At 37.5% G+C, this 144179-nt stretch overlaps 5 protein-coding genes across 5 annotated transcripts in view; 3 read left to right on the forward strand and 2 right to left on the reverse strand.

Annotated features, from left to right (window-relative positions):
• Positions 1–11388: 11388 nt before the first annotated feature.
• LOC106927082 (aspartate aminotransferase, cytoplasmic-like) lies at positions 11389–21551 on the forward strand. Its single transcript, XM_015002402.2, has 9 exons — positions 11389–11608; positions 15317–15498; positions 16508–16631; positions 17363–17475; positions 17893–17997; positions 18081–18231; positions 18308–18473; positions 19145–19287; positions 20525–21551. Exons 1-9 carry the CDS (start codon positions 11500–11502, stop codon positions 20662–20664), a joined length of 1233 nt encoding a protein of 410 aa, XP_014857888.2. The 5' UTR covers positions 11389–11499; the 3' UTR covers positions 20665–21551.
• A 2302-nt stretch (positions 21552–23853) lies between these two features.
• LOC106927084 (metal transporter CNNM1-like) lies at positions 23854–44554 on the reverse strand. The gene is made up of 10 exons (XM_015002405.2): positions 42699–44554; positions 38343–38486; positions 37966–38106; positions 37414–37583; positions 37241–37331; positions 32678–32823; positions 31482–31761; positions 30548–30652; positions 29366–29470; positions 23854–27429 (listed from the first exon to the last, which is right to left on the reverse strand). Exons 1-10 carry the CDS (start codon positions 44137–44139, stop codon positions 27350–27352), a joined length of 2703 nt encoding a protein of 900 aa, XP_014857891.2. The 5' UTR covers positions 44140–44554; the 3' UTR covers positions 23854–27349.
• Positions 44555–47347: 2793 nt separating this feature from the next.
• On the forward strand, positions 47348–65968 carry hoga1 (4-hydroxy-2-oxoglutarate aldolase 1). Its single transcript, XM_015002406.2, has 7 exons — positions 47348–47855; positions 49111–49239; positions 52496–52623; positions 53944–54078; positions 60183–60279; positions 63493–63626; positions 65730–65968. The coding sequence occupies exons 1-7, from the start codon at positions 47657–47659 to the stop codon at positions 65877–65879; spliced, it is 972 nt and encodes a 323-aa protein (XP_014857892.2). The 5' UTR covers positions 47348–47656; the 3' UTR covers positions 65880–65968.
• A 23739-nt stretch (positions 65969–89707) lies between these two features.
• Positions 89708–105672, reverse strand: LOC106927089 (MORN repeat-containing protein 4-like). The gene is made up of 5 exons (XM_088007602.1): positions 105307–105672; positions 99385–99394; positions 95873–95987; positions 93019–93128; positions 89708–90191 (listed from the first exon to the last, which is right to left on the reverse strand). The coding sequence occupies exons 1-5, from the start codon at positions 105412–105414 to the stop codon at positions 90046–90048; spliced, it is 489 nt and encodes a 162-aa protein (XP_087863728.1). The 5' UTR covers positions 105415–105672; the 3' UTR covers positions 89708–90045.
• A 5752-nt stretch (positions 105673–111424) lies between these two features.
• lcor (ligand dependent nuclear receptor corepressor) overlaps positions 111425–144179 on the forward strand; it is a 117865-nt gene continuing 85110 nt past the window's right edge. Inside the window, exon 1 of the mRNA XM_088005813.1 lies at positions 111425–111983. Within this exon, the coding sequence (XP_087861939.1) occupies positions 111887–111983 (97 nt within the window). The 5' untranslated portion in view covers positions 111425–111886. The remainder of the gene's footprint in view (positions 111984–144179) is intronic.

Here is a 144179-nt window from a genome sequence, read left to right on the forward strand (position 1 = left end):
GCTATGTAAGCTAGCTAGTTACATAGCTACTAGCTAGCTATGTAAGCTAGCTAGTTCTAGGATATGCTAGATATAGCATATCCTAATGCTTAGAACTAGCTTAGAACTAGCTAGCAACCTAAACTAGCTACCTAAGCTAGCTAGTTGTAGATAAGCTAGCTAGTTCTAACATATCCTAAAGCTTAAAACTAGCTTAGAACTAGCTAGCTATCTAAGATAGCTAGTTCTAGATAAACTAGATAGGCTACCTAGTTCTAGCTATCATAATGCTTAGAACTAACGTAGAACTAGCTTATCTTAATGATGTGAAACCTGTCTCCTGAACACCGATTAAACAGGACAGATGTTGTCTGTTTCAGTTTCAAAGATGTCTTCAGCCTGCCTAGTTTATGTGAATGAATCCAGAACAGTTGTTCGGCGCTCCTGTGACCAGGAACCAAAGGTCAGGGAGAGGTCACCGCTGTCACCAGCGCAGAGATGGGAAACTATTATTGGTGCTATTGTGGAAGGGCTGTTAATTATGTGAAAGGAAGTTGTCTTGTTGTGTATATGTGTCCATCTGCATGTTGTAGTGACAGTATGTTTAAACAAGTCTATCTATAGACTCCATGTTGGTTTTGATTTATTGTGCTGTAGGGACCATTTAAAATCCCAAATGTCCTCACAGCAGACTGAAATATTCAAAACTATTAGCTGAGACAAAAGAAAAAACAAAACAAAACAAAACAAAACAGAAAGATGGATCTCAACATTTATCATGTTTAGGCTGTTCTAATGGATTAATTAATAGCAATAAAATCTGTTTTTATTCTAAAGAGAAACAGTTTAACTCCAATATAATTCCAAGTCATTCCATGCAAAAAGCCAGAGAAAAAGGGATTATATGAGTGTTTACTTCTTTGCATGTGCTGTGTGTGTATTTGTGGCCCTGAGACCTTCCCGGATGTAAACAGCGTTTCAGTGAGATGAACTCAGGCTGCCGTGTCTCTCCGTGTGGCGTCAGCGTCAAACTGACAATCTGTTATTGGGACGGACCGCGCCGTTCCCCCATCACACGCTAGTGCTGTAAATAAAACGCTGCGAGAGCCAAGCTTTTGGCCCAGGGCGCCACGGCTTTTAGACAGCAGATGTCTTTCCTGGTGATGTTTAGGGGAAAGTAAATTATACATAAAAAAGGAGTTTCAGTCCACTGTGGTCTAGAATGTGCAGGCAGTTTGCTGTCTCTTTGACTCTGTATTAAAGTTTTACATCAAACCTCAGAGGTTTTACATCTATATGTTTTTAGTGTTACATTTTCATACACACAGCCACATTTAAGCTGATTTGTTCACAGTGACATCCACAAAGGGGGCTTAGGGGGGCCTCCGACAACTCTGGAAAAATGAGTCTATTTTATTTTTAAAGAAATAAATCAAGACTTTTTTTATTTGAATAATTTCCAACATGATTTAATTCAATGCAAAAAATATCTATACAATATGGCTCAATACCATATACAATATGATGTCACTGCCTTCCTAAAATCATGTTTTTGATAGAAAAAAAAAATCACCACCTCTTTCTTTCTAAAATATGTTTTAGGCAAAAAAAAAAAAAAACACTTTTCCTTATAGTAAAAATGTTATGTTGTGGAATTAGTATTTTTTCATCAATATTAAGGTATTATTGATTTAAAATAAACTCCTATATCCAGCTGAAAAATTGCTTGTAATTGTCTTTTTTTTAACAATTATGACGTATTTGGTGCTTTTACATATATTCAAACTGACAGCTTTGTAGCCCGATGACACATTTTTCAAACACACCCAGATTTGGGTCTGTTCCCATCCATTACAGTGAGAGGCGTTTGTTCCCCGAAGGAACCCTGAACATCCAGAAACAACAGCTGGCTGTTTCCAGACCTCAGTCATCTTGAACCGTAGGAACCTTGATGACAGCAGCCAGCTGGTGAGAGCAGAGTGAGGCCAGGAACCATAAAAACACGGGCTTGTGTTTCTTTGCTGAAAAATCTTAATGTAACAGATAGTATGTTATCGGTCTAAGAAGAGAGACTAAGGTGATAGATGGAAGCTGAATTGTTCTGCATTACAGAGCTGCCCTCCTCTCCCACTCAGCTCCTTCAGACTAGCCAGCAGCAATTAGCAAACATCTGGTTGAACTGCAGTTCATCATAGGAGCTACTTCTCAGTGAAATGCTGGTAAAAACATTAACAGATTAATAAAAGAGTGAAGTTGTGATGAATTCCTGAAGACAGACTTTCAGAAAGAGGAAATTTTAAAGAGACAGAGACCCAATTTCACATTTTTAAATTACTAAGTTATATTGGATATATGTAGCTTTTTGTAACAACTGAAGGTAGCATAGTTACTAAAATGGCACTATCTGGCTGGAAATACATTAAACTTCCCCTTTAAATGTAATATGTATATATATGTATATTTTTATTTTTTTATTTTTTGTACAGTTTTGGTTTATATGTTGCTCTATCTGTGTTGTTCTTTCAGCCATTGTTTTTCCTTTTAAGTCTGTGTACTCGAATTAACAATTAATCAATACTAATACTAAATTAGTTGATGATTATTTCAATAATCGATGATTAATCCGAGTAATTGTTTCAGACTTTATTCTTGTAATTTTGTTTTATTTTCTTAGTGTGGCCCTAATACTTGAAGGAGATTTTATTTATGGGTATCAGAGCAAAGGGGGTTGAATACCAAGATATACTTCATATAGTTTTTCATGACATCCACCACTTTTGTGTCACAAGAATTTGCAATAAAGTACATTAAAATGGGCTGTAAGGAGGAAAAATACTATAATATCCTCATTACTCACTGCAGATGTATCTTTTAGTGCTTCCACCCATTAATCCATCTCTTCTTTTCCCCTCTCCTCTCCCCTCTACGGTCTGATGACAGGACAGGCCTCTGGTCAAACAAACAGCAGACACACTGCTTGTATAGGCCGTCAGTCAGCAGCCCCCTCCCACATCAACCTCTGACCTCCCTCGCCTGCCTGAACCGTCGCCGTCTTCTGTTCCTCCGGCTCCCCACAGACCCGGGTCCTGCTTGTTGATGTGTACGCAGCGACACGGATCACTTCCTGTCAGAGATCAGCGAGACTCAACACAGACACAGAGTCAGAAAACGGGGTAGCGGAAATGCAAGCTAAAGTGATACAGTGCACAACGCAAACCTCAGCCTACACTTTCAGTAAGTAAAGGTCCTGATCCCTGCTCAGCGCCGTAAATTACCGCTACGACAGCAGAGGAAATAAGACCTGCAGATTGCAGATGAACCAAACTCCATCAGGTGTCAAAGGCAGAACACATTTATGGACATGCAGGAGGCCTGACGCACTTTCTGGGTCAGATTTTATTTTAACAACATGTTCAGACCAGCTGCTATAGAAGTATACCCACTAATTAAAAAGGGATAGTTTAATTTCCTTTTCACCTCCGGCTCATCTCAGGAACTGCCTTGGTTTTAATTGTTCCGGGTCCATGGGAAGCAACTTTACCAGCTGCTCTGGTCAACAAGCAGCTAAATTGAGACAAGTCGGGCTGAAGCATGAAAAATGTTCGACTTTCATTTGTTTTTAATCACATTTTATTGAAATTATTCTTTCAAAACACAAAATCTGGAGTGGAGTTTTGTTTTTGTTTCTAGTGGAAATATCTTAGTACACTTGAATAAGGCAAAATGAAAATACAAGTAACTTTTTAGTAAAATACAGTAGTTTGCTTGACGTAAATAATTCCTTATTATTGATAAATTGGCAGATTATTTCACTTATAGCAAGACGTGTTTCCCATAAGTGAAATGATCTGCCAATTGAAGTGTTTTTTCATAAATATTAAGGAATTATTTCCTTAAAATAAGCTTCTATATTTTGCTTAAAAAAGGTTTTTGCTAGTTTTGTCTTCTTTCAGATATACTAGATATTAGAAACTAGACCAAAAATACTTGGTAAGGTTTTGCAGTGTAATTAAAATACTTATCCAGTCTTTACCAACAACATTTAGTGACTCACAATAGACAATAAAAAGTTTTGTTTTTTGAATATGAAAATGATTACTGGTCTTGTATTTAGTATAGTTAATTGGCAAAGACATTAAAATTTTTCTCATTTCAAGTAATGAAATGAGAAATTTTATTACTTGAAATGATGTGTTGTTTGCATAGTTTTTCACATATGGGGCCCCAAATGAAAATCTTCTTCGGGCCCCACAGAGGCTTTGGCCGGCCCTGTCCTGATGAAAGTGTGGTTTCTGTTGATGTGATCAGTGGATGACCTGTTGATGATGTACCATGTTAATAACCATAAATATATTCAGGCTGCTCCTGTTGTTCTCAGGGTAAAGAGTCAATATGTGTGCAAATTTTAAAATACTCAATGAAATGTATTTATTTTATACCCCTTTAAGAGGCACACTGTAAAACATGTGAAGTTGGTTTAACTTGTAAATGAAAATTCACCTGCTGCCTTGAACATTTAATTTAAGTCGACAAGAAAATTGTTTTTGTTTTAACTCATAAATTAAAGTTCATGAAGTTGATTTTACAAGAGACAAGTTGTCTAAACATTGTTTTTTAAGTTAATTAAACTTGAATTGTGAGTTTTAACTTAATGCTGAAATTTAAACCAAATATTTATTTCACAATATTCAAGAAAAAGTCTGTCCTCACCTGGTTAAAGAGCCACATTTCTCTATTATTTCACTCCAAATATCAAGTTAAAATAACTTATTTTACTTTAGAATAATTTAAATTCTTGTTTCAAGTTGTATGAACAAAATTTCTGATCTGATGATAAATTTTGTTAAACTTCACAATGAATTCAGCTGAGAAACATTTAGTGTGAACAGGACTTTATCCTCAAGCTTTAAAATGAACATTTTCCTTAATAAAACACCAGAGTCGGATCAATGTGACGCACTTCCATCTCAGGATACAGAAACATGCCGCTAAGCATTTTGGGAAATAGTTCCCACTCCTGTCTTTTTCTTCTTTCAGTTTTTTAAGTGCTAACCTAAAAACTCTAGTTTATTAAACTCCTGGATGTTTGACAAAATTAATAAAAAGTTAACACAACTTACTGCTGTAAGTTTATCTTCCACAAACTCACATTTAGGTTCAAGTAAAGTTGAATTGTTCCTTTTGATCATCTTAATGTTATTATTTTATTATGTGCAAAACATGGCCGTAATCTGTGTGCCATTAAAGTCCAGGCCCCGCCCTGCGCTCTCCCAGGCCCCCCAGGTTGGGAATTGCTGCCCTGCAGGGTGATTCCCTCATATAAGTCATGCAGAAATACTAATTTTCAGGCTAATTTTGTTCAGCTTCTGACATTCAATGATGTTTTTCTATGTAACTCACCTGTCTGTTTGTTTGTTTGGGGTCCACTGAATCTCCCTGCTGGATGTTTTTAGTTTCTTAATCAGCGGATTAACGGTAAAACAAGCCAACCATCGTGGGATGAATCAGAATTTAATCTCCTTTATTGATGCCGGTTTCCTCCCCTGTTTCTGCTTCCTCATGACAGTCTGACGTGCCTCGTTAGAAGTGTCCAGAAATGCAGCGGTCCGTGGATTTAAGCGCTTTCTTAATGGGTGCATTTGTCTCTCCACATTTCTGCAGATTTTGTGGACCTGTTTAACTGCCCTGTGATGTGTTTACACATGCACACATCAGAACCTGTTCCAGCGTGCAATTCTGAGCATGAGCAGGAAGAATGAAGCTCTAATCAGCTGTCAGGAGCGGCTCTGGGTTTCGTCTTCCCCGGGGGGTCTGCCTGTCAGCTCTTTCCACCGGCCGCTCTCCTCTCTCGGACTCACACTGCCAGGACCAGGGGTGTTTTAGATGTGTGTGAGTGTGTGTATCCTGCTCCTGATGGGGGCTAGACAAATCTGATAATTACTGACCTGACAAGGAATCTCCCTGATCCCCCAAACAGTGTCTCCCCTGTCCCAGACCTCCCCTACAGGCAACCACTCATTGCCCAGTAAGACATATAGAGGATGAATCTCACATAAAACCTCACCTGAACACACACACTCGCACAAAACCAGAATATCTTCACCGCTCATTAGATCTTTTCCCACGTGAAACATATTGAGGATTAATCTACAGCCGTTAGTCTGGAGGAACCGCTGAGGATTCTTGGCCAGCCTTTTAGTTGTGCATCATGGGTGGAAGTGAAGTGCAGCTGAGAATATTTTAAGAACTGTTGTATATTGTTAACCTCAGTATGTTGGATTTAGTAGGAAGAACATCAAACCCAAATTAACCGAGTTCAAAAAGTGGTTCAAGTTCACCTATCCATAACAACATGGTCACAAAAGGAGGTAGTATAGGATTGTGTAAAAGATTAACTGTGATACACAAACTAGAGTGCAAATTAGCTGTGTCTCTGCGGCGATAACAAAATCTTATGTGAGGCGGCCATGTTGGAATTTGAGGTTAAAAATGTCCAGCATTCCTGTTCTGACGTCTTTGGACCGTTTGGTTCATTTTTTCACTTTTAAACCTGACAGTTTAAACTTTTTTTGGAATTAGATAAGAGAAGACATAAAGAGAAGACAAGAAAACATCAGAGGAGTCTACACCTGCACAAAAAGAGAAAAGAACAGACAACCAAGATACCAGAGCGACAAAAAACAAATTAAAATACAGCTCTGGTAAAAAAAACTAAGTCCACTGCTCCATGAAAACCTCCTGGTTATTCCACCAAACATTGATTTCTGAACTCTTCCTGATTAAAACATTAGTGTTGTTGTTTCTAAATTAATATTAACTTGTTTTCTTTGCATTACTTGAGGTCTGAAAGTGCTGCATCTTTTTTATGTTGACCATTTATCATATTCTGCAAATAAAAAGTACATTTTTGCTTGTAACTTCAGAGACATGTTGTCAGTAGGTCATAGAATAAAAGAACAATGCTCATTTTACTCAAACATAGACCTGTAAAAAGTAAAATCAGAGAAGCTGATAATTTCAGAAGCTGGTCTCTTAATTTTTTCCAGAGTTGTATAACAAAGTTTTCTATGAGGCAGCCATGTTGGGTTAAAAACCCTCCAGCACTCCCCTTCGGTTCATTTTTTCAGTTTTAAACCTGACAATTTTAACTGTTTTGGAATTAGATGAGAGTAAAAAAAGAGATAAAAGGATGAAAAAAAGACAAGAAAACACCCTAGATGTCTGCTTCAACGCCTGCAAAAAGAAAGAAAAAAAAAACAAGAACCAAGAAACTACAGAAACAAACAACATATGGCAACAGCAACAGCAACATTACTCACAAGTACACAGTTTGTGTTAATACGAGATGAATCTACAGTTTCAACCTTTGAGTGCAATTTTTTATGCAACAAAAAGCTTAATAAACAAAAGATAGATATTTATTTCAACCAACCTTCTTCTCCTCTAGCCTGGCAAATATTATTTTAAAAAATGATTGAAAAGACAAAATCTGTCAACTGATTATTGGCCGATTTTTTTATAATTATACAGAGGATATCATCACTATTTGATTGGCTGCCATGACATGTTATTTTGAGCCTTTTCATTGGTCCAGGCACCATTTTGTATGCCATTTAACTACTTTAAATAACATTTTCTGATGTTTCTGAATGAAAGAGAGTCTAATGTGAAGCAAGTAAAGGCTGATAGACGACAGAATAAACTGAACAGTTTAATCCGAGTCAGGCTGAATAAACTCCATATTGAACAGCTTAATCCCAGCCCTGCTGTGGATAAATAAATGCTAAAATGATGGATAATTTTCACACTGCAAAAATTCAGAAACCTTCTGAATATTTTTGGTCTAGTTTCTAGAGACAATTGGCTTTTGCTAATATGCATTTTTATATTTTTCTTGTTTATAGTCCGACTATAGTTTATAGAAATCTGGCATGTGCGCGCGCGCGTGTGTGTGTGTGTGTGTGTGTGTGTGTGTGCGCGTGCGTGCATGCGTGCGTGCGTGCGTGCGTGTGTGCGTGTGAAACATCCCAGGCCCTCTATTTGCCTCACACACCTCCCGCCGCTCCTATCCTTGGAGCAGGATAACAGCTGCTGACTGAGAATTCACAACTGCAGCATCTCCTGTTTCTCCAGCTGCTGGAAGTCAGATAATCTGACTGCTCGGCTTTAACTAATTATTATTATCACTTCCGTGTGTGGACAACTCTTAGTTTTCAATTACTTTCAGTGGGAAACGCAGTGGAGCTTAAAACAATGAGCAATTTATCACTCTTGATAATCATAGTAAAGACAGTGTGATGGCTCCACCTGTTTAGCTGCTTGTACACAGACTGCAGGATGAAGCATGTGCTCCTGCCTGTTATGACTAAACTCATGTAGGTTTTCGTCTTCTACTGTTACAGCTTCTGGGAAACATCTTTGTGCTTTCGCCAATTTCCTCATTGAAAAACTGTTGCTCTTTTGTTTTTAAGAGATTAAAAAAAAACATGATTTGCTGTCTAAATATAATGTTTCAGTACCTGTTCTCAGGATTATAAATCAATCTACGAAATTGCTTTTGATTCCTCCACACCCAGCAGTCTGCTGGAGAGCAGCAGCCGAGGCCACAAAACATCCATCATGTCGACAAATTGACTCAATCGGCTACATGCAGGAGCGTGAGCCCCTCGGCCCTTTGAAACCCAACACTGTTGATGGTTCAGCGGAGTGCGTCTGGAGAGGCAGACGGAAGAGGGAAGAAAATGGACGTCTTGTTTGTCATCCATGCCAGTGACAGAATGATGGGTGGCAAGTGGTGCAAGTGCATTTGTTATCCCGACCGAAATCAGTTTTAGTTTGACGGGTGAAGAACCCCTGTTCTCATTTTAGGAAAAATAACTTTCAAATCATGACGTTTATAATTATTATTTGCTTTATTTACTGACCTACCTTTAACAGATGTGAGGTCGCTCCATGAAAACCTGCAAAGTAGGTTTGAAGTGGATGTTGCACAGAAGTAAGACCAAGGCTATTCATCAAGGTCTTCCAACCGAATGCAGAAAAGAACAGGGACAGAGAGAAGGCAAGTAACAACAGCATCCCTGCAAGTGTCTACACCTATTAATAGCAAACAGAGAGAGGGCGTGTGTGCTTAACAGTTTATCTAATAGTACAAGGGCTTAATCGATATGAATGGATGGCTGCAAACCAACACAGAGCTGAGGGACACAAGTACTCTTCTAAAAAATCACAAAGTCTTACAAAGTATTTTTGATCTAGTTTCTAGTGCAAATATATTAATACACTTGGGGGGAAAAAAGACCAAGCTAACTTAGGAGCTTGTTTTAAGTAAATAATTTCTTAACATTAATTTAAAAAAAGTACTAGTCCTGCTGGCATATTATTTCACTTACAACCAGACATTTTTCCCATATTATAAGTGAAATAATCTGCCAATGGAATTGGTTATTTTTTAAATCAATATTAAGGAATTATTGCCTTAAATTAAGGTTGTGAAACTCATTTTCCTTTTGGGCCAAATCAAGATTATGAATGATGTTAAAGGGCCGGTTCTGCCAGGATGTGTTGATAAAACCCATTAAACTGTTAAAATGTATATAAATTCTTAAGCTCCAATAATATTGAATATTTTTTCTAAAATATGATTGTTTTTGTGATTTTTTTTTGCAATAAAAAAGTGTTTGTGTTAGTAATTTAGAAATGTTTGTGTTTATGTTTGATGGTAAATGTGACTTTTTATAACTCGCAGTATCATTATGGATTATAACAACATCAAGTAGGACAGAAGGAGCTATTTAGTAGAAGTAAGAAACTATCAGTTAGATCCAATGTTTTTTGTAATTTTTGCAAAAAATCTGCAATAAACTCACAATTATGATTAGCGCAAAAAAAAAAAAAGTGCAGGGATTTTTTGATTTTGAGTGAATTTCCACAATAATACCAGAGAAACTGGAGGGACTATTTGATGCAATTTGGCAGTAAATAGATAAAAACTCCTTTGAATTGATTGATAAAATTCAAATTCAAGCACACTGTTATCTTAACGGTTCTTTTTATGACTCTAGAGAGCCGCATAAAAACGTACAGTGGACCAGATTTGGCCCCAGGCCTTGAGTTTGACATGTGTCTTAAAACAAGTTTCTATATCTTACTGAACAGTTACTTAATTAATTTAGCTTTGTCTTATTCAATTTACTAAGATATTTGCACTACAAACTGGATTTAAAATAAATACTTGGTAAGAGTTTGTGTTTTACTAAGATGATGCAAATCCTGTCTCAACCTTTCAGGGTTTTAAATGCTTTCTGATCACCTGAGAAAGAGGACATTTGGATGTATCTACATTAAGTCCATACATCTTAGAGCCTCTTGTACATTAAGTAACTCTTGATGAATGGACTATAGAACGCATAAAACGTGTGACTGGTTTGTAACTGTGGCATCTTATAGCAACTTTGAAAACAACAAAGAAACACAAGTTTCTTCCTATGCTGACACTGACCCCTTGTGGCCAAATGGTGGTACAGTTCTGACATGTTATTTTTCTGTCACATTAAGACTTTGCTCCATCCATCCATCCATCCGTCCAATGAGGTAGGCTACTGTGGATTATATAGTAGATGTTTCCATCAGTAGAGCTTGCAGATTCCTACGAACATGCATCACGAGAAACCATTGAATAGTTAACATATTAGCAGGGTGAAGATTTCATTAGTTTCAGAAGGACTTTTCAGAAGTGTTCGCTTTTCAAATAAACATAAAAGAGAAGCTCAAGGAATTTGTGAGAAAAAAACAACAAAATGCTTCTTATTTGAAAAGTTTCTCAATGCATTTTACAGTTTTAGCTTTTAATATGTGAGAAATTTATTTGTTTGTCAAATTTTAATAAGGATTAATACATTTAAAAGCTGTAAGTCAGTCTATGGTTTCTTTAAGAGGTTTCTTCCTCTGCAAAGGGAGCACTTCCCTTTCCGCTGTCACCACATGCTGGCCCAAGATCACAGACTGCAACAAGGTCAAAGACTCAATGCAGTCTCCCTTTGATAATTGACTGTATAACTGTATACTGGTTAACATTTTAAAGTGCATTAATTGTGTTATAAATAGATTTGAAACAAAATGCTTGTAATTCAATTTGAACCTGTATATGTGACTGGACTGTGTAAGATTTATTTAATTATATATTAATTAGTATGAAGTAGAAATGTTTTCTTAATTACTTGTAAAATAGAATGATTAAATCAATAAACCGACAATATTAAACTGAATCAAAAGGATTTCTTCACAAAGCAAGTATCAACAAACCCAAAGCACTATTTACTTTAGCTGACTGTGTTGCTTCGCTCTCATTGGCTGCTTCAGATGACTTACGTAAGTACGCGCCTTCCTATTGGTGGTTGGATTGACGCCTACGTCCTGTACTAGACGGGTGAAGGTGAACCCGGTTTGTGTCTGTCATTGCCGTCGCAGGAAGCACCTTTTCCCCGTTTCTTATCGGGATCAATCTCTTTAACCTAAGCCATGTCCCTGTTCAGCGACGTCCCTCAGGCTCCGCCTGTAGCTGTCTTTAAACTTACTGCCGACTTCAGAGAGGACAGCCACCCCCAGAAGGTGAATCTGGGAGTTGGAGGTAAGAGCAGGCAGCTGTTGGCTAACGGTAAAGCTAGCATAACCTCTCCGCATTGCTGTCAGTGAGGGAGCCGAGCAGAAACTTCAAAATTGAGTTCGAGCGATGATGCTAGCATATATAAGCATCTTTTCTCCTCGCTTTGACCTTCTTTGGTACAGTGTGTACCGTCACTACAAGCTAACTAGCTAGCGAGCTGCTGCTGATCTGAAGTTCATATGCTCTTCTGTATGTTATGCTGTTAGGTCATTATAAATCTGAATATTGTTTCTGTCTAATGCTGGAAGAACGTTCTCTTAGCTTCTTCTCGTGACTCGTTCATTTTCCAACAAACCAGCAGTCAGAGTCTCCAGAGTTTAAGGAAGTACAGAAATGTTTCTTAAGAGTATTTGTTTAATTAGTCGAAACCTTTTCTAAATAATGGACGCATTCAGCTCTTTATCGTGTCAGTGCTGAACATTTGCTATTTAAATTAATTATTTACTGAATTAAACAAAGTTAACAACAGTTGTACTTCAATAGCAAAACCCGACATGTTCATTCATCCATTTATCCATAAACAGACCCATTTTATAAATTAGAATATTCCGGAAAAGCCCATTATTTCAGAAACTTTATTACTATGTGAGATACATTACATATTATGACCAGAGGTGGATGTTTGAAAGCCTTAATTTCTGATAATTATGATGATTTTCCACCTACAAATAATGAAAACATGATACTTAAAGTTAAAATATAAAAAACACATTTAATACTGAAATGTGGACTTAATGAAAAGCATGTTAAATTTTTCGCTTCAATGTTTGGTAACACTTTATTTGAAGGGGGTTGAATAAGACTGACATGACACTTTCATAAACATGACATAACACCTGTCATGAACATGAATAAGCCTTCATGAATATTTATGACTGTTGTCATAAAGCGTCATTTGGTAAATTATGACACTTTTAATACAAAGTTGACATTATTTAAAATGTCTTTGTTATGACAACTTGACATTAACCAATAAATCATTACTGTTTAAACTTTACCTTTAATAACATAAAGTTACCTAATTTTTAAAGTGCAATCATTAATTCTTTTATAACAAATTTATATCAATAATGATTTATTGGTTAATATCAAGTTGTCATAACAAAGACATTTTGAATAATGTCAACTTTGTATTAAAAGTGTCATAATTTACCGAATGACGCTTTATGACAACAGTCATAAATATTCATGAAGGCTTATTCATGTTTATGACAGGTGTTATGACATGTTTATGAAAGTGTCATAAACATGACACTTTCATAAACATGAAAGTGTTTATGAACTTTCATAAACACTTATGTTTATGAAATAAAGTGTTACCCAATGTTTTTCTAAGGTACTTGTTAATGTGACAGGCCTCATCTGAACATATATTGGCATCCCACTCTTAACTGTAGTCATAATCCTTTATTATGAAAGTCGTGGGTGCACATTGTTCAAACAGGCCAAATTTATATTTTTTCTAAGCAATTGAGAAGTGTAGCAGTCTACATTCAGCAGCTCTGTGCTGGAGAAAATAGTGACCTGACTTTAAAGCAAGAGACTAAAAAGATGGAAAGCATTTAGCAGTTATGTAACTGTTAACTTTGATACCAGTAGCTGGGACATTCCTACAATAAAATATGAAATCTGTTTTAATCTGTGTATGATTCCTAGGCCAGTCAGAAGAAGTGATAAATCATTTAATTACATGAATAATTAAAGTGAACTCAATAATTTCCATTTGTATGATTTATAATTTTTCTCTTTCCACCAAAAACTGGATGACAAAACTCTGCAGTCTGGTGTTTTGGTCTCAAATAAACCTTTTTTGAAGGACAATTTTGTTTACAGAGATTTCATGATTCTTTTTATTTGTTGTTTCTGTTGTTTTGATTGTTTATTTTAGATATTTAGAATGCCTTCCAGTTCCAGTGTTAAATGCTCATTAGAAATGATAGTTTATTGATCGTTGAAACTATGTTACTTGAAAATTATCTCAAAACATATCATCGTTTATCGCAATAACAATTTATCGTCCAGCACATTTTGTTAGTGTGCCAGGCCTAGCGATAGCATAGATATTATTTTGTGTATAGTCTATCACTAGGCTTTTTTGTTGTTGTTGCCTAATGATAGACCATTTTGTGATCTGACTGGATCACCTGATCCAATTAAATGAACTTTTTCACGTTGTCAAAACACGTCTGTGTTCACCAGACCGGTTTGGTGAACACAGACTCTCTGAAATCATTCCTAAAGGTGCTTTTAAAACACCTTTAGGTGTCACCTGATTCGCATTTATCATATTTTATGTTAAGATATCTTGTAATTTTTCCCATAAAGCCACAAAAGTCTAAATTAGATGCTAGTTGAGTTGACCGTTGATGTAGCCACGGCCTATCTTATCGTGCCTCTTCCTGAATCTATTCACCAACTGGCAGCTGACCTTTCTGGTCTATTTGCCCTCTGCTCCTGATACTTGATGCCACTCCACAGTCCGGCATGAAGCAGCAGGAGTTCCTTCAGAGTTAACGAGAGCCTTGGAGAAGTTACTTGCACTCATGTCTCACGTCAGTGTATTTAGTGCGTAGTTGGTAAGCGTTTGGGGAATTAAACGGGATTTTTTAAGTTTTTACAAGTCAAAATCTGAAAAGTGTGACATGCATTTACAGTTATTGTAGAACCTCTACATGCATGTGGAGGTCAAATAGCTCAAACTCTGGAGAGCACCTGTAAACATCACTTTTCAAGCTGTATTTCTCAGTTGGATTAAGGTCTGTGCTTTGACTGTTATTGTTTAACAATGTATGTTAAACATTGTTGGTCTTTATAAAGATAAACTCTCACTCAATTTTGAAGTCTTTTGCACCCTCTTACAAGGTTTCTGTCCAGGATAGTCCTGGGTTTAGCTGAGTAGCTTCCATTTTCTCCTGATGAAACTTTAAAACTGAAATAAATAATGAGATTAATTCATTACTGGAATAACTTTGAACTGATTTATCAATCAGTCATTAACTGGAGTATACAGACTCAAAACCATGCCATTTATTGAAAGAGTAGCACCCTCAAAGCCGCAGTATTAAACCGAAACTGTTCGAAAATTACATACATTTTGAATTTAAGATGGAAAAACCTTCTTTGTTTCAAAATCTTTTACCCAAAACTCTTTAAGTGGCATATTTTTAGCTTCACCTGGTTAAAATTAGGTTAAAAATGTCCCATTAAGCACCTTCTGCAACACAATTATTGATCAATTTATCAAAATCTTTATTGAGTCGAGCAGAAAGACCTGAGCTTTTCACATGTTCATGTTAAAAGTATTTATCTGCAGATGCACCTCTGCTACAAATAATCAGGATTTCACTAAAGAAGTTTTGTGATTTTTGCATATTGGGTGGTAAAATGTTTATTTTTTTATTTAAAAAAATAGTTGAATTTGTATTTTTCTATGTATTTCTAATATTGTATAAAATGAGCTTTAAGGGTTAAATGAAAAATCCTCAGAATGTGCCAATTTTCTCATCCAATTAATCGTCAGAGTAACAGATTATTAAAATAATTGTGACCTGGAAAGTGTCAGATTTCCTCCCAGGAGAGCATTTCTGCGTTTTCCGTGTCCTTTACATGAGTTGTGACAAATATGAAGCAGGTAAACTGATGCTTCCCTAAATGTCGCTGTGTCCCGCCCAGCGTACCGTACTGATGACTGCCAGCCCTGGGTGCTGCCGGTAGTGAAGAAGGTGGAGCGGCTGCTTGTGGAGGACAACAGCCTGAACCACGAGTACCTGCCCATCCTCGGCCTGCCCGAGTTTCGCTCTTCTGCCTCCAAGGTCGCCCTGGGAGACGACAACCCCGCCTTCAAGGAGAACAGGGTGAGTTTGATATGTTTGTGTTACAAAATGTCTGATCTGACCTTTTACCCTGGTCAACAGCTAAAAAACTGTCTGGGGTTGTTCAACTGTTTTAGGGTAATTTTGATGTGCTGAACCCAAAAATCACATTGGTTTTGCTCAATCAGGTCAACTTCCTGAACTATGGATGCAACATGAGCATCAAAATGCACGGCTTGTTCTCACATGTGGATCAGTTTCCAGAGAATCAATGAGTGAAGAGCAGGAGGAGCAAAGAGATGGAGGATTTTACACAATTAAGACGTAATGTTCAATTCACATGGACTGACAGAAATCCAAGTTTATAACATTTAACTAATAGACTCTGTTAGAAAACTTTTTTTTTCTCCTAAAACCATTTTTGGGTGAGAAATATTAACAGAAATATCATAAGATCGGATTTCTCTAAATCAAATTAGAATAAAAACCTGACCAGACTTATCTGAGTTATCTACCTCAGTAAAGGTCTAAAAATCAGCCTCTTTCTTCGTCTGTTCTCCCCTCAGAGAGGTTTGACTGACAGACGGCCCATCTGCTCATGTCTGCACATTCACAGTTAAACAATCCAGTGTTTCCCAACACTGGTCCTCCAGGCTCGCTGCCCTGCATGTTTCAGATGTTTCTCTGATTTATATGCCTGACTCAGCTGAGCGCAGCTCAGCAAAAACCCGTCAACTGAAATTACCTGAGCTGACGCAAGGAAGCACCTGAAACAGGCCTTGAGGACCAGGGTTGGGAAACACCCCACTGTTACCAACTCTGTGACTTTCTTGCTGTATTTAGCAACGTTTCTGACAAAACGTCAGAATTGTTAGGTTGGGCTTTTTAAAGATCAGCGATCAGCCAGAAAACTGCACTGCCAGTTTAGATAAAAGCGTTTTCTCCAGGGTGTTTAGGGTCACGTTTGCCGTTAAACGTGATCTGATTGTGCACACAGAGGATTTTCAGAGCAGAAACTGAGCTTTACTTACTAAGTTTTGTCCCCTTGCAGGTCGGGGCCGTCCAGGCTCTGGGCGGAACCGGAGCCTTGAGGATCGGGGCAGATTTCTTGCACCGGTGGTACAACGGCGTCAACAACGCAGCCACACCTGTTTATGTGTCAGCACCAACCTGGGGTGAGTTTCACTACACAGATCATCTGTTTAACTCACTCATTGTTAAATAACAATTGTTTTTCTGCACTGATGTTCTGCCTCAATATAAACAGTTTGTCTTTTTCAGTGTTTTCATTACACTTTCACATTATGCACATTTTTGGAAAAACGATTCAAAAGTCTGATATTTTTATTTGTAAAAACTGCTCAGTATTTACTGTTATGTTTTCTGTTATTATATAATATTAATAATTATTATTTATATATTATTTGTACGTGATGCTGCTGCTACGCCTCAATTTTCCCCTTGCAGGACAATTTCTATTCTAAGAATGGGCATTTGTTGTATTGTTTTATCATTTATCGTGATAAATTTCTTATCATGATAATAATTTTGATTAACTGTTGTCATAATAAATTCTAAATAAAGCTGTCCGCATTGCTGGGATTGTTAGTTTTACTATTTTCTCCACTGTTTGTTCAATGAAACCACAAACAAATGTGAAAATATGATTATTTGCAGCTACGATTTGCAGTTTAATGACATGAATCACAATTCTTTTAATGACCGGTGTCCTAATGAAATGCTTTACAAATGGGAATGTTTTTCAGGAGCAGCATTTATGTTTGTGAGGCTACAGTTGCTGTGACACAGAGTCAGAGTCATACAATAACCTGGAAAAGGAAAAATTAAAGTTTTTATCGTCACTTTTGTCGTTCTCGTTTTACTCTACGTTCCTGTTGGAATCCAGAGAATCACAACGGTGTGTTCACGGACGCCGGGTTCAAAGACATCCGTCCATACCACTACTGGGACGCTGCCAAACGGGGTTTGGATCTGACTGGACTCCTGGACGACTTGGAGGTGAGGAGGAGCCGACGTACATTTGTCTGTTGCATCGGCTGCCATCAGAACGGCGATATTTAAAAAAATTTTACGATATAAGCGTTTCATATCAGTCGATATCAGTAATTACTGGTTATTTTGTTTGAAAATAGGCACATTTCACAGCTGATATCACAACATTTAACATGATCACTATGGCAGGACGTTCTAATGTGGTGAAGCCTTTTGTTTTGATTTGGTACTTTAAGTTAGTTTTGTCTTGTTTCTGGATATTTCCACTGGAAACTAGACCAGAAATACTTTATAGGATTTTGTTTTTGCAATAATAAAACCTTTGTGCGGCTTAATCTTTTACCATATTGTTACATCAACTCAAGGAATTTGGTAAATAGCAACAGAAATGCACCGTAAACCTGATTGGCTTTGTTTGAACAGAAAGCTCCAGAACACTCCATCTTCATCCTCCATGCCTGTGCTCACAACCCGACCGGCACCGACCCGACCCAGGAGGAGTGGAAGACCATTGCAGAGGTCATGAAGGTAAAACATGGAGCTGCTGGTTTAGTTTGTATGTTAAAGTCGCCGTTTCGCTCTTATAATTCCTGTCTTTCTGTGTTTTCCAGAAGAGGAAGCTGTTCCCGTTCTTCGATTCAGCTTACCAAGGTTTTGCCTCCGGTAACCTGGAAAAAGACGCCTGGGCGATCCGCTTCTTCGTCTCGCAGGGCTTTGAGCTCTTCATCGCTCAGTCCTTCTCCAAAAACTTTGGCCTCTACAGTCAGTAGGCGTCATGAACAGCATTTATTCAGCTGTGTAAGTTTAGAAAACTAATATTTCTGCCTGGTTCTCCTAGATGAGAGGGTGGGGAACCTGACGGTGGTTTCCAAGGACAACGAGAACCTGACCCGCGTCCTGTCCCAGATGGAGAAGATTGTGAGGACGACCTGGTCCAACCCGCCGTCTCAGGGAGCGCGAATCGTCAGCAAGACCCTCAACAGTCCTGAGCTGTTTGCAGAATGGTTCGTTGGCGTCACTGTTGACGTGTTTTTGAGACATTCAGCTGTTCTCCACATGAATAGAAATCAGAATTAAAGGGAACCTTTTAACCAAAACTCACATTTCCCAGGTTATGTATGTTTTGGGTCTCCACCCAGCCATATTTTGGCGATAAGTTAATGTTTTTTGGTGTCTGGATAATAAAAAAACCTCCCAATAAATCATATTCAGCCTGGACTGTGCCGTTACCTAGCAACCCTAGCCAAGCCCACCCAGTTACCTAGCAACCCAAACTGAGTTCCCGCTTATTTGGTCAGCTGGTTTTACCGCTGTATGCGCTGTACAATGGCTGCTGGAAAAGACAACAATTTTGTTGACTTACCATCCAGAAACCACTTGCAGATTTCTTGTTGATTGTGCAGGAGATGTGCAGTTGTTTATTTGTTAGCAGCTGTGAGTGTAAACATTAAGTTGGGGGCGTGGCCAGCTGCAGCTTATTTAGATTTAAAGAGACAGGACGCCGTAAATCGGCTCAGAATAAGCAAAATCATTGTCATTACCTAAGGATGATTTTGTACAAAAAATGTAATGGCCTTGTTTTGTTTAGCCCACTGACCCGTCCTAACCTGTTCAAAGAAGCATAGCGGGTCGCCTTTAAGTTTTGTGTTGACTTATTTTCCTTCTGTCCCTGCAGGAAGGACAACGTGAAGACGATGGCAGACCGGGTCCTGCTGATGAGGGATCAGCTGAAGAGCAAGCTGCTAGCTCTGGGCACTCCAGGAACCTGGGACCACATCACTCAGCAGATCGGGATGTTCAGCTTTACTGGCCTCAACCGTGAGTAGAAGAAACACACGAGTACAACTCTGGTCCTCAGTGTGGATAAGCAACACCTGTGCACTGCACTGACATGCTAGCAAAAAGTCTGGAACAGCTTCTCTCCATGAATCAGCGTTAAGGTATTTACATAACTTTCTGTGTGCAAACGGGTCTCACCTCAGGAGTGTGGAACATTTTTAAAAAGGGTGTGGAACATTTTTAAAAAGGGTGTGGAACATCAGCCGCTAATGTACACATCACGTCAAAGCCAGGGTTCCTGCCGAGACACATTTCTACCCTCCTGTGCTTTTACACTTCCATTACAGCCGTTTTTACTTCCTGGTGCCTTCAGTCCAAACCACACACTAGATTATTTCCACCAAAAATACCTCTAAAGAGCATAAAGTAATATATTTTATCATCAAATGTCACCAACAGCTTAGTCAGCACTTTAATATAATATTGATCAAAACATGTGCTAATTCCACTTGCAAATTATTTGACTTATAACGACATTTTTCCCATGTGAAATAATCTGCCAGTCGGACAAGTTCTTTTTCACCAATATTAAGGAATTATTACCTTAAAACAGGCTTATTTGTAAGTTACTTAACTCACAAGTAACTTGTAAGTTAGTTTTGTCTAAGATATTTACACAAAAACTAGACCAAAAATACTTGGTAAGATTCTGTGTTTTTGCAGTGCAGACATCCTGCAAGCTGCCACTGCTTCCGTCTTTTCCACATCAATCAATCAATCAATCAATCAATCAATCAATCAATCAATCAATCAATCAATCAATCAATCAATCAATTTTATTTGTATAGCACATTTCAGCAGCAAGGCTGTTTAGTGCTTTACATAATTAAAATAAAAACAGCATGTGACATTGAATAAACAGTGAGAAAGACATTTTAAAAAAGATAAAAGCATTAAAACCCCTTTTAGGACTTCAGTTAAACGTCGTCTAACTGGGGCTCAAACCCTCTGGGACTTTAGTCAAAAACACCGTTTGACAAGGACTCCAACCTCTAGGTTTTTAGTTGAAACGCCGTCAGCTGGGACTCTAAACCCTGTAGGACTTTAGTTAAACGTCATTTAACAAGGATTCTCACACCCCTAGATATAGATTCGTTGAACTGGGACATTTTCCAGGGGGGCTTTACATAGACAGTGTGAAAGAGAAATAAAAAGAAGTTAATAACTAGATGAAATAGTTCTTTTAAAGCTGTTGTGTTTTTTTTGTGTGCTGCAGCCAAACAGGTGGAGTACTTGATCAAAGAGAAGCATGTGTACCTGATGGCGAGCGGCCGCATCAACATGTGCGGCCTGACCTCTAAGAACATCGACTACGTCTCTCAGGCCATCCACGAGGCCGTCACCAAAGTCCAGTAAACGTTCACACTCCTAATCACTACTGTGTCCACAGGAAGTACTGTCATGTCTGCGCCCCAAACCTGCTCACCTTCTCCTTTGATTGGTTGAACAGTGTGACGGCTAAACCAATCAGAGGCCAGGTGTTTTATTTTCCTTTGTCAAATCAAGTTTCTGGAAAGAGCACAGTAAATGTCTCACTGTCAGCAGAACTCTATACCTGGATGCTACAGTCAGATTGTAGTTAGTTGTCTCCATATGTTAGTGCAAACCAAAATAATTATAATCGGTTTTAAACTGAACTGTAGAATAAAACTATTGTGCTTCCTCTGTAGACGTAGTAATGAACAAAAGCCAGACGGTTAACTTTTAAGGTTTGACTATTTCCTGCTTATGCACTGAACTGCAGCTGTGACAAATGACAAGTAATGAAGAAAATCATATTGTCCCATTTTAAACCATTTCAATTTCCACATATTTTAGCCGGTATCGCTGCGTGAACTGCAGCAGCACATTGTTGGCATCTATTTCTGGAGTAATTTTGCTTAATATTGATGAGGAAATACGAGACGCACAAACATTTTTTCTCTTTTTTTTGTCATGGTTTTCATTTCAAGAAGTTAAGTTTGCATCAGCAGCTCTCTGTCATGACGGGATGAAGAAGAAAAACCGGTGCCTGGTCTAGGTTTCGCCATCTTAGCTTCGTTTTCGTTTATCCGTTAGCCTCTTTAAGCGCCTCTGTGCCATCAGTGAAGAAAATCACCTGCCTCCTCACTGTTACTTCAACGTTTCCCTGCAGTGCCCTTCACTGTCTTACACAAACACACTCTCATCTTGTGCCAGTGTTTGTAATGGCATGTTGCAATATGTTCATGCGTAAATAAATTATTAAACACACATACCATGTCGTTTCTGTCGAGTGTCTTATTTTTCATGAAGTTCTATGCAAAACGATAAAAGTCATATTTGAGGCACATTAATGATGAATCATAATCCCTTCTGCTAAAAGTTTTCCTTCTAAGGAAGTGCTTCTGATTACAGCGGCTCCTCTTTATGAGCAAGCATGAGGCCACAGTGGAGAGAAAAATTACAGTTTTGGAGGAAGAAACCTTTTCCAGCAAAGCCAGCTTTGGTTTTGGTTTGTTGAAATCATCTGGAGTTCAGAGGACAGAAAGACGTTTGTATGATATAATCTGACTGGTTCCACTTTACAAGAAGGCTCTAAGCACTTTATAAAGCAATAATAACTGTTTATTATGCATTAATTAAGGGTAAGAAGGAGACAAATCGGTTATCAGTTTCTAGCCAAACTTGTTCACATGTATTATTTTACCTGGAGTTATTCTGCCAAACATTTAAGACCATCTTGTTCTCATCCTTACTCAGTGCATAATAAACATTATTAAGGATTTATAAAGTGTTTATAGATACATTTATAACGTATCTATAAAGTATTCAGGAGACTTACTGTAAAGTTGCATCAATCTGACTGAATATCTCCAAGGTAGACCTTACAAATACCAGCTGGGATTTCTTTTGTCTTAAAATATTTTCTAGAAAAACTTGAAAACCTCAGGGGGGTTTTTTCTCAAAATATTCTGAGATTAATCACAGAATTCAGATTTGGGTTTTTTCCAACACTGCCTTGTAGAAAAAGCTTTCAGCCGAAAAGAAATAACCTGAAATAAACTGAATTGATAGGATAGAAAATGCAGGATCAGTTCAGCCATTATTACAACTGTTGAGTTATTTGGATAACATAATTCAATTCCCTTCTCACCCTCCGTGGGTGGTCTCTTTCATCCTCTGAGCTCGGGTCCTCTACCAGAGGCCTGGGAGCTTGAGGGTCCTCCAGTATCTTGGCTGTGCCTCGAACTGCACATTTCTTGACTGAGATGTCTGATGTTGTTCCTGGGATCTGTTTGAGCCACTGCTCCAGTTTGGGGGTGACTGCCCCGAGGGCCCCGATGACCACAGGCACCACTGTGGTCTTCACCTTCCAGGCCTTCTCCAGTTCCTCTCTGAGGCCCTGGTATTTCTCCAGTTTCTCATGTTCCTTTTTCCTGATGTTGTGGTCACTTGGTATTGCTACATCCACCACAACGGCTTTCCTCTGTTCTTTATCCACCACCACAATGTCCGGTTGGTTCGCCATTACCATCTTGTCTGTCTGGATCTGGAAGTCCCACAGGATCTTAGCTCGGTCATTCTCCACCACCTTTGGGGGTGTCCCCCATTTTGACCTCGGGGCTTCCAGTCCATATTCTGCACAGATGTTCCTGTACACTATGCCCGCCACTTGGTTATGTCGTTCCATGTACGCTTTCCCTGCCAGCATCTTGCACCCTGCTGTTATGTGCTGGACTGTCTCAGGGGCCTCCTTGCACAACCTACACCTTGGGTCTTGTCTGGTGTGGTAGATCTGAGCCTCTATTGCTCTGGTGTTTAGGGCCTGTTCCTGGGCGGCCAGGATGAGGGCCTCTGTGCTGTCCTTGAGTCCAGCTTTCTCCAGCCATTGGTAGGATTTCCTGATATCAACCACTTCAGTTATTTGTTGGTGTGTATATATATATATAGCTCCAGAAAAAATTAAGAGACCACCTAAAATGATCAGTTTCTCTGATTTGACTCTTTATAGGTTCATGTTTGAGTAAAATGAATATTGTTCTTTTATTCTATGAACTTCTGACATGTCTCTGAAATTCCAAGCAAACATTTAATTTTTATTTGCAGAAAAGGAGAAATGGTCAAAATAACAAAGAAGATGCAGTGCTTTCAGACCTGAAATAATGCATAGAAAACAAGTTCATATTCATTTAGAAATAACAACACTAATGTTTTAACTCAGGAAGAGTTCAGGAATCAGTGTTTGGTGGAATAACCAGGTTTTCAATGCGGTTCAGTGCAGTGGGCTCTTAATGTGTTCCAGAGCTGTCTAATGTGAAAATCACTTAGTTGAAACTTTACTGTTTCAACTTCCTGACTTAATATACAAAATTTTATACAACATGAAGCTTCCAGATTTAGATCCAACAAAAAGAAAAGAGCTTGATGACAGCCAGAAACTTATTCAGTTCACCTCCTGTAATGTATGCAGAGATAATGGGTTACAATCATAATTAAAAGGCTCAGCTCCAGTGGTGGGAGCTTAAAAAGGTTTAGTGCATAGAAAACATTAGCTGAATAAATCCACTCTAAAGAAAAAAAAACCCTCATACCTAATATCTTTAATTTGTCTGAGCTCATGTCTCATATCATTCTGATAAAAGCATTTCTGCTAAATAAAGAGTCGGACACAGAAGTGCTGATTAATGTACATAAAAAAAAACTGCTGCAGCAGCCATGTTAGCAAAGATGACCTCAAACACCACAACTACTCAAAGTAGTTGGAAGAGATTTTTTTAGCCACTAGGGGGCAGCAGAAACAAACAGTGGCATGCACCAAGTTGACAAACGTATTGAGACTCTTAGCTTTGCACACATGAACTTTAATGACCTGACATTTGGCTTTCACACAGAGTTGGCCCACGTTTTGTATCTAACAGCTTCTAGTCATATGAGAAGGATTTAGGAGTGTTTATTTTATTATTTGACCAAGCTTCAAAGAGAGCATTTGTGAGGTCAGACACTGATGTTGGATGAGCTGCACAGACTCAAACTGCAGTCTAAACTTGCTCATCCATGTTCTTACGGACATGTTTTGGAAACTTTCATAAGGGGCAATACTGAAACCTTTGCTGGATTAGCTTAGTATTAAAGGGGCAGCATTTTGTTCTCCAGTCACATAATGCCATTTTACTGCAAAATTAAGTAACAATATTACCTTTAGTTACAAAAATTTTGTATAAATCAAATTTGACTTTGTAATTTAAAACTTTGAAATTGGGCCTATGTCTCTAAAAACTCCTGCTCTTTCTAAAACTCCACCTTCAAGTTATCATCACAAAGACACACCTCTATTAATCACTTAAAGTTTTTACCAATGTTTCACTGAGAAGTAGCTCATATAATGAGCTCAGAAGATGCTCAAATTAGCATTTGCTAATAGCTGCTGACTAGTCTGAAGGAGCTGAATTGGGGGAGTCATGGTGAAGCTCAGAAGCTTGGAAATTGCAGTTTGTAGGAGGAGCAACACCTTGAAGGCGGGGCTAAGTCCGCCCAGGCGTTTTGCACAGCTGGATGGTTGCCATGGAGATTAAAGGATTTCTCAAACATGCGTGAAAGAATCAAGGTAACTTTCCAGGTTTGTGTTTGATGAGGAAATAATGGTGTAAAATGATGTAAAGCTTAAAAACATCAGAATTTCACTGACACTGGAAGAGTCAAACCAGTGAAACTACTTTCCAGCAGGACAAACCGGAGCTTTACGTCGCTGCAACCATGGAAACCCAGTCAATGAAGCTCCTTCTGAAACGTTTCTGAAACATTCAGCTCTTTGTTTAATGGATCTGCAGGCAACTGGTTGATCCTGAAATCAGAGAGAATGTCAAGCTGAAAGAACATAAAGGTGGATTGATAAAAACATTTCAACAAAGGGAAAAAACAATGAACATACCAAGATTTTCCACTGTGGAGCTAAATCAGGACCATAAAGCTTTTAAAAGAAAAAATGAAACTGAAACAAAAAAGATTTGAAACAAAAATATTTAAGCTGAAATAAAAGTTTTGAAATTGAAAAAAAAGATTTGAAATAGAAAAAAATCTGAAACAGAAAACTGAAAAAATGTTTTGAACAAAAAAAGTTTGAAACAGAAAAAAATATTTGAATAAAAAAATTTAAACTGAAAGAAAAAAACTGTAAAATGAAAAAATAGCGGAGCAAAATCAGGACCATAAAGTTTTTAAAAGAAAAATTGAAACTGAAACAAAAGTTTTTAAACTGAGAAAATATTTTGAAGCAGGAGAAAAAGATTTGAAACAAAAATATTTAAGCTGAAAAAAAAGTTTTGAATTTGAAAAAAAAAATTGAAATATTTGAAAAATTATTTTGAATCTGAAAAAGTTTTGAACAAAAAAGTTTGAAACAGAAAAAAAATGAAAAAAATGATGTGAAACAGAAAAATGTTCAGAGCTACTTTTCTGATTCAAGGATTCCTTTCAGTTTCCTTTTTTCCCTTTCATGTTTTATTATTTTGAACAAACTTTATGGTCCCAATTTAGCTCCATGTTAAGTTTCCATACCATTCAATATAAACAGAAATGTTCTTGACAGACAGAAGAAAACATATTTACAGATTACATTATGTGGTAGTGGTACTAATGTGTGAAGACAATTCATGAAGCGAAGCCTGAGCTCAGAAACATCAAATCAAAGTGAGCAGTTGCGTTTTGTTGAACGTCTAATGGAGCTGCAGGTACCAAACAGCAACATGTTTGGAGTCTTTGGTGTGTTTCCTCTGAACCAACATTCCTGTTATCTCCACCCAGGAAGTTCATGAAAACTCAGTTATACATATTTTTTTACATTCAGTTAGTCCTTCATAAATACTTAAAATAGGTATTCAACATTTTTTCTCTGCAAATATGTTCCAAATACTTCCATTGACATGAAATGTACACCAAAATGTTTACAACTAAAGCAACCCGTACATGAAATTTAACCAAAACAAATTACTCAAATAATGAAGCTATGGGCAGAGAATTAAATGATACAGTAATAAACTACTGAAGACATAGTTTCCTTTTAGCATGATGTGTTTGGAGTGATGTGCAGATATCATTATTTACTATAACTAGACTAAACTCTCCTAGTATCTCTATGGCTTTAATAAAAACATTTTATGAGTGAATTTTACTGCCATAAGTCGAGAGCAAACATTTCCAGTCTGAAAACAAACTTCATCTCTCAAAACTTCTGCTCTTTCAAATATTCACTGCATTCTCTCAAACCTTTCTCCTCTCACTCAAAACTTGTCTCTGCTCGGATCAAATCTCTGCCTGCTCGCAAATCATTTTCTGCTCTCTCAAGACAAAAAGCATCGTTGCCTGGCAACCGTCTCAGCCAACAGAATGAAAAGTAGAAAAGCGCAGTAGAGGGCGCAAAAACGTCACAGAGAGCGAGATCAGAGTTTTGCCAACCGCCATAAAGAAGAAGAAGAAGAAGTGCTCAGTGTTTGTTGAAGTAAACATGGATGCTAACGGAGGAGCAAATCTCAAGATTTTGAAGTTGTTGTCCGACTGGAGCCAGCACATTAACAGCTTAACCTTCATTATAGTCCGCCATGTTTGTTGTTTTTCGTTCAGGTTGGATGAATGCGACCTGGACGTTCAGATTTATTTGAAAAGATCGGATATGTATCAGATATCCAAATGGCCCGGGTTGAATCCGTCCTGTGTTGTTCAGGCTTATGAAAATAATCTCAAATAGGAATTGGGTCACTTCCAGGCTGCAGTGTGAACGCAGCCTCTGATCCCTTTGTATATGTGGATGACTTGTGTTGTTACCGTCATCTGTTGTGACTTTCATGTCAATAGAAATATTAGAAATATCCACTGTGTGTGAAAAATGTGGAGTGGTAAAGGTGAGAGGCTATAGTTTATTTCTAATTCACAACCTGAAGTCAAAAAATGATCTAATTGACCAGCAAACTCCTGTAGGTTTCGTTTAAGGTCACCGTCAGTGCACAGTTTTCAGATAAAACTCTGATAGTTGTAGTCTTTATGAAGCCATCAGATGATGGCGTCTTCTGCTCTGTTTCAGTCACTGCTAGGTTTTCACCAGCGGCTGCTCTGAAATGTCCTCTGGGGTTTTGTCTCCTTCACGGGACTTTTTCCGTTTCTTGTGACCTGAGAGGAGAAGAAAAATAAATTTTAAAAAATGCATATATTCTTTTTATGTATAACTGAGTTCAATTTGATTAAACCTATTGTAAAATTAAAGTTCAGGAAATGACTAGTATGTAATAACACTAAAATTTTCTAAAATTTTCTAATTTAATTCAGTAATTTAGATCTATTTGTTGATTTTTGGGCCTGCAAAGAGTTAAAAGAGATGTAGCATTTTTTTATTAATGTTAGAAAACATCAACCATTATTTCCTTTGGGTGTTTTTATCATAATATTTGTAGCTACTGATTCTGATCACATTGTTTCTGTTGTTTAATCTCATTAGGAGCAGCAAACTTTCTGCTTCAGCCTGGTCTTGCGCCGCTCCTCTGTAATGTGGGAGTCCCACAGGGCTCAAAGTTTGACCCACTTCTTTTCTGGCTCCACTTTCCCCCTTGGCTCCATGGTGACGGTATTTCTTTTCACGGCTTAGAAAGCAGTAGGATGTACACAGAGTTGGATAGTAAAAAATTACATTTACTCTATTATGTTTACTTGGTAAACTTTATTGGGGAAAAAATACTTTTAGGAGTATTTATACAGCACTGTACTTTTTACTTTTACTTCAGTAATTTTACGATGAAGTATTTCTACTCTTGAGTAAAATTTCTGGATTTTCTACCCACTGAGTGAAAAACAAACAAAAATTCACCAGACCTGCAGTTAGTTTCTGAAGTTTTATATTGAAAGAAATTGATTTGTAAAAATTTAGTTTTCTGAGATTTTGTTATTTTTTGCTTCTTATATGAATTATTGTCATTATCTCCCTTAAATACCAACATTTCTACTTACCCTTACATTTTGGTCCATCTGATGGTGTAATCTTTAGACATTAGATGATTGATAATTGAGTAGATTTTTCACCAAATACGTTTTTACTTTTACTTGAGTAACAATATGTTGAAGTAATACTGCTCTTACTTAAGTATAACTTTTGTGAACTTTGCCCTCTTCTGGACAGATGTACAGCATATACTCATTTAGACTCTGATGCTGTCTTCTGCTTTTATATTTATCTGCTGCACTGGACACAATGGGTCATGAAATGTTGCTATTTTAATAAGAGCAACAGATGCACATGTGGTTCACACAAATTCATGTGTGGATTTGGAATCTTTCATGGTAAAAACCCATGAGATTTGCATGTTTTCACATGGGTTTCACACTTTTTCGGAAGGGTATGTTAAATTATTAGTAAATATGTGATACCCATGTGATATCTCCAGTTTTCACTATCTACTTATTTGACCGTTTCCCCCAGTCAAAACTGTAAAAAGATGAAGAATTTCAGGGTTATTCAAATATAAGGCAATAAAAGACAACATTGTTTTTGTAGACAAGTTTCAGATGAAGTTTAAAATAAAAGTTGTTATATAAATAATACTTTCAGTTCTTGGTTAGTGAAGCCTTTACATCGTTCCATACCCTCACTCTGCAACCTTTATTTAATAATTGTCTTACTGTCTTGTTTCACTGTAAATGAGAGCAGTTATTTGGTTGGCTCTCCAACATAAAATATCTCAGAAATCCACATTCTGTTTAGGTTGTTTTTTAAAACACATCTCTTTGCTCTGCAGAGGAAACTAACCAGGCTTTAGACTGAAGCTGAATGGAAATTTGAAGAAACTACAGAGGAATACAAAGTAGGCAGGTTCAAAGCACTGATGAACGTTTAGACAGTAGGATGTGTGAGTGTTTGCCTCTGTGCATAAGGTTTTTATACGAATCAAAGCAGAGAACAAAACAGTGAATCAGGCCATCTGAACAAACTGCACATTCATGCATGGTTATATCTGCTCTTCTTTTTTAAGATTCAGCTTCATCTCTGATGGTTAGTGTCTGATTAAACCATTACAGGAAGTTACATCACAGCGATATATGAGAAAGAGAGACTAACTAAGTTTGAGTAGCAGTTTCTTGCCCAGCGTGTCCTCTGAGCCGCTCAGCGACATGCTGCTGATGAAAGGCGATGTGTCTGTTTCTATGGGAACCGAGGCCATGTCTGAAAAACAGAGACGGAGATCTGAATGATCCTGGTTGCCAGGACAGGACGCATTAAAGCGACATTTTGGATTAACTGAAAAGGCGACATATGGTAGAATTACATAACAACCAGAGTCGTCTAAGTGTTTTCTTTAATCACATCGTAAATTTTATTCTTAAACCTCTTCACTGTTGATCATGTGGGTTATTCTGGCTTCTTTTTGAAATGCAAAATGCCCATGAAGTGTTATTGTAACAGATGATGAACCAAAGTTTTCTTCAGCGTCAGAAACACATACTTGTAAGTAGGGCTGGACAATATGGCTGAGAAACCTGTCACAAAATAAGCGTTTCATATCAGTCGATATCAATACTTATCGATTAATTTTATGTTTTAAATATATGAAATATTACCAGACAGGTGTCACAGTTTCCACTTCATGCTGTCGTTTTTTTATTTTTAGGAAGTTATCAGGCACAGTGGCAAAACCTTAAACTGTTGCTGTGCAAGTTACTCAACAAGCTGTTGCTAAGCAACAAGAAAGTGAGTGAGTTGCTAAGCAACCAGAAAGTGAATGAGTTAGTTGCTAAGTAACCAAACAGTGAGTGAGTGAGTGAGTGAGTGAATGTCACCAACCTTACTTAGCTGGCTGAGAGAAGTTGAGGGCCTACATCTCCCAGAATGCTGTGCGGTTTTGGATCAGAGTTCAGTGAATATTTTGAATATTGAATATTCTATAAGATGGATTACCTTTGGATACTGATCAGATCGTGTGTCTGTCGCAATGTATATTGTTGTTGATTTATTGTCCAATCCTACTTGTAAGTAAATCAGCATCAAAGGTGCTGTTTCTTTAATCACATCATAAATTAAAGAAACAGTAAAACTGTAAAATGCATTTTTGGTATAAGGTGCCTTCTTCAGAGACCTGGAGAATGTTTGAAGTTTGGTGACCTTTCATTTCACGAGGCAATGGTATTGGTATAAATGTCAAATCACAAACCCACAGAAACACAAAACAAGATCATTCTATCTTATTTAACATCCACAATTTGTTTCTTCAAGCTGGTTGTTACAGTGAGGAGTCGGACAAACCTGAGTGTGTGTCGGTTTCTGATCGGTCCTCTCGGATGTACGGGATCTCATCCATCCTGAGGAACACAGAATCACTGGGACTCTTCTGACCGTCAGACTTACTGCCTGTAGCACAAACACAGAGTCATCATTTAAGAGCAATGTGTATCCATCACAGTTCAAACATTGTGATTTGCTCATCTGGACTGGACCTGAACCTAAACCAGAGGAGTCCAAACTTATTGCCCTGAGGGACGAAATCGTCAAACTGAACACACCAAAAAGGCGTCATATGGTAGAATTGGCCACCTTTTTTTTTTATTTACCAATAAATTTCTTGTGCCTTTTCATTTTATAAACAAAATGTGAAAAATCTTATAGAAACAAGCAAAACAGACTTTTGTAGAAGAGGGATAAGTAAATCATCGTAAATCAAGATATAAAGAATTACAAACTCTATTATTACCAGACAGGCATTTTGTTTGGTTGATTGTGAACTAGATTTTTATTTTTGTCTAAGTTAAAAAATGATCAGACTACTTGAGTAGTCTTTTTAGGGATTACTTTTTTACTTTTACTTGAGTAAAAGTATGCTGAAGTAGTGCTACTCCTACTTAAGTACAATTTTGCACGTATTCAACCCAGTTCTACGCTGCAATCCACATCTGCCACTTCAATAACACTCAATTTTCAGTTGACAAGCAGGAGTTTGTCCTGGATTTCTCTACGCCATAAATTATATTCTGACATTTACTTTTACACCCTCTGCTCATCTGGTCTCAGTTGTGACCTTTTACATGTGTGTTTGAGGTTACTGAACTGTAAATATGTCCTGTAGTGCATTAAAAATTATGTTTCAGGCAGCTTCTTTGTCTCCCTCTAATAATGATTCACATAATCTCCTATTGGGTCCAGTCTGAACTGCTCACTATCGGCACACCACAGATATACTTACGGACGATGCGGTTCTTCTCATTCAGCACCGAGGTGCTGTGTGGGACGCTGGACTGTTGTCCTCTGGTGCGGGCCGAGCTGGGCCGGCTGGGCTCCCTGGGCGGGGGCAGCAGGGTGGCTGTGGTCGGCTCGAAGGGCATGAGTGTAGCGGCGTTGCCTGTGGCTGAAGGGTCAGGGGTCGGGGTGTTGGCCTCTGCCAGGCGGAGGTCAGCATCAGGAGTTTGAGGGGAGCTGTCCATCCTGGTGGCTGTCAGCGCGTTCTGGTAGTGGCTACGCGTAATCTGATACACGGAAGCAGAGGATTCTGGGTATTAATAAAGCTGACAGACTACATGGTGGCTTTTGTAATGTTACGCAGTAAAACGTTAACAGCATTAATCTGGTATAGCCTGTCATAGAGAAAAAATGTGGATGTTTATTTTTCTAAATAATATTTTCACCATTTCTATATTTAGAAATGTCAGTTCCAAACTACATATTTAAATCACAAGATAAGTATTTTGTTTACAAACTAATTATTTAGTTAGGAAGCTAAATGTCTAGTTCCAAAATAAATTTTTATTTTTCTAGCTAAATATTTATTTCCAAACTAAATATTTACTTTCCAAACTCAATATTTAGCTCAGACCTAAATATTTAGGGCTAAAGGTTAAGTAAGCTAAATATTTAGCAAGCAACATAAATATTTAACATTTATCTTGTAGATATTTAGCTAAATAGCTTGTAGATAAGTATTTGGGTCCAAGCTAAATATTTAATTTTCAAACTAAATATTTATTTTTCCAAGCTCAATTTCATTTAAAAAAAATTATGATAAAATATTTTGCAAGTAACATACATATTTAACATGTACCTTGTAACTAGCTAATACGCAAATTAGCTTACCGATAAGCGGAAGTGGAATATCAAAATAAAAGCAGGGTTTTGCGGCCCTCCACATAAACTTCGCCGCTAGCGGGACTGAATCGTTGCCCAAGTGGTTTTTAAATAATGACTTATTCTCTTCTCGACATATCCACCGTTACAGATGAAAACATAGGACGTGCCGATTTAAAGGCTACACAGACCGATGGCTCTAACAACAGTTTATGCATCAACGTCCACTAAAACACTTCCGGTTCATGATTGATTCGCCCAAATATAAAACCATAATGAAAGTGAAGTTCTACAAATACCCAAAACATGACCTCCGTGTACCTTGATGACCTGCAGGGGGGTGAGCTGCCTCACGGAGTAGTCCGGCAGGTAGAAGTTCCCTCCTCCGTTCAGCTGACCCAAACTTCCGGCGTACAGCATGGACTCAGAGCGCTCCAGGCCGCTGCTGTGAGAGGGCGATCTGTGGGCTGTCAGGGAAATATGTGACCAGACAGGAACAACACAGGCAGAATATGCTGCTGTTGCACATATTTACATCCTCATTGGTTGAAGGTAGGCCGCTCCTGTTTGTGTTGGTTTAGTTCAACTGTTTGTATCAAAGTGTTTAAATCTTATGTTGTGTTGGAAGAAACTAAGCCTGTGACTCAAGTTTACTCGTCAACTGTTATGCATAATTTCAAAGTGCATCAAGTTTTAAAAACAATGGTTTATTGTGTTTTTGTCTCATTGGTGATTTTGTTTGGTTAGTACAGGGGTGTCAAACTCAATTTCACCGAGGGCCACTGCAGCATATTGGCCCCCCTCAACGGGCCACATTGACGGTACAAATCAGGAGTGCATCCCTGCTAAAACACACCCCAGACAAAAGGTTGACTTCCCTCTTTCAGTTCTGTAGAGGCTTATAATGAGTCAATGGTCCAGGTGTGTCAGAGAAGGAATGCATCTAAAGCTGCAGATGGTAGCTCTGGAAAACTAGACTTGGGCAGCCCTAGCATAAATGTATAAAAATACAATGTTAAAAATAAATTAAACACCTCATATTGTTAAAGAACTGATTTCATGTATTGAAGTTTTAAATATTACATTTGAGTTTCCATGGATGTAAAATTACTGCTCAGTTTAAAAATTACAATATTTAAATCAGTGTTTTAAGGTAAGCAAGCAAATAATAAAAACAAGTCACATGGGCAGACATTATAGACTTTACGCAAAGATTTAGTCTCAGAGGCAACTGAAATCAGTTAATTAAAAAAAATCCTTTCTGAATATCATCTCATGGTCTCTGAACTAAATGCGTCTTTCTGACCGGGAGCTGACAGCGTGTTGAAGATTATGGACCGGACGCTTTGGAGCGTCTGGTTAGGAAGCGCATTACAAACCTTTGGTTGAAATGTAGTTTGTAGTCAATTCGTGCTCAAAACCTATTTTAAGTCAATCATTGGCCTATAAAATGCTGGTGGGCCACTTGTGGCCCTCGGGCCTTGAGTTTGACACATGTGCATTACACCATAGAACTGCCAATTGGTAATTGAAGTAAAGTAACTTCGATTTCAAAGAAGCCGACATTGAAGTCGATTGGCAAATGAACCATCACCAAAGAGGAAGGCTCTTGTTGTCTCACTGCACCCCAAGAGATGCATAACCTACAAAAACTGTTTCTGCCTGGTTTCGAACCAGTGACCTTTTGCATGTAAAGCAAACATGATAACCACTACACTACAGAAACTGAACTTCTCTGCTTTGTTTCAGTTTAAGGTTCCAAAGTTCATGATGTGAGATGCAACGCATGAAAATTTCAACTGAGGCTTGCACTCAGATGCCTGGATTCAGAGTACAGACCATGATACCACAGAACCCTTGTTGACCTTTAGTAAACACCTGTGATCAATAGAACATGCAAAATCTGTTTTTGTCTGGTTTCGAACCAGTGACCTTTTGCATGTAAAGCAAATGTGATAACCACTACACTACAGGAACTCATGCTCTTTGCAGTGTTCCTGGTAGATGATCCACATTTTGTGAGAGACTGATGTCAACGATGGGCATAAAACAATGTCAAATACTTACAGATCCTCTCAGAGAGCACAGTAACTTGGTAAACTAACTGTCAGACTTATACTTCTGCCCAATTTCACATTACAGTCCATAAACTAAGCCTGGGATCAAAGAAATGTATTAAAGATGTCATTAGCAGAGACAAATAGTTCTACAGAGAATTGGTTAAATGGCTAAAAAGTAAAATCAACACTTACAAATAAAAGATGGTTTAAAAATAAAATTAAGACATTAAATAAAAAATTATCTCTGAAATACAATCAATTGAAAATTAAAAATGGTTCAAAAATAATATCAACACTTCAAAATACAAAATCTCTGGAAAATAAAATATTATTTATGTTGTTTTGAAAAACATTGCAATATAAGCACTTTTATCAAATCTACATTGTGGTAAGATCATGTAAGTTCTTCTTAAATCCATGGAAACTCAACAGTTTGTAAGGTAGGTGAGTTAGCTCAGCAGGCTAGAGCACAGTGCTGGTAATGCTGAGGTCATCGGTTCAAACCCCACATGGGGCAATTCATGTCTAAGGTCTTTCAGACAATCAACACTTCAAAATAAATAAGGGTTCAAAAATAAAATAAACAAGGTTTCAAAAATAACATAAACACTCTACAATTTAAAAAAAATGGTTCAAAAATAAAATCAACAGTTCAAAATAAATAATGGTTCAAAAATAAAATCAACAGTTCAAAATAAATAAGGTTTCAAAAATAAAATAAACACTTTAAAATAAAAAATGGTTCTAAAATAAACACTTTATAATTAAAACAAATGGTTCAAAAATAAAATCAACACTTTATAATTAAAACAAATGGTTCAAAAATAAAACATTTTACTATTAAAAAAAATGGTTCAAAAATAAAATCAACAGTTCAAAATGTATAATGGTAACTGTTTCTGTCTGTTCAGTCCATAAACTAAGCCTGGGATCAAAAAGTGTAAAAAATAAAATCAATACTTACAAATTAAAAAATGGTTAGGAAGCGCATTACAAACCTTTGGTTGAAATGGAGCGTTAAATTCAAGTCTCCATTACAGACCAGAGAAAACTAAAGAGAATGCAACGTTGTGTTAATCCCTTTGAGGATTAACACAACGTCCGGTAGTTTATCTGGAGGAAATAAATGACGATGCAAAAGTTATTTAGACGGTAACATGCGCAGTCCGCTGTCAACCACTGCGGACAAGGCTTCGCCGCTGCAAAGACTTAGAAACCGCTGGAAGTAACTCATCCAGCGGATTTAATAAATGGAGCCTTCTGGGTTCACGTTACCCAGGAGAGCGGCGGACGTAACATCTGTCCGTTTCGGAGAAGCGAAACCACGCAAAATAAATAAATAATCCTGGTAAAAGCTCACACCGGACCTCACCGGGTAAAACACTCACAGAGTTCAGTTGATCTGTTTGGATCAGACAGATCCAACTGACTGATGAATTAGCGCAGATTTTTCTGCAGATAGAAACCAGGAGGAAGTGCGTTCAGACCCCAGCGGGTGAAGTGATGCTAATTTAAGTGAAGTTGCTTAATTTAATTTATTAAGTTATTGGTTTTTGTCACTACGAGAAAAATGTAGATGCATTTATCTGCTTAATTTGTGATGGGATCTGGATTCACGGTGAATATTCACTAAACCGCATAAAATGCGACTAAATAGTCGATGTTAATATGATTGTAATTTCACATAAAAATAGTACAAGACCGATTTTTTTTATGTTGTCGGTCAAGATAACGTCTAGCGCGACCTGCCACCGTGACACCAACTCACACACATCTTCATCTTACTTGTAAATCGATTTTTCTTTTCTTGGACGTTTTGATGTTAGCTTGTCCATGTCTCAGTTTTATTCGCTGGGAAAATCAATAAGCAGCTTGAGGTGACTCTGCTGCTCTCTAGTGGCGAGAAGCCGTAATGTTAGCTGGTAACAATCGGAATGCATTGTGGGAGATGTAGTTTGTAGTCAATTCGTGCTCAAAACCTATTTTAAGTCAATGTCGGCCTATAAAATGCTGCGGGGGGGGGGGGGGGGGCACATAAAATGACATGGCGGGCCACATGTGGCCCACGGGCCTTGAGTTTGACACATGTGGGTTAGTAAGTGACGGCAGCCTTCAGACCTGAGCCAGGCCGCCATCTGAACTGGGCTTGAAACTCACATTCCCTATTTATTCTGCTTCCAAAAGACAGATGCCCCAACTAATGGTGGAACTTAATTCAAATTATTAATTGGGTTAATCCCAAAATATATTGACAAAATAAGCAACATTTTCAATTCAAGCACACTTTTTGTTTCTAAATTATTGAGTAAAGAGATATATAAGCTATATTTGTTGTTTGGTGCAAAGGTACTCAGCTTTGAAGTGTTTCCAGATCCACTGATCATTCATGTAACTTTTTTGAGAAAATGCTTTGGAAATGTGGACGCTGACATTAGCTTTGGGGACATCTGCGTTACTGCAGCATGTTCAGCATTGAGATACTATTTGCTACACAACTTCCACACAATAGTAGTTTTTTCCAGTGTCCTATCAGATAATGTATTTTAAGCAATAACTCTGGCTGGAACCTTTGTATATTTAAAAATATGATTAATTGTGTTAACATTTCTAACATGTCCAAATCTACATGATTAAATAATCGAAATAAAAATGTTCTAGTCCCTGCCACAGTCCCAAGATGTTCAAAGACTCACAATCTGGCCTATAACTAATAACTTTAATTATTAAAATTGCCTGATCTAGCTTTGATAAAGACTCTGTTGGAACATTAGGGAGCAATTTGCTGCCAGAAAGACCTGATGAGAACATGTGTGTGTATTTGTACCAGTTGACATGATGGCAGGTACCCCAAAGTAAGAAAAAGCTCCGTTCTCAAACTTCAGCGCTTCTTTACCAAACTCCACCTCAACTCGGCCCTGGAAAACAAAACACCCCAGTAACACGCATGTTGACATCACAAACACCTGTGCAGGTGAAGAGTAAGATTACAGCCGGTACCTGCAGAACCAAGATGAAGTAGTCGACCGGTTTGTTGCGGTGGAAGAGGAAGTGGTGCTGAGCTCGTTTGTTCTTCTCGTCGAATTTGAGTTCCTGGACCACACTGGGGTGCTTGATGAGCCTCAGCAGGATCTTCTCTGAGATGTGCGCAGGTTTAAAGGGCTCCACCTCTAACAAAGGAGGAGCTTCAGTAACATGGCACAGTCTACCAATGTCTCAACATTGTAGTTTCAAAAGTAAAGAGATTATCAATGTTCTATTTTTTAAAATAAACCAGTAAAGATGTGCAATATTCATTTTTAGTCTCTTTTCTATAAGACACGTGTCAAACTCAAGGCCCGAGGGCCAAAACTGGCCAGCCGTAGCTTTTTATGCGGCCCTCTAGACTCATAAATAGAACCGTCAAAATAACAGTGTGCTTATGTGCTAATGCATAATTGTGAGTTTATTGCAGATTTTTCTCAAAAATCCCATCCCAACAGTATCATACTGCCACCACCGTGTTTCTCCATTGGCATAGTGTGTTCTTTGAACAATCGTTTCCTACGATACCTGTGGAGAGGAAGCGATGTGTTGCCAGGAGCAGCTGGGGGGAAATCTTGACTTTCATTTCATTTTCCGACAGTTTGAAGATGGAAAAGTCCTGCTGCTTCCTCTCATGGTGGGAAACCCGCCGCTTTGTCCGGTTATCAGCTGAGGCATAAACCAACACACACAACATGAGTGTAAAATCATCTCCTCAGAATCCCATGCTAACTTCTCAAACAGTACAACCAAGCGTGTGTGTGTGTGTGTGTGTGTGTGTGTGTGTGTGTGTGTGTGTGTGTGCGTGTGTGTGTGTGTGTGTGTGGGGGTGTGTGTGTGTGTGTGTGTGTGTGTGTGTGTGTGTGGGGGTGTGTGTGTGTGTGTGTGTGTGTGCGCGTACATACTGTAGAGATCCGTCTCATCTAGAATCTCCGACTTGATGATTTCCTCAATCACGTCCTCCAAGGTGACGATGCCCATCACCTCGTAGAACGGGTCGCCCTCGCCCTCGTTGTTCACGCGCTGCACGATGGCCAGGTGAGACTTTCCTGTAATCACAACAAATAACTTTCACCCAAATAATCACAGCTGGGAAGGAACTACTAGTTACATTTACTTGAGTAGCTTTTTTTTCTTTTTATGTACTTTTAGGAATATTTCTACTATGCTGTAATTTTTACTTTTACTTCAGTAATTTTATTATGAAGTATTTCTTGAATAAAATTTCTGGATTTTTTACCTACTGAAAGAAAAACAAGCATGTTTTAACGTAAAATTCACCAGACACAGACCTGCAGATTTTGTTAAAGTTTTATAAGTTTTTATTGAAAGAAACTGATTTGGTAAAAAAAAAAAAAAAAAATGCCTAATCTTATATTTTTTTGTTACTTATATGACTTATTGTCATTTTTACATATTGAGACTTTTTACCAAAAGCAGATTTAATAAAAGTTCAATCTAAACTTGCACACTTGCATTATTCCTCCTAATTAAAGAAACACACAATATAATTCTTCCTAATTGTTGTTTATGTACTTTTGTTGTGCATTAAATACAGTAAAGTTTATCTATTAAAAACAAAATATATGAAAGATATGTTTTAATTTTTTTAGTTTCTGAACGAGTTAAAATGTTACATAATACCAAAAAGAAAATATGATTTATTATTAAATACAGACGTGTAACATCATGGCCATTTTCTAGACTAGATTAGAAGTGTTACCCACAAAACACACCTTATAAAGTAAGTCTTCACATTGTCCAGCATCCAAGCATTTTAACTGAAAGTTGGCTGGAAGAAAAAACTCTTGTTTCCAAAAAATAAGAATAACAGCAATCTTGAAGGAACCAACTTGTGCAGTGAAAAATAATCAGTGAGAAAAATATTGGAGTCTTATGCAAAACAAAAACGTAAGATGAGTAACTCATTATGAGGAACACAACAGATAATATAAAACATCATGGTGTATTTAATTTGAGTTTATTATTGAATATATTTATACAATAACTGAGCAGCAATGCTCTCCTCTGCCGAACGCCTTCAAACCAAAACTTCTGACGCGCAGAGTGAGAGTTGAATTATGCAAAAACTAACGGAGAATATTAAATGAGCAAAGAGACGAGACAGCATGAAGGGCATGAAGTGAAAATGAAGCAAACTGAATATTTTATGAGGTTCTCTGTTCCAGGACAAACAGCAGAGGGCGAATGGTTCAGAAAAGACATTTCAAAAAGTTCAGTCACAAATGACATAAAAATAACAGATCTTTAGGCTAAATTGACTATTACTTTTTAAAATCAGTTTAATTGATGGCTGCATTCTGACTTGGATTAAATATTCCTCATCCAGGATGTGTTTGTCTAATTCACGCTGAAGCTGCTCGTCTCCATACCGGCACTTTGCTGCAGTTGTTGTTCACAGCAAGGGGGGCTGGTACTTGGCAACCTGCAGTGTGTGATTCACACTGCTTAGCATTCAGGCCAAATATTCGCTCTCCTGGTTCTGCAGGCTTCTGGCTGCAGCTCTGCACTACTGTGAAACGCAGCCACAGCCGTGCTGAGGATCCTAATTTCATCCACATGAACGGCATTTCAGCTTCTGGTCACTGAATGGATGGCATTGTGTCCCAGTGCCTCCAGAATAATTAGATTTCTGCACTGTAAAACATTTGAAAGTGGCTTAACTTGAAAATGAAAGTCCACCTGCCGCCTGGAAAATGAAATTAAAGTCACAAGAAAATTGTTTTGGTTTTTACTCAGAAATTAAAGTTCATAAAGTTGATTTAACAACAAGAGACAAATTGTCTAAACTTTGTTTTTTAAGTTCATTAATCTTGAATTGTGAGTTTTAACTTAATGCTGCAATTTAATCCAAATCATTATTTCACAATATTCAAGAAAAAATCTTCCCTCACCTGGTTAAAGAGCCACATTTCTCTATTATTTTACTCATAATATCAAGTTAAAATAACTTATTTTACTTTAGAATAATTTAAATTCTTGTTTCAAGTTGCAATTTCTGATCTGATGATGAATTTTGTTAGACATCACAATGAATTCGGCTCAGAAACATTTAGTGTGAACAGGACTTTAACCTCAGGCTTTAAAATAAACATTTTCCTTAATAAAAACAAAAGTCGGATCAATGTGACGCTCTTCCATCTCAGGATACAGAAACATGCCGCTAAGCATTCTGGGAAATAGTTCCCACTCCTGTCTTTTGATGAAGTTTAGACTAAATAATTGTGAGAACAAGACCACTGAAGGAGCTTTCTGTCATTTTTTTTCTTCTTCTGCTTCTGCAGGATTCTCATGGTAAAGAGAAAAACTGGCTGCATTTTTCTGCTGCAGAGCCAGGAAGCGTTCCTGCAGAGAGGAGAGCAGAGGGCAAAAGAGATAATCCTCCATGTAGATTATCTCATCCAGGTCATCTACACGCAGAAAGCCTGATTACTTTTAAAAGGAACAATTGTGATTATGTGGCTGGTTCAATATTTATTCAACTTCTGGAGCTCCTAAAACAATCACTGCGTGTTTAGCAGATTGGCAAAGTCTCTGCTTTGCTAAACTAAATAAAAATACTAATAATCTGATGATGTTTCCTGTACACAGAATCTGCCTCCTCCGTTTACTGCTGTCCTCACCACAAACCCAACAGACAGAAAAGTGCTGAGTCTGCAGCATCCATGGAAGAGGCGGTGGAGAGCAGGGAGCTCTGTGATTGGCTGGAGCGGACCCCACCCTCAGAAACAGCCTGACTGAGACCGCAGAGCCTCTGCAAACTGGGCATGACTCTTCGTTTTGGTGCAGGGCGGGCTGTGCCTGCTCAGGCTGCAGGTTCTCACACTTTCTGAAGCAAGAGGCCGGCTCGGTTCACGCCAACATGCACGCAGCTTTCTGTTTTACTAAATTATCCACTTAATCTGAGGAAGATTCTGGATTTCAGGAATCACATCGACCTCCAAACGTCGCCTGGTCGCAGCATTATGCAATCAAGTGACTCATTTGTTTGGGACAGAATGCTGAGCTAAATGTTTCCTGGGGTATTTTTAGGATATTTCACAGTGTTGCCATGGCAACAAATGATGTGCATGCACTGCAAAAAAAATAAAAAATCTTAGCATGTTGGTCGAGTTTCTAGTGCAAAATATCTTGCAAATATAAGACAAACTAACTTAGAAAGCAACTTTTCAGCAACATGCAGAGGTGTGTTTTCAGTAAATAATTTCTTCATATTGATGAAAAAGTTTTAGTTCTGTTGGCAGATAATTTCACTTATAACAGGGAAAAAATACCCTTTACCTCACAAAATTATTCCCGCACTTTACAAGAAAAGAAGTTAATACAAATGATATTTTTTACCAAAGTTACACTAAAACTACAGGGTAGGCCATGAGTTTCCATACTTAGGAGAATGTAAAATGTACATTTCTTTTATATTTCAGACACCCAAGAAGGAGAAATTATACTGATGGCTGGATCAGGAAGCAGTCAAACGGTTGCACGAAACTTTAACAGAAAACAAGCATCACACACGACACAATGGCAAAACTTATTTGCAAGTTTCAGAAAACTGGAAATGTTGCAGATCAACCATGAAATGGTCCAAGATGTGCAGCGATTACACAGAGTCCCACAAAAATAAAAAAGGGCTGTCCAATATAAAATGTTCATTTTTTTCTATGTATGGAAACTTATAGCAAACCCTGCAATAAAACCTAAAAAGCAAATCCAAAGATTCACCAGAATCTTCCCTCGCAAAAATATCACCCTTTAAACTCAGAGATATTAGAAAATAACAACTTTAAAAAATGTTGTTTATGAATAAGTGCACTGCAAAAACACAAAATCTTACCACGTTTTTTTTCTGTCTACACTGTAAGAAAAAAACGTCTCTAATTTAAGTATTTTACTGTAAATTAGAGAAGGTTTTTTGTATGTAGTTTCTAGTACTTGAATTAAGACAAAACTAACTTATAAGTAACTTTTCAACAAGATGTAGGAGCTTGTTTTAAGTCAATTTCACTTATGACTTATATTTTACTTAAACTGAAATAAAAAAAATAATCTACCAATGGAAGTAGGACTTTTTCATTAGTATTAAAGGAATCATTGAACAAGTTCCTATATCTTGCTGAAAAGTTATTTGGAAGTTAGTTTTGTCTTATTTCAAGTAAAAAACTTGACTGCAGATTTAATGTTTGTGCCGTGTGCTGGTGGAGGTTTTAGTTTAATCCTAGTTGACTGAAGACGCTCCTCACCTTTTTTAAACTCCTCCAGCATCGCGTCCAGCTTGGTGTCGTTGAAGACGCAGTGCAGCGGGTGTTTGTAGAACTGCGTTATGGTTTTCAGCGGAGTGCAGTCGTCCGGGTCCACGAAGGCCAAGTCCTTGACAAACAGGATGTCCACTATGTTGGACCTCTCGTTCTCGAACACCGGTATCCTGGTGTAGCCGCTCTCCATGATCTCCGACATGGTGTTGAAATCCAGCACCACGTCCGACGCCAGCATGAAGCAGTCGCTCAGCGGCGTCAGGACGTCCTCCACCGTCTTGGTGCGCAGCTCCAGCGCGCCCTGGATGATGTTCAGCTCCTCTTTCACCAGGTCGTGGTACGGGTCTGTGACGCGCAGCATCTCCAGGAGCTTCTCTCTGGTGTAGAAGTTGGAGATCTCCTGGTTGAGAATGAGGTCCAGCAGTTTGCTGATGGGGTAGGAGATGGGGAAGGAGAGCACCATCAGCAGCCGCGTCACCCAGATGGTTTTGGACGCGATGGCCAGGCCGTGACGCGATGCCACGGAGTGAGGAAGAATCTCCCCGATGAAGAAGATGCCAAAGGCGCAAATGACGGTGGAGAGCCAGGTCATGCCCAGGATCTGGCACATCCACACCGCCAAGGACGCGTTGATAATCGCATTGCCCAGCAGCAGCGTGCACAGGACGTAGTTCCCATGCCGACGCACAGATTCAATCTTCCGCGCGTAGTTCTGCTCCTTTTCGGTGCCGCTGTTCTGCAGGACTTGTAGCTCCACCGGATCGAGCGCCAGCAGGCTGAGGTTCAGTCCGCTGAAAAGAGCCGATAAGCCGAGCAGCAGGACGGAGACCAGGACCTGCAGCCAGAGCTCCGGGACAGCAGAGCGCTCTGTCACCGCGACCCAGAAGTCTCTTGTCCGATAGTGTTCCCACTTGGATCCGTCGAAGGCGCACATGGAGTAATACTTAATCTTCTCCCCTCTTCGCAAGTCTTTGGCCAGCAGCTCGACCAGCACAGAGTTCTGACTGGAAGCAGACTTGAAGGAACCTAAAACCTCGATGTCGGACGTCCTGGCGTTCTTGTCCATGCACATGTTCCTCTTGGGGTGGACCTGTCCCTCTCTGCCGGGACTCGGCTCCTCGATGAAGGCGATCCAGGGCGCGGCATTGTTGGCGCGGGTCCCCGCGGTGCGGTTGAGCCTCTGCGGGGAGGTGGAGTAGTACACCCGCAGCATGAAGCGGGTTCCCTCCGTGGCTTTCAGCACCCCGTCGTCCACGGACAGCTCCGCTCCGGTCTCCTCCGGACGGAAGCCGAGCAGGCAGAGAGCCGGGGTGGGCATCAGCCAGCAGAGGCCGAGCAGGAGCCATAGGCAGCGGGGCGGAGAGAGCGGAGCCCCGCGGGACTGCGGGGACCTGAGGCAGCACCGCGCAGCCTCATCCTCCGCAGCCATGATGCGGTGTGATGAACTGGCTCAGTCCGGGGATCCGGAGTCACGTGGTGCCGCCTGGTTCCGGTCCATGTGGGAAAAGGAGGGACAATCAGCGGTCCGTTTTAACGGCGCTGATTCCGGCGATGCAACACAGCGGAGGAGATGCGCCATCAGCGCCATTACGTCACTTTCTAATAATAGGCGCGAGCTCAGGAGTTGAAATTTTGCTCTTTTCAAAATCTCTGCGCCGTTTTATGATGACAACCTGCAGGAAAACGGCGGATTAAACAGCAACACTCTACAGCTGTCAGGGAGGAACAGCTGTTGCTCCTTGGATAGTTTGCCGGAAACGAGACTTTTGTTGAGCAAAAGTTTTCACGGCTTTCCGTAGTGGGATCATTTACTGATAATTTCTGCTGCTGTTGGGGATTTAAATTCTTTTGAGACATCTTTAATTGTTTTATCAGACTAAAGCTGCTACAATTACCTTTCTTTGTTAGAAATGTTCATCTTAATAATTAATATTGTATAAATATCCTCTCAACATGAAAGTATTTTTTTGAGTTTTAGCTGTACTCACGATCTGATTCAACAACAAAAGCGTTGGAATAATCACAGAGATAGTAACTGCAGATGTTTGAAGTCAGCCATCTTGTTTTCAGATATTTTAAAGCTCAGAGTAACAGTATTTTAGAGGAGTTCCCATATTTACACGGCATGACGGATCTGTCTTCCTTTGCACTGCAAACTGAACCCTCAGACACGAGTTATTTTCTGGCCACACAGTGAAGAACTTTACAAAATTTGACTTAAAATTGAGTTGCCAGTCATGTGTTTCTTCTAGAATAATCGAAAAGGAAGAATAAAGACAGAAAGAGCAAAAGGAAGAAAGAAAATAGTAACTTGTATTGTTTTATGGGAATGCATGCAGGTAACTTTGTTTGGGTTAAAATGAAAATATATTTCTTTATGTAAACTGGACTTATTGGTTTTACAAGGTGTCTTGAAATTGAATGTGTTGTTAATGTTCTCTATTTAATTAGAATTTCTGTCCGCATGAGGGCGCTGTTTAGATGTTTCTCTGGGAAAGTTGATTAAAGTCATTTATTTTTCCAGGTTTATTTATGCAGAAACGCATCTAAAAGGTTCAGGACTCTGTCCTGCTTCATGGGTCCCAACAAAACTTTCACACTATTTAACCACATCAAACATCAAATCATTTCCTTTCATCCTTTAAAAGGACAGTGAGACGATGAGGACCCTGGTTAAAAATTGTTACTCTTTAACAAACTTAAATGTATCTGTGCAGATATCAGATAATTTAACCTTCAGAAGAAATGGAGCATTGTTTCAATAAAGCAGAATGATGCAATATTCTCCTTTCATTTTGTGTTTCTATGCACAGTTTTGTCTCCTTCGTTTCAGTGTTACCTGAATTTTTATTTTATTTTATTTTATTTTATTTTTATGAAGGACCAAAACTTAAGATCTTTCTTCTCTAAGCAACTGGGACCGCCATCCCTGAACATAAACTTACAAAATGTATCAATCTGGATAAAGATGGAGCGATGAACGCAGTGTGGTTGGAAATGAGTCTTTAAACAGATGAACAGAGGTCAGGTTTTATCCCTCAGTGAAATAATCAACTAATACGGTTTCATATAGATTGATTTTATTACAGACTCAAAGTCCATATTACATAAGAGAACAATCAATGATAACAATAATAAAAAGAATAAAAACACTCCTAAACATACCAATGTTTCCAGAACACAGATGTGTCTTTTACTGAACTATAATTACATTAGTCAACAATATGATTATTTCTATTATTAGACTCGTTTAATGGGCAAATAAATTCATACATGACATTTCTTAAAATGAAGAGCTGACACTATAGCAGATTACTTAATGAAAGTTATCTTTGTGTAGTAATTAGAAACATATTTGTTCAAACAAACAAACAAAAACTTAAGTGACAAAAGAAGAAAAAAAATCTTCTGTAGCACTGGAGACCAATAACTGAGCCCTAAGGGACACCTGAACTGATGTAGTAAAAAAATTATTTATTATTATTTATGATGATGATTGTTATTTATTGGTTAATCCTAATGTGGATCAGCTGGAAGAGCATCAGGTCAGCTGCTGCTAAGTTACAAACCCAACATGTTGGTGTTTTTACCCACAGCTGCTTCTTTCTCAGGCTTCAAACCTTTTTTCCTTTTCTTGTTAAGTGATCAAATAGAAAAAAAAGATGACTTGTGTTCATTGAAACCTTAGAGGTGCAGAAAATTAATGGAAAAGAATAATTTGTTTCTCTTTCCAGCTTCTTATTCAATAAAAACAAGAAGCCAGTCTAAATGTGGATATGATGAGAGGAAGCTAATAAACTGCGTGTATTGAGTTCATGAGCAGAAATGGATAAATTACATCCATGGGAAAAGGGGAGCTGGCATGAAGTGGGAGCCACGGTGAACAATCAAGTTCCAACTGGCAAAAACTTCAGAAAACTGAGAAATCAACAGATTTTTAATGAACTAAATGCGTTTCAAAGTTTGTCCACACGGTGGCAGTAGCGCAAAGGCTGCCGGCGCTTCCCCAAGCAGACGCCAGGTTGTTTTTGCTCATTAAATGGGTCACCTGCACTAACAGAGTAATTAGGGGAGGATTTAATTTATATGTCATTTCGTAAATTAGCAATGGCCCAATTCTTCTGGCTGCCAATCAAAGTTCAGTTGGATGTTAGTGTTCCTGTCACTATTTTTATTCTTTCCACGTTTCTTTGCACGACGGGAAATCCATGAGTGGGAGATTTTCAAACAAAGACTTTGAAAAATAGGTTGCTTTGTTTCTCAACTCAAAACGGGCACTTATTGTTTTCTGAAATATGAGTTTGCAGTGAAAAGATTAAAATGCAGAACATTTTCAGCATACAAATATAAAGTTTCTTGTATGAAGAAAACATTCGTTATCTTGTTTTTCTTTCTCAAAAATTTTATGTTTTTTTGTCATTAATTAAAAACCTAACCATAAAAATACAAGTATTCATTTTTACATTACAAGATTTTTTTTATAGACATCAAAAAATATTTCGAAAAGTCTTTACCATTTTAATTTAGCTGAACTGACGATAAAAATAAATAAAAATGCCTCTTTGAACCTAGAAATGTGTAACTGCAGGCTAAAACTGTCAGGTTTGGTTCGTCCTCAAACCCACCAGTAGGGGGCGCTTTGTCCACGTGGGCGAGGCCAGACCTTTGTATTAATGTGCAGAAATGTAATCTTTAAAGTATTTGGCGGTAGTTTTATGTAAGCGGGTTGCTTTTAGTGCAGAGGTCATCTCTGTCACATGACCTCAGCAGTGAAACGGCTCCAAAAGAAAAAAAATCGAGTGGCTTCTGGTCAATTTGAAAGCTGTTCAAACCTGAATCTGCTAATGTTTAAAGGACAGTTAGTGATTAACTGGGCTGGATAAGGCTTGTTGGTTGCAGCAGCTGCACAGACAGCGAGCGGATCGAGCCGCTCTGCCCGCTTCAGCATGCTCTGTGTCCGGGTCTGGACACGCTGTGGTGTCCGGTACCGACCGTGGAGACGAAACGTGAGCCACAAGGCCGCCGCCAGACTGGATCTCAGCGGCATTTACCCCCCAATTGCCACTCCGTTCACCGCCAAGGAGGACGTAGACTACCGGAAGCTGGAGGAGAACCTGCAGAAATATGACAAGATACCGTTTAAAGGTTGGAGCTCAGCTTCACACAGCTCAGACAGACCGAACCTTAATGCTTCAATGATGATCCTTCACATGTTAAACACTGGACCAGAAAGTCTGCATTAAATACATGTCGTTGTTTTTAGTATTGCAATAAGTTTGGCTTGTTTTCTACCCTAAGTTTTAAAAAAATAAGACTAAGTTCAATGTTGAAGAAACACACAAAAACTCTTGTCTGTCGCCCCCTACCGTTCTAGAGTTGGTACTACGTTTTTATTTATGTATTTATTTCATGTAAAAACACATGAAGATAAAACAATAACCCAGATACAGAAACATAACAAAACAAAACGATGCAAATCAGAATGCCTTTTATTGTCGTTGTACAGAAACATAACGAAATTAAAAATTTACACATCATCCAAATAACAAAGACAAACACTTCTTTTAAAATAATAATTAACTGTGTGCTATCCAGGTTCTCCATAAGTTACCAAAACTATCCCGTTATCCCAATGAGCAAGAATGGCTTCTGTTTTTTAATTCACAGCCACAAACTTAAATTTCAGGTGATACATCAACACAAATGCACATGCCTGTAAAGTGGAAAGATAATTATTGATGATTTTTGCTAAATTTTCACAAATGAACACCTAAAACTTGTGGTGTTTGATTGTATTCAGTTCCCTTTACTCAATACTTTTTAGTTTAAATATATGAGGACTTTTCACCATCAGCTTTGCAAACCTAGAGATTGAAATCTTTACTGACATTTTGCTTATTTTACTTTAGAATAACTTGAATTCTTGTTTCAACAAAATTTATGATCTGATAATGAATTTTATTAAATTACGCTCTAAGACATTTAGTGTGAGCAGGACTTTATCCTCAAGCTTTAAAATAAACGTTTTCCTTAATAAAACACCAGAGTCGGATCAATGTGACGCTCTTCCATCTCAGGAGACAGAAACATGGCGCTAAGCATTCTGGGAAATAGTTCCCACTCCTGTCTTTTTCTCCTTTCAGTTTTTAAGTGCTAACCTGAAAACTCTAGTTTATTAAACTCTTTCAGGTTTGACAAAATTAATAAAAAGTGAACACAACTTACTGCTGTAAGTTTGTATTCCACAAACTCACATTTAGGTTCAAAGTCAAAGTTCAAAGTAATTTATTTGACTTAAAGAATAGAAGATAGTAGACACAACTAAATGTGGCTGAAATGCTTAGTAAAAAGCCATCGTGTGAGTCCCAGGTTAACGCTGAGAGTGTTTTTGCTGCTGCAGGTCTGGTGGTTCAAGGCTCCAACGGTGAGTATCCGTACCTGACAGAGGAGGAGCGGGTGGAGGTGGTGGCGGCGGTCAGACGGTCCCTGCCGCTGGGGAAGCTGCTGCTGGCCGGATCAGGCTGTGAATGTAGGTGAGACTCTGTTCACACATTTAATAGAAAAACTAATTTTAAAAATGTGACTGTTGACGTTTAATCTCATTTTTAGTTCATGGTAATCGGCATAAAATCTACCAGGTAAAGTTCTGCTTTGTCATTTTCTGCAGTAGCAGAGTGAACGCAGACAGGCAGCTTTAAGTAACCAGAGACCCAGCAACGTTTTCATTTGTTACTGAAGCACAAAGCCGTCACACCCGTGTTAAAATAATAACAATACAAAAATGGATAAAACATTTCAGACCTTGCTGCCCCTTTAATGGAACTATTTAACATGAATAAAATAAATATTTTAGGAGGAAAATAAAACAGGGCAATGGTCAACCAGCATGGCAACATTTGCCAGGAATTGCTTTCCATTTATTCCTGATGATGTTGATGTCAATGTTGCCCCATATTTTCTTCTGTTGCTTTTTTTTTTTTTTTTTTTACCATATTTTATGATTTATTTATTGCCTGGTAAATGTGATTGTTTTATATGATTCCTCTGACTAGATAATTTCTTTTGCTATGCGAAGCTTAAAGATGAAGTTTATTAGAGCAAAAATCGAAACTCAATGGAGTTTTTTATTATTATTTTGATCCCAAAATTATCCTCTGCCTCTAAAAGTGAAAAGGTTATGACGTTATCATGTGTGCTGGTTATTTGATTTTTAGCACTGTAAAGTTTTATTTCAGTGCCTTTAAACTGAGTTTCAATGCGTATTTAAGCCTGAAATGATCTGAAATGGTAACGCGTTCCTCCCTGTGTGTGCGGCACCGTCTGGGTAACGAATCTTATGTTACCTGTAACTCCGTGGCAGCTAATGTGCTGAGAGTAAGACAGGTGTAAATATGAATCATAAAATCGTATCAGGAATGGCAGAAATCTCTTTATTTAGCTGTGAAAACAAGGTCAGCTGCTTGAAAGGTCATTAAATGCAGAAATACACAAGTATTTTCTTCATTTGGATTCATTAAATATTGTATTCTTTCTTTTTGCAGCTTTATTTTATATTTAGTCTGTTTTCATTTTGCTAATGTTGTTTATATGTTTGCATGACACAGAGTGGCTGAATGAGGAAATATCACATTTACAATTAATTTTTATCAAATCGTAGCTTTCTGAATCAAACCATGACAGAATGCTTTGATCGTCCAGAATAATAATTAAAAACAATTAGTTTTGTAAGGAGAAAACTGTTATAAGACATAAAAAGCAAACTCTCTCCATCCAGTGTTTTGAATAATTAGTACAGCTGCAAAGCTCAAAAATTAATGTTTGACTTTAATTAGAGAAAAATTTAACTGCGAAGTAAAATCAATGAATTTTTTTTACGTTTCTCTTCAGGTTTTCATTCCAAACTTTTCAACTTTTTAAAGATTTTTCCTCATTTTCAAACATATTACAGTTTAATTTAAGATTGAAACAAACAACAATTTTTAATGGTTAGGTCGATCTCATTAGGGAAAAAACGTCTCAAAATGTAAGTTTAAGTTTTAAAATACTTTTCAGTTTTCCCACAGACGCGAATGTTTAAATGAAACATGGAAATGTTTCATCCTTTGAAAAACAGCATAAACTCTTGATGAAAGTTTATTATTGGTTAAATCCAATCTTTGGAGTCACAGAGGGTCAGTAAGAACAATTACAATAAGACGTATTTTACTCATTTTTAATCAGACATGTTTTTATTTAAAGCTTTAGTGTTTTAATTAAAAGGAAATGAAATTGTGTGATTATAGAATCGCATGAGAGAAACACGGAGTTTAAATTAGATTGCAGTGACAAAGATTGAACAAGATTTTCATATTTTGACATTTTTTTGGTTCTAAACAGCTTTTCACAGTTTTTTTTAAAATCTTCATGATGTGTTTAAGATGCACATTAGATTTTGTTGTGCTTAAATAACTCAAAAAGGAATATATGAATATTTTTATTAATAATTCAGCAATACCTAAAAGCATCATCTGAAATCAAAGACTCACTAATGGGAAACGATGAATAGTTTTTAGAGTCTTAAAATGTTTTCTCACCTTTAGCTCAAACTGATGAAATACAAATTTATTTCTTTAATTTGAAGGTAAACGCTAATTAAGCATTTATCTTTTTTCTGTTTTTGCCACACTTAAATGTTTCAGGTCATCAAACACATTTTAATATCACACAAAGATAACTTGAGTAAAGATAAGATGCAGTTTTTACATGATTTTATTTAGGACAAAAAGCCAGCCTGGCTCTAACTTGCCCCTAATCACTGGTTGTGCCATGCTTTGCAGCAGCAGCTTGAACTCTTATCAAGGTGTTAAAATAATTTTCACTCAGTTTTTTTGCATTGTTGTGGAGAAACTTTTGCCCCCTGCAGAGCTTTGGGTTTCGTTTTGTTTTTAGGCTTTTAGAAAACCTGCAAAATGTGAATTTTGTTCTGCGAGGAACGTCGACCATGAAAGACAATGAAGGCGTTTTCATGGCTTAGCTTTGTTTGAAGCCAGGCCTGTTGCTAGGTAACGGCCGGACTTCACTGGGGTTGCTAGGTAACCCAGTTCCTGCTGATTTGTGACGGTATATTCTGAAGGTTTTTGAACCTTATAGACTGATAACCCTTAAGCAACAACCAGAGTTGGATAGTAACTAGTTACACTTACTCAACTGCATTTATTTGAGTAAGTATATTTAAAAAAACTTTTAGGGCATTTTTTTACTACACTGTGCTTTTTATTTTTACTTGAGTACATTTTTTATGAAGTATTTCTGCTCTTACTTGAGTAAATTTTCTGGATTTTCTACCCACTGAATGAAAAACAAACACGTTTTAACCCAAAACTCACCAGACAGAGACACACACCTGCAGTTTTTATTAAAGTTTAATAAGTTTATTAGTGAAAGAAACTGATTTAGAAATTTTTTTTCTTTTGTCTGATTTTGTTATTTTTTGTTACTTATATTAACTATTGTAATTTTTTACGTTAAAATACCAAAATATGCAAAACTTAACTTTCTGTTTTGTTCTGTCTGATTATTAAATTTTTAAATATTAATTAATAATTTGATCAGTGACTCAGTAATTGAGTAGACTTTTCACCAAATTCCTTTTTACTCTTACTGGAGTCATTCTTGGACGGCTACTTTCTACTCTTACTTCAGTAAAAGTATGTCGTAGTAGTGCTACTCTTCAGTAAAAGTTTTTTGCACTCTGCCCACCTCTGCCACTGACTCTGTTGTTTTGTTTCTGTGTTTTTTACGTCCAGCCACCAGAGCCACCGTCCAGCTCACAGCCAAGATGGCGGCAGCCGGCGCGGACGCCGTCCTCGTGGTGAACCCGTGCTTCTACAAGGGCAAGATGGACAGCCGCGCGCTCATTCATCACTTCACAAAGGTTAGCTGACAGGTTCACTGCAGAAACATAATCATGACTTCTGACATAAGATTGATTATTACCTCGTTGAGTAGAAGACAAGAAGTGCATATTATGCCTCTGTAAGTTTGCCGGAAGGAGGAAATTTGGGTGAGTGCAGGATATCAGTGAGTAAAAGTCAAATTTTGTTGGCCAGATGAGATAGAGAGATAATTAGAATTTAATTCAATTATTAAATATTAAGTGATTAGACTAAATTTTAAGCATTACATAAAAAATAGACATGTTAAAGGTGACTTATTACGCTTTCTTGAACAGGTTTGGATAGATCAAAATATGTTCATTACATTTTTTCCACAAATCTGCTCAGTTCTGCCTACTTTGAGCTGTTTTAGGGCCTCCTGTCACTTTAAAGTCAAATAAGCTCAACGTTTACACTCGTGTAAAAATGGCTGCAAGCAAATGTTCAATTCTACAACTGTATGTCTTTGAAAAGTAGAAGTAGAGCCTCCTGCACAATAAGAAGGATGCAGCATGCGGTTTCTGGATGGCAATTCAACAATGAAACACTTGTCTTTTTCCAGTAGCCATTGTACAACACATACAGAGGTAAAACCTGCCGACCAAATGTGCTAGAGCTCGATCATTTTTGAAAAGGGTCATCTTCTGAAAACCAATAAATGTGTTCATATTCCCAAAAAACAACTAGGCGTTTTCATTTTTTTTTTAGGTGCTTTTGCTGTTTTTGGGAACAGTTGAGGCCCAAATAGAAGTATAAATGTGTACAAATTGTGAATTTTACATATTAGGTCGCCTTTAAGGGGTTTAATCTCTGCAGTTAATCCTAGTTCAGATACAAAATTATGTCAGAGTACACACTGCATTGAGATTTGAAGCTTGTGAGGATGTGTATTCTCAGACCGGTTGTCATAATGTTATGTCTGATCAGTGATTTGTCAGTCTAAGTCCAGCTGGTGGCGCTATAAAACCTTAAAATCCCCATAGAGCTTTTTAAAAGTAAATGTGTGACCCTGAATATTACAGACATATTAAAAACTTTTGCAACAGAAACATTAAAAGCAAAACCGAGTTGATACATTTTAGCTTTTAAAACTTATTCAAGGCCTGTAATGCTTTCAGAAAATGGAAAAAATTAGGCTTGTTTTTCTATTTTTCTGAAATTCTGCTTTTATCATAATTAACATTATGCATTAGGGTCAAAAGAGTTTTATTGGAAAAGTTAGCCAAATGTTGACTAAGAGTGAAATAATGTTCAGAAATGGACTCAGAACAAAGTAAAGCTCTCAGGTTCAGACATGTCGTTCCTCCTCCGGCCTGCAGGTGGCAGACAGCAGCCCGGTGCCAGTGGTTCTGTACAGCGTCCCGGCCAACACGGGCCTGGACCTGCCGGTGGACGCCGTGGTGGAGCTGTCTCAGCACCCAAACATCCTGGGCCTCAAGGACAGCGGAGGAGACGTAAGCTCAGGACACTTTTTAGTTTAGTTTAGCTTTTCAGGGGGAAATTCTGGTCGTCTTTCGGTTTTTGTTGTTTTTAATTTTTTTTACATTTTATTTAATCTTTATTTTACCACGTAAGTTGATTGGAAACAAGTTCTCATTTTCAGGAAACATCAAAATGTCATTCAGCAGATGAAGATCATAAAACACTCAAAGAAAACATTTTCATTCTGACTAAACGGCTGCTGCAGTTTGAGACTCGACCCAGTGATCAACAATCAGTCCCTTCTGGACGTCACTACGTTGTGATCCATTTATGCAAATTTACTGTCATTCACACATTTTTTGCATTTTTCATCAGTCATTGTGAGTTTCCCTCAAATCTGACCAATCACCGTAACGATTTGCATTTTTTCTGACCAATCACTGCAACCCGTCTGAATTTTGACCTGAATAGACCAGATTTCAACTTTAGCTGTAGAACAGTTTTAGAAATAGGTTGCAACAGGTTTTTTAAAAACTGAGGCTTGAGAGACGTTTCCAAAGGAGCGTAAACCACATCGCAGCGTCAACAATAACTCCTTAATTCTTAATTTCACATCTGTTTCTGATCCACGGGGTTTTGATTAGTTTTTATTTATCATAGTACATGGTTGATTTATCCTAAAATGTCCCCCAAATTTTTAAAGAGTCTTCTTCCTTTACCACAAAATACTGAACATATTTGTTTTAATTTGAAATCTAAAACAAATATGAAGAAGAAGGGAGTCACCTGCTGAAGGTTTACTGTGTGTAAACACCCAGAACCGCGTGACGACTCGTTCAGTAAATCACAATTTATCCTTGAAGTTCTTTGGTTTTGTTTACTATAAATTATCTTTCAATCCCAGTCAGTCATTTATTACTGAATTTGTAATCAGTTCGCAGCTGATTCAGTTTGAATGTGTGTAAATAAATTTACAATTTTCCAAGTTGACTGTTAATATTTGTCGAAAATCCGTAGATGTTGTTGTCATGTCTGCGTCATGTTCTGTTTTTCTTTTTTCCGTTTGAGTGAACAGTATTTTAATTATCAGTTCAGCCTCCCAGAAACTGAAATATCCCAGACTTTGTATAGGTTATTATTTTTTAAACTCAATAGCTGGCCGATGTTTTTTAAGACTGAATAAAAAGAAGCAGTTATGTGCAGATGAATGGACGGAGGTGCAGGGCCAACGAGGCTTTCAGTGAAGCTGAACGGAAAAAGTCATCACACTTGATCTTTACAGTGAGAATAACATTTATTCAACACACAAGGTCAAAATTGATCATCACTAACCTTTAATTTTGACCTTTCACCTGCAGTGACACTTTTTCTCCTGTTCTTTCGCTTATCCACTTAATTTCCAGATTTAAACAAAATTAACGTCATATAGCATCTTTTCCCTCAGTTTTTGTTAAACTACAAACTGAGGCTGTTATGTTACACAAAACAGGGAACCATGAAAGTTAACCAGTTTATTTCCCTTTATTGAAATGAGAGCAAAATTAATGAACGAGAGATTTGATACGTAATATTCATTATATCAACACCGTCGACGTTAAACAGGTTTTATCCTGATATTGACTCTTTGCAACTACATCATTAAATCATTTAAGGCGCCAGGATGTGAAGTGAGGGACTGACATTGTTTCCCAATGTTGTTTTTACCAGTTTATTCATGGCTTCTTCTTGTTCAAGTCGAGTTAATTTGTCTGTGGATGTAACACACCTGGTTGGGGCTCACAGACGTCGGTCTTTAGAAACAGCTAGCTTAGAAACCGACCCGTACCGCCTCCCTCCTGACGTGTTGATCAAATTACCGACTTTGTCTGAATTCACACCACATGATTTATATCAGTCATAAACAATGTTTCCCTTTTATACCGGAGGAGCCTTAAAAACGTACAGAAGACGAGATGCTGACCAGTTTTTTCCATACATGCTAGGCTACATGACGGTGCTGCACTGTTTCCATGGTTACCAACGTTTAGACACGTACCTTCTCCATAATGCGATATTTAATATCTTTCTAATCATACTTTCTTGTAAAGTATATGAACGTTAATCTGTAAGGAATGAATATAATGTACAAATTTTACTTTTTGGGGGAATTACTGATTTAAATAAACTTTTTCATGATATTCTAACTTTTTGACCAGCAGCTGAACATCATCAGAATAATTATCAACTCATCGCCAATGTTCCCCCATAAATTACTGATATCAATAAATTTGAAAATATGATGAAATGCAGAAGGATTCTTCATAAAATCAAGAAAATTATGGACAATCCTGACCATGAGAAAACAGAGCATCTTCAGTCAGAGGCTCCTTCAGATTCGCTGTAACACAGACCTCTACGGGAGATCTTTCCTGCCAACAGTCATCACTATCTACAATAACTCTTTTGAAGAATCTGAATCAGTGAGTTGCAACATTTAATTCACCTTTAGGATCAATAAAATGTTTTTAATTTGAAGCTACTGTGTGCAGTTTAGTGGAACAAATCAAACTTCCTTTGTTTCCTTAAAGAAGTATATTCAAAATATTGTTTACATCGCATTATCCTTGCATTTTAACAAGTAAATTCAGAGTCTTTTTATTATCAAATATTTCCCCACTACCAAAAGAAATTCACTGCTTTGACATGGTTCAAATATAAAACAGCTTGTTTAAAATGGAAGCAGGAAGAAATGGCAACAAGTGGGCATGAACTCAGGAACTAACTGGTCAAGGACCAAACAGACGGGTTTGAATCGTCTTCCTGTTCAAAAATGAGCAATTTGCCGTTGTGTTTATGAAAAGACGGACTGATTGTCAGCAGCTTCTTCACGTCTGAAGGAGCCGTGGCAGCTGAAGAGCCTGAAACCAAAGTGCCTCCAGCTCTCTGGTGCTGCCTGATTGCAGGGTTGCGTGCCGGAAGGAGGAAGAACGCCTTGCTCTCGTCAGGCTCTTCATAGCTTTTTGTCAGTGTGGGAAGTGTTTGGAAGAAGTTGCAAATGGGTTCCTGGTTTGGGAAATGACATGTTTGTGAACTTGCTGTGAGACGGCAGAGTGGCGCTGCTCACATACAGAGCAGGACGGTTCAGCGTGACGAAGAACAACAGAGACGGGCAGCGAGCAGCTACATTTACTCTGTTGCATTCACCTGAGTAAGGTTTTTAAAAAAATAAGTACTTTTAGGAGTATTTTTACTACGCTGTACTTTCTACTTCAGTAATTTTATGATGAAGTATTTCTACTCTTGAGTAAAATTTCTGGATTTTCTGCCCTCTGAATGAAAAACAAACATGTTTAATGCTCCGTAGTAAAGCTTTAGGACATATTGAACTGTTGCTTTTTCTGTTTTTCTCTTCTGCTGCAGACGTGGGTGATGAACCCAAGGTCTGCAAACTCCACAGAACGTTATTCTAAGAAAACATAATACAGAATAAACCTCTATTCTCCTTCAAGACAATCAAAACTCTCTCACTGAAGTAATCACAACGATTTTATTTGTTGCTTCGTTTTTATCTTTTGAGCATGTATTCCTGGGGGAAAAAAAGGTAGAAATGGCAATGAGCAGAAAGTACTTGCAATGAATTTAAGGTTTTTTTTCTGTGAAATGACCAAAACCCTCATGTATTCTTTCCAACAGAAATTATTTTTGAATTTGTTTCACATTCAACTCTAAACAGTGTTCATGCCACTCAGCTAACCTTAAAATACCTGCATAAAATTCATGTTACACCTCAAAACTCCACATTTAATGACACAAATCATGTATTTTGGTAAAAGTATGTGTGAATTTCTTCCTAGGGATTCTTTGAATTAAACATTTAAATGTTTGCAGTGATAAATAACAACAATAAATGCACTCGTAAATGTATTTAAAGGGAAAATGAAACACTAATCTACCTACAAAATAAATCCTGAATCCCTGTTTGACAGTTCAGTAGCGGTCTAAATGTCAGCAAAACTTAAGAAGTATTTACTCTGGTTTTATTGATTAAGTCCTTTGAATGCCGGAGTGTTCATAGTGAAAACAACACAACACTTGTGTTTCTCCTCGTTTATCGCAGGTCCGTCCTTCTCAGAGCCAGTTTACCAAACCAAAGCATCAAACTGCCTGAGCGCTCCCGTTGGGTTTGCATTATTCTGCACCTGAATGGCTCTTCAAGACTCCCATTTGTTTTGTTTCCATTACAGGAGGAAAGATTCAACATTCGTGGCCAGTTTTTGGCTGTGCAAAAACACAAACCAAGTAGTTTTTGTCTGGTTTCCAGTGCAAATATCGTTGTAAATTTGAAATAAGACAAAACTAACTTACAAGTATGTTTTCGGTGAGATGTATTTCAGTCAATAATTGTCTAATCTTCATTAAAAAGTAAGAGTTTTACTGGCAGATTATTTCTCTTAAAGTAAAAAATTTTTCCATATTATTAGTGAAACAATAATCTGCCAGATTAATGAAGTTCGTCTGTCATTCTGAAAAGTTACTTGTAACTTAGTTTTCTCTTATTTCAAGTGTACTAGAAACTGGACATAAAATATTATGGACTGCAATGAATGTTTTTGTAAAACTTTGACCTGCTGATTTTGACTTTAGCCAATTCTTCTTTAAATCTATAAGAAACTATTGTTGTGTTTGTAAAACCTGATTCTGCCCTTAAAATGCTACTGTGTAACTTATTTCCATGAGGAAACATCATGGAAATTAACTTTGTATCTCAAAAAACCATTGGGAAAAAGTTCTCTAGAACTCTAGAAAACAGGAAGTTAACCCGTTAACTCTAGAAAACAGGAAGTTAACCCGTTATGTCTAGAAAACAGGAAGTTAACCTGTTAACTCTAGAAAACAGGAAGTTAACCCGTTATGTCTAGAAAACAGGAAGTTAACCCGTTATGTCTAGAAAACAGGAAGTTAACCCGTTAACTCTAGAAAACAGGAAGTTAACCCGTTATGTCTAGAAAACAGGAAGTTAACCCGTTATGTCTAGAAAACAGGAAGTTAACCCGTTATGTCTAGAAAACAGGAAGTTAACCCGTTAACTCTAGAAAACAGGAAGTTAACCCGTTATGTCTAGAAAACAGGAAGTTAACCCGTTATGTCTAGAAAACAGGAAGTTAACCCGTTATCTCTACAAAACAGGAAGTTAACCCGTTATGTCTAGAAAACCATCAGGATAAAGTGTACATGTAAAACATCTGCTCTCGGCTTCGGTGTAACATAAACTACATTTGTAATTGAACAGCATAATAAATGCTTAATTCATGAATCTAACAGGTATGTTTTCCCAGGCCCTTAAGCTGCACATTGCATGCTAGCAGCAGTAATTAGACTCCAAAGGAAATAAAAGCTAATAAGTCTTCCTGACACCTGGGGAGATCATCGTCTTCCTGCAGTATTATTTTCCCCATTAGAGCTTTATCTGCAGAACCAGAGTGCTCCAGCTTTCAGGCGACCAGCAGGAGCTCCTGTAACCTGATTGACTGACTGATCAATTACAGTCCTGCATGTTTTAAATGACTAATATGAGGAAAGTGACTGACAGGCTGTGGTTATAAATACACCGTCAGTGGGAACGCTAATGGAGGCTGAGGCAGGATTCAGCAGGTTTTCCCTGCGGAGCGCGTGGCCTCCCTTTGAACATTTCAGGTTTATTTGGATTGTGGGTTTCAGTTTGTAGATTGACAAAAGAAAGTTGAAAGAGGCAAAACAAAACATGGAGCCGATATTCATGAGAAGATATTCATGAGCGTCTCCAGTCCTACTCACCACCGTTTGAAGTTAAATCCTCTTTTTTTTGGTTCTCTTGGGAACTATCTGTTTTCCTCCATTTCTTCTCCTCCCTCTTTTGATTTGGATCTTGAACGATCCCCTCCTCCAAAAAAACAAAAAAAAAGAAAAAGACCTTGGCTCTGAGAGGAGATGATGCTTGTCTCTTGCTGAGCGATTTGTTTACCCTGTGAGATGTTAGGCATGTCTTAGTCCCCGGTGGGAACCTCTCCTGGGATTTAAATACACTGGCAGATATTTACTCTGGCAGCTGGGAGGAACTGACGTTGAAACGCTGCTTTTGACTTTTTTCTTCTCATTTTCTTTTTTCATGTTTCCTCAGATCACACGGATTGGCCTGATTGTTCACAAAACCAAGGCGCAGGATTTCCAGGTTTTAGCGGGCTCGGCGGGGTTTCTGATGGCTGCCTATTGTGTTGGTAAGAAACCCCAAAGGGGAGCTGTTGTTCCTCAACGGGGAACCATCAGCTGTACTTCCTTTCAACCAGAACCCGGGTGAATAACCATATCTAATTGTTTTAAGATTTCATGTAACAAGAGGCCTTTACACTACAGCCATACATGTGAAGACATTTCTTATTGAATCTAATTAATCTGGAGGGTTTTTTTTCTCTCCAATCAGCGTGGAAGATGTCATGATAAACACAGTTTTAGATTTCAAACAAACACACATCCATCCATGGCGTCTATTTTCAGATGAGCATGAAATATTTGTCAGTACCTTTGGCAAAAATATATAAAACTTTTATATTCCAGTAGCAACATTTCTCACAAGAAAATCTAGAAAACCAAGGATTTAATTTGAAAACATTGCCCTGATAGTCCGGTAGACCTGGTTCGATTTCGGACCAAAATTGCAACTTTTGTTACATGTTCAGTTGGGGTTCATTTTCTCACTGAGTCAAATGATCCAAATTGGAAAACCTGTTCCCCCTCCTCGCCTGTGATGGCGCTGCACCGGGAACCACCGAAGGAAACGACACAAAAACCTTTGAAGAAGAAACTTACTTCACAAAATGTAAACAAAATGTAAATCAAATTTTAGCAGTTGTGGGATTTTTCTTTTGTTTTCTTCTGCACAAATAGACAAGAGTGAAAACCAAACTTTATTTTATAAGTTTTAATGAGGAAAGATACAGCAGCGACGGCTGGCAGCTGTCAATAATAATGACCGTCAGCCCTCGGTGTAATCGCGGATTTGCAGCGAACACTTTTTAAAGGGTAAGAAGATTAACGTCTATATACTTTATAAGTAAGCATGATTAGAAAGGATATCAAATATCGTAGAATGGAGAAGGTACGTGTCTAACCGTTAGTAACCATGGAAACAGTGCCGCACCGTCATGTAGCCTAGCATGTACGGAAAAAAACTCGTTAAGAGTCTCGTCTTTTGTACGTTTTTAATGGTTCTCTGGTGTAAAGGGAAACGCTGTTTATGACATAGTGATATAAATCATGTGGTGTGAATTCAGACAAAGTCAGTAATTTGATCAATACGTCAGGAGGGAGGAGATATGGGTCGGTTTCTAAGCTAGCTGTTTCCAGGTTTTGTAAATGCCGCCATCTATGAACTCCAACCAGGTGTGTTACAAATTAGCTCGACTCTAACAAGTAGAAGCCATGAATAAACAGACAAAAAAAACTTTGGGAAACAATTTCAGTCGCTCTGTTCAATACTCCTGTCCCTCACTTCGCATCATGGCGCCTCAAATGATTTAGTGATGTAGTTGTAAAGGGTTAATAGTTCACTTCCTGTTTCTGGAGCGTCTCTAGTCCACTCGCATCCTTAAGAACAGCATGAATATGTGGACAAACAGCTCACTGTTAAGCATAGTGGAGGATCTGTGATGCTGTGGGCCTGTTTACCTTCCACAAACCCTGGGAATGTAAAATGCAAACATCCCTATACAATCAAATGAATGAAATGAGTAATTTTAAATAGCAAATTACTTTAATAATTATTACTGAATTTAGTTCTGATATGGTTGAAACTGTTTGTGTGGTAATATATGTTTATAAATCATTGAAGCAGTTCATTTGAATCGTGTTTAATTTGATCTTGCTTGTGTCTAATGGACACAAACAAAATGTCTTTAAATGATTTTTATTGTAATGTTTTGAAGAATGGCCTTCAGAGACTAATGCGGATCCTTAAATAAACAAATAAACCTCGTTGGAGAAATCCCAGGACACTTTAGGGAAAGAGGTAAGAAGACTAACGTTCAGCAAACTGAAAAAAGATAAGTATTGGGTTTTTAAGCAAGATGATCAAAACCATTCAGCCGATTCACAGAAATGTTTCAGCAATCACAAATAAGACCTTTTTCTAAATCCCACAGAAACCTAGAATCCAAAAAATAATGCAAATAACTCAGAGATTAGCACAGCTAGCAAGTCGGCACAGACAGGTTCATCTGGAAATGCATCCATTCGGTCAGTGTGTGTGTGTGTGTGTGTGTGTGTGTGTGTGTGTGTGTGTGTGTGTGTTGCTGCTCTGATTACCAAGTTCATCCTCATGATCATCATGTTGCAGGCGGTGTGTTGAGGTCTTATAGAAATCTTGCAGCTTTGATGGGAAATGAAAACTGCTGACACGCTGCGGCACTTAGCGGCTTCCCAGATCTGGTTTGCTGACTTGTCAGTTCAAAGCTTTTCCAAGTCTTTTTTAATTTGATCAAATCAACTTTCCTTTGGAACATCACATGTTTTTTTGTTACAAAATCATACTAGTTTGATGTCAGCATGGCTAGTAGTTCCAGAAATAAAAGTGTAGTTTTTGTTTTGGGGGATTTTCCAATCACTGTCATTATTTGATAGCATAAAGAAGAACAGCCTTAGTCCTATTGTTTTCATGTGCAAATTATTTTGTTTTGAATAGGTTTGAAAATTGTTAACTTTCTTTTGTGCTCAACTGGACTGTAGACAAAATATGTTTTTCTTACAGCCAGAGGTGAACAGAGTATCCAGAAATTGTACTCAAGTAATAATAGCACTACTTCAATATATTTTTACTCAAATAAAAGTAAAAGTAGCCATCCAAGACATTAAAAAGTATTTGGTTGAAAGTCTACTCAAGTACTGAGTAACTGATCAAATAATTTAATATTTAAAAATTACATCATCATATCGACCAAAATATAAAGTTAAGTGGAAATTTTGGTATTTTAAGGATGAAAATCCCAATAATTCATATAAGCAACTAAAAAAATAACAAAATCAGGCAAAATAATTTTTTTCCAACTCAGTTTCTTTCAATAAAAGACTTATAAAACTTTAACAAAAACTGCATGTTTGATTTTCATTCAGTGGGTAGAAAATCCAGAAATTTTACTAAAGTATTAGTAGAAATACTTCATAATAAAATTACTGAAGTAAAAGTAAAAAGTACAGCTTAGTAAAAATACTCCTGATTTTTCTAAAAACGTTGTAACTAGTTACTACCAAACTCTGCTTACAGCACATATTTGTAAGTTTCAATTTGAAATTTAGGAAAACCATTTGATTTAATTTAATTTTATTTAATATATACATTTAAATTTAGAATTGGAGCAAGCAAATGTGGCGCAAATATCACATTGTGTATTGAACTCTCAGTGGTTCCTTTGTGCGTGCGTGCGTGTATGTGTGTGTAGGTGCTGTCGGCGGCGTGTGCGCGCTGGCTAACGTTCTGGGCCAGGAGCTGTGTGAACTGGAGCGTCTGTGTCGGTCTGGGCGCTGGGAGGAAGCCAAAGTCCTGCAGCAGCGGCTCATCGAACCCAACGCAGCCGTGAGTACCATCTGCTGCGCTGCTTGAGCCGCCAGTTCAGGAAACCGGCACCCACACCGCCACAACCGGCGTCAGACTGAGCTTCATCACATTTTATCACTCTGAATCCAGAGGGTGAAATATTCACTCCTGTCAGAACATGTGACAAAATATTTACCCCAAGAAAAGAAGAGGTTATTACAGTAAAATAACGTCAACTGCAGGAATTTACAGCAACAAGACAATAATTTTCAAGTAATCTACGGATAATTACAGATTGCTGTATCACAACATTGCTAATGTGCATCTTCTATCATGAACAGTGGCTTGCACAAGTATTTTACTGTCCATTGGACTTCCCTACATTTTTCAAACTACAACTGCTGACTTCAGTCAGTTTTATTGGGATATTACGAACCAAAACAAACCGAAATGGTGCATAATTATACAGTATTTCAAAGTTGTTGTTTTTTTTTTACCAAAAAAGCTGAAAAGTGTCAAATCTTTGACATTTTTTAATAAATGAGGCCAAACTTGAAAACCTGTGTGAGAAAAACTAAGTACACACTACTAAAGGAAGACAAATTGAAGCTTTCTTTTGAAAAGTTTGTTTTAAAAGTTTAAACTTTTATCAGAAAACTGTGAAAAAGTAAATATGTTTGTCTCAAAACGTTGCCTCAAATTGTCAGTTTTATTCCATGAATAAAATCTACTTCAACCAAATCTCATAAATACTGAATAGAGTCCACTTGAGTGTAATTTGATCTCTTTATGAATCCAGCTGTTCTGTTGGCAGATTCTTAGAGGATATTACTGATCAAACAGCATCATGAAAACGAAGGAACACAGCAGACAGATTAGGGAGAAAGATGTGGAGAAGTTTGAAGTAGAATTAGGTCATAAAGCATCAGAGCTCTGTTCAGTCCGTCCTGTTGATACCAGACAGAGGAAAGCACAACTGGCAACCTGCTAAAACATGACTAGTCAGAAAAGTTCAGAATCTCAGGCAAGCAGAGCATTAAACAGAGAACCAGATAATAAAACCATTGTTACTCTGGAGGAGCTGCAGGAAAAATGTGCAAAATGTGGATTTTTTTATATTTTGTTAGTAAATATTTGGGTTTCTACTATTTTTGAAAACAGCTTTTAAAAAACTAACCAACTGTTTTCAATTTATGGTGAATGACTTAATGTTTATTGGTGTCTGTAAAATGAGACGTTTCAAAAACCTCCCGATTAAGTCACAATCAACGGTAGCTGCATCGTCACCTAGCAACCACATCTGATCCCAGCTCGTCACCTAGCAACCCAGCAAAGCTCCAGCACGTCTGGTCAACTGGTTTTACTGCTTTAAGCGCTATACAATGGCTGCTGGAAAAGACAAGTGTTTTGTTGTTGACTTACCACCCAGAAGCCACTCGCTGCATTTTTGTCGGTTGCGCAGGAGGCTCTACTTCTGCTTTTCAAAGAGGTACAGTTCCATAATTACGCATCTGTTTTCAGCCATTTTCGTGTGCGAGTGTAAACGTTGAGTTGGGGGCGTGGCCAGCAGCAGCTAACTTGGATTTAAAGTGACAAGACGCCCTAAAACAGCTCATTCCATAAGGAACTCGAAGCAGTCAGAAATGAGCAGTTTAAAATCTTATGTAAGAACAATTTTTCTGCAAAAAATGTAATGATCAGGTTTTGCATAGACCATAGAACTTTCCTAACTTGTCCAAAGAAGCACAAACAATCACCTTTAAGTTTAATAGCATCATTTTATCAAATCATGCTCCAAAATGATGAGCTTCACCAGTAGAAGTGAGTAAAAACAGAATGGGTTCAGTTAAAGCCTGTTCTATTTTGAGCTCTGGTGAATGTCGGAGGGGTGTGCTGAGCTCTGATCAGAGATGCTCTGGGACCGGCTGATTCGGCTGCTGAGTGTGCTCAAGGCTGCAAACAGGTTCATTAAGGAGTGATAAATGTCACGGCCCAGGCAGGCTCGCTCTCCCGCCGCTTCATGAGTCTGAAGTCACACCAAATATCAGGCCTTCACGTTTCTTTTTTACTGCCACCGTTTCTATATGCAGTCCATATAATGATGGGGATGTATAGAAATTGACTGAAGCTCCTTGTTGCTAGGTGACCAGAAAATTGGGAGTTCCTGCCCTGAAGCAGGCGATGGAGTGGTTTGGTTACCACGGCGGCGCCTGCCGGTCTCCTCTACAGCCGCTCACAGAGGCAGAGACTCAGCTGCTGAGGCGGGACTTCTCCACCAATGGATGGCTGTGACGGGGAGGTGGGCGGAGCCTGTGTGCACGGATGTTTCATCTATACGAGTCTGGGTGTCGAAACGGCAATAAATAAAATTTGATCACACAGATGCCATTTTTGTCCATTTTATTGGAAAACCCTGAAATTGAACTTCTTGCTTTTACAGTGCTCTGGAACGTACTGCACATTGTTGGGTTTTTAAACGATACTACAGGCTTTGAACGCCTCACAGAGCTCTGATCAATACATTATAGTATCTGAAAACGGAAACTTTCCATCTAAGCACCTAAGACGTCTCTAACTTTATAACTTTATAATGATTGTTGTGAGAGAAAAACGGTTGAAACTTCTGGTAAAATAAAAGTTAAGTCTGACTTCAGAAGGACGTTAGCCTCCAGGTTTCTGAGCTGAGTAGCTCCAGAACCTCGTCACCTCTGATGGAAACCCAGCTCAAAGATGCACACTGTAATTTTCCACATGATGGAAAGCTATGATGGATGCTAAGTAATATAACCCCTCCATTATGTTGTAACTCACAGTGCCTGCAGTTGATTGTTGGACTTTTCTCTCTTGTTGTAGTCCAGACCTGAACAAACACTAACCAGCGATTTAGCTGGTCCATTCAACCATCATAATGTTCTATTTTAAGTTAAATAGCAGGTTTTTACCAAGGTGAGCAATCTCACTGTAGCTTGGTAGACCTGATTGAACGTTCCCAGCAACTTGCTGTGTTTAACTTGAGTAAAGCTTTGCTTAATAAAGTCCTGCGTTTCCTCCCATTGCATGGAAAGAGACTCAATCAGCACGTTATGTTCACATAATGACAACATAAAGCAGCACAAAAAAGGAAGCAGGAAGTAGTTGAGATATGTTCATCTCAAAACTCGGTTACACCATGATCAACAGGAGCTTGGGGTATCCAAACAGACAGTAATCAGATTATATCAGAAATTCTTTCCCACAAGGTTTCTGAAAGTCTGAATAGTCATTAGAGCTTAATCAATTATCATTTTATCAATTTTAACTGCATGTTTCTGTCCTTCCATTTGGGTATTTCCTGTTTCTAGAAGCAGAAAAAGAGCACACAAAAAAAAACTAACAACAAAACAATAATAATACTAAAGATGTTTTTTGGGAATAAGTAAATGTGCTGGTGTTTACAAAATTACCTGTTTCCAAAACCTCTAAATTGTTGCACAATTTGTTACCTAGCAACCCCAAACCAAGCCCCGCCCAGCCCCTCACCTGTAACCCAACTGGAGCTCCCAAGAGACGCTCAGTTTCCGCTGTAATGGCGGCTGGAAATGAAATGGAAAATAACTTTATCAGCTGCGACACAGAGCATCCGCCCATTGATTTTCTCCCAGACACGAAGAATAGGACAGAGCTGCTTGGCTTCGTTTTATTTTTGCTCAAATTGTAGTTTGTGCTAATCAGTTTAGGATTCGCGGTAGTTTCTGAAAGCTACCAGCAGGACAAGGCGGGATTTACCAAAAATATCTGGACTGAAGGAAGGTCCTGCTCCCATTGTTCTTCACAAATTTGCAGATGATGGCGATGTAAGTACATAATGTGTGTTTTGTGTTGTTGTTCGGCTTGAACCTGATTTGTCAGTTAGTCTGAGGCGCTAATAATGAAAACACCGAGTTATGAGGATTTGGCAAGCAGCAGCTCATTTGCATAATCGTCACGAAACAACAGCGCATTCCTTAATGAGCTCAAAACGGGCCGAACTGATCGGGTGAATAATAACAATAATCGGGCCAATATCTGAGAATGACTTTATTAAATGTAATCACCATGTTTTGTATAGACCGCAGACCTATAGCTTGTTCAAGGACACGTAATAGTGGACCTTTAAAGTTTCTTTTTATTATTATACACCTTTTCCATGTAACTGACTTTCCTGCTAGATGCTGGCTATGATACAGTGACCTGTAAATGTATTCAGGTTTTTCACATTTTTGTCGCAGCAACAAACTTCAGTGTATTTAATAGGAATTTCATTACACAGTGGATTTCATTACACACCATTGGGTGTAATCATTACAGGGAGCAAAGGAATGCATACTTCTCAAATTTATACTTCAAATAAAAGTTTGTTGTGCATTTGCATTCAATATTTTGTAGAACGATCTTTTGCTGTGCTTGCAGCTGCTACAGCTCAACCAGTTTTGGATGTGTAGATCCTGAAACGTTTTGTAAAATGACAGATTGGATGAGGAGCGTGTGTGTACGTCTGCAGGATATTATCGGAGGGTATACACAAAACTGTCACTGCACCTGACCCATAAGAACACATCCACCACTCCAGCACACATCATGTGTGTGTCGCACAGGTTCAGGTGACGTGTCTGAGACCTCCCAGAGGAGGGGGTGAAGTAACGCTGTTTGCTTAATTTCTACTGTTTTTGGCAAAGTTTAAGCTAGATTTAACTATTTAACCCGCAGTCTTAGTGCGACGCTCAGGAAAAGCGCGGCAGATGTCACAGTCGGCCAACCAGAAGACCGGTCAGCTCTTCAGTTCACTAAACCACAAAAAAAAACTTGTAACCAGCAACCCACCAGAACCACAAACCATAAAAAGTTCAGGCGGGGTTTACTCGATTCCTCTTATTACTTCAGGAGGGCTAAAACTCCACGTATTCATTTTTAGCTAGCTTCACTGCTGTTATATTTAGAAGAAAGAGCGCCAAGCCGCCAAATAAACTGTAAACTGACCAATAACATTTAGATTTGGAACAGACTCATGGTTTAGACTCACACAGATGTGAGCTATGTACAAGATGATTTGACACAAAATACCTTTTTCTCCACAATTTTGTTAATAGTAAAGAGGGCTAGATGATTAAAAAAAAACATAACATTATTATTTTCTTTTTACTTGAAGGAAAATCTCAAGGTATGCAGAGTGCGTATAGCTGCAGATTTCAAACCGTCAATGAGCCGGGTCATCAATTTGGCAAAAGAGGGCATGTCTGTAATTATGTTAATGAATATTTTGAGATTGTTACAGCAATAAAATATAGATTTTATGTTATGTTTCCAGGACTGCTAGTAATTATTAAGGCCAATTCATTAACGGGCGCTGCTGAGACACAACTGTGAGCCTGAGCCAATATCCCTGAAAGCTTTTTCTCTGTAATTTGTTTATCTTTGACTGCACAGACATATTCTTGTGTGCGTCGCCTTTATGTGTGTGTGTGTGTGTGTCACTTATTAACTGGCTATCTGCTCAACAGTTAAGGTTGGACGTTTTTCAGACCTCAAACACAGACATGATGAAGGTTCTCAGAGAGACTTCAGATCAGCCACAGTTCAGTGGGAGGCAGGGCTGTAGGTCACCGCTGCAGTTTGCTGCAGAATGCCAGAGCACTCTTTGATGTGAAAAAGTTAAAAACCATAATTACAGTAATTAAAGCCAAGTGTAGCAGGTAGCCATGGCAATAGGAGCCTTTGGCTTTTTCCACACAACAGTTACTTTGCTTTTATCTTACCAAGAGTCCAATTAGCACCTTTCTTAGCTGGAGATATTTTCAGAACTGCCTACTGGATCATAAAGAAAGGATGTGATGTGTTTTGCTCTGTTCTTGTGCGACAAGGACGCATCAGTGGAGGAGCTCTCAGCGCTAACAGTTGGAGGAACCATTCAGTTCAAAGTCACTAACCGCCTGCATTACTGCCCATCAAGGACGGCTCGTGTTTACACCAACGATTCATGACAGAAATGTCCTCTGTCCTCAAACTTAAATGTTCCGTGATTTGAGATGTTTTAGATTTGTTTTTGAATTAACGCCTAATTCAATTCGGCAGACATGCGTTTATTGGGCGATCATTGGCTCGTCAGACGTTGCTGTCTGTGTTCAGAGCCAGAGCTGCCATTCAAGGCTCGGGTCACATCCTGTTTATGAGGAGACTTTTCAACACACTGGCTGTGTTTAAGCTGCAAGGTTTTAAATATTAGGGGGGGGAAAGTGACAAGTCTGTTCCATACATCCAAACCTGAGCTGCGATTTTTCTATTTCCAGTGGAGAAATAAAAGACCTAAAATTATTTATTTTAATGTGGTTCACCCTTAAATGTCATCTACACGCATGGACTGCTTAACTTTATGCTCTGTTAATTTTACAACAAATATTAGAGGTGACCTATTATGCTTCCCAAAACAGGCTAAGATAAACAAAACATGTTCATTATAGTCTAAATGATGAGATTTTAGTTTGATCAGTTGCTATGTTGAACTGTTTTAGGGCCTCGTGTCTCTTTAAATTGATTTCAGTTTCCAAAGTTAAAGGTTAGAGGTTCACCTTTCAGCAGGACAGCGGTAATAAACCTGGACCTAGAGCTGTAGATTAAAGTATACTCACAGTTAAAATGGTCCAGCCAAAGTCCAGACCAACTGAGAATTAAAAATTGATATTCTTTGTTCTATTTTAGAGCAAACTCTGGTCAGAAATGTTAGTTTCCAGACATCCAAAGCCGCCACAGACTTGCAGATGGAGTTGCAGTAAAAAGGGCGTTTCTAAAAACTATTTACTCAGCTGGGCTGAACACAAATGCACACCACACTTTTCAGATTTTGAATTGTAAAATATTTTGCGAAAGTCATGGATCATTTGCCTTTCATCTCATAATTAAGCCCTGCCTTCTGTGACATGCAGTCCCAACAAAACTAAGTGAGGTTTGTGGTTAAGTCATGACTAAATGTCAACATCCTTAAGTTGACATTTTGTTGAAGCAACTCTTGATTCAGTTTCAGCTCTCCTGCCTTTGTTTTTCTAGCTGGATTGAAAATCACAAGCAGCTGCTGTTTCCCCCCAGGTGTGCCCACTTCTTTGGTCACCCAGCTCTGAAGTTCAGAAATATTACTTCAGTTTTTATTGTAATTTAGAGCCAAGGGTAAGTCTGATAGAAACTAAATCTTCGAGCTGAAGTGTCAAGAACGAGACGAAACTTTAATCTAGAAGAGGCTTCAATGGACAGCAGAGTTGCAGATGACTGCATACTCTTCTATAAGCGACCTCTGACCCCACACATGTGTAATGGACTCGGTATGAATGCATAAAACACACCGAGGGCTTTGATGCTATTAATTCCACCTGTCCTTCTGCAAAATGGGACTCTTCCATGAAAAGATGATTCAACAGGCATGTCATTTATTTTATTCCTGAGATCACATCTGTGGTTTGAGGCTGTGACCTTGCTGAGTTTGAAAACATTCGAGCCGTGTTTTCATCTTAATTAACCTATTCAAGGATGTCTGATACTATGAGGAGGATGCTTTTCATTCCTTCTCTGGAAGATCTTAGTAAGTGGGGTCAAAGCGCCACTGATTTTATTTTCTTTTCTTTCCTTTTCTCTTCTAACTAAAAAGCATAAATAATTAAATCTCTAATAAGATTTTTTTTGAAGACCCATGTCGTTACTATGTGAGTCCTAGACAGATCTTTCACAGCTATCCTTGATAAATAAAAGCCTTTCATCTCCTGCCCTCGTTTAAATTTTGATTCACGTCTCTACAAACCACCAATAAAGTCTGAATTCTGTATTTTAAATTTGAAAAATTATTTTTTGATTAAAAGTAATAAAACCAGCTGGTTTCTCTCAGGTTTGTGGAAGGTGCAGTGGTGCAGAAACGACCGCTAGGAGGCGCCACCTCCCACTGCGCAGCATCAAGGGCATCCCTTTGATCTCTGTCGGAGGATGTTGGACCCGCAGGGCGAGCGATGCCTCCGCTTACGGTGGGGTGGGGGAGCGCTCTCCCTGCTGCTGATGGGAGCAGATAATGAGTCAGCAGAAGCTGCCCTGCGTCCTGCGCCATTAGAGAGGAGGGCAGTGGACACACACACGCATACAGAGGACACCAAGTCCAAATATTCCCACAGACACGCACTCCCCACCCCCAACCGTCCTGCTTCACTTCATCCTCCCGCATCAGCTGACGGCGTCGGCTGTTCCCCGCATCTATGCTCTCGCTACATGAATCTGTTTCTCCGGACATGATCAGGATTTCTCCCGTCCTGGTTTTCCTCGGCTCGGTTTTCCCTTCCACCTTCCCTGCTCTCTGACTAGGTCCATCCCGTTTTCTCCTGGCAACAGGAGCTGAACTACAGCTGGTAAAAAATAATTGCTGTGAGAAACCAGAATCCAGGCTGCAACAAGCGGTTTGGAGTGTCTGTAGTTCAGAGGTTCTCTGAAAACATTGATTAAATTCAGGTTATTTATGCAGCACCACTAAAAACAAATGTCATCTCACAGTGCTTTACAAAAAAGTTATTTTGATTCAATCACAGATGCATTTCATTTAATCCTAGTTATCGATCAGCGCTTTATGTTCATTATTCAAATGAGTTTAAACGGTTTTCTGTGCAAGGAAACACCGTAGATTTCATCGAGTCACTAGCTGCGTTTCCATGAACCGTTAAAAACTGCGCAAATTGAAATTACGAAAATAAATTGGCTTAATGGAAACATGAATTTAGAAAAATCATTTTGTTCTACAATTAAGCCTGTCGCAATAAACAATAAATCAATTAGTCACATGATAAATTAGAACGAGCTCAATAATTTCCATTTGCATTGTTTTTATCTTTCTACCAAAAACTGGATGATCAAAGTCTTCAATCTGGTGCTTTAGTCTCAACTAATCATTTCTGTGAAGGACAGAAACTTAACTAATTTTATATTTTTATTCCTTATTTTGTTTATTTATTTCAGATATTTAAAATGTCTTCCAGTTCCAGGGTTAAATATTCATTAAAATGTATTGGTCCTTTAGAAGTGTTCTTGCTTTATTACTATTATGTAATTTGAAAAGGGTCTGAAAACAACAATATTATCGTTTATCGCAATAACCTCTGGGACAACGTATCGTCTTGCAAAATGTATTGCGACGGGGCCTAGCTACAGCGAGGTGCAGGCGTGCCTGAATTTGTTTTATTCCTATAAGTCACTGAAAAATAAATGGATACAAAACAAATCAGTAATGGCCTAAAAGAGGATAAAGTACGTTGTTAAAAGTGAAATATGTTTATTTGTTCGCTGTACCAATAGCGTTCCCTTTGATTTATATTCCACAGAAACGAACCAAACGTCCTATGAGACAAACTGCTTGGGAAAAAAGTGCTTTAAGTTTTTTTTTTTTTTTTTGGAGAGGTTATCTTTCATGGTCGACTTTGAAAAATATCAAAGAAAAATGAAATTCCTTTATATGAAAAAGCATCAGAAGAACCGAGACGGCAGTAGAGTTGTAAACACGGAGGTTATGGGTTAATTTTCTCTACGTGTCCTTCAGAAAAAATTAATAATTTTGGTAATCCAACTGAAAAAAAGTTTCTTTATCCCTCAATTTACGCAGAAAAGGTTGTGAACCGTGAGAACAAAAACATGTTTAATTTCAAAATGTTTTACATGTTGGAATGAAATGTTCAACAAATTACCTTTTAATGAATGTTCCACCTTTTTGTTGGTCAGAGATAATTTCATTTAAGTGACTTGTAATAATTCTTTTCTCCAGTCAAGGTCTCGTCTTTTATTTTGGGATGTTTTCACTCTTGAACGCAGCAGAAAATGTTCTGCTTGAAACAAAAAGGCCAAAAGGCTGATATTCACTTTCCGCTTCTCATTAAAAGTTGGGTCCTGAAATCGAGATAAAAACAATTTTCTGTGTTGGTTTAAGCCAGAGGTTGATTGTGGTAAACAGACTTCAGGTGCATTAAACCTGCATGGCGGCTCTTTCATTAACAGAAATGAAAAGAAAAATAAACAGATGAGGAATAATATTCTGGATGTGTAGTTTATGAGATCAATGTGGAAATTCAGATAAAACTGAATAATGGCAAATAAAAAGCTGCTGTTGGTGAAGTTGGTCGTGTAATCCACAATCTGAACAACCGTCTGATGCAAACAGTGGTTTAAATACGGATTAAATTTGTGCTCATATGAATCAAAGTGATGTTGCTGCTGAAATTGGAGCCGTTTCAGATTATAAAAATCCTCGCCCTGCGTTGTCGGTATTTAGCTTTCAAACTAGTCTGTTTCATCTACAGCAGGATTTTTATTTCTGGCAAGATCATGAGGGGAAAATTTGATAAAACTACCTCATAATCTGTTCAAATATGAATAAATAAGTGTCTCCGCATTCATTGAGTTCTTACATTTAAATAACTTTTTTTTTCAGGTTAATGTAATTTGGCAGAATACAGATAAAAGCTGCTTTAATTTGATGAAATTTAGCTACACAACTGAAGACTTTTTTTGCCACATAAAATCCAAACCTCCAGCTGCAGCTGATCCAGAAAGCTGCAGCTGGAGTTCTGACTAAAACCAGGAAGTTGGAGCACAACACCCAGGTCTAAAGACCCGACACTGAGAGAATAAACATTAAAATCCTGGTGTTAGTTTATAAATCACTGAGCGGCTCAGCACCACAACACAGTAAAGGTCTGCTGTTGTCATAGCAACCTTCCAGACCGCTCAGGTGTTCTGGTTCTGCTCTGCATCCCCAGACTCAGAACCAAACATGGAGAAGCAGCATTCAGCTTCTATGCACCACAAATCTGGAACAAACTTCCAGAAAACTGCAAACCAGCCGAAACACTGAGTTGCTTTAAATCCAGACTAAAACCTGTTTAGTTGCTTTTGAAACATAATCAATGAAACATTAATCAATAATCTGATGTGTAACGACGACGAAATGTTATGTTCTATGACTTTTTGTGTTGTGATGTGAAGCACTTTGAATTGTAGCTGAAAGGTGCTATACAAATAAAGTTTGATTTGACAAAAAAAAAGTCCCATAAAGTACCATGACATCCTGGAGGAACTGAAAATCAGTAATAATATTTAATTTTAAGGATTCGGTTATATTTTGCCAGTTGTGAACAGGTTTTATCAAAACATTCTGGCACAACCGGTCCTTTAAGAGCGATCATGATCTCGATTTGGCCAAAATGAAAATGAGTTTGACACCGCTGGTGTAAAGTAATAATTACTCCACAACTTACAGGAGCTAAATGTCGGTTGGTTTATCTCTTCTCGCCCTGTGATGAGAAAAGAGGCGTCAGCCTCAGTGATCCTGAACAGAACAAAGCAGGTTTTTTTAGAAAAATGGTTCCTTCTGCTTATCCATGGCGGAATGAACACATCAATTAAATCAAACTTGGAGCATTTTGTCAAATGCATTTCTGAATTGAAAAGAAACCAATGAATCACATGAAATGTTTAATTTAATCTGTCAGACAGACTCGAGTGTAGAGGAAGAGCAGACGCTCCCCGGACAGATTGCAATCATTTTCAGCCGAGCGAAATAGTCAAGTGTTGCATCGAAGAACATAAAAGAGCGAAAGCATTTGGCCCTAAACCTAATACACAGTTTGTTCTTATTAAAGGCTAAGACACAAACATCAATAAAAATGTGCCAAGAAAACACTTTTCCACGCAGGATAAACAAGGTTTTTATATTTAGCAGGCTTGGTGTTTTCCTGCAGCTCTCCGTCCCTGAGCCTCGCTGCTGCAGGAAAAACACGAAATGGGAAGAAAAATGTTGTGGATGTGGGAAATGCAGTAAAAAACACACACACACTAAAGTAAGTGACAAAGGTAGTGCCAACCTGATTAACAACTAAATTGGGAGTTGTAGATCTAAAATTAAGCATAATTAGGCAGCTGCATGACCTACTTACTTCTCACCACTAATGGAAACAATCCTCACCAAAGGAAAAAGGAAGCGGCGCCACAGACTGTGGAGCTGTTAGTGAAATATGTTTTTTTCCACGACTGGAATCATAATTTACCTATTGAAACACGGCCACATGCATCATTTATTAACACGCAGCTGAATTTGTGTTTTCCTGCTTTGTGCGCTGCGGACGTCCCTCCTTCATTTGACAATTATCCCACACACACCTGCGACCCGTCTCTCCACGACCCACGACCCGGCTTCATTCCCACATCCAGGTCTCGGGCAGAACTGGGCAGGAATATTAGCAGAATCAAACTTTTAGGATTTCAACCCTTTTAAGAAAAAGGAACAAAAACATTTTAGTCTCATTGGTTCTTGTTGGCTACACTGGAGGCTCCACTTTTGCTTTTCCAAGACATACGATTCAAAAATTGCACAACTGTTTGCAAAATTGTTTTTCTACAAACGTACTAATTATGAACTAAAAATACAAACATTGGTTTTCACCGGCACAAACCTCAACTTTTCTTGCGTGTCATTTCAAATCGTTACAGAGCTGCAGTTTCATTTTTGCTTTATAGCTATGCGCTACCTTGGTTTGGTCTGGCAAATGGAACTCCAATATTCCAATTGAAGCTGATTTTAAACGGGACATGTTTATACTTCCGTTTGGGTCTCTACTGCTTCTAAAAACAGCCCAAGCATTTTAAAGTACCGTATTTTCCGTACTATAAGGCGCACCTAAAAAACTTCAATTTCCTGAAAAGCCGACGGTGCGCCTTATAATCCGGTGCGCCTTATACATGGACCAGTATTGAGCCACAACAGGTCTAGCCTACAAACCTATCCAATCTGGTTAAGGGATAATAACAATAATAAAATGTCACTTTTAAAGATATAAAAAAACCTTAAGGGGAATGAATACTCTTTTGCAAGGGGCTCTTGCTTCTGCTCATCCAGAATAATTCAGTCTGGAACTAGCAGTCTTGGGTTTTTCGGGATGAAATGATGCTAAGATTTAGGCATCAAAACCCAAAACATTTTTAAGAAGCCAAAGTCAGTAAATCATGCAACATGTCAGAAAATCTAAATTGATCCTTGTTTTTCTGATTCTTAGCTAATCCAAACATTTTAAACCTTTTTTCAGGTGGCGATGATGTTATAAACCCGAAGCACAAAAAGAATCGGTAAATATTGAGACATTTCTGTTTTGTGTTGACAAATGGAGCAAGATGCCTGTCAGATTCAGCTAAATTCATTTTATAAAACAAACTTTCAGGTCTTTTGTTCATAGTTTCTAACCAAAACTGCCAAATGACTGATGGTGGACTTTTTTCTGCGGCCGTGCCAATTAGCTGTTTCGCTCACAAAGATGGAGAAACTCTGAAAACAGAGAAGCTGCTACCAAGATTCATCATCTGGAATCCTGTTTGTAATTACATGTGGCAATAATTCAGCGAGGTTGACGCATTCAGCTGCTCAGTGACTTTTACTGTAGCAACACCATGTATGTTTGTCCAAAAAGCTTGTTGGAGAGCACTGAATTCTCAAATTTCAGGATGAGTTTAGAGGTTTTTAGCTGGAAACGTTCATCTGAATCCCAGAATATCTGCTGTATTGGTCCAACCATGTAAACACACCCAAGACATTTTGGTTGTTTCTGTTGCATCACACAGAGAGAGAAAGGCAAAGTTCAACAGCCAAGTCAAATCCATTTTGTTTATGAACATTTTATTTCCCATTTCACAAGTCAAATTTGCCTCTAAGTGGGTTGATAATCTATGAAGAAAATAACTTCCCCTCAGTCCTAAAGCCCTCATCGAAGATGAGAAATACTGATGTTATTTAGTCAAAATAGAAACATGTTTGTGAAATGGAGGTTGAGGAATAAATCAGAAGGGCTGTTACTGCATTTCTGTGCAAGAATATGTTTTTAGTCAGTCTAGAAACTGCTGTTATTTTTGCTAACATAGTTAAATGAACTATTCTTATTTTCTGTTTATTTCTACCATAAAAATTCAGCCAGAACGCACTGCAAAACGAAAACAGGTGTAATTTTTTATTTTTACGAACTTGTAACATATATTTACTTGAATAATTATGTATATCAAAGTAAATGTATTAAGTTTATGTTGGCATGTCAAACAAACAAAGTTTGACAAGCTTAATTTTAGTTTGCTCAGTTCTGCCTATTGTCAGCTCCGTTCACAATGAGGCGTTTTAGGGCATCTTGTCGCTTTAAATCCAAATAAGATGCTGCTGGCCACGCCCACAACTCGATGTTTACAAATTAACTCATGCAGCAGCTTGTGTAACAAATGACAGCAGTCATTTGTTACAACACGAGTTATAACTCGTGTTGTAACAAATTAACATGAGTTAAATGTTAAATCAGTTAATTTAACTCATTTGTTTTAAATTGGAGCTCCATTCTCTTTTTTTAGTGCATCTAAATGCAAGCTTTCCACTTTTTATTCTGTTGGTTCTGGTATCTGTATCTGTTACAGCTCATGTAACAACAAGGGTTACAAATTAACTCATGTAATGTCAGTTAATCTGTTAGCTCATATTATAAATTAACTCTTTTTTTAAAAGTTGGATCTCCATTCTGTTTTTTCAGTGCATCTAAATGGGAGCTTTCCATTTTTTATTCTTTTGATTCTGAATCAGTCATTTCTCACAAAGTGCTTTCTGTCTGAAAAATGTCCTCAGATTTGAAAATTAAATGCAAAATGGCCATATCAGCTGCTGGAATCATTTCTGATCATCAGATTGATCTAAAAGGAAGTCTGAGTGTTTTTTTATTTTGACTGGAACAAAGTCAGTCCCCAGTAACTCGGCCTCTGCTCTGGCTCCGTTTCTCTGCTCTACATGCGGCTCCATCCCCTCCAGTTTGTCTCTGCTCCCTTTTTAATGCCTGAAGGATCTGCAGGGAGGAGGTGGCAGAATGTTAAATTTAAGAATAAAGCCATAAAATTAATGTGTGCTGGTCTTAAAATCAAGATGTGCCGTGATGACTAGCCTGAGGGAAGACTGTAATAATGTCTGGACTTCATCATATGGGGACCAGAATGATTATATGGATCAGACTGTTGTGAAATTTTAAGGATTCCCTTCACAATACTTCTTGGTTAATGTTAATTCATTCAATCTCTGGACTCGTTTTGTCCGTGTAGGGTTCAGGTAGTGATGGGGGAAGGTTGCCTGAGCTGGTTTAATTATGTTATATCTTACAAAGAATGGCAAAAATATATATTTTTGTCTTTACAAGACGATGTGGAAAGAAACATGAAGTTTTAGCTGCTTGGTGGCCAAGAAAGTTAAATTTCACCTGAATGCAGACGTCAGAGCGGCCTGGAGTTTCTGTTTGGGAGAAAAGCCAACATTTATTTACTTATAAAATATATTTTTCCATGTATAAATAGGAAAAAAACTGCCAGTGGAACTAGAAGTCCTTTTAAATCTATTTTAAGGAATTATTAGCAAGTTTTTGTATTTTGTTGAAAAATTGTAAGTTAGTTTTGTTTTATTTCAAGTGCACTAAGATATTTGCACTAGGAATGTGTGATATGATTTGTATAAATCTTACATTAGAAACAATCTCATTAAGTACCTATCCAATTATTGATCAGTTATTCCAAAACACAATCAACAGATCAGCCCAAACTGATGTTGAGTCGAGCAGAAATGGCCGACATTTTCACGTTTATGCGAGAAGAATTTATTTGGCTGTAAATAATAAAGTAAATGTTTAGTTTCTCATTTAGGAAAGGAATTATTTGCTTTTTAAAATCTATTTCTAATGCTAGAAATAGATTTATTTCTTTCATTAAGTTAAGTGAAAAATCAGCAGAATGTACCAGTTTCTTTATCCAATTACTCGATTAATCGCTGGAATAATTGATGGAATACTCGATCGATCGTCGGAATAATTGATACTCGATCGATCGTCGGAATAATTGATGGAATACTCGATCGATCGTCGGAATAATTGATGGAATACTCGATCGATCGTCGGAATAATTGATGGAATACTCGATCGATCGTCGGAATAATTGATACTCGATCGATCGTCGGAATAATTGATGGAATACTCGATCGATCGTCGGAATAATTGATGGAATACTCGATCGATCGTCGGAATAATTGATACTCGATCGATCGTCGGAATAATTGATGGAATACTCGATCGATCGTCGGAATAATTGATACTCGATCGATCGTCGGAATAATTGATGGAATACTCGATCGATCGTCGGAATAATTGATACTCGATCGATCGTCGGAATAATTCATACTCGATCGATTGTCGGAATAATTGATACTCGATCGATCGTCGGAATAATTGATGGAATACTCGATTAACTCGATTGTTTGCTGCAGCCCTACAAAATGTCAGAACTGAAACGTTATCAGGTTTAGTGAGTGAAGTGTTGGAGATATTACTGTCCATGCACTCATGAGTATTAAAAAAAATATATTCGGAAAAGAAACATGAACAAACATTCTGTCTTGCTTTGCTTATTTTAAATCCAGCTAAGTTGGACAGAGTAAAAACCTAAAACTAAGTTCTATTTAATATTTTCAGAAAACACAATTTGTTTGTTTTTTATTTAAAAAATGTTGCACTTCATTACTAATTCCCAGTCTCACTGATATGGACCACATCAGATTTGAACGGACGGTATTTTGCTCTGTTTTCCCCTGAGGTGACAGAAGCACTTCCTATACATCTTCAAAGCTGACTATTTATGCCAAAAAGCGAAGTTATCTTCCCGGTGTGGTCGCATCGCGCGGCGCCCTCGGTTTCCAGCTGCTCTTAAAAGAAGAGCTTGATGTATAAGTTTTAATAAGAAGCAGCTGGCGTCAAGCAGTGTTTGCATCCAATCTCCTCATCTTTCGGCTGCAGTAAGAGAAAGTACGAGCTGCTGAAAATTTTATTTTACAGATGAATACACCTATTATATACCTCCCCCAACGCTGCTCATGCATGCATGTTTTTCACCCAAATACACACACGCAAACTCCCAAATGTGCCGTTGTGAGCGCCGAGAACCCAGAGCAATTAAAAGCAGACAAACTCTTCAAATGGGTGTGTGTTTTCTGTTTCTTTCCTTTTCTCCATCCCCCTCTTCGTGCAGCCAGATTGTATTTCTTTGTGCGGTGACAGCGTGCATCCCCGCTGCGCCAGGCCTCTCTTATCAGTATGCCGCGCTCACTTCCTCTCCAAACATGGCCAAAGCTTTTGGGAGCCACCAAGCTCCACTGATAAGATAAGAGACAAAGCCTTCTGTCTTTAAGGAATGCATAAAACGGAAATATTCCTGAAGGAATCACTGGGACGGAATAAAAGATGAGGAGGAACAGCAACTCGTATGTTTGGGAAACGAAATAAGGGGGGAGAAAATAAGTGACATATGAACCGTGAAGTTGGTGGAGGATGAAATTCACTTTTATTGAAGGAACGAAAATACACATAAGACACGACTGCACATCTGCCACTTGTGATGTGTTAGGTAAAGATGATCTGTGGAGCATATTTAAATACTTTTCCATGGCAACAGACTCTATGATTAGGGGCAAACAGGCAAAACTGCTTGCAGCACTTGGGATTGAGATAATACAAATTAAGGGAACTCTGGACGGTTGCCAAGGCGACGAACAGGCGGTGGGGTTAAAGTCCAACCTAAACACACCTTAAAGCTATTTTAGTGATGGCGGTGGGGGCAGGGGAGGTGGGAATCTGACAGCAGAGCTCTACAAATAATCGTTAGACCTGCGGAGAAGTGTGATCAGAGTTCAGAATCCCTCCATATGTCTGTGTGTGTGTGTGTGTGTGTGTGTGTGTGTGTACCTTTCATTGTTCCGATGTTTCAGTTTCATGTCTCCGAGGCGAGACTGCAAAACAATACAAACTGCTGCTTCAGTTTCACGCTCGTTATTTATTCTCGATCCTGTCGATTTCAATCTTGTTTTTAAAGCGACAAACGCGGCTTTGTTCTGTCCTGACGTCACATTTTGCGGCGTATTCATTGTGAGAAACAAGAAAAGATGTACTGTGTCGTTGCTGAAAGGTTTTTCACATTTGAAATATCAAAAGGTGCAAAGTATCAAGAAATCGTCCTACATTATCTGGATTCTCGTTACTGACATTTAGCTCATTAGTTTTAGTTCAAACAGCATTTTGACTTGTTTCCTCAAAATCACATTTAAAGTTTTTACTCATCAAACCATTACTATTTCCCCCCCCATATTTTTAAAGGGGCAGTATCTATTTTCCTAGTCCCATTTTATAGCACAATCAACTAACTTTTACCTTCAGTTGTTATAAAAATGTTGTATGTATTGAAAGACATTTTACTTCATAATTTTACACCTTGCAATTAGGTCTCTGTCTCTTTAAAAACTCCAGTTTGTTCTTAATCTCCGCCTTCAGGGAGTCATCTCAACATCTCTCCTCTGTTGACCTTTTAACAACGTTTTTATTCACATTTCTTTAAAAGTAGCTCATATAAAGACCTGGGTACCTCCACGTTCCACCAGGTGTTTGCTAATTCCTGCTGGCTAGTCTGAAGGAGCTGAGTGGGATGAATGGACAGCTGAGTGGTTGCCACGGGAGATTAAACAATTTCTCAAACGTGCATAAAAGACTCATGGCAACAATCCAGGTTTGTTTCTGAAGGGGGCATAACATCTTATGACATGATGTAAATCTTAAATGATTTTGCATAACACTGCCCTTTTAATAAATGGGGGAAAAAATAATCAGATTTTTAGACCTGATGAAGTTTGACTTACAGAAGCACCTTAAAGCAAATGATTGATATTGGTGTTAAATGTGATGTTAAAAATATGACATGAATAAAACTGAAAGGAATTTAATTAATAGTGAATGTAAATTAAAGCCTTTCTGTACGATAAGATGTGACTTTTAGAACATCAGTCTCTACATGTTTAGCCTTTCACTACCAAAATCCAACATCTAGAAAATGTTATTCATTGTTTAATCTGTACGTTATACCTGAATCTCATTGAGATGCACGTTGTACAGGAAGTGGAGCGCCTGGTGAGTCGGTTGTTACGACTTACAAAGCTGCGTCTTTACCAAAGTGACAGGAGGGATATCTGCTGCTGCTCCACACTTCATTTCTTTTCATTTCCTTTACAGAGCTCAAAAATACAGTTTTCTTTAACAAACAAGCAATGACACTTAAACTGCTAATGAAAGAGGCAGTAATAGAAATATTCAAAAGGTTGATGCGGAAATGTTGTTGTTCAGGCGCTCGTTTAACTTGCTTTGTCGTTTCTCCGTTCAGGATTGGTTAAGATGACAAACATCCGTTACAAAAAGCTTTTTGAGAACAGAAAATGGTTTTATTTGGTTTGTGTTGCTCACACTGAACATAATTTGTGTGTGTGTGTGTGCATTGGGGTCGGCTGGAAACCTGATGGGAGTGAAAACTGACATTATTAAAAAGTGAGAGCAAAAGTTGCATTAAATGGGACCTATTATGAAAATAATTATTTTCCTAATTTTTATACTTCCATTTGGGTTTCTACTGCTTCTAAAAACAACCCGAGTGTTTTTTTGTTTTTTTTTGACAAGTTAAAAAATATTTTCTGATGTGTGGAAAATGAGCCGTTTTGAAAACCTTGTCACAAATCAGCAAGCACTGCCCGTTACCTAGCAACCCCAGAAAAGCCCAGCCCGTTACCTAGCAACGCCCAGCCTGTTGCATATCCTGACCTGTACAGGGAAGGCCACCTTTAAATGGACAAGAATCTTAACCTCTTATACCCTCAGGGGGTATAAATAAATTTAAACTTAACATTTTGGGCAAAACCTTTATGCGGAATAGTTTTTGAAAGATCAAAGCCTCTTTTAGCGGATAATAAAAAATAAAAAAAAATTTAAAGGCACGTGGAGCCTTTGTTTACAGAGCGAGCCGAGGTCCCGTGGCAGCTGGACCCACCGGTGGGTCCGTCGGGTTCTAGGGGTTAAAACAGTTTAAAAGCCTAAATCAGATTAATTGAGGGCTTTTACAAAGAAAATCATCCCCTGAAGTTTGTTTTATTTTTGGTTTTCTGCTTATAAAGTAATAATATACATTTCCTCTCCATTTACTTAGTCTAAAAAAACATCTTGTCATTTTGGAGTTATCTTCTCCAGAGTCAAATGACCACAGCATCTACATTTAGGAGGATCTGGAACAAACAGTCTGTAGTATTAAATTGTAAACCATTGCTGGAGTAAATAATGTATCCACTAATCTGACCCGGGGTGAGACTATAATCTCCACGGGAAGATCAATAGCGTTCTCACCTCCAGGCATGGAGGCAGGAAGCAGACGGAAAGCTGGCCCGGCTGTGTCTGGATAACATTTCACATAAAGCTAAACTCAGATAATCATCTGATAAACTCGAGTTTTATTCCTAATCCATGTGTGTAGCAACTGTTAGGAAAAAATGGCACCAGAAAGCAAAACGCTGCACTTCAAAAATGTAGGTTCTCTAGGCTAAGTGTAAAGTTTAGTGGTTTGTAAACATTTTTCATCAAGTAATGGATAACCCATTACCCCCATAAATTCACCACACTGTGAATTTATAATCCCAATACACATGCACTATATGAAACAGGTTACCAAATCTACATATAATATATAGTTCAAAAATAGGACTTGTTCCGCTTTTCCAATTTATGCCTTTTGTAAAATGATTTTTTTTTCCAATATGTGAGCTTATAAGGAACGACAGGAAACGGAGTGACAGCAGCCTAAAGGAACGTGTTCACAAATAGATGTGCGTAGTACTACGTGTGTGACTGACTTAATGAGATACCAGCCATCAAAGTGTAAATGAACAGTTTATTAATGCAGCTTTCACCATGTTGTTGTACACATTGCTGTAAAAAAGTATTTTCGCCTTACAGGTTTCTCTTGTTTTCACTTTCTTTGTCACATTGAAATGTTTGAAACCATCAAATGCAGTTTAATAACAAAATAACCTGAGTAAACGCAAAGCACAGACTTGTGTGAAAGTATAATCGGCCCACTTGTTAAATTACAGATAAACTTATTATCCTTCAGAATAAAGAAATCACTAAAACAAAACATGCCTGACACAATAAAGAAGGATAAAGCAACACATGATCTTCAGATCTAAAGAAATTAAACAAGAATCAAATTCACTGACATCTAGAAAGGCTTACAGGACCATTTATAAGGCTTTGAAGCAAAGGTTAGCTGTTATACATAAATGGAGAAAATATGGCACAGTAGGTCAGGATTTCTGAAGACTTTTACCAGTCAAACATGGTGGTGGTGAGGAAATGGTCTTCAGGATCTGGACAACTTTCTGTCCATCCACATCATTTGAAATTGCCATTTTTCCATTTTGAGATTTATTTTCATTTCTCCAGTTTGCACAATTATATGGTCAATGGATCCAAAACAAACCACCAAGTCCACCAGTCAAAACTGGCTTTAAAAAATCTAAAATAACATTTATACAAGGCCTAGTCAAAGTCTGTACTTAAAGTCAATGGAAATGGCCTTCAACGGTCCATTTGGTTGAATAGAAACCGTTCTCCAAAACTGTAAAAGACTCATTGCCAGTTATGACAAATACTTAATAGTAACTGTCAAACATTTTCAAATGTTTTTATAAGTAAATGGTTGATGAATTTACATATAAAATTCTTAGAAGTTTGTATGTAATTTATGAAAGTTACATGTTGCAGTGGCTGCTGAAATCTGTAAGGGGAGAAATACTTTTTCACATCATTGTAGATGCAGCAGCCATATTGGATTTTGAGGTCAGGGTTGATGAAACATTTCCCGAAGTCAGATTTCCAACTTAAAGAGGAAATCTATTCCAATCTATTCACTTTTCTGACCTGGAATTAGGAAACCACCACAAACACAGCATTAAAAAAAGCTTTAAGCTTTTCTCTTTTAAATCATTATAGTTTTACATGGATGATTTTAGTGCGATGTCCCTGTGAGCTTAAATCAGTTATTTATTAGGAACCAAAATGAAATTATGTTTTTTTTGTTTGTTTGTTTTTGTTTTTTTACTTCTCAGTTTTACTTATCTCAGAATAATATAATAGCCTCTCAGAAAATAAGGAATCTTTAAATTCCTGACATTCCTATCAGAGTCAAACAACAAGTTCAGTGGTAATGGCAGCAAACAATTATGATAATACTGACAGTCATTCATCTTAATATCTAATGGCAACTTTTCAAGCTGAGGTTTGAAGGTGCTTTTTAAAGGGATTCGTGATCCTCATTATTTCCTATGAATAAAAGGAATCGGTTATTTTCAGGACAAAATAAACCGCAGACACAAGACAGCAGAAACCCACCGGCGTTCCAGACTGAATGATTAATTCAGATATTCTTTTGCTCAAACCACCTAAAGGCAGAAGTAAGATGAGTTGACATTTCCAGTTAAAATCCCAGAGCCAATTAAAAGGTGTGACTATTCTCCATCACTTCTGCTTTGCCTTTTTCCCCCCTCTCTCCTTTGGCCATATTGGTTTGCAAGGAGAACAAAATCCAAATCCTAAATTAACCATACTCTGAGAAATTCACATAACGGAAAACTAAATTCATTTACCAACTAACTGCCAAACCCCAGACTACCAGACAAAACGGACACAGATATGGCACGTCTACAGTCTCACTACGTGGACAGACGGTGGCTATCAGTCGGCACAACGCACAAGTGAAACATGTTAGTCCATTTCTACAAGCCTTAAAGCTACAGTACATAACTTTTATAAAAATATATTTTTACATATTTTTTTTAAACTCTCAATATGGTGTGACAGTATGGTATGAGACAATCTGGAAATAAAAAATCAAGCTTCTCTGTCTTCTCCCAGTGCCAACTAGAAACAACCAATCAGAGCCAGGAGGTGGGTCTTAGCGTTGTCAATCATCCTCTGTGTGGTGCAGCTAATCCCTCCTTTATGTATCTAGTTAGCATAGCCGCAGATGCCAGTGGATAAATGTTTTCCTGTAGCAGTAAGTTGTTTCTCAGCCATTAGCACCAAGTACACAAATCTGATTGACAGCGCTAAGCCCCTCCTCCTGGCTCTGATTGGCTGGTCTTGGTCAGAGGTGGTGCATCTCTTCAGAAAGCAGTATTAGCTCCGGGATGAGGTGGAGGAGATACATTTTTCACAGATTTTCTGTCTTGTAGCAAACCGTCACAACATGGTGGAAGTTGTTTATAAAACATTTTTCATAGAAGTTGTACACTGCAGCTTTAAATGTATAAAGTGAGGGTTATTTTTGTGATGGATTAGAACTACACTGTGCACATACATTAAACATTCCAACACCAAGACTTTTAAAAACCTCCCTACAGGTATATAAAACTGAGTAGAAAAACATAACAAAGCAGGTTAGATCCGCTTAAGAGCTGACTGGGTGAAACATTTCATTTTAAATCACACAGTTTCCTCTGGTTTAATTAACATTGACATCAAGGCAAAAGGATGCTCTGTACCAAACACAGTTTACATGAAACCACTCCTAATTTTGCAGAATAAACCCTTCCACTGACCCACAGATGAACCGCTCTCTTCAACGCTGAAACAGTCGGCTCATCATCCTCCGAATTTAAAGGCTGGTGGGAGGAAAAACTTGCTCTCAGACAGAAATTGCACACTATTATCAAATTGCACCTCCAACACAGAAATTGCACTCATTACTGAAAGCCTGCACAACGTGGCAGCTTCCATTGTCCAAGAGCCAACCCCATCCTCCACCCTCCCAAATTCACTTGGCACTGAGCAGGCCGCTCCTGCTGGGCTGAAATGGCACTGAGTGATAAGAAAATCTAACCTAAACTGGTTTTCCACTCAGAGACCAGAGAAGGCCAGGCATTAAAAGAAATCTGCTTTTTAAAGGGAAGGCAGAGACTCGAATGGTGATTTGATAATCGACATGTTTGCGTGAGTTAACACTGGGCTTCAGTTTGGTTCAAGTTGAGGGGAAAAGTGCCCCCAATTATGCTTTAATGAACAGCTGCGCTATATTCAGGTTACTTTATTTGTAGAGTTTTGTAGAATTCACTGTTATGAGGAACGTACTTGTTCAGCTATGTTGGTAAAAGTAGTTTAAATGAGAGTTTTTCCTCATGTAATGGGTGTTAGAGATACAAATGAAATTCCTGCTAAAATATGTTTCATAATTGTCCTGTAATTGGTGGTTTTGGCGCCCCCTACTGGTTGCCTATAAATTCTATGAGAAACCGAGAACTCCTCGCAGTCGGTTCAGCGCTCTGCTGTGGTAAGTCAACAACTCCGGTTCTCTTCTCAGTGGTGTTGGAGGTTTGTTCAAAGGGTGACCTGAATCTTTGTTACATTATGCAGATCGTTAATTTGACCAGTAGGGAGGCTAACTGCGCCATTTGTGTTTGTCAACCACCAATTGCAGTAAATCGCCTAAAATCCAACCAACTGGCCTCCGCTGTGTGCATGGCGGGACGGGTAAGAGGAGCCGTCACACTCTCTGAAACATTTTAGATTTTAATTTGTATCACTAAACATTCAATGGAAAATGTGGGTTTGATTTTAAACTGGACTGGGAATTAATCTGAATTAACTGGACTAATTAATTTACAATGAGCTGGATTCAGACTTAATCTGACTAAATGAAACGCTAGTCACTATTCTGATGTGTAACGACAGTCCCTGACAAAATGCAATGTCTCAGTCATTGACTGTCTTCTATGACTTTGTATTTTTATGATGTAAAGTACTTTTACCTGCCTTGTGGCTGAAATGTGCGGTGTAACAGGGTTTTATTCAACTATATTATGAATGTGAAGTTTGTCAAAATGTTTGTTTATTTTAATTTATTTTGTTTAGTCAAGTTGTTTCTTCAGACATTTATTGGTGTTTTAAGTTCTGCTACACTGCTCTTGGCAGTTGGTGGTTACCATAGCGACCAGTACCTGGGTAGCTCCTCCCCCTTTTTCTGTTGCCGTTGGTAACTGTGGTTTGTATTAGAATCAGTTCTGTTTTCTTTACAAGTATTATATTTTATTTAAACAATTTAATAACATACAGAATTTCATGAGTAATTTTGATATGTTTTATGTTTTTAACTGTTATTTATATTTAATTTCACAAATGTTAGCTGCTGCTAACTGGGAGCCATTGCTCTGTAGTTTAGGGTTATTACATTGTGTTTAATGTATATGGGCAGAAGCCGCTGAACTGATGCTAAATGCCAACTTGATTTTCTCTCAGAATAAATAGAGAACCTGAATGTGTGTGTCATGAAGTCAACAAACTGAACATGAGACAAACATAAAAGGGTCACATTATACCAATAAAACTGATTGATTGATTTCACTGAAGATGACTCTTCAGTGATTTCAGTTTTTAATTTGGCAAGCACACCAAAGTTAAAATTCCTGGGTCAAAAGTCAAAATCTGTTATAAAATCCTAGATGTTTAAGTTTTCATGACCTTAAAGCAGCTTTTGAATCAGTTTTCAGGATTCAATCTTTTAGAGTAAAAACATTCAGTCATCGCAGTCGAATTTTATCAACATTTCCTTATTAAAAACTGAATGTTATGTTCATGTAAATTAATTTGAATCCATGTGGATGAGAATATAAGTGATTATAGACTTAACCCTTAACCTGGATATAGAAAACTGGAATTAACATGAGTTTTAGATGTGCAAACTCATTGCAACTTAAATATTGAACATTAGTTTGCATTTATAAGAAACTATCTAAATTACACCAATCCTTCTGGGTTCCTAATGTTGTCAGTGACTACACTCACAGATGAGGAAAACGTTACATATGGAAATATTATTTAACCTCTGCTGTTCTCTCTAAACAGATTAAAGTAGCTGATAATTATAGTTAAAGATCTGATTGCTTAGGAAATGATGGGACATTATAATTTACAGATTAAGCCATGTGAGAGCCACAGCTTCTGCCTTGTTTATAATTCAACACAACGAACCTTAACTTGTGATATTTTGTATTGAAAGCACTTGAATAGAAAAAAAATAGCTAATTGTTTGAACATTTTATAAGCTAAACTATTTCTAATCATAAATTGTTGAACTTTTAAATAAAGCCCAGTGTGAACCTGCTTGTTGTCAGGATTACCTGAAAAATGCCCGTATTTAATGTCACATCCAGAGTTTTTTTTATTTAATCAAACACTGGATCCGACTTAGCACTTAGCAGTGTGTCGAACAGCGTGTGTTCGGCGGTAATGGTCCTGAGTCGGCGGCTGTGTGAGCAGATTTTACCATCCTGATTAGTCCAGAGAACTCTGCGGCTCACCGACCCGGAAGTTCAAATGAACCAGAAGATAAAGTTGGACATTATGTCCCAGACTCGTTTGCAGAAGCAGGACACGATGAAACAAAGGAGCATTAGAGACGTATTGAGGAGGTCAGACTGACGGGAGGAGGACGACCCCGGTACCAGGGGTCGGTGTGGGTGGTCCGGTCCACGTCACAAGGCCAGAGCTCTGGCTTTGGCCGACGCCGCCTGCGCTCTCTGAACGGCTGCATGGCTGCTCTCTCTTCTTTTCAGCTGGTTGGTCTCAAACAGGCCCTCATGGCTGCCGCCTCGTCCGCCGTCCGCAAAGGTCAGCAGGCCTGCAGGAGAGAAAACCAAACGGGTCACAAACCGAGTCTCAGTCGAGTCACACTTTCTCACTCTGACCAGTAGAGTTTTACTCGATCAAGAACATGGCTGACCGACGCAGGAACGTTGTTTTCTACACGGCCGCCTGCTGTGATTTACGGAAGACCATTAGGGCCAGTGGGGGAAAAAAATTATTTTTTCAGAATTATTCTTTTTTCTTCAGAAGTCAGAAATCTGAGAAAAAAGTCATAATTATAAGATAAAAATTAGAATTTTGAGGAAAACTCAAGATTCTGAGATTATAGTTTCAAATCTGAGAAAGAAGTCAGAATTCTGAGAAAAAAGAAAATTGAGGAAAAACGTCAGAATTCTGAGATTAAAGTTAGAATTACGGGGGAGAAAAGTCAGAACTCTGATGTTATAGTTACAAATCTGAAAATCAGTTTCCCGCTCACTCTCTTGTCATTCCTAATTCCCAAAAGGCCAAAGGGAAAATGAAATGAACAGTTTCAATATGTTACATCAATATTTTGCCGTTAATAAAACAATCCTACTCAGGAACTGTTCAGTCCAATATAAAATAAATACCAGTAAGAAAAATCAGTTACAGAAAACCCACAGCGGTCTGACGCTGAAAGGCGAGTTTAGATAAAATAAATCAAAACCACATTTTGGTATAAAAATCAGTCTCTTTAGACCAGGGGTCCCCAAACTACGGCCCGCCTCCACATTTGGTCCGGCCCCCTGAACAATACCAGAGAGCATTCAGATTTTTTTTTTTCATTTATTGTATTTTCTGGTTTATATGTGGATTTTTCTTCAACCAGCAGGGGGCTCTTTAGCAGGGAGTGTGTAAACTGTGGGTGTTTTGTTTTGCATGGCTGCCATCTGTTGGGCTTTTAGGGAACTGCTTGACTTTTATGTTATTTAATCAGTACGGTTTGCTAGCGGTAGAGCAGATGAACACACGTGTCTGTTATGAACGCCGCATTCCAGGTTGAATTCTTCGAAGAAATGCCTGTAAGTAGCAACTTATACTTCAAAACGAGCCTTTATGTTAACATATGAGAAATTAATATATTATAGTTACATTTCCTCAATGGAATATATACTAGTTAGTCCCAGTGACCGTTTCACTCATGGTTTTTGCCCATGTGCTTTCTGGGTAAAAATCAATCGAGAAACGCGGACCCCCACCAGAGAAGGGAAAAGTTATGTGGCCCTCACAGGAAAAAGTTTGGGGACCACTGTTTTAGACTATTAGCATTTCAAATCAAGTTTACTGAAACCTGGTAAGTTATGAAAGCATATTAATTACTTAAACACAGCAGTTCAGTGAAAGCAACCTCAAAAACCCAAGAAGGAACAGATCAGCCACAGAAGAAGAGTTGGATTCTCTTATTCAATTACTTGGACTAACAAAGTTGTATAATCTGACAGAAAAAGAAATATACTAATAAATATAGTGGAAATATACTTTGCTACTGTTCTTCTGTTTGCCGTTGTTTTAAATTTATTTCTTTTGTGTGTAACTTTATTCTTCGTTCAATAAACTCAAAAGCAGGATTTGTATTTTTGACCGACAGGCTCTGCATTCTTCCTTAACGTAACAGTTTTGCTCCGTTGTGATATTTCAGACTCTGACTAAAAATTGACAACAGGTAGAAGCTGCTGGTTTCAAACCGTTTGTCAGGCTCACTCTGTTGTCTGGTTCTCACCTGTCAGAAAACAGAGGGAATGTTGATGCTCCGTCTCTATTTTTACAAGCACAGATATAAGTCTGTTGTCACAGTGACACGTCGATCCGCCTTCGCCAGCAGCAGCATTCAAATAAAAACGTGTTGATTACCTCCAGTGACTTTGAGCCCAGGAGTTTCAGACCAGATAATTATCACATCTCAATGTTCAAAACACACAAAATGCCTGCTTATTTATGTAAATTCACAATCAAAATAACAACTGTTTGTGGATGGATTCAGGTTGTGCATTGGAAACAAATCAAGGTTTCTCAATTTCTTTTTTTAAAACTTTGCATCTATTTTTAAATTGTTTGTTTAATGTTACCTGCAAACAAAGATATCAGAGAAATGGTTCACATACTTGGGTAGTAACTAGTTACATGTAGTCAATTACATTTATTTGAGTAACTTAAAAAAATGTGTACTTTTAGGAGTACTTTTACTAGATAGTACGTTTTACTTTTACCTCAGTAATTTTATTAAGTATCTCTTACTTGAGTAAAACGTCTGGATTTTCTACTCACTGAATGGAAAAACTCAGACACACACCTGCAGTTTCCCAAAGTTTCTTAAGTTTTTTTTTTTATTTAAAGAAACTGATTTGGAAAATGTATAATGCCTGATTTTGTTTTTTTGTTTTATGAATTATTGTCATTTTTGTCCTCAATACCAAAACGTTCACTTAACCTTATATTTTGCTCCGTCTGATGTAATTTTTAAATATGAAATAATTGGTAATTTGATCAGTTATTCAGTACTTGACTAGACTTTTTACCAAATACTTTTTTACTCTTGAGTAATTTCTTGAACAGCTACTTTTTACTTCAGTAAAAACATGTTGAAGTAGTGCTACTCTTGAGTTCATGCATCAACACATCAGTAAATTTAAAACTAAGACACTTGTGGTCTCCTGAAGAACCTGATTTGGATGGGAATGTTTTTAAAAAGCAGGATTTGCTGTGGAGTCACAAAAATACAGTCAACTAAAAAAATGGTAATTTTTTTTTTTTACCATAATTTTTATTATCACAACAGTGCCACCAAATATTGTGATAAACTTGTGGCACCCAGAGGGTTCTGGGTAATTGGATGTGCTTACCGTGGCCGTCCACACATCCGCCTTTAAATTCGCCCTCAAACTTCATGCCATCGAAGCGAGTGAAAACGCCGGCTCCCTGGAACTTCCCCTGCACAAATTCACCTTCATACCTGGAGGAAAAGCACAGAGTCAAACACAGCAACGCTTCCCCTGCAGCTGTGCAAACTGAACACCAGGGGCGTCCAAACCTTTTCCAAACATGGGCCAAAATCATGTGACAAAAAAGGAAAATTAAACTAAAATCACACAAATAAAAGTCACCTAGTTTTATTGTTCTTTGTAAGAAAGGAATTTATTCATCGTAGAGCCAAACAAAAAAAGAAAAATAGTTTTGGCTGCGACTAAACAAATTTGTCCCCAATTAGAAATGTCTTATTAGTTGACGAGCTGCTCTGTGTAAGGTGTTAAATATTAAAAATATAAATATAGCCATTAGATATAAAGTTTATTAAATTTACATATCTAAGAGTGATGTAGTAATTCAATGTGACTGAATATAAATAAACAAGCATGCACATTCAAATATGTTAATTAAAAATAATCTACAAATTACTCAGTCATAAGAACATATAATTATAAGATTATATGAGCAGGCTCTTTCAAAACGTTTCAACACAGTCAATAAAAGCCGATTTGTATTCAGCAATAGTCTATGAATCAAAGCTGGACATCTTTTGTTGTGCTTAATGTTTATTGATAATTTTACACAAATTAAAAACAGCCACCTGTATCTTTCTTAATTCACAGCTGGGGACCAAAACATAAATAAAAATCAGTCCACGAGCCATAAATGGCCCCCGAGCCGCACTTTGAGCACCTCTGGTATATTATAACATATTTCATCTGCTGTTTTGCTGAAATTCAGCAAAAAGGTACCAACTTTACTGGAAACTTTCTAAACTTTGGGAGCAATTTAAAAGTCCAAACTTATCATGGAGTTTTAAAAAGTGTTGATACTGAAAAGTGAAGTTGAGACTGGAAAACATGTTTTGGTGATTTTCAAAGCCCTTGAAAAATAAATTAAATGTTTTGTCCAAGCTGGAGCATAACATACAGCCCTGAATAGGCTGTCCTCAGCGTATTTATGTTGAGCTGTGTCACACTTAAACAAGCAAGCATAAGGGAACCGTTAACAAAAGCAGCTGAATAGATTGAAGATTTTTATATATCTCTGTCAAATAAAGCCAATTAATTTTAGAAATCTTCTCAGAAGAATGAACGGAGATTATGTGTCTACCTTGGAATGCTGGGCGGCTAATGTTGTAACAGAAAAGGCCAATTTGAAAAAGATTCGAAAGGTCAGGCGATGAAAACGCTTTACTGAGGATAAAAGCAGGTCTTTTAAAACATCTGTTCTGCACAGTATTTTTCTCTTCTACACTTTTTTCTGTTAAATGTAGAAAGTGCCGATGAAACCTTTAAAAAGATGTAGAAGGTGCACCAGTTCACAGTTTACCTCAACAAGATGAATATTAGATGCATTTTATAAACAGTTACGATTGGAATGACGCATCTGGAGCATTAAGAACCAATAAAGTGAAGTTATTCTTCTGTAACAACTTGTTCACATGAGGAGGAATTTAGGCTTGGACTTCCTAACAATGCAGCTTTAATAATTAAAGACTTGCAGGAATTCCTTTGTGCATTATTGTTGTTTTTTGCAGAAATGATCTTTCATTTGACACTTAGAAACCAAACAGACATCTAGGCTTTTTCATGTTTGTTTTTACTTTAGTGTTGACTTATGAACTTCAAAACTTTGATCAAAAGTTGTTAAAGGTATCCATAGTTGGGTCTGACAATATTTTATTTGAGAAACATTTATTTTGATTTTGGAAAAACATATTGCCGTGTTTATGTTGCAATGCATCCTGGGAAGGTGACGCTATGGTCCAGACAGAACAGTAATTCCTGATTTTTGCCAACCCAGAAGGAGAAAACATTTTCTCAAAATTATTAGGATAGTGTTTTTCAAAAACTTTAAGATGCTTCATTATCACCTTAAGCATCATTATCTTCCACTTTGTTTGGATTTTTTATTGGCTCCTGCTAATGTTGTTGGCTAAAGCTAGCACAGTAAGCACCAGCTTACAAGCACAATGTTTAGTTTCCATCACCAGCTACATTGGCTACTAAACAACGATGTGACAAACGGACTCAGCAGCTCATGTAGCTACTTATAAAACGAGTAGATATTAAAAAGTTGTGGCCCCAAACTAAAACAGATGGAGTGGAAACAAGTCGGAACCCACAGGAAGCTACTCTGCTGTGGATGATAAAAAATATGATGCAAAATTATCAGAAAGACCAAAGAAACTGATGAAGATTTCTGCTAAGTTTATTTCTATTGATCTGCTCCATGTTGCACTGCAAAAAATAGATTTTGGAATAGAATAACCCTTTTTTGTCAGACCTCAACTAACTAAATATAAATAAATAACAAGCATGTTTTCACAAAACAAGGAGATATTTTCAAATATAAATTTTTCCTAAGTGCTGAATTAAGACAATGCAATTTATTGACATATTGATTATAGCCTTCTGCTCTTTCTTAGAAAGAACCCTTGAAAAAGGTTGTGTATTGAGTGTTTTTCTTAATATCAGAGGTTAACATTTTTGCATCGTGGCGATCCTTCATTCAGTGAAACCGTGAACCTCCACTACCAGATCAGCAGCTGCTGCTTCTCTTTCCTTGCGTCTTTCTAATCTGGCATTGTGTTAGCGAAAACCTAAATGGAAAAACTTGCAGATAACTTTCACAATAAGCAGAGGAAGCACTCTATTAATCTAGCACAATCCTAATGATTTTCTAATCAGAACAAATAAAGTGAAGGACACGCGTTGAGGCACGAACCTGGATCCATCAGGAAACACCAGAACGCCGCAGCCGTTGAACAGGCCGTTCTCAAACTGTCCAGTGAAGCACGTCCCGTCGCTGAAGATCAGCTGACCCAGGCCGTGACGCAGACCTGCGGCAAGTTACACAATAAGAAGCAACATTTATAAAGGCAAATGAGGAGCCAGTATGGTAAGAATGAGTAAATCTATTTATTAACCTAGCAGGACCAAAACTAACTAAATATATTGTTTTCAAAAAAACCACTGACGGAGACCTATTATGTAAAATTCACGTTGCATGTTTTTGTTCTTCCATTTGGGTTTCGTTGCTTCTATAAAAAAAAAAAGACAAAAAAAAAACCCCAGCCATTTTTTGGCAATAAGTTCATGTTTTTTTGTATCTGGTTGGAAGAATGTTCAGAATATAATGTCACAAATTAGCAAACGTTGCCCGTCACCCAGCAACCCCAGCAAAGCTCCAGCACATTTGGTCAGCTGGTTTTACCACTGTATGCACTGTACTATGGCTGCTGGAAAGACAAGATTTACCATCCAGAAACCACTTGCTGCATTCTTCTTGGTTGTGCAGGAGGCTCTACTTCTGCTTTTCAAAGAAGTGCATTTGTATACTTATTAATTTGTTTGAAATGAAAATGGCTCCATATTGGGGGGCGTGGCCAGCAGCAGCTTACTTGGATTTAAAGGAAAACAGGCAGAACTGAACAGGTTGAAATCTCAAAACCTAGGAATGATTGTGTGCAAAAAAATATAATGAACATGTTTTGTATAGGCCACAGATCTATTCTAACCTGTTCACGGACACATTACATGAATTTCCTTCTAATTCATGTAAAGCATTTAGAACTGCCTTGTTGTTGAAAATGTGCTATATATATAAAATTACCTTTAAATCTAGTCTTATTTCATAAAACTTTACCAAAAATCAAGTCTTTTGGGTAAAGAGCAGAAAATAGCAGATTATTTGTAAGATAAATTAACCACTAACAGGTTTTTATAAAGTTCTTCAAAAACACAATCTGCCTTTTCTAAAATCTTTGTTAAATTAAAAACACCAACAACCCATCTATCCATCTCCGCACTCATTAGTGAACAAAACCCAGAGAAACTTAAACTCCTCCACTTGGGAAGAGCCTCTTTATGTACTTTTTTATATATTATCTGGGTATGTACAGTTTTACCTTGGACACATTATAAAAAAGGACAGTTATGGTTCTGGAGTAATAAACCCAGATCTCCGGTAGATGTAATAACGGACTGCTGAGTTGGTGTCTTTCATGGAGTGTAAGGCCTTGCAAAGTTTGGGTTCTGCCTGGCATACAGAGGTTATGTGCTGTGATTTTATATTTCCTCTTATTCATTTAACAGACTGTCCATTTACCATAACCAGAGACGGAAGAATCTTCAGCTCTTCCTCTGCCAGCACAAGTCTGTGGAAAATAACTTATATTTTAAGCAACGGGGGTGACAACAGGACATATGAGAAACTTTGTTGTTGGAATAGTGAATGCTATTTTTGCAATGTAAAGGTCGTTGCAAACTGATTAAATGTTTCCATTTGATGGTGTGAAAAATCCAAGAAACTGTTTCCTACAGTGTCATCATGGGACCTGCAGGTTCTTACTATGAATGGTGTGAAAGTAGGTGCCTCTACATTCAGAATAAGACTGCACACGTTTAACTTCCACAATAACTGCTTTTTATGTGGACACATTAAAAGGATTTGAAGCAACAATGTTTGCTTCATGTCTGCTCTTTTTTTTTTTTTTGGCAGTTTTGACTAGATTGAACTGTTTAACCCTCCAGCACTTTTAGAGCGACGCTCAGGAAGAGCAGGGCAGATGTCACGGCCGGTCAACCAGGTGACCCATCACACACACACACACACACACACACGTACGCACACACACACACACAAACTCAAAACCAGTAACCGGCCAGAACCGCGCACAGTAAAAATCTGAGGTGGGGTCCAAACAACAACACTTGAAACTGCGCTTGTTCATTTTTAGTTTACAAAAAGATCACCAAGCCGGCAAATAAGCAAAAGATAACATTTAGGTTTAGGACATACGTGTGACAAGATGTTTTGACACAATCTTTTTTTCTCCAGAATTCTGTTTATATTATAGAGGGTTAGGAAATAAAAAGAAAAATCTCAAGGTGCGTACAGCCGTACAGCTGCAGGCGCTACTGTCTACAACACAATCACAGAGGAGCGGGTCCGTTACTGTGCTGAGGACGACCTGGTAACTTCCTAGAGGAATAGGATTTAGAGGGAGCTCACAAAGTCCCATGAAACTGAGAAGAAGAGCATGCAAGCTCTAGGAGGGTGGGGTTGGGGAGAGCTAAGAGCAGTTCAGGATTTACTGGAGGAGGGTCCTTGGCAAAGGGTAAAGACGGGTAGAGGCCAGTGAGCATTGTCCATTGCTCCCAGCTAATGGCAAAGTAAATTAGGCAGTCCATCTGTCAGGGCTGCTTAAAGAGCTGCTCTCTGCCTAATCTGAGCAGGGTTTTCACAAGAGATTTGGCAAAGCGATTTGGCAGCTTTGCCCTCCATTTTCAAAGTCCTTCCTTCCTGAAACTCCCTGTGTCCATAGAAGCTGGTGCAGAGATCAGGATGGCTAAGGAAGAGGGCCAACAGCATTTCAAGTCCAACTCTCCATCATGCATGAGCCCTGACAAGTGAGCAGCAGCCTCTGGCAGGCATTTCATGGACTGGCTGCTGAAATCCAACAATCTATGAAGTGTCAACGAGAGTGCAATCATCTGGCAACAAACACCATCGGTAGTGTCTTCCACAAAGCGTGACAACAGATGCGTCAAATACAAATGGGGTTATTGAATATAATAAAATCAAGTGGCAGCAGTTTACGGATCACAATGAATGCAACAGTTTATTTTTCGCTCAGAGCACACATTATTTACAGACTGTTGAAGCTAGGGACAGCCATTTCCTCGTCATCTCCTCGGTTCGGTCCCCTTGGAGCAAACTTAATCTGTCTCCCAGCTTCTTTATAACGCCTCTCTCTTAGCTCATGTTGGGTCATGGTCTCTGGCTAATTATGGTTTAGCTGAATTTGTCCGGCTTTTATGTCAATCAATAACGGTAATGCATAGATGTTAAATGACCGCACAGGCAAAGAACAGTAGTAAATGACTACTGGCTGTGCCTTGGCTGCTGTGGCTGTACCGGTCCTACTTCCTGTAACCTGATAGCCCCCGGGCTCGTCTTGAGCCAGCACTTGACTGAATTATTCATACGACATGGAAGACCTCTGTCTGACACACACCTACATGTTTGTGTGCAAACAGTGACTTTGCATGCAAAGACAGAGACGGTCTGTGTTCCTGACGAACACCGTGCAAAAGAACACACACACAAGCTCGCACACAATAACATATTACTGTTCGCAGTGTTAATTCAACATTTCACGCTCAAAAAGAAAAGGATGTGTCATCACACATATTTTGGATGTGGCAGAAAATAATAGCTTCTCAGGGAAAAGCAAATGAGGTGCTGCAAAATGGAGTCCCAGCAGAAAATAAAGGTGTGTAAATATTTGGAGATGCACAAAGAGGCATACTTATGATTTATATAATTATTCTACTATTGTGTAATGTTTTAGGAGATGAGAACACAGAACTGACATCACATTTTTCCTTCCCATATGAACTGAGAGTTTGAGTAGTTAAAAAAATACAGAAAGATCCCACACACAGGCTGTTCACCTTTTCTAAAGATATCTGGAGCTGTACATAATCAAATATCGCAGATCAACAAGAACTATTATACAGAACACAAATATTAAAGGTAAAATGCCCTATAAACATTTTTCGGGTGGTTTGGATTTCCAAGAACTAAGATTTTGGTGTTTTTGTGACATTTAGGAGGTGAAAGATACTGAAATTAAGTTTACAGTGTAATCATAAATCAGTTTGAAACCGTTGTTTTGGTCATAATATTTAATAACTAATGGAAACTGAATCTAAACAGTTGTCTAGATGTTTTGGCAGACCAGGACAACCTTGTATTATTTGGTAATTATAAAGCTGAGCAAACAACAAACACACGTCAGGTTCCACAAGGCTTTATGTTTGGGTCTCTGATATTCAAATCAGCTTGAGCAACAACGGTGAGGAGAAAACGTACAAAGGAGATCAGAGAATCTGGCAACGCAGCGAGGAAACCGACAGACTTATAACTGCTGGGAAGGTGGATGCATGATTAATCAGGAAAAATCAATGCAGCCTGGGAAGAACCTGAGCAGGAAAACGGATGGAAGTCGACCAATAAACAAAGAGGAAGCTGAAAAATACACAAACGAATTAAACTGAACCAGAAACTAAGGATGGTGACACTTTATTTGAAGGGTTGTGCGTAAGACGTGACGGTGTCATAAACATGACATAACGCCTGTCATGAACATGAAGGAGTCTTCATGAATGTCTGACTGTTGTCATGACCTGTCATTTGGTAAATGATGACACTTTTAATGGAAATGTGACGTTTTTGATGGACTTTTAATGCAACTGTGCTTTAAAAGTGTCATTATTTACCGACTGACAACAGTCATAAACATTCATAAAGACTCCTTCGTGTTCATGGCAGGTGTTATGTCATGTTTATTATATTCATGTCAGTCTAATGCACACCCCTTCAAATAATCTGTTACCCTAAGGACTTATGCCAGAATAAGATGGTAGTAAATTACAGGTATCTTGTGACTATTTGGAATAAGTTAAAATTTACCCACCATTCAGAGTACCTGCAAAAAACAGAAAGGCCATAGACTAAGAAAACTCGCAAAGTTTCAGGTTGATAAGAAAACAATTACTCTATTTTATAGATCATATATTGAATCTGTGCTGACATTTTCTCTCTGTTGGTTGGGAAATCTTAGTATTAGGTCACCAAATGCACTCAGTAATGTATATTACTCTGCTACATATTACTCTGTAAGTGTATTGAACACTTACAGAACTGTTCAATAGCATCGAAAAGTTATTTTAGTTTTTATGTCTTTTTATAATCACACTTGGGACATTACATTTGGGACTTAAATCTGAAATTTGAAAACACAGAGCAGAACTAAAAAAAATACAAAAACAATGTACAGAACATCCTTAACAATATGTAATAATCAACAACCCCAATCAATCTGCTTAAGCGGCACCATTTTCCATCCACTCCACAACCTTACACCTCTTTCTGTTGGTGCGTCTCTTAGAATCCCGAAGACGTTTGAGGTCGCAGTGTGAAAAAAGTGAACGAAAGGTCACATCGACTCACGTCCGTACAGAAACTCTTACCTCCAGTCTATCGGCCTACGCAACGCTTCCACATCACTAAACACATTCACCGAATCCTACAAAACTATGGCAAATCAAAGAGTTGGCTGTTAAATGTTGAACTGACAACAAAATAGTTACCCAATTATTACTAACATTCATTAATATGCAAAGATCTTACATGAATAAATTAAAAAGACATATTGCACATTTTTAATAAAATATGTGCATAGGAGATGGACAAATAAATCTCAAGAAAAAGGTCTGACTTCTGCACACTTTCAAACAAAGACCATTTATCACTGCAGAGTTTCAGTAACGAGACCTTCCTGTGTGCTTGATGTTTAAATTAAGTGTTAAATATGTACATATTTATTGTAATTTAAAGTTAAAGGAATGAACAACAAGATGCATGACGGCAAAAGAAAGCCACGCTGCTTCAAACCGGTAGCGATTTGTGAACCCAACATGCCTCCGTGCCACAAAACAAAACAAATCTCAATTGTGCTGATATGAAAACAAAAGCAATGAAGCATTTCGATGAATCGCCGCCAAACCAGTTTAGCAGTTTTAGTTAATTGTGCGCAGAGCATATGTTTCTCCCTCCAGTGTTCGAGCTGCTGAGGTGCCAAACTTTTGTTCTTTGTTTAACCTTACCTCAAAGGTTTTCTCTGTGTTTTAGTCAAAGTGCAAATATGAGTTCAGGTAGTGCGATGCGGCGTCTCTGAAGGCTTGGTGGCACCAGATGGTCTCTCCGTGCAGATTAGTTACTGACTTCAGTTTGTCACCTTTTCTTTTTTTACTCTGGCTGTTGCTGCTGGTTGCTGTAAAACACAATCTGTCTGTGTGCGAGTGCAGATTTATTTAAAAGTAGCTTTTTTCTGCAGGGACTCGGCTAATGTACACACATCTTCATCCTAACTCTCCAGTCTAACATGAAACTCGACTTTAATTAAAAGCTGCCTCAGTTAACTTTGTTTTATCGTGTTTACTGGTATCCTCTGTTAACCACTTATTCTAACTGATATCCTCTAGACAGAAATTCAGGTCATCAGCTCAGTACTACTGTAATTAAAAAAGCTATCCAGTGGTGCAGCAGGTGGGACTTAAGACATATGTATCTAAATTAGCCATGAGCCAGAAACGGCTATTAAGGTAAACAACCGTCTACTTCAAAACCTTATGGCAGCAAAGTGACAAATAACATAACTGAATAGATCTTAAGAACTTCAACTTAAACCAAGGAGTTCTCATTGGGTATAATTTATGTATTATTCAATACAGAATATGGACAATGTTTCAGCTAGTGATCCTTTGCAACTACGTCACTTTATCATTCATCATCAATAACAGATGGCGCCTGGAATCGCCATCCGTCAAAGAGCAAATATGATTCAGGTGGTGCGATGCGGCGTCTCCGAAGACACCAGCAATTCAACAGGCCGACTGAAATTGTTTTTCAAAGTTAATTTTGCCAGTTTATTCATGGTTTCTACTTGTTTGAGTCAAGCTAATTTGTCTGAATGTAATGCACCTTGTTGGGGCTCATGGTCGGCGGTATTTACAGAAGTTGGAAACAGCTAGCTTAGAAACCGACCCATATCTCCTCCCTCCTGACGTGTTGATCAAATCAACCACTCTGTCTGAATTCACACCGCATGATTTATATCACTATGTCATAAATAGTGTTTCCCATTAAACTAGAGCAGCATAAAAAACGTACAAAAGACGAGATGCTAACCAGTTTTTTCCATACATGCTAGGCTACATGACGTAACACCAACACTGTCTCCATGGTTACTAATGGTTAGACAGTGCCTTCTCCATAATGTAGTATTTGATATCTTTCTAATCATACTTACTTAGAAATTATGTGAACGTTAATTTTCTTACCTTGTACAAAGTGTTCGCTGCAGATTACACCGAGGGCTGACGGTCGTTATGATTAACGGCTGCTATCCTCCGCCACCATCTTTCCTCATTAAAAGTCATAAAATAAAATTACATCCTTGTGTGTTTGTCCAGCCGACCATTTTTAAAGTGAAATCAACTACATAAAAGCGATATTAGGTTACATATGTCTATTTTTAGACTAACTTTAAAGAAGTGCATTGGCTGTTTAGACGTCAGTCATGGCGGAGTGGGCGGAGTTATGGAGAGCGTGACGTCACGTGCAAAGGGTCAATTGAAAGATTCTTGATAACTGAAGACTCGCTTATCTAGATGTTATTTTTCTAGAGTTATACTAGCTGTATGGGTAAGTGAATCTAATATTGAATTTCAGAGCCAGATAGCTGTGAAACTGAATGGACTAATTAAATCTAATATAATTTGAATGAATATATATTTGAGGAATACATTCATGGTAACCACGATGGCATTATTGGTGCTGGAAAAGGGTGTAGTAACAGGGAATGCTAAGGCTAGTTTTTGATTGTGTTTCATTGAAATAGTGCAATATAACATATTTTTTATTACATTGTAAGTTTGCTCTCACTCTATAGTCTTTTTCGTATTTGTTGCTATTTTATTTTACCTTTGTGTGAATCTGTATGCTTCCATTTATGTGTCACTTTGCTGCTGAATTTCCACACTCAGGGACAATGGAAGATATTTCTATTCTATTGCTTTTCATTAATCAACAAAAATAAACTGCAAACCTGGACTGAATTGTCCAATAATTTTAGACTTTTAGAACACAGTTTGAGATTTGCAAAACCTTCATTCTGTTTATGAAATCAAAATAATAGTGTTTGCTTTCCTCAAATGACATCTGATCTTATAAACCCAAGATCTAAGATATCTAAGATGCACTTAAAGAAACTCCTTTTTCAATATAATCACTAAAGAAATCAGCTTTTATGATGAAATATCCTAAAATGTCAATGTCAAATTTATTTATTTAGCATTTTTAAAAATGGGTTACACAATACAATAAATTGATGAAAATAAAAAAAGTTTAAAAAAAATAAATATAAAAAAAACATCACAACAGAAAAGTCCCTGTGACCCACATTCAAACCCAAAAAAGGTAAATCCTGATGAACTGTTCATCTATATATGATTCTTTGAGTCCTTTCCTCATTTTGTTTCAACATAAACTTCAGTTGAGGGTATTTGGAGATTATGGAGGATCATCATAAGTTGTATTCACCACAAATCTGGAACAAACTTCCAGAAAACTGCAAAACATCCGAAACCCTGAGTTCCTTTAAATCAAAGCTAAAACCCCACCTGTTCAGAGTTGTTTGATTAGTGAGTTAAATATTGACCAGCATATTTTATGTTTGCTTGATTATTTTGAGGAGGATATTTGACAAACTGTAATGTTTACTCCTTGTTTCATAATTGATGAGTGTGTGATGTTTTTATGGTGTAAAGCACTTTGAACTGCCTTGGTGCTGAATGTGCTTCATAAATAAACTTGACAAGTTGAGCACATCAGACCCACTGATGTTTAGATGTCTGAAATAAATATATTTTAATGTAGTTGTCTATGAATTCCTGGCATGTTGTTGTTTATAACTGGAAATTTTGCGCTTGAGCTCCGCGCTGGAGGGCAAAAAGACGATTCTTTCACATGCCACGAAAGCCGCGCTGCAGCGGTAGAACGACACCGTTAACTAAATGAAACCTGGAGATGTAGGTATGATTAATTCAGCGCAGTGTGCCACAGCAAACAGGAAATTAACGCAGAAAAACCATTGAAGAATAACTCTAAATCACTCGCAAATGACAACACCACCACTATATCAGGATTCAACACCAAAAACACTAAAATATTTCCCACACAAAGAACAGAACAACCAGTTCATTAGTTTTATGTTTTTAGGTTTGATATTTATTTTTGTGATTATTAATAAGTGATAGCTACTGCTGCTATTCGCTAAGCTAACACTGCTGTGATAGATTAGTCAATTTAAACCCCTGCTCCACCGATGATCTGTCAGAGTTGGTGTTTATTTTGTAACTGAACTGAAATGTCAAATTCCACATCACATCTACGTGTTAAGGTTGTCAAAGTCAAGCTAGCATAGCTCCACAAATGCTGCAGCAGATTACAACTATTAAAGTTCATTATATGGTATTCACGTAAGCTTGGAGCCAAATGAGGCATTAATGTCTTAGTCAAATGTAAGCGGTGATGGAGGATGGGTGGGGATGGAGCAGGTGGACCTTGCCTTCTTTCCACTCTCCATGGTACTCCTCTCCGTTGGAATAGGTGAAGGATCCTCGTGTCAGGGTCATGGGTCCCTCTGGCACACAGACGGTTAACACACAATAAAAATCATTAGGAGCCACTGACGTCAATCTTTGACTTCCTCACAGTTGCACACACAAAGCAGGGTTCTCTGTCAACACATTAAGGGTTGTTGCTAGTTACTTTGATATGGCTAAGTGCCTTCAGAGCAACAAAACTCAGATTATTACTATAACTATATAATTCAGCATTAAAATTGTCCAAAACTGGATGGGAGCACCAATGTAATTATTTATTTTACTCTATTCTAAACAAATGATCACCTAATAATATTAAACAGCACCAAGCTGTCATCTTAATTTACAGAAAGAATAGAAGCTATGCAAACATAATCACTAACATATTCTTAAATGTGGCATGTAACTTTAATATATATATATATATATATATATATATATATATATATATATATATATATATATATATATATATATATATATATATATATATATATATATATAGGTTTTTAACATATTTGTTAAAACTGTTACCAGGTTGTCACAGTACAGTATGAGACAGAGAATCTGTGGGGGAAAAAAACCCTGTCTTCACCCAGTACTAGCTACAAAAATACACTGCTTGGTCAGAAAGAATCAATCAGAGCAAGGAGGAGGGTCTTAGTGCTGCTAATCATGCTTGTGTACGTGCTACTCACAACCTCCACTTTGCTCTATGTTTTCCACTTCTTCCAGATAGTGTAGCTTGTCGTAAATGCTAAGGCTAGTTAGCATGGCTACCAATTGGGGCAGATAAACAGTTTTCCAGTAAAGTTATTTCTTCGCCATCATGCTAATGAGTGCTAATGTCTCATTAGCACATTGGCGTACGTGAGCATGATTGACAGCGCTAAGACACTCTTCCTGGATCTGATTGGTTGTTTTTGATCTTGAATGGTGCATTTCTTCAGACGCCAGTAGGAGGAGATGGAGGGGATTGAGCTTTTCACAGATTATCTGTCTCATAACAAACTATTAGGACATGGTGACAGTTTTACCAAATAAGAGGCACACTGACAGACACTGACAGACAACCATGCATGGTAGGTCATTTAAATTGCACTCAGGTAATTTGAATTCCCTAAGTGCAATTTGAATGAATCTAACAATATTTTTGGACTGTGTGAGGAACCCAGAGTAACTGGAGAGAATCTGAGCATGTACAGGGAGAACATGCTAACTCCTTGCAGAAAGAATCAGGCTGGGATTTGTACTCAGGCTACAAACTTCACCACCAAACAGACAAATATTTATTTAAATGGAGCTATTTACAAATAAATGGCCACCTCTGGTTTACAGGGAAACAGGTTTACATGCACATATAACCATTTTTCTGACATAAAATCAGCCTAAACTTTAATTCTTTCAGTTAAGTTAGTTCTCCCAAATGATTTCTATTTGCAAAATGCCAACATAACAAGACAGAATTATTTTCATTTTGATCAAATTCAGAATTTCTGCAAATCAAGCGGTGTGACATACAGCTTCACACATTAGTTGAAGCTCGAAGGGAGTTTGGGCCCAACCAGAGTAACTGTCCAATTTTTAATTGCCAAATACGGACAGGAGCTTCTTAAAGAGACAGTAGCCTATTTCAAAGGGTCAGACACAATGCAAAGTCAAATCTATTCAAGTTACTTTGATATAAACTGCATTTTCATAACAGTCTAAGGCAACATACAGCTTTGGAAAAAAAATTAAGAGAAAATTAAATGATTTTACTTTTCATAGGTTTATGTTTGAGTCAAATGAACATTGTTGTTTATTCTATTAACTACTGACATGTCTGTGAAATTCCAAGCAAACCTTTAGTATTCATTTGGTCAAAAATAATGAAAAAATGCAGTGCTTTCAGATCTCAAACAATGCAAAGAAAACAAATTCATATTAGAAACAACAATATTAATGTTTTAGCTCAGGAAGAGTTCGGAAATCAGTATTTTGTGGAAAAACCAGCAGGTTTTCAATGGGGTTCAGTGCAGTGGGCTCTTCAGTTTTACCAGAGCTGCAAAATGGTTATGGAAAATACATAAAATAAACAACATCCCCCTTTTTGATGTCAGATTGATTTAATTATTTGTTTTCACATATTGTTGACTACAATTTGTTGCAGAACATTGTGTATTAATTAGGTATGGTTGCTTTGAGAAATTCAGCTTTTCTTCATTCCTGTATTGACATTTTTACTCATTTATTTCCATCTGCTTCGTCGCAACGCAAAGAGAGATTTCTATCTGATTAAAATGTGCGTTTATTGTCGTTTTTGTTGTTTCATCATCTCCAATTAGGCGGCATACACACCTTAAATGAGTTCAGTGGTGAAGTAAACGGCCAGGCCCGGTTTTTGGATCAGGCCCGGTGTCAGAACAGAGGGGAGGAGTGCTGTGTATCCCTCCATCTAATGTTGCCACAGTAACGGCGGCCTAATCCCTCTCATCTTGCCGGCATGACGCCGGCAGCCACACACACACGCAGCGCGAGCACACCTGGAGAAATAAAGGAAACGCTTTACCTGGTTAATTAAAGAGACATTCAGTTCCTTCTCTCTACATCTCTGAAAACAACGCGGCACTTCATCTGCTCCACTCCGCGACTATTAAGCCGTTTCCCCCCCCCTCTTTCATGTTTTCTTCCTAAGAATTGCCTCAGTGGTCTTCCAAAGATCCCCGTTCTGATTGGCTGCTTCTACCCCACCTCAACTCAAGCTTCGCGCTCATTGGCTCCGCCCGCAGGTTACCAAGCCGTCCGCAGCGGACATCTTTGCTGAGGGCAGCGGGTTCAATGACTTAATTAACCAAAGTGCTTCTTCGTGAAAACGTTTGCCCTTGCCTTTTTGTCTTTCTTTATGTGCCTCCCACCATCTCTGTTGGGTTATAAAACGGAAGCAAGATTCCCTTTAATGATTCGGTGTAATTTCTGGTTTCAATTTGGTGATTAGGCCGCGTTTTCGCTAGTTTTATGGAACTTGATTTATGGGTTACCAAATGCGCTAAAACAGCTGCGCTGAGGTGGCTATAGAAAGCAGTATGGATTGGGCACCAGGAAGGCTTTAATTTAGTGAAACTATCAAGGTGACCCAAATGAAACAAAACACAGATGGCCTAATTTCTTTACTCTGGGGGAAACCCCATAAATCCCCTCACACTGGGTCACAGCCTAATTCCAGTTTCACAGACTCATGCTTTTTAGGTCCATTGTTCTCCTGATATTTTACATCCTCCTGCTTTTAGCATGCATGTCAGCTTTTGTGTGGGAACACAGAAAAGCAAATAAGTGATTAATTTAGTGAAATAAAATCAGAAATGTCTTCATTGTGCGAGTTATAAACGATGTTGGTGGAAACATTCGCTGAAATAAACTTTATGTTCTGGCATCTGAAAAGGGTGAATGTAGTTATAGAATACCAACATGATAATGGAGTACTGTAGTTTTATAATTTACTACACAGTTGATGAAAGTCCATAAATATGTATTACACTTTAAAAATACTCAGTTAAAGAAGCTAATTTAGCTTACATTGATATTTGGGTTTAATAAATCAGCCTTGTGTCAAATGTGTGCTGATGTTTTGTTTTAACCTAGTGGCTTTCGGTTATGTAGGTTTAAATCATTTTATTAAATTTTCAACTTGAACACATAGGCGGTTCTAGATGGGGGGCCTGTGGGGTCCTGTGTCCCTGGACTTGGCCTCTTTTATGACCCTTTGACTGAAAAAATAATACAAAATGTATTTGTTATGATGATATGTACTGGCACAGAAACTGTTTAATCCTCTACCTTCAGAGTTTTAGTTTAACAAAAATTAAGCTGTTTAACTTTTAGCTGTAAAAGTAAAAAGATAAGATTTAATCTGCTATTCCAGGCGTCTGAAACAATCAGCTCTGGAGCCACAATTAGGTCTTTGTCTGTGGCATGCTTAATTAATTATCCATCCATCCATCCATCCATCCATCCATCCATCCATCCATCCATCCATCCATTTTCTAACGCCCTTGTTCCTCGTGGGGTCTGGAGGGTTGTTGGTGCCTATCTCCAGCTAACATTCTGGGCGAGGTTCACCCTGAACAGGTCGCCAGTTTGTTGCAGCTTAATTAACTAAACAATGAAATATTATGTTTCTTTTGTTTGTTTTTATGTTTTTTTGTTTGTTTTTTGCTCCAATGTAAAAAACAAATAAAAGAAAAACTAGCCCGTTCCTGCTAGTGTTTGAACCAGATTGAAATAATTATTCAGTACAGTTGAGGTTTTAATAACCCGAAACTTTAATCGCTATTATTGACTATTGAATATGTATTTATTGATATTTCCCAAATCCAAGATGGAAATTTAAACTTCAGTACCACCTGAAGTTCTTGTTCTGATCTGAAAGGTCAGACCCCAAATTAATAATAAGTTCAATATTCATTGACCTTTATTTTTTAATTTTCAGTTTTTATTGAAAGGAAGATGCAGAAACAAACCATTAACTAGCAGTTCTGATGGTTTTGCACAGGAATCCCATCCTGGTGGATTAAAACGTCCATAAAGACCAAATCCTACATATGTTGTTTAACCCAATCTAAGGTATTTTCATGATAAAAACCTAAATTTAATTGGGTTTTCACTTAAAATGTTGTTTAAATGCTTAGTTTCTACAAAAAGTGGGTCAAAGAACAAACAAGCTGTGCTAAAAGATGCAATAGTTAATAATTAATAATTATCCCATTTGAATTATTTAGACTTTGCAAATTCAGATATGAACACATTAAACATTTTTAACTTTAATTTTTAAAACTGGAAATTAAAGTTTATACATGCAACTATATGAGCTGAATGTCCAGTTTGGCTGCAGATCGTTTAAAACATAAATAGTGGAGCGATAAATTGTTTGTTTGTTTCAGATGGTTTGTAATCACTTACACAGATTATTTTTGTTTATCATTTGTAAACAGTCCCATCAACAGCAGAGGAGCTCATTATTATCCTGTAACATTAATCGTATTTAGGATGCTAAGAAAATATTTTCTCGGATTCTGTGTGTAATTCCTCTTCAGGCAAATTGATAAAACTCTAGCAGGTCATAATAATTGAGTTAAAATAATATATTTGATTTTACTTCTGCTTTAATGCTGATGTGGAATAAAAATAAATGCTACAAAGAAGTAAAACTAAAAGATATATGTTCCATAAAGACATATACTGCAGATACATTAACACTGAAATGAAAAATAACATTTAATTGAGATGTAAGTATTAAATTGTATTTTATTGATTGTTTTAATTCGGTTAAATTCGATTCAAAGACACTTTATTGATCCCAAAGGGAAATTAAATAATTAATCTACTTGTGCCTCTGCTTTTAAAGTTACACTGCTTTTTATTTTCTATTAAATACTTTGAAGCTCTTTGTATGTTATTTCTGAAATGTCCAAAATAAATATGATTTACTGTTATTTTTAATAATAATTACTATTTTATTATTAGACTCATTTGCAAACATTTTTATGTCAGGATATGCAAAATGCAGATTATGTTTTAATAGGTGTAACTGGTGAGTTCAGAGTATGAAATTAATATAACAGATTGTATATACAATAATTATGTTTTTCTTATTTCTTCACATAACTTTGTTGTACTTTTTCATGGTTTTTCTACTTAAACACATCTGTTGAAATTTTGTCTTGTGAAGCAATTGTCATATTTTTTTTTTAAAAAAGTATATACACAAATAATAACATTACTGTAGATAGTTATAACTTTTTCAGGCAACAAAGCACAAAATTGTTCAAAGTTTTAAAATTACACTCAAGTAAGCAGACATAGTTAAAATTGTATAAAATTATATAAATGTATATGTTTAAGGGTTATATAGTTGTAAAAATGCTTTACACTAAATCCATTTAAGACTATTATAAATCAACTAATTACAGGTGGAGCTATAATATATCCTCCCAGTAAAGTATTTACATTTTTGTCTTTAATTCCTTTTTGTTTCTCTTTTACTGCCCAGTTTTTGTTCGGAAAGGTGCGACATATTTTCTCACGCGCCCATTTTTCCCTCCCATATGCGCAGGTAGAGTGTAACCCATCTGTTGATTTAAAAACGCGCACACTTTATTTTAAACCTCCGGCACGGCACACCCTCGCCCTTTGACACACATTCAGCACGTTTAAGCCTTGCCAAAAAAAGAGAGAAAATTTGCGCACGGGCGCCCATGTGGCACACTCACTCCGTGGCTGTACATTAAAACAAACATCCCACGGAAGCAGCCAATGGCAGCCGATCCTCGTGCAGAGATGCTGAGACGCGGAGGGGAGGGGGCAGTTTAGGTGGGTGGGACAAACAGCGGCATAGAAAGGGGGATGCTGCAGCCCCGTCCTCCTCATATCTCTCCACCCAGCCCTAGAATAAAATCCACCGGTGACGTGCGCGCAGAGAAGCACCCAGCAGTATGTGCGCGCCCACGGGAGGGGCCGATAGAAAATGGCGAGTCTGTGCAAAAGGCAGCAATGCACGATAGAGAGGCGCGGCTTTCGGCAGGAACTTGACTCTTGGAGGCACAAACTCATTCACTGTGTAGGTAAGCCCGCTTGGAATAGTGTGGACGCGTGTGTGTGGCTGTGGTGTGTAGCGGTGGCGGTGTTTTCCTCCGGCTGCCTCAGCTGGAGCCTGGACAGCGCAAAACCGGCATCGTAATGTGGAGTGGGGAAACCTAATGGCTGTCTCTAAAGCGCTTTTTCTCCTTTTTGCGTGGCGCTTTCCGCCTCCCACCGGACCTGTCCAAAGGAGAAAAAAAAAATGTATTCAGCTGTAAGTTTTCGGTGTCACCCAGAACCCGGTCCGGGTTGTTTCACCTGCCGCCGCCTCATTTGCGACCTTTTTAATTCCGTCCCGTCGCTTCAGTGAAAGTTGCATCAATTAGAGGCAATTTGAACTCGTTTTCCTCCTCGTAGCAGTTTATTTATTGTAGCTAAGCAGTGCAGGTCACGTGTGCAGATGGAGCTGCGCTGCAGCCAATGGGGTTGTCCGCTGCCGGCCGACCCGTGCCCGCTCGCGCGCGCCCCCGCACAGAGTTTTGTTGAGAGGGCGGCGCGCTCGCGCTCCGTGTCCAAACCGGAGGACGCCCCCCTCTCTCTTCCCCTTCCCCCTCCTCCTCTGCCCTGGAAATCGGCTTTTGGGAGCGCGCATTGCTGCATTGGGGGAAATGTCAGTGAAAATCATTTTTAGGGGTGAAGTGATCTTCAGGCACGCGTGGATTACCAAAAAAAAAAAAAAAAAAAAAATCCCTTCTGGGTTCGCTTTTCTTTTTTGACCAGTACTTGTTGATGGATGCAGTATGAAACTCTGTGGGTTAGATTAAATTAAACATAAGTGGTTGAATAAAGGGAGAGGTGTGTGTCAGTCTTTGTCCATCTGAGAGAGGAAACCAGAAAAGAGCGCAGGGGTTCCCGACCTTTTCCTGCTCTGCCCTTTGCTTCTTTGGGATTTTATTTTGGGAGGTTTTGCCACCGTAATCCTCAGCCATCTTCCATCTCTCAGTTCCTCCCCATAAGATCTCACATGCATCATGTATTTCAATTAGCTCTGTTTAATCCGGTTACGCTGACATTCCCTGATGTTTTGGTAAGATTATAATCCAAACAGTGATCTCGCTCTCCTGTCTCTCTACTCCTAATCTGTGGTTTGGGAAGCAGAACCCCCCGTGGCTGATGATGATGATGCGCCGTACATTCGCTGCTTATTTGTGGACATATTTTTTTAAAAAGATATTTCTGAGATGACGTGCGAATGGTTGAGATGTTGGTGTTTGAAAGCGAAAGTGTTTTTGGGAATCTATGACCTTCATTTTACGTGCTGCAAAATGTCACAAGTGCAAGAAAAATCAAAACCATTATTTTGCACTAATCAGTCAGCTGGAGTTTAAAATTGTTCAAGTTTCAACTGATGGACTCTCCTAATGTGTTTAAATGTCACCATGTTTGGTGTTGAAGCATAATGGGTAGTAATTTAGTACGTTTTCGTGTTGGATTTAAAGCTTCTAGATCTATCAGAGCTGTTTTTATTTCCCTCTGTTAGAAAACATGGAAAAATCTCATCGTGTGCTTTTATTTTTATTATTTGTTTTATGGTAGGGGCCACTAAAGTGTAATTTCCTATTGGACATTTTTTTCTTTTTTTTTCCCATGCAAAATGATTTTAAATTTTTCCACACACACATATATACAAACATGTACAGCTTTGAAAAACCGAAGAGCCCACTGCCCTGAACTGCGTTGAAAACCTCCTGGTTATTCCACCAAATACTGATTCCTGAACTCTTCCTGAGTTAAAACATTAGTATTGTTGTTTATAAATGAATATGAACTTGTTTTCTTTGCATTATTTCCATCTTTTTCGTTATTTTGACCAAATAAATACTGAATTTTTTTGCTTGGATTTTCAGAGACCTGTTGTCAGAAGTTCGTAGAATAAATATGTTATATGTTCATTTCACTCAAACATATAAAGAGAAACTGATCATTTCAAGTGGTCTCTTAATTTCTTCCAGAGCTGTATATACTATATATGTATGTTCTCCCTCACTGCCTTCCTCCTTTCGTTTGCTGTGATTAGTGCTGTTTAAATGATTTAGTGGGTCACTGGGTTTGTGCTAACAGGAGCTAAGGATGACTTTGGCCCTCTTAAAAAATGTACTGCTCAGTTTGAAGGATTGCCACACGCACTTGCTGGCAAAACAGGGTGGATCATGCAACCAGTGCAAGAAAAAAGGGGAATAATGTTATTCAGCCCATCCAGTGTGATGTGAAGTCCCTGCAGGAGCGAGGTTAAGGTATGGCACATGACATCCTCTCCGTTTAAGTGGAGCTCCAATATGACGAATACGCTGCAAGATAGCTATTGTGCAGCTTTAATCCGTGCAGTCGCATCAGAGCGGTACCACAGGGTGTTCCAGTACCACAAAGCCCAGTAATGAACTCGCAGCTGGACGCTCCGGCCTGTAATCGCTCCGCGTGTGAAGCTCAGGACTCTGCTTGTTGACACTCCCGGTTTGTCAGCCGTTAAGGCCGAGAGCTTCAGCGGCTGCAGCAGGTATCGGAGGTGGGATTGAAGCCTGACATGATGTTTGTTTGTTTGTTTGGGAGCTAATCTGAGGTAGTGAGATTAATGGCTAATCCAGGTCTGTTGAGCTGAAAGTTATTGTTTTCTAGATTACCACGTAGAGCAGTTTCTGGTCAACGTTTTGATTTAAGATCCACCTTTTCTTTGTTTACTTTCCTACAAAAATTGATGGTAAATAGAAGATCAAATGGCTAACAGTGACTCTGTAGGCTGGAATTGGACCAAATACTGATTTATTTATTTTATTTTGCCACTATAAAACTCAGGGAATCCATTTTAATCTGCAGCATTTTTCTAACAGAGCTCACTGATTCACAAGAAAAGAAAAGAAAAGAAAATATTCTACTTTATCAGAACTGCATTATTTTTAATTGAGTCACATGATTTTTCTGCATGAGGTTTATTATTTATACACATCGACTTAAATATTACCAAAATCCTGAAATTCCTGAAATACTAAGAAGGCTACAGAATAAATAAATAAATAAATAAATAAATAAATAAATAAATGAATATAAATAGATGCAGTTAGGCTATAGTAGGAAAAAAAGAAAAATACACAGTTCATTGATAAAACAAATGGATAAAACAGCATTATTTTTAATTGGATAGATTATGATTTATATTTGTAGGTGGAAGTTATACAACTTTATGAACAAATAAACCAATTAAAAAAAAATAAGATAAGTTTGATCTGGTTTGTCCACCAAAGTCTAAAAGAAACCAAAAATGTTCCTTTTTATTATTAAAGTAAGACTGCTGTTGAGTTCAGTGTTTGCTTTGTAATTAAATAAAAACTGGATTCAAACTTTAATTTTTGCTTCAACACAGAAACATTTTTCACCACAAATCTTAATGATAGTTAAGAACTTTTGTTGTCTACATTTATTCACATCACAACAATTATAAACATCTCAGCTTTACTGTTATCTGCTGGTCAACACCCAAGTAAATGATGTTTTGCTTTAAAACGTAAATAATGTTTGACATATAAAAGCCTCTAAAATGTCTTTATAGAGCCTGTGACTGTAAAAGTTTATTTTTCCATCTCTTTTTTGCTGTTGATATTCTTGTGAATGCCACGAAGCGTACATCTCTTACTTCTCCTTATATTTACAATTTATGCACGTTTCCATGCCTACGAACGCTGGGTTTAATTACCGAACATGCATGTTAGAGAAATGCAGCGACATAAATGGACACCCGTGGCATGAGAGCACATTTGTGCAGGTGTACGTTTACTGGGAGCCTTGTTATTAAGAGTGGTGGTGTGTGAGATTGCAGCTTGTCGACACATCGAGTCTTGTCGCGCTCGCCGCGCGCTGCACCGATAATAAAGTAGGGCCCATATACCACAGAAAGGTTAACATTATTAGTTGGTAGCAATTATAGTCAGACTGCTCATTCCTGTGCCACATATTCTGGGTAAGAGAGTGTAGCTAATTTGATTGCTGCAAGGTTGTGGCAGTGCTGGAGAGAGACGGGCTGTGAAGGAGAGGTGTGAGTGGCAGATTGCTTTTTTACTCGCTGCACTTCACCAAACATACTACGACCGCCTTGGGTCGAGATCCTGAGAGCAGCAACAGTTTGATCTTGCTCTGATTAAAGCCTTAAAAGAAAGAGACTTATTATGTCTGGATGTCTGGACGTTACTAGTCATGAGTTGAAATTTTGACTGCAGGTTTTTAAGGAAAAAATGTTGGTCGTTTTAGGCTTCTGGTTTCAAGGTTTTTAAAGGTGATGGATTTAGAGGTGGGTGACGTGGATTTAAAAGCTTTATCAACATATTTTAACAATAAAAGATAAATCAAATAATCGCATGATAAATTAGAAGAAACTCAATCATTTTCATTTGCTTGATTTATTGTTTTTCTCTTTTGTCTCTATTTTTTTACCAAAAACTGGCTGACAAAAGTCTTCATTTTGGTGCTTTGGTCTCAACTAAACCTGTTTTTGAAGCATAATTTTGTTTACAGAGATTTGTTGTTTCTGTTTATTTATTTTGGATATTTAAAATGTCTTCCAGTTCCAGTGTTTAAATGTTCATTAGAATTAAAATGTATTGATATTTAAGAACATGATCTTGGATTATTACTATCCCATTATTGCTAATATAATACTTGAAAATGGTCTCAAAATAACAATATTATCGTTTATCACAATAAGTTGTGGAACAATTTATTGTCAAGCAATTTGTTATTGTGACAGGCCTGAAGATAACAATTTATTACTTCTTTTTTAGGTAACTTACTGTGATTGCATTGGGCAGCAATTATTATTATTATTATTAGCCTCACAAACACAAATAATACTGCTCTTGAAAAACAAACACATTTGTAACTTGCTTCTTTAAAGGTGTAATTTGAATCACTAAGCTGCATTTCATCATCTTTTAAAATGTCTGCATGTTTATTGATTGAAAAACAATCTATCACAACAATACACAGGGTTTTATTAATGATGAGGAATTTATCACGATAAATGATAAACGGTACCTAACTCCAGCTAGAGTAGCTTCTGCTGCACACTGCTGACCAGCTGGATGAAATAAAGCTACTGTAGGTCTGTTGTAATAATCAATAAATCAATTAAATGCATGACAAATTAAAACAAGCTCAATAATTTCAATATTTATTGTCAAACCAACTTTGTTTGTTTGTGATGCGAAATTCAGGTTAAGAAATTTAATACACAAATAAAATAAAAAATGAAGCAATTTATGTGATATTTAGATATGTATATTTAAAACATGTTTAAATAATTTGAGATAATTTATCATTTTTCTGTTTCTACCAAAAAGTGGATGGTAAAAGTTTTCAATCTTTGATCTTAACCAGCTCTATTTTTTTCCGCAACAAATTAACTTTATTTGTTGTTTTTGTTTATTTTCTATATTTAAAATGTCTTCCAGTTAAAGTCTTAAATGTTCATATTTAAGTTTATTGATCTTTGAGAGAACGTGTTCTTGCATTATTATTTTAAAATGGTTTTTAAACAATAAGATCATTTATTGCAATAATGTTTTGTTACCCTGAGAGGCCAATAAGCTACTACAATTTTCTCTTGCTCTGTTTGTGAAAACCCCAAACAGTCATTAAGCGCCACCCATCACTATTATGGTGTAACATTAATTTAAATCTGTGGTTGCCAGGCTACAAACGAAGCGCAGAACGGCTGCAGCGTAACTAGTTAACCAGCTGATATCGGCTCGTTATGCTGCAGAAAGAGACGCAACGATCCGGCTTTTTCTGGCTCGTAATGATTTCTGGTTTCCTTTGAAGCCTGGCCTGTCAATGCAGAGTTTTGACTTGAACTTCTGCTTTCAAAGGAAAGAAAGAAAAGTTGTGCTAGCAGGTTATTCAGCTTTTATGTATCAAAGCCTGCCCCTAATCTTTATGGGATTTTTTTTAAACTCAAAAAACTTAAAGTACATGCTGCAGAAAATATGTTTGTTCTTAGCAGAGAAAATGTAGGCAGTAAAAGTAGCATTACTTCAACATATTTTCACTCAAATAAAAGTAAAAAATAGCCAAGAAATTACTGAAGTAAGAGTAAAAAGTATTTGGTAAAAAGTCAACTCAAGTACTGAGTAACTAATCAAATTATTAATCGCTTAAATTTTAAAATTACATCATCAGTCAGACCAAAATATAAAGTTACAATTTTGGAATTTTAAGGACAATAATTTATATGAGTAACAAAAAAAACAAAACAAAAAAAAACAGAATCAGGCAAAAGACAAATGTTTCCAAATCAGTTTATTTCACTAATAAACTCATGAAACGTTAACAAAAACTGCAGGTGGGAGTCTGTCTGGTGGATTTTTGGTTAAAACATGTTTGTTTTTCCTTCAGCGGGTAGAAAATCCAGACATTTTACTGAGGAAACAGTCGAAATACTTCATAATAAAATTACTCAAATAAAATTAAAAAGTACAGCGTAGTAAAAATACTTCTAGAAGTACAATTTAAAAAAAAAAAAGTTGCTCATGTAAATGTAACTGAGTAAATGTAACTAGGAAAATGGGCTAATAGCAATAAATTAATCTGTATTAAATTGTTTTAGCGCCATTAGATGTTGCTTTTCCTTCTGCTTATCCATCAACGATGCGGAGAAGCAGAGACTTTAATCTTCCCAGAGTTGATGCTGCTCCTCATCCATCCACCTTGTGGAGGAAACTTATTTCAGATCTCGTTTTTAGGTCACGATCCGTTTCTCCTGACTGGAGGTGAAGCTCAGAACGCAGATGGATTGATAAATGGATTGATAAATGGAAAGCTTTGCCAACCACTTTACTGCAGATGTGTGTGTGTTCATATTATGTCCCATCCTTCACTCACTCACTAACAAGAAACTTCGATACTTTGGGTGCATTCACACCAGCTTTGTTTAGTCCGCTTTAATAAAACTCCAGTTGTTTGCCTAAAGAGTCCGGTTCGTTTCAGGATGTGTGAATACGCAATTGATCTCTGATTGCATATCGAATTCTGGTTGCAGTTTTCTGGTCAATAGTCTCTTTTAAAAGGCTGACCTGCTGATTCTGATTTTGGCCGATCTCCCAAAATTAAGGAAATCGGCACCGATAAATCGGAACACCTCTAGTTTTCAACAAACCTTTGTCTCGGCTCGGTTAATGTGAACTCTGGAGCGGTTTGAATGTACATGTGAACGCAAAGGGGACTGGAGACTGCTCCAAAACCAGGAAATGGACCACAGTGCAAGGCATTCTGGGTAAATGCAACCAAAACCCAACTGTTAGTGGGAGAAACTCCTCGTGTTTTATTTATTTTTAAAAATATTTTTACCAAAAGCAAAAGAGAAATTGTACAACCGCGAAACTCTGACCCCACTGGTTTTTCAAGGAGTTTGGTCCGTTTAATACAGTGCAGTGTGAAAGCAAACTGCACCAACTGAAAATGTAACAAATGTTGCAATTTTGGTTCCAAATCAAACTGAGTCTACTGGACTAACAAACTAATTTAAATTCCTCCAGTCCTCAGAGGAGCTGAATCTCATCTGCTTCACAGTCACCAGCAAACACTTCACTGCAAAAACACAAAATCTTACCAAGTATTTTTACTTTAGTTTCTACTGCAAATGTCTTAGTACACTTGAAATAAGAGGAAACTAACTTACAAGCAAGTTCTCAGCAAGTTACATGAGGTTAAGCCATTAATTTCTTAATATTGATGAGAAAGTGCTAGTTCCACTGTTAGATTATTTCACTAAAGCTTCTTGTTCAAATAATCTGCCAATGAAATTACGACTTTTTCATTAATATTAATGAATTATTTATTTAAAACAAGCTCATACATTTTACTGAAAAGTCATTTGTAAGTTAATTTTGCCTTATTTCAAGTGTACTAAGACATTAGAACTGGAAACTAAACCAAAATACTTGGCAAGATGTTGTGTTTTTGCAGTGCAGTGTGCACAGTTCGCTGGTGACTGTGAAGCAGATGAGAATCAGTTCCTCTAAAGATTCGGTTCTCGCTCAGAAAATGTGGACTGGCCCCCCAAGTGGAGGAATTTCAATTTGTTTTCACACCTGATAAACCAAAAATACTTTGAGACTTTGTGTTTTTGCAGCCATGCTAAACTTTCTCGTTTAAATTTCTTTTATTTTCTTCATCCTGCCATATTCCATATAAGAACTGCAAGTTGTTAGCTGCTTAAACCACTGCAGCTCCAGTTATTACTGTAAAATATTGAAAACTAATCATGTTTCTGCAGCGGTTCCAGGTTTGTAGGTCACAGGTCTCAGCCAGCTGTAAGTGCTCATCACTGTCATGCCGTTACTGCGCCGGTGCTCTGAGCTTCCAGTTAATTTCCTTCTGTTTACTGATTAGTGAATTAGTTGGAGGGAATTCAGGCTAATTTTGCAGGTTGAAAGGACAGCGTGGGCTGTAATGAAAGCAAATGCCTCCTCTAATTGTGGCTGAGGTCTAATGTGCAAGATTATCCATCCTGGTCCTAAAGGTCAGCAAATGAACGGATCCTTCTGATTTGTTTCCGATTATCTGCCGTGTATCTGTCGACGGTCCCTCGATTACCCGCTGCGCTCGGCGTCCAATCCTCGTCTTATCAAGTCGACAAAATCCCTCCATCACGCCGCCCTCTCTGAGCAGACAGCTTTTATTTCAGTAATGGACAGATGGACGCCCCGAGAGAGCTGCCAGCTACTTTCTCATCTTGCTAATTCTTTTCAGGGGCTTTCTGAGAAGAAAAACAAAACATGGCACATTTATCTGGAGCGGGTGTGAGCGGTGCGCCCGTTTGACCACACCGGATGCCAACACTATCAATCTCTACATGCACCTCTTCATTACATATGTACACACACACACACACACACACACACACGATCAGGGGGCCGATCCATGCCAGCCCAAAACCAGACAGACTGCTCTCTTCGGGGGTGGGTGCTGGGTGTTGATTGCAATCTGGGTAAGAGCACCACTGGCAGCCGGTGAACGTCGACAGAAGGTGTGTGTGTTGGGGTGTGTGTGTGTGCCGTGCACCGAGCGTGCGGCCTGCGTCGGCTGCAGCGTCCTGCGTCGCGTTCAAACATGCTAACAGATCCATCTGAACCGCCAGCAGGACACAAACATTCATCGCTCCGGCTCCGTTTCATCCGCCCGCCTGAATGTGCTGAAACTCTTTCATCTTGTTTTTCTGGCTGCTATGAAAGCATGACAACTTTAAAGTATTTTTGAGATAACTGGAAGGCAGCTGACTTCCTAAAAACAGCCTTCTGGCAGGGAGCTTTTGTTTCTTTTTTCCCTTTTAATCCCCAAAATAAAGCCGGCGCTTTATTTTCCTCCCCCGAGACCATTTGCATGGATCTGTAAACATAAGCTTAGAGGCTAATTATTGTGTGTGACCATCTTTAGCAGAAATCTTTATGCTATAAGAAGATGTGATGTTGTTCTGGCCTGCACACAGGGCTGGGCTCTCTTGGAGCAATTAGATAAAACTGCTCACACGTTCAGATTAACCTCATCTACAGCAGATCTGATTTAAAAAGTGAGATTTGGAAAATAGGAGATCCAGTGTCTGAAAGGAAACTTTTTCTGTTAAGACTTTTGCTTGGCACAGCTTGAAACTTGTGGTGAAGCAGATTTATGACGGAAACATTTGTTCCATTGTTGTTCTGCTTTTAGGGATTTATTTTCTTCGCTGGTTCTGGCGATCGGCCGGTTTTCGGCATCAAGGTGGGCAAAGTTTTAATAAGCTAAAGTTTCAAAGTCGATACAGTTTTCGGTCATGTCTTTCTTTCTATTTGAAGCCGTTTTAATGAGATGTCAGAGGAGATGCTGGAGCGATTGAAGCTTTTTGAGCCAAAGAACAGCTCAGAGTCGCACTGTAAAACATTTTTATCTTGACAATTAAAGTCCACCTGCTGCCTGGAAAATGTAATTTAAGTCACAAGAAAACTGTTTTGGTTTTTACTCATTAAAGTTCATGAAGTTGATGTATTTATTTATATCAACTATTTCACAAAATGCAAGAACAAATCTGTCCTCACCTGGTTAAAGAGCCACATTTCTCTATTATTTCACTCACAATATCAAGTTAAAATAACTTATTTTACTTTAGAATCATTTAAATTCTTGTTCCAAGTTGCATGAACAAAATTTCTGACCTGATAATGAATTTTATTAAACTTCACAATGAATTCAGCTCAGAAACATTCAGTGTAAACAGGACTTTATCCTCAGGCTTTAAAATAAACATTTTCCTTAATAAAACACCAGAGTCGGATCAATGTGATGCACTTCCATCTCAGGATACAGAAACATGCCGCTAAGCATTCTGGGAAATAGTTCCCACTCCTGTCTTTTTCTTCTTTCAGTTTTTTAAGTGCTAACCTGAAAACTCTGGTTGATTCAACTCCTGGAGTTGAATCAACCAGTCATGGTGTTGAAACTAAAACAGAACCACCGTCACGCTCACCGGTGTTAAAACTAAAGTTACCAAATATCTGTTAACGAGCTGACTGCATGAGCAGACAGCCTGACTAATTAACCTGCTGATGTCAACTTGTTTTGCTTGTGCAGAGCCAGAGCTGCAGAAAGAGATAATATTCTGCATAATAAACTAGAAACGGACCAATCCTACGACAGAGGAGCAAGTTTTCACCTAAAAACTCAAATTCACACATTTGTATAGAAAACCTGGATATTCTCTGATGTAGAGAAGTTGTAAACTTGTAAGAAAAAATTATAATTTTCCATGGTTAAAGGCAAAAATTTACACTATTAAGGATATTTTCTGACATTGTAAAGTTAGAAATGTGAGAAAAACCCCAAAGCTTTCTGAGATTAAAAAGTTAGATTAGATTATTTTATTTTCCAAAGTGTGAGCAGAAGATCTTTTTAGTGTCGAAATGAGATTTTGTCTCTTCCTTACAAATTTCTTCAAACCTTTAGCATGTTGGAGAATATTCTAGTTTTAATTTTGTAAATTTATAACTTTAATTATGGAAAATTATCCCTATTTAAAATATCATTCCAGAGTGTATACTAAATTTTGAGATTAGTCTAGAAATTAACTTTTTTTGTTTTGGTAGAAATGTTCTCCTTGGCCAAATCATTTTTGTTTTTTGACATAAATGGGGACAATATTTAAATTTCTTTATTCTTTGTTCAAAACCAATACATATGAAACCTGCATAAAAAATTTTCCTCTCATTTTTGTTCCTTAAAAAAAATCATAACCAAAAAATCAGAAAAAGGCTGGAATGTGCATCTTTACAATTAGTGTTAAAAATGAAAAGCATTTGCTGAACTAATAAGTACATTTTCTGACTAAATCATTAATTGCTGTAATATATGGATTGTTTTATTCTATAGGTGTTTGTCTTTAATATTGTCATGCAGTTGTTTTTCCTCTCTCACTCCGTCAGATGAAACCTTATAGTTGTAGCTGTTCAGGTGTGCACAGCGTGCCGTTCTCTCCCTGCCTCCGTTTTCTGCGACCTGCGGGCAGAGTCCTCTATTTCCTTAAACTTTGTACATGGTGTCCCAACCTACCCAAAATTTTACGTAAGTCTTCCTTTGTGCTGCCTAAGCCTGCGGCTGCGTGAGTTACTTTTGTTATGAGAGCTACCTGACCTCCTTGGTACAAGTGCGCGGACCCATGTGGGCTCATGCATGGCTAGGAGTTTGTTTGGAGTACACACACACACACACACACACACACGCACACACACACACACACACACACACACACACACACACACACACACACAGAGGGGACTGGCGGGGGGTGGCGAGGTTTTAGAGCAGCAGGAATGTTTACCGAGACCCGCCTTTGGTGAATTCCTTCTTGCACTTTAATAGTGGCAGCTTTTGTGTGCAAGGTCATTTTTGAGCAATCTGCCTTTCACAGCGCCTGATTAACGGCGCAGGCGAACAGAGGTGTGTGCTCTTTGCACTCCAGCCCCTTCAAGAGGAGGAAGGAATCTCAAACATTGAACTTGAGGATGTTGTTTTTTTTGGAAAGCAAGGACATTTTGTTCCCTCTTCACCTCTGCTAGGAGCGGCGCAGGGGTCAAGGCTCGCGGCTAATCTGCTGTAGTTATACGGCTAACCTTAAGAAACGCCTTATTGTTCCATATATTGAGAATATCTTCCCTCCAAATGAAGCATTAATAGAATTAAAGTGTGCCATTCACATTTAATTAATACTAAGCAGCACCTTGGATTCGTCATCAGGAGGAAGCGGCTAATGAGATAATAATGGGCAGAGCAGTTGGTTAAGCAGTGGTAAGCTGCTGTGGCTCGGCGTTAAAGGGGCAGACACACAGAAATAAGTTTGGTTCTGATTCACACAGAACTATGTATCATTTATTTATTGGATCACTAAAACAGGAGACTTGTGGTGAAACGCAGAGAACGTGGGGTTACAAAGGTCAGGAAGGTGCAGGTGTGTGATCTGTAACTTCATATGTCACTTATTAACGTTGGAACTGTTGTTAATTTTAACAGTGGCGGCTTCAATCATAACTATACCTGCTGACTCTAATAAATCTAATTTAAACCAATTTTATGCTCAAAATTAGAATCATTTTGATATTAATATTATGTAATAACTCAAATTGGTTTTAAATGTCTGGGAGTTTTTTGATGTTTTACATTTAAATTTTCTTTTGTTTAAATAAAAAAGTATTTTTATATATTTCTCATTGTGTTTATAATTACTTTTATTTAACTGTTATTTTACTGTTATTATTATTTATTTTATAAGTAGATTTTACCAAAAATATATACAAAATACGAATTTTGGTTGTAAAATTTATATTTTGCTTATTTTTGTACTTTCATTTGGGTTTCTGAAAGCAGCCAGAGCGCTTAAAAAACCACCCCGACGGTTTTTGGCAGTAAATTAACGTTCTTTTTGTTTGTTTGTTTAGAAAAGTAGCCATTTCGAAAACCTTCCACATTAGAATCCACTGCTCGTTACCTAGCAACCACAGCAAAGCCCGGCCCATCACCTAGCAACCAAAGCTGAGTTCCAACACTTTGGTCAGCTGGTATTACTGCTGTATGCTCTGTACAATGGCTGCTGGGGGAAAAAAAAAAGTGTTTTGTTGTTGACTTACCATCCAGAAACCATTTGCTGCATTCTTGTTGGTTGTGCAGGAGGCTCTACTTCTGCTTTTCAAAGATCCACGGTTGTAAAACTGTGCATCTGTTTGCATCTACTTTCACTTATGAGTGTAAACGTGGAGTTGGGTGTGCATGGCCAGCAGCAGTTAATTTGGATTTAGAGTGACAAGAACCTCTCATTTTGAAAGCAGGCAGAACTGAACAGATTAAAATGTCATTATCTAAGAATGAGTTTATGCAAAACAAACATGTTTTGAATAGGCCAGACACCGATCCTGACCAGTTCAAGGAAGCATAAAAGGTCACCTTTAATACAGACATTTCTGTAGTTTTACTCCTTACAGGCTAACAATGCTAACGGGTATTCTTGAGTTCATTGGTTGGAATACTAAAATCATTATAAAATAATAAATAAGCCAGAAAATATGGGATCTGATATCCACAGAATAAGTAATTAGATGCGATGTCCATTGATCACCAGGAAAACAAGCTTAAAAACAGCAGTTTTTGTTATAATGTGATGTTTTTTGTGTTCTGTCCTGTAAGGCGACGGCCCGTTGTTCCTTAAACCCTGGAGCATATGGAGTGTTAAGTCTATACAAATCAAGCTGATGCCCTCTTACAAAACTGTTGTCACAACTAAATACTGTAATCAGCTGCCTGTTTCACCACACTGTTGTCACTTCCAATACATCAGAGCCTGTGATTTTAACCGAGCGCTGAATAGATGAAGTCAGGTTCGGATCAAATGAAGGATTAAGCACTTGTTCATTATGCACTATTACACAATAACATGTTATTGATATTATTATGGCAGCTTCTAGTAATAATGCTGCAGAGATGAGGATAATGATGCAGTCTGAGGTTGTTAAACGGGGTTCTGGTGCCGGATTTACTGTGACCATGCATCGATCAGGCGAGCCTCAACACAAACTCTGGGAAAAGTAGTTTCACAAAGACAAACAAATGGGTGAGTGAGAGAGAAATAGCGTACCGATCGCGTTTCGTGCTTCACGTTTTGCTCTAGAATCAGAATCGCTCTGAATGCATGTTGGGATGAGCCATCGTTTTCCGTTGCTGGTCTCTTTGTACTGTGGATGAAATTCAGAGAGTGGTACCAAAACATTTTGTAGTGAAAGTGTCTAATCATAACGGAGGCTCAGATTTCTTTGCTGAACATTTTGTGTTCAGTTTGTATTGAATGATGACGGCTGTTAACAGCACAACGTGAGTTAGCTGGGAGGATCTTCTTGCTTTTTTTTCTCTCCGTTACTTTGAACAACTGCGGATAAAATATTGAGCGTCTAGGTTTTATTTGCTGAAATCAGCAGAATGTCGCCATCGTTTGAATTTACCAGATAATTCAGAGGGTTTATGAGTTTCACAAGCTAGCTGTGCGCTGACGATGGCCGCATTCAGCGCTGTTGAGTCCAGTTTGAGGACCTGCTAAATTAATCATTCGAGGCGCCATGATGGACGCTGGAAATGAGGGTCAGGAGTTGGAGCGACTGAAATTGTTTTCCAAAGTTGTTTTTACCAGTTTATTCGTGGCTTCTTCTTGTTTGAGTCGAGCTAATTTGTCTGTGACGTAACACACCTGGTTGGGGCTTTTAGATGGCGGTGTTTAGAAATAGCTAGCTTAGAAACCGACCCATACCTCCTCCCTTCTGATGTGTCGATCAAATTATCGACTTTGCCTGAATTCACACCACATGATTTATGTCACTATGTCATAAATACCGTTTCCCTTTGCACCGGAGCAGCATAGACGTACAAAACACAAGACGCTAGCCAATTTTTTCCATACATGCTAGGCTACATGACGGTGGGGTGTGTTTCCATGGTTACCGGTGGTTAGACTTCGCCGTAATGCAACATTTGATATCTTTCTAATTATACTTATGAAATATCTGAACATTAATCTACTTACCTCGTAAAAAGTGTTCGCTGGAAATCCCCGATTACGCCGACAGCTGACAGTCGTTATGATCAACAGCTGCTATCTAACGCTGCCGCATCTGTCCTCATTAAAAGTTACACAATAAAATGACAAGTTTGGTTTCTATCCTGGCCTATTTGTGCAGCCGACCGCGCAGCGCCCTATGACCATTTCTAAAGTGAAATAGACTGAATAGAACCGATATTTGGTTACAGATGTCAGTTTTTATACTAGCTTTAAAGGAGCGCATTTGCTGTTTGTCCGGAATGGCGGAGTTCTGGAGAGCGTGACGTCACGTGTAAAGGGTCAACACCGCGACGCGTCCACACAGACTGAATGTAAACCAGAAGATCAAATCACCTTCGTTGTGAACGCAGCATTAGGAGGGAGAAATGTTGCTTTCATTCTGCTTTTTCTTTTTAATAAAACACACACACACACACACACACACACCTGCTTGAACACATGATGGATGACGTTTGCACAACAAATGACATGGAAACAATAGCCAGTTATTTGCAATTCAAACACTGAAAGGAACCTCATTATGATTTGGCCTTAGACAGGAGAGTTCTCATAGGAGGCGGGTCACACCTAAAACATGGCTGCTCTACTTTTGTTAGGCTAAATAAATAAAAATCAACATCTAAAGTTGTTTCCAGTCTCACAGTAAGGTTAAATTTTAAAGATGAATTTTTATCTTTCAGCCCGGCTGTGTTTGTTAAATGAGTCTGAAGCTTTTAGTATGATTGTAAAATATCTGAAATGTTTTAAATAACTTGGAAGCATCAAATGAAAACTGATGTTTACACCATAAACAACAATAATAACATTTATATTAAACTGAGGTTCTCCATGTTTTGCTTTATGAGGCTTTCACATGTCAAGGTTGATTTCTCTCACAGAGCTGTGATTTAAAGTATTCAAAATATTTGTTTCATCCTTTTTCCATGAAAAACATTTGATAATTATTTATTTTAGAGGTAGAGGCAATGTCACAGTTTGTTTGCAACAAAAATCAATTTCTTTAAAGGCTAAATTACATAATCATAACATTTTCATTAGAGGTTTTTATTATAAATTTGATTTCAGATGTTTATTTTTTTTCTCACTCTTTTCCTTTAAAATTTAATTATTTTAAATAATTTTTTACATTTATTTTTTTTTATTAAAATCTATTTAACTAATTTTTAAAAATAAATTAAAATTAAATTTATCACATGTTAATAAATTAAAATTTAATTTAACTTTAATGCATTTATTACTTTTAATATATTCAATTAAATGTAAAAATTTATTACATTTAGTACCTTAAATTTGTTAAATTTAAGATACTAAATATCTTTAAAAACTGGCTTTGATTTCTTTCTGTGAATTCAGATATTCAGACTTTTCAAAAATTCTGACTTTTCAAAAATTAATTCTTAAAAACAAAAAAAATTGATTACATGATAAAATTTATTCAAAATAGAAGTTTTCTTTTGTTTTTTATCAGCCAGTTGTCTCATATTTGGTCAAGTTGGTGGCAAGCAGCAAGAAAGTCCTGAATGGATAAAATCAACATTTTATTCTTGTTAAAATAATGGAAGATGGAAATTTTGAAAATCAAATCAAAACGGCTGTAACGTTTTCATAGGTTTTGATGTGTAAAAGTTTACATTTCATTAGCACTTCATTATCACTGATTTCTAGTTAAATACGGTGTTATTTTATTCCTGAAGCTGAAATCCTGAACACATTATGCATCCTTAATAAACAGGGGTGTGTTTGTTGTATTCATGTAAATACAAACTATTTGGATAGATGTTACACTCTTAATATCTACAGAACAATTTTGCTAAGTTGATTATATAAATTGATTAAAAACTTCTTTTGAAAAACTTAAAGTGGCACTTAGTAAATAACTTCAAAGTATGGCTGTCCTGCACAGGAAAACAGTAGACAGGATGCTGGAAATTACGCACCTTAGCTCACTAAAACATTAGGTTTCTGAAAACTGTAAGCAAGGATCTGGTTCAGACAGTTTCAGTATCTGATAATATTACAAGGTTATTCATTTTTAACCTGCTGAATGAACACCATTGAAGTCTGTGACATGTGCGACATTCTTATTTTAGCATCCCTTGTTTTATAGTTAGCCATGGTCGCTAATTTACTATTCAACAGAAAATCAACTTAACAGAAACAAAAACTGAAGTTATTGTTTTTGGACCTAAAGAGGAACAATCCAGACCACAGCTTCAGTTTTTACAGCTGGAAACTAAAGATCAGGCTGAACTCTGACCTGAACCTTCAGAAACGCATAAAGACAGTTATGAAGTCGGCCTTCCATCACCTGAAGAACACTTCCAGGGTTAGAGGACTAATGTTTCAGCGAGATTTAGAGAAACTCACCATGAGTTTATCTAAAATCAGTCAGATCCAGAACGCTGCTGCTGAGGTTCTGACTAAAACCAGGAAGTTAGAGCACATCAGCCCAGTTTTAAAGTCCCTACACTGAGAGAAAATACTTTAAAATACTGTTGTTAGTGTATAAATCACTGAACGGCTTAGCAACACAATACATTAAAGATCTGCTGTTGTTGGATCAACCGCCCAGACCTCTCGGTTCTTCTGGTTCTGCTCTGCATCCCCACTGCACTGATGACATTAAAAATGTTGATTGTTTTGATAATCATTGTATTCTTGTAATAAACCATTTGTTTATTTTTAATATTTCTTAAGTAGTTTCACGTATTATAAGGATATATGGCCATAAAGTGCTCACATTTTGTGTGTAATTTAAATTATTGTGTTTATTACTGTCTGAAACTTTTGCCTGCTCCTTATTTTGATTATCATTTGGGTTGGTTGAAGCTTATAAAATATAGTAAAACTTTAACCTAAAAGAATCATTACACCTCTAATCTCAGTAATCTCCTACTGAGTCATAAATCCCGTTTCCTTATAGTAGCCTGTAAGTAGCTTGTACTCCTCATTTCTTTATATCATTTGTTTAAATCATTGGTTACGCCTTGCGATTATGAACTGACCAATTAAGCATTTTTCTGAACCAAATTAGCTGAGTTCAAATAAACAAAAACTACAAAAGTGTTAGATAAACAGATAAGATACTTTAGTAATCCCTTTGGGATTTTACTTCAGGGAATTTGACATCTCTGTCTACCACACCACTCTGACATTCATAAAAAACTTAAAACATATTAAAAAACATTAACAACAGAACCCCCAGTATAGACCCCTGGTTTCTGCTGTACTCCTGTTGGCTCTCTATTGTTCGACCAACAATCAGCCAGTGAACTGATTGCAGGGTTAAAATGTGACCGTTTCAAATGAACTGTTGTCTCATGTGGACAGAGGTAAGCGGTGGACCTTTCACACCAGGAAGCGATCATAAACCTGCACCAGACGCCTCAGACCTGCAGTGTCTGCCCTGTAATCCACCAGCATGGACATTTTTACACTCAGAGCAGGACTGAGTGGAAAATAGACTGTGAACCATCTCATCAGTACCTGCGTTTCCTTTACAAACAAGCAAAAATATTTGTCTGCTTATACTTGACAATTTTGCAATTGGGGTGTTTCCATTAAATAAGAAATTAAATTAAAATCACACGTGAATGAGCTTGTTCACGCCATTAAAAATCAGATGTAAACTGTTAAATGAGATATATTTATATTTTAGCCATGGCACTAGCACTCATCATCTATCATCCATCAGAGGATTTGTCTGCGTCTTTTTCAGCCGTTGGAGTGGAAAGTTGCTTATATTGGAGCAGCTATGTGAGAGGCGTTTTGGGGAAATAGTAGTCAGCCATTTTATATTAGAACTATGGATTCAACACATTTCAATGACACTAAACTTTCAGTGAACTGTGAGAGCTCTGGTGGACTGAGCTGCACGTTTTCCGTAAAGAAAACAAAGACGAACCAAATTCCTGCTGCTACTTTCTGTCATCTTCTTTGTTGTTTTTCAGTAGTAACATCCGGCTGTTGATCACGTGACTCGTGTGATGTGAAAAAAACTGTTTGATTTAAATTATTTTGTTTAAATTATTTAATATACATTTGTTTTAGGTAAATAATTTAAATACGTATTTGTGAAATACATCTATTTTAATATGTGACAGGGTTTTATTTGAACAATATTATAAATGTGAAGTTTGTCATTATTTATTTATTCTTTGAGTTTATTTTGTTTAGTCAAGTTGTTTCTCCAGACATTTATTGGTGTTTTAAGGTCTGCTCTGCTGCTCTTGGCAGTTGGTGGTTACCATAGTAACCGGTAACCGGCAGCTCCTCCCCTTTTTTCTGTTGCCATCGGTAACTGTGAGGCAGAAGCTTCTGGACTTAACCAACAGCCAACTTGGTTTCCTCTTTTGATAGAATAAATACGGAGAACCTGAATGTGTCTGTCGTCAAGATGTCGACCTACTTGACCTGAGACGAGTGTAGAAGGGTTACAAAAGCGGCTGGAACACCTAGTCAAGTCAAATTTTATTTATACATTACATTTACAAAAACCTCAGCTGAAACACAACATCACAGTTAGATACATGACAAAATAGAAAGTAAAATTAAGTTTCGTCCGTCTTTTACCTTTTCTTAAGCTGGTGTTGAAGGCTAAGGAGAATAGCGCAAAAACCTTTGTATCGAAAAACATGTTTTTTATTTTACACTACCGTGTTTTCATTAAGCAAATTTGTTTTCGCAGTCACAGTTTGCACAGTTTTACTGCTAATGGAAGCAAATGTAGTGTTTTTCTAAACAGTCTTTTTTAGAGATAACGCTCATCAGTTTTTACATCCAGTTTAACGAGAGGAAACATATATATGTGTATGATCCATGAGGAAAAACCCCGGGGATGTGAGAAGTAAGAGGAGGATAAAATATGCATTTTTCCAACCTCCTGGTGAAGTTACTCCTCCCATAATGAGCTCAGTCCTGTTGAAAACATCGCTGAGCATCTCTGCGTGTTGAAACAGCTGTGGCACGGCTGGCAGCGGCGAGTCTGGTCGCTCAGTCTGTATGCAGTCTTTAGCTTTTATGACTGTGCGAATTTCCTTTCTATGTTTTTCTTTATTCATCTGCCTCTGACATCCTGTCAAGACAAGCAGCACATGGAGAAAATGCTGCGAAGGAAGGGAGGCTGTAAAAGCCCTGAGGAGAAAGTAGCAACCTGCTTTCAGTGCTCTCCCACTGTCTGTGTCATTTCGCTGTCCTATGATTGATGACTGTTATTCGCTACACTCTTTGCCTAAAATAGTTTTATATTTTTCCATGTCATGATTGAACAGCAGCAACATAAAAAAGATTGTTTGTGTGGCTTTTTTTAAAAACATATCCCCATGGAACGTATTAAAAGCTGTTTCCATTACAAATGCAGACAAAATTTTGTCTATATTTCGCTAGTGTTGGCAAACAAAACACAATTTTGCAATTCTGGTGTTTACATCAAGTAAGAAAAGCTAACAAAATCACCTTAAGTTTGTTCACGCGATAATTAATATAAAAAACATGCTGCGCCATCATCCTACCACTTCCTGTCGTCTTCTTTGTGGTTTCCATCAGTAGTAACCTCTGGTTGTTGATCATGTGACTTGTGTGATTTCAAATGCAGTTTTGTGAAATAAAATCATTCCAAAAAAAACCACCTCATCCTAGCGACAAAATCAAAATTGAAATTGCCAAGTTTCCAAAAAGCAAATTTATTTTTGAGTTGTCAAATTGAGCAGCTATATGGTAACTAGTTACATTTACTCAGTTACATTTACTTGAGTAACTCTTTAGAAAAAAACAAGGCTTTTAGGAGAATTTTTCCTACTCTGTACTTTTTACTTTTACTTGAGTAATTTTATTATGAAGTAGTTCTGCTCTTACTTGAGTAAAATTTCTATATTTTCTACCCACTGAATGGAAAACAAACATGTTTTAAGCAAAAATTCACCAGACACACACACACACACACCTGAAGTTTCTGTTAACGTTTCATGAGTTTTTTATTGAAGGAAACTGATTTGGATTAAACTGATTTGTTATTTTTTTGTTACTTTTTATGAATTATTGTCATTTTGGTTTTTAAAATACCAAACTTTCCTTAGCTCTATATTTTGATCTATCCGATTATGTAATTTTTTAAATATTATTAATATTTGATGAGTTACTCAGTACTTTACTAGATTTTTTTACCAAATACTTTTTGCTCTTGATTAATTTCTACTTTTTACTTTTACTTGAATAAAATTATGTTGAATTAGTTCTTCTCTTACTTGAGTTTAATATTTGGGTATATGGTTAATAGAAACACAGATATTGTTTTTATCTAAGTGACGGACTCATTCTGGCTTCTCAGGCTACATTAGTAAAAAGCTGAACATTTAAAAGGCAAACACTGTGTAATATTTTGTGGAGTTTTTGGTTCGGATAATCACAGCCCAGCTCATCAGAGCCTCATCTTTCCTCCAGCCGCTTAGGCAGAAACTTCCACTAATAAAGAAGACATTAGAGCCTTGTGTCTCCAAAGGCCTTTCACATGCCGGCTCCGTTTGTAGCAATAATGGCTTCATCAAGCTGCTAAAGGCGACGTCATTCAGTCCTTCATTTAGCTGCTGCTGTTGTCTTAACGTTTCTCATTTCTTCTTTCTTATGCGCCTTTCAGAGTAAACTGTTTGTGCAGCATTAGGATGATAATTTGTCAGATATTTTAATAAAAACGGTCAGCGTTATCTGACAGCGTGTCTCCTAAATATAACAAATGGATGCAATATACCAAGAATAAACCAAGATTCTTGTAGTTAATTAACAAAATCACGAAAACTGAAATTGAGAAAAACAATGATAGGAAAAACTTAACTGGAACTATATTGTGTGTTCATAAAACGAACTAAAATATACAGAAACAATAGAATAATACTCTGTTTTTGTGTTTATTAATCTATTTATTGATCTTTTGAACTGATGTGAAATAGTTTTTTTTTTTTTTTCCAGACTTAAGTAGTTTACGTTAGCTGTTTGTAAATTACGGTAGTTTATAATCCTTTGTAAAATTACAACAAAATTTGGGATAAAACACCAGAATCAGTTCAACAATAATTCATTGTATATTTTTAAATGATATTTTCTATTGAGTATTCATTACCCAATTGATACTTTGACTTTTTTGAATTCTGTACCTAAAAAATAAAAAAAAATTTAAAACTTAAAGTACCACTAAATTTTTATGAACAAAACAATATTTAACTAATCAAAACTTGCAAATATACCCTAAAAACTAACTTAAACTAACTGAATCAAACTAGAAGTCACCACAAAAAAAACTGAACTTTAATGAAAAACCCAAAACTCAACATAACCTCAACATAAACCTGTAACACATTCCAGTGGTGAATGGAAGAAGCTGAAAATCCCACTTTTCTACTTAACTTATTCAACATACTGTATTAAAGTGTTAAGTTGTGCTGCAATATGGAACATAGATGTTGTTAGAGACGATAAAATCTTGTTTTCTTTGAGGTCTGTAGCTCAAATGCAAATCAAACAAAAAAGAAACACTTGCGCTGTTATATCAGCTGCTTTAACTTTTACACAGAATGATAAAAAATGCTGCATAACTTCCCTCTTCGCTGCTGTTTGTTTGGTGCAAAGCCTCAAATCACAGCTGGTTTTATTCAGCACTGTGAAAACAAAAATCAAGTTGACGAGCGCGGTAAATTGTGAGCCAGTAGAAAATTGGCCCAGTTAAATTACTGATACTCATAAAAATAAGAGGCTTTGGTTTAATTTTATGCTTTAATCACAGCGTGGTATCAGTGGTTACTTTACCTAATTACAGCAGATCAGGGTTTAAGTGCACGGTTAAATTGAACATGAAATTATATAAAGCATCTCCAAATGCTAAGTTAATTAATTTGCACTGTCGTTTTTTTGTAAGTTTTTTACATTACAGGAAATGGGCAGCAAATAAGTTTTTTCCCCTCAAGCAATAATTATTGTATCTGAATTTAAAAAGTAAATAAATACTTTTCACCTGCTAAACGGATGCAAGTTATTTTAAGACGTCTGAAGAACCTTTCAGCCTCGACTAAACGTTTTTGTTGTCGTTTTATACTTTTGTTTATCGTTGTAACTGAGACCATCTGGGTCGCATTCAGGCACATTGAGGGAAAGTTTAAACTCAAAGCTGAGCGATTTAGCAACCAGAAGCTACACATTAACAGCAGCTTGAGGGCAAAAGTCTCTTTAACGTTCATCTAAACAACAAATGCCATCTAAATACCCTCCCGTTCCTTTCTGCACCTCGCCTTCGCCTGATTAGCTTTGCAGGAGCTGATGGTGGCAGCTGCAGTCCTGCAGGGTCTACCGCAGGTGATTTGTGACGGCCTGTGGGAGGTCAATATGTTTTTCTCCCTTGTCGTAAATAAATAAATAGATAAATAAACCATGACTCTTGTTAAAAATAGAAAAAAGTAAGCCTATTATCTTAGAGTGCTCACCTTCAGCACATCCTGACCCCTTTACCCTCAGGACTAATAATCTCCAACATTGCAGGGAAACCTTTTCATTGTTTTAAAACCTCAGTGATATTTGTTAGGGATTATTTGAAAACCCTTTAAGGCCCAAGTCTCAAATCTCCGCCTGGATATTTTTGCTTATTTTAATCGTACAAAGTTCTTTAAATGTCCTGTGAGTAAATAATTTTGCCCATTTCAATGTCTGTCAGTTATTTACAATTTACAGTCTATTAAAAAGAGTGTTTCATCAGATTAAACAGAAGAAAAACTAGATTCCTGCAATGATACGAGTGAAATTACCTTAATAACCTAATATTGGCAGGAAAGTGCAATGTTTCCCCTTTCAGAAACTGTTGCCGTTTTTCAGATGGCGCAAAGTATCACAGAGTTACGGTACTGCAAAGTTGCGGAAAAAATTACTACATTGTCCTGTCTGTTTATCGCTGGATATATTGCAGCGTTTGTGTGTCTTTTTAAATAATTTGTTTGAAAAATTAGAATGAGACGCACCATGAGAAACATTCACTGTTCTTTTGGGTCTTTATTGAATTCAGAGAAACATACAAATCAGTTTAATGTTGACATATTAACTCAGCTGTGAATAGTTCTGGGAAAATAGTCATAAATATGCATGTGTTCGCAATTTTTCTATTAAACTGGAATCCAATTATTCTGCTGTTAAAATAAAACTTGGTAGCAGTATTTGTAATTGATTTATATGTTTGTTATATGTGAATTTGCATATGTACACACAGTGGAAACTGCCTTACTGCTACTACACTGTAAAGCATGTAAAGTTGGTTTAACTTGAAAATGAAAGTCCACCTGCTGCCTTGAAAATTTAATTTAAGTCACAAGAAAATTGTTTTGGTTTTGACTCAGAAATTAAAGTTCATGAAGTTGATTTAACAATAACAGATAAAAATCTGCCCTCACCTACTTAATGAGCCGCATTTCTCTACTATTTTACTCTCAGTATCTAGATAAAATATCTACTTATTTTACTTTAGAATAATTTAAATTCTTGTTTCAAATTGCATGAATTTGATTAAACATCACAATGAATTCAGCTCAGAAACATTTAGTGTGAACAGGACTTTATCCTCAAGCTTTAAAATAAACATTTTCCTTAATAAAACACCAGAGTTGGATCAATGTGACGCACTTCCATCTCAGGATACAGAAACATGCCGCTAAGCATTCTGGGAAATAGTTCCCTCTCCTGTCTTTTTCTTCTTTCAATTTTTTAAATGCAAACCTAAAAACTCAGTTTATTCAACTCTTGGAGGTTTGACTAAATTAATAAAAAGTTAACACAACTTACTGCTGTAAGTTTATCTTTCGCAAACTCACATTTAGGTTCAAAATCTAAAACTGGATACATTTATTTGACTTAAATAGTAGAAGATCGTAGACACAACTAAATGAGGCTCTGATGTTTTACAGTGTACAGAAGTGAAAATCATTGCTCTTCCTTATCTCAGCTCTTATAGCCAATCAGAACCAAGAAAGATAAATGTCGTTCCTGCTTTGCAAACAACAGCCAGCGGCGCGTCACCTAGCGTAGCAACTAGATTCTTCTGAATACTTTAGATATTCTTCACAAAAAAAGAAAAAATCTAAGTTTGTCCAATAATTTGGAGCTACGTTGCAATAAGTGGATGAGGAACTGTGGATCGGCGGAGATCCACTGTATTCTTCTTTTTTCTGTGTTTTCACAAATCAAATAAATGTTTTTTCACAAATGTAAAGTAGATTTGAGGGATCTCAGTTCAGGTCTTTAATTTACAACACAGATGCTAATTATAATTATATATAGCTAATAATTATATCATTAGCTTTTTAAAGTTACTGCATTATCAGGGTTTACAAACAGTTTGTTTCCTGTCTGACTCTCATTAGAATGAATAATTTTAATCATTTATATAATTTTTTTTCTTATTTGGTCCCCAAGAGCATTTTTACTAGCAAACTATTTCAACACAAGAAGAAAACTAAAGAATCACTCTTCTTCTTACTTCAAAATAAGAGTCCCAAACATTGATACAGGGTGTAATGTTTGAAGAATTGAAATTTGAGTTCATGCTATGTGAACCGAACCGATGAGTCAGACAGAAACATTGTGTCCGTGTATCACCATGATACTTCATTCTTCCGTTTGATGTGGCTCGTTTTTGTATTAATTTTGTTGTACATGAGCATCCTGTTGTCTGCTATAATATCGACGCGCTCCATTGACCATTTTATGCTTGATAAAATTGTACTCCAGTAAAAAACCAGCAGTGATTGTTTCTGACCTGCAGTAACTGCTGGTTTCCACCTTTACCTGCACGCTGCAGAAAGGTTGTGGTTTAAAATTCAAAGGTCTGGATTTCTCTTTGATCCGTCTGTGTTTGCATGGCTGCACTGTAAAGTTATTAAAGCATCTGGATTTTTTTGTTATATCTACGTTTAAGAGTTGCACATGTCCTGTTGCTCTGATTGCAAATAAAAATATGAAAAGTTAATAACCCAAAATAAGAATAAGTTCAACCAACTGCATTCAGGACTCATCTTCTTTATAAGCAGAATCCAGCTGGGTGTAATTTAATCTCTCCACACTGTAAAAACACAAAATCTTACCAAGTAATTTTGCTCTAGTTTGTAGTGCAAATATCTTAGTTTTGTCTTATTTCAAGTTTGCTAACATACAAGTAACTTTTATCAAGACATAGAAGTTTGTTTTAAATAAATAGTTCCTTAATAATGATGAAAAAATACTCCTTCCATTGGGAGATTATTAAACCTATAACAAAACACAAGTTAATTTATGTGCCAATAGAACAAGCATTTTCTCATCAATATTCTATATCTCCATATCTTGCTTAGTTTGTCTAATTTTAAGTGAACTGAGGTATTTTCTCTAGAAACTAGAACAAAATTACTTTGTAAGATTTTATGTTTTTGCAGTGTATAATTTGGTGCTGACACGATTAATCGGATTAATTGTGGTGAATCAATTTTTAAAATGATTTTCAACTAATTTAGTTATCAATTAATCAACAACTGGAGTAGAAAAAATGCCATTTGCTGAAAAGAAAACTTATTCAGAGCAGTAATTAGACCAAAACTGTACAAAATGTGTCTACATTTTGTATTTACTTACAAGATAAAAACATCTTGTAAATAATTTTTTACCCAAAACAGTTTTAGCTTCACCCAGTTCAAATGCATTAAAGTAAAACTAAATGTTTTTGCATTTTTGGCAATAAAATTTTGATTTCGTTTTTCAAAAATGAATTGATTTGTTTATCTGTATCTTTTAATGTATTCCTAATATTGCATAAACGAGTTGGAGTAGCTACATAAAAAAATTGGTAAAATGTTCCAATTTTTTGTTATCCTATTAAACAATTAATCGTTAGAGTAATCGATTACTAAAATAAAGGTTAGTTGCACCTCTGGTTTTAATCCAACAGTTTTGTTAGAGAACATTAGCATCATAAAATAGCAATGGCCTTTAAATTAGCATAATAACAACCACAAATCACAGCAGACAGGAAAAAAGGTTGTGGAGACATTTCGTAGCCTAAACAGCAAATTTAAAAGATCAATAAATGAAAAGGCCCCAAGATTTTTTATTTTTTACATTTTTCCATTTGAAATAATTTTGAACAAATGGTTGTTAAAGCAGCTGGAAGAGCACAAGCTTTGGTTGTGATTGTGCTTCACTGTGTTATTAGTGTCATTACAGGTGAAACTGTAGACTTATCAGCTTACATTTTCATCTTACCTGCAGCAGCACTTACTAGTCGTTAGCACTGGACATCAAACCTGGCAACCCTGGAGCGTAATTGATGGTTACACAGTGCAGTGGGACAGTAAAATTTAATTTGATGCACGTTAATGCTCACAAGCTTCTCCATCTGGCTTTCACCTAGCACTGTACTGAACACACACACACACACACACACACACACACACACACACACACACACACACACACACACACACACACACACACACACACAGAAAGTTACTGTATGCATGGACTGTAGAGAAAGTGGAGGTGACACAGCCGGCTGTGCTGGGAGAGGCGGCGGTTCTCAGCTCTCCTCTGTGTGTGATCGCGTCACCCCGAATTAGATGTCAAACACACCAGGCTCTACAAACACACACCCACGTGCACACACAGTCGTGTTTTCATCACTTGTGGGGACTTCACATTGACTTCCATTAATTTCTACATCTTAACCCTTACCATAACCCTAATCCTAAACCTAACCATCACAGACCTAATCACTAACCCAAAAACAACAATTTCCCTCATGGGGAGCAAGAAAATGTCCCCACAAAGAACAATGGCCCCCGTAACCCCACATTGTAGACAGAAACAGGTTCCCATAAGGATATGGAAACCTGGTATACACACACACACACACACACACGCACACACACACACACACACACACACACACACACACACACACACACACACACACACACACACAGAGTTTTAGTTAGTTTCGATCCAGAGTGCCTAAAAACTCCTTCTTGTCCTTGTTTTGCTTTAGCGAAAATGCTAACGTGAGTGCTGTTAGCTATGCTAGCAATTTGAGCTGACACCTTCTATTGTATTTCTGACTAATTGCGTCTTAACGCCTGAAATAAAATTATTTATGTTGGGAAATCAACTGCCAAAGCAACTCAAGTCTGTTTTTCTTTCATTGTGCTTCTAAATTACAAGTAGTCAGAGCGCTACGCAACACAAATAATCACCCGGCCGGAACATGGTGCGCTAAATAGTGAAACGAAGCTTCGAGGCAGATAATTTACAGGGGAACTTTAATAACCGAAGTACTAGAATCATTTGAGGAATCGTTACAGCCCTATTGTTTATATTAAGATGATGTGCTGTTGAGGGACAATTAAGGGACAAGTTGAGGGACAAGTTCTAGTTAGATGAAGAAGTTTGAGAAACGGATTTAACAGGAAGAAACCTCCAGCAGAGCAGAACCGGGCTCAGTGTGAGTGGCCGTCTGTAACCGACTGGAGGTTTGAGAAAACAGACGACACAATAAAGCAGAAGCTCTGATCCAGCTGACCATGACGCAGCAGAGTTCAGACCAGCTCAAAAACTGCTTTCAGCTGTGAGGCTTTTCCTGGAGGTAAACTTTGGTAAATTGCTCTAGATAGCGGCTGCATCTCCCCACAGAATTAGCTGGTAACAGTGTAATTTACCAAGCCTGTTTGCTGTAAAGTGTCATTAATTGTTAAAAAGGAAAGACAACATCAGACCCATCAGTACTGGGTCAGATGCTGACATTATATTGGACCGGGCCCATCTCTGGTTTTAATCAACAGAAATGCTACTTTTGTTTGCTTCTGTTTCTTTTGCTGCCTCTTCCTCTCTGCCTCTTATCTTTGTAGCAACGCTTTACTTTGTGGCTTTCAGGCAATCTTCTTTCATCATCATCTAAATACCTTCAATTACTTCTCCAGCCTCTCCCTCTTGCCTCAGATATTTTTATTTTTCTAAACATTTTCTGAGCATCTCTTTCCATGACGTGCATTTCTCTTCTCCTTTTTGTTTTATTTTGCCACCTTACTATTGTAACAGGGTTTTATTTGAACAATAATATATATATATATATATATATATATATATATATATATATATGTGAAATTTGTTCAAATTAGCTAACATTTATTTAGTTTAGTCTCTAGACAAGAGGTGTGAAACTCATTTTGCTTTCGGGGCCAAATCAAGATCATGAATCATGAATTAAAGGGCTGGTTGTGCTAGAATGTATTAATAAAACCCATTAAATGGTAAATATAAAATATAAATAAATTTTTAAAATGAAATGATATTGAACATCTTTTGAGTCCCTCTAGGATTTTGTGGCAGTATTTGTGGTAGTAATTTATAAATATATTTGCTTATGTATGATGGTAAACGCAACTTTTTATGACTCGCAGTAAGAAGTAATACTGCAGGTGGGAGTAAACCATCACTTAGATCCAATGTTCTTTTTTTTACCATTTTGCAAAAACTTTGCAATAAATTCACAATTATGCATTAACGTGAAATAGTGTTGATTGTACGTGAATTTCCACGCGAATTCACAAGAAACTGGAGGAACTAATTGATGAAATTGGGCAAAAAACGGATAAAAACTGCTTTAAATTGATTGATAAAGTAATATTTAAGCATTACTTTATCCGTAATAAAGTAATGCTTTATTAGACTCTAGACTATTTATGAGTCTAGAGGGCCGTATAAAAAGCTATGGCGGCCGTTTCTCTCATTTATTGGTGTGTTCAGTTCTGCTATGCTGCTCCTGGCAGTGGTTGGTTACCATAGTAACCAGTACCTGACAGCTCCTCCCCCTTTTTTTGTCGGTAACTGTTGGTATGCATTACTTTCAGATCTGTGTTTTCATGATGAAATATTATATTTCAACATAGACTGATTTAGTTATATTCAGTTTCATGAGTAATTTTGCTATGTTTTGTTTATGTTTGTAGCTGTTATCGTTTTAGTTATGTTTAATTTTACAACCGCTAACTGCTCATTGGGAGCCATTGCTTTGTAGTTTGTTTAGGGTTATTTATTATATTTTATTCAATGTGAAGGGTCAGAAGCTGCTGGACTGATATTAAACACCGATTTGATTTCCTCTGTTGGTAGAATAAATACAGAGAACCTGAATGTTTCTGTTGTGAAGTCAACCTACTGGATCTGAGACGAACATCGAAAGGTTAAACCATCATGTTTCTTTTTCTTTTGCTGCCATGAAATGGTTTTCCAACGTTTCCCCCGATTGTTGTTCTGCTTAATTTCTCTTTAAAATTCATCTCGCTGGTGTCTCTGGCTGTCACTCCAAGTTGCTTGTACCAAAAAAAACAAAAACAAAAAACAATCAGTCTGTGAGTCTGCAGCAAACTGAAGGATGTCTTGAATCATTTCATTTCGTTTCTGCAAAGAGACACTTATATTCAGCAACTTTTCTTTTTCCTTTTTTCTTTTTTTTACCCTGCGAGGTAGATTTTCCAACACCCACCTTCGGAATAATTGTGTGCAAGTCTAGACACACACATCCAGAGTGTGTTACTGCAGCATCTAAAGATATTTTTCTCTCAGACCTAATTGAGGCGTAGGCAGTTGGTTTTTTTTCTTCCTGTATGTTTTCCCCTTTGTAGGTTTCCTTTAAGCGCCTGTGGGTTTTAGAAGATTTTAGAAAACCTTACATGTAGCTTTACGGCTGCTATATGTGGAATACAATGTCCATTTCTCAGAACTAGAAATGCGTCTCTTTCTCTGTTGCTTTCAGGCGTCACACCGCACAAAAATAACATTTATTACTTTCATGTAAATACTAAACTCAAACATTCGCTCATTAGTTAATTTATACTTGAATAAAGCTGGCAACATTTTGTTTTTAAATTCCCTTACTTTTGCCTTAAAATAAAATTTAGTTTTTTTTTATAAGATGGTAATAACTGAAGATGCACCAATGAACCAGATTAAATATCTAATTAATTAACAATTAACAGATTAAAACATAAAACTCAATTTTTAGTTAATATATTTAGCCCTAATTTTTATGCTACGGATACATAATTTTTTTTCCCCACCTCTGTTCAAGCTGCTGTTATGCTACTTTTACATTATTTTGTTTTTGTTCATTTTCATAATAAAAAACACTTTTGTCATCTGTGTGTTTTTTTTTTTTTTTTTTTTTTTTTTAGATTTGCTTTATGAATAAATTTGACTTGACTTTAAAAATTCTCTTCAGAAAATACTTTTAAAACTGTTTTTTTCTGTTGGATTCAAACCTTTAAGAATTATTAAACAGTCTGCAGCTCATTTTTGTCTTGCATGTTGCAGATTTTTAAAACAAAACCCTAACCTCTTATTCTTAAAATACCAAACCTTTTGTAGCAGCATCCATACTAAAGAACGCTGTTCTCAGTACAACCTGGTAATACTTGGTGTATTTACCAATTTGTAAAATATTACATTACATTGTCTTGTATTGTGTCTTTATTTTTTTTGCCTCTTTAGTTAAAAAGGCGGGTGAGAAACTGGGGTCACAGGGTCATCAAGTAATCCCCACAGTTGCAGTTTGCCATTTTATCTGCTTCTGCTCTGGTACTGGCACCATAATGAAAGCACTCTGGGGAGCTGAAGCCAACATAAATCAGTACACAAGATCAGAACCACAAGGGCAAACAACTGTGAATAATGTAAAAGAAATGGAGCCGGTAAAAACGCTGTAACTCAGAGGGAATTATTGGTCTTTTCCCTGACCTCTCACATCGAGGGGTCTCATTACCATAAGAATGTTTTAGTTCCTGCTGTTTATCATGTTGGGCTTTGTTACCTTTGGACAGCGATTTAAAATGGTTTCCAGTTTCTGGATTCCAAACCTGATCTTTCAGGATGAGAAACATTTTTTTTGACCAATTCGATGTTAAAGTGCAGTAAACTTTGAGGAGAGATTAATTAAATTCTTTCTGAGCTTTCATTAAAGGAACCCTAAAATTTCACTGGAGACGAAACAAAATCCAAAAAATATTTAAAGGTAACCTATTATGTTTCCTTGAAC

Source organism: Poecilia mexicana, unplaced genomic scaffold, assembly GCF_051168715.1.
Source record: "Poecilia mexicana isolate PSO_F unplaced genomic scaffold, ASM5116871v1 scaffold_1, whole genome shotgun sequence".
In the NCBI taxonomy this organism is placed as follows: domain Eukaryota; kingdom Metazoa; phylum Chordata; class Actinopteri; order Cyprinodontiformes; family Poeciliidae; genus Poecilia; species Poecilia mexicana.

What these genes read in the sequence shown, in the direction of transcription:
- LOC106927082 (XM_015002402.2), top strand. Translation starts at nt 11,500, where the DNA reads ATGTCCCTGTTCAGCGACGTCCCTCAGGCTCCGCCTGTAGCTGTCTTT. An exon ending in GGTGAATCTGGGAGTTGGAG is followed by an intron (nt 11,609 to 15,316) that starts GTAAGAGCAGGC and finishes TGTCCCGCCCAG; the next exon opens with CGTACCGTACTGATGACTGC. An exon ending in TGTGTCAGCACCAACCTGGG is followed by an intron (nt 16,632 to 17,362) that starts GTGAGTTTCACT and finishes GTTGGAATCCAG; the next exon opens with AGAATCACAACGGTGTGTTC.
- hoga1 (XM_015002406.2), top strand. Translation starts at nt 47,657, where the DNA reads ATGCTCTGTGTCCGGGTCTGGACACGCTGTGGTGTCCGGTACCGACCG. An exon ending in GATGGCTGCCTATTGTGTTG is followed by an intron (nt 60,280 to 63,492) that starts GTAAGAAACCCC and finishes ATGTGTGTGTAG; the next exon opens with GTGCTGTCGGCGGCGTGTGC. An exon ending in TCATCGAACCCAACGCAGCC is followed by an intron (nt 63,627 to 65,729) that starts GTGAGTACCATC and finishes CCTTGTTGCTAG; the next exon opens with GTGACCAGAAAATTGGGAGT.
- LOC106927084 (XM_015002405.2), bottom strand. Translation starts at nt 44,139, where the DNA reads ATGGCTGCGGAGGATGAGGCTGCGCGGTGCTGCCTCAGGTCCCCGCAG. An exon ending in ACTTCATCTTGGTTCTGCAG is followed by an intron (nt 37,332 to 37,413) that starts GTACCGGCTGTA and finishes TTTGTTTTCCAG; the next exon opens with GGCCGAGTTGAGGTGGAGTT. An exon ending in ACCTGCCATCATGTCAACTG is followed by an intron (nt 32,824 to 37,240) that starts GTACAAATACAC and finishes TTTCCCTGACAG; the next exon opens with CCCACAGATCGCCCTCTCAC.
- LOC106927089 (XM_088007602.1), bottom strand. Translation starts at nt 105,414, where the DNA reads ATGACCCTGACACGAGGATCCTTCACCTATTCCAACGGAGAGGAGTAC. An exon ending in GTGTTTCCTGATGGATCCAG is followed by an intron (nt 93,129 to 95,872) that starts GTTCGTGCCTCA and finishes CTTTTCCTCCAG; the next exon opens with GTATGAAGGTGAATTTGTGC. An exon ending in CGGATGTGTGGACGGCCACG is followed by an intron (nt 90,192 to 93,018) that starts GTAAGCACATCC and finishes TCTCTCCTGCAG; the next exon opens with GCCTGCTGACCTTTGCGGAC.